The sequence below is a fragment of the Sciurus carolinensis genome, chromosome 1 (genome assembly GCF_902686445.1).
Source record: "Sciurus carolinensis chromosome 1, mSciCar1.2, whole genome shotgun sequence".
Taxonomy (NCBI): domain Eukaryota; kingdom Metazoa; phylum Chordata; class Mammalia; order Rodentia; family Sciuridae; genus Sciurus; species Sciurus carolinensis.
In genome coordinates, this window is record NC_062213.1 from 133,665,103 (window position 1) to 133,796,003 (window position 130,901).

General features: G+C 38.4%; 1 protein-coding gene and 3 pseudogenes across 1 annotated transcript; 3 read left to right on the forward strand and 1 right to left on the reverse strand.

Annotated features, from left to right (window-relative positions):
* Nucleotides 1-11,768: 11,768 nt before the first annotated feature.
* Nucleotides 11,769-36,216, forward strand: LOC124959529 (guanylate-binding protein 1-like; annotated as a pseudogene).
* Nucleotides 36,217-36,690: 474 nt separating this feature from the next.
* LOC124959639 (guanylate-binding protein 7-like) lies at nt 36,691-66,500 on the forward strand (annotated as a pseudogene).
* Nucleotides 66,501-74,428: 7,928 nt separating this feature from the next.
* LOC124959736 (arrestin domain-containing protein 3-like) lies at nt 74,429-83,905 on the reverse strand (annotated as a pseudogene).
* Nucleotides 83,906-86,736: 2,831 nt separating this feature from the next.
* On the forward strand, nt 86,737-103,211 carry LOC124979940 (guanylate-binding protein 1-like). Its single transcript, XM_047544926.1, has 11 exons — nt 86,737-86,893; nt 89,307-89,508; nt 91,631-91,758; nt 96,730-96,839; nt 97,109-97,305; nt 98,172-98,414; nt 99,223-99,503; nt 100,153-100,365; nt 101,137-101,239; nt 101,467-101,660; nt 102,729-103,211. The coding sequence occupies exons 2-11, from the start codon at nt 89,319-89,321 to the stop codon at nt 102,843-102,845; spliced, it is 1,776 nt and encodes a 591-aa protein (XP_047400882.1). The 5' UTR covers nt 86,737-86,893; nt 89,307-89,318; the 3' UTR covers nt 102,846-103,211.
* The last annotated feature ends 27,690 nt before the right edge of the window (nt 103,212-130,901 follow it).

Genomic DNA, 130,901 nt, shown 5'->3' on the forward strand with positions numbered 1-130,901 from the left:
TGGTAACTTTTTTTTAATTTTGAGGAATTTCCAGACTGTTTTGAAAGGGCCTATGTTGTTATTCATTCCCACCAGCAGCATATAAGTGTTTGAATTTCTTCACATCCTCTCCAACACTCATTATCATAAATATTTTTAATACAGCCTTCCTAGCAGGATGGAGGCAGTATTGCATTGTGATTTTGATTTGCAGTTCCTTAAAGGCTAATGACAGTGCACATCTTCAGTGTACTTCTTTGCAACCTATACCTGCTCTTTGATGAAATCTTTATTCAGATATTTTGCTCATTTTAGTTGATTATTTGCTTCTTAAAATTAGCTTTGAGTGCATTATATATTCTATATATAATTCTCTTAACAAATATATGATTTGCAAAAACATTCTTCATTTCTCTGAATTGTTTTCTTGCTTTCTTTTAAAACACGAAAGTTTCCAATTTTTTTTTTTTTGGTATGGTATCAAATGTAAAAGCTTCTTTTTTTTTTTTTTTTTTAGAGTACCAGGAATGAGTTTATTGAAGGGAGAGGGAAAAGGTAAAGGGGATATTCTCAAAAGAGAGAGTAGGTCCTCTCAGAAAGGAGAGGAACAATGTGCCTCTCCTGAACTCCAGTTTTTTTTTTTTTTTTTTTATTGTAAACAATAGGATACATGTTGTTTCTCTGTTTGTACATGGAGTAAAGGCATACCATTTGTGTAATCATAAATTTACATAGGGTGATGTTGGTTGATTCATTCTTTTATTTTTTCCCCTTCCCCCACCCCTCCCATCCCTTTTTTCCCTCTAAACAGTCCTTCCTTCCCCCATTCTTGCCCCCTCCCTAACCCTCACTCTAACCCTAAAACTAACCCCTCCCACGCCCCGTTATATATCATCATCCACTTATCAGCGAGATCATTCTTCCTTTGGTTTTTTGAGATTGGCTTATCTCATTTAGCATGATATTCTCCAATTTTGTCCATTTGCCTGCAAATGCCATAATTTTATCATTCTTCATGGCTGAGTAATATTCCATTGTATATATATGCCACAGTTTCTTTATCCATTCATCAACTGAAGGACATCTAGGTTGGTTCCACAATCTGGCTATGATGAATTGAGAAGCAATGAACATTGATGTGGCTGTATCTCTGTAGTATGCTGATTGTAAGTCCTTTGGGTATAGGCCAAGGAGTGGGATAGCTGGGTCAAATGGTGTTTCCATTCCAAGTTTTCTGAGGAATCTCCATACTGCCTTCCAGAGTGGCTGCACTAATTTGCAACCCCACCAGCAATGTATGAGTGTACCTTTTTCCCCACATCCCCGCCAACACCTGTTGTTGCTTGTATTCCTGATAATCGCCATTCTGATTGGGGTGAGATGGAATCTTAGTGTGGTTTTGATTTGCATTTCTCTTATTACTAGAGATGTTGAACATTTTTCCATATGTTTGTTGATTGTTTGTAGGTCTTCTTCTGTGAATTGTCTGTTCATTTCCTTAGACCATTTGTCGATTGGGTTATTTGTAGTCTTGGTGTTGAGTTTTTTGAGTTCTTTATAGATTCTGGAGATTAGTGCTTTATATGAAGTATGATTGGAAAAGATTTTCTCCCACTCTGTAGGCTCTTTCTTCACATTGCTGATAGTTTCCTTTGCTGAGAGAAAGCTTTTTAGTTTGAATCTATCCCAGTTGTTGATTCTTGCTTTTATTTCTTGTGCTATGAGAGTCCTGTTGAGAAAGTCTGGTCCTAAGCCAACATGTTGAAGATCTGGACCTACTTTTTCTTCTATAAGATGCAAGGTCTCTGGTCTGATTCCGAGGTCCTTAATCCATTTTGAGTTTAGTTTTGTGCACGGTGAGAGATATGGGTTTAGTTTCATTTTGTTGCATATGGATTTCCAATTTTCCCAGCACCATTTATTGAAGAGGCTATCTTTTCTCCATTGCATATTTTTGGCCCCTTTGTCTAGTATGAGGAAATTATATTTATTTGGGTTAGTGTCCGTGTCCTCTATTCTGTACCATTGATCTACCTGTCTATTTTGGTACAAATACCATGCCGTTTTTGTTACTATTGCTTTGTAGTATAGTTGAAGTTCAGGTATTGCAATACCCCCTGCTTCATTTTTCCTGCGAAGGATTGCTTTAGCAATTCTGGGTTTCTTATTCTTCCAGATGAATTTCATGATTGCTTGTTCTACTTCTGTAAGGTACATCATTGGGATTTTAATTGGAATTGCATTGAATCTGTATAGCACTTTTGGTAGTATGGCCATTTTGACAATATTAATTCTTCCTATCCAAGAACATGGGAGATCTTACCATCTTCTAAGGTGTTCTTTAATTTCTTTCTTTAGTGTTCTGTAGTTCTCATTGTAGAGGTCTTTCACCTCTTTCGTGAGATTGATTTCCAAGTATTTTATTTTTTTCGAGGCTATTGTGAATGGGGTAGTTTTCCTAACTTCTCTTTCTGAAGATTCATCACTTATATATAAAATGCATTGGATTTATGAGCATTGATCTTGTATCCTGCTACTTTACTGAATTCACTTATGAGTTCTAAGAGTTTTCTGGTGGAATTTCCTGGTTCCTCTAAGTATATAATCATATCATCAGCAAATAGGGATAGTTTGAGTTCTTCTTTTCCAATTCGTATCCCTTTAATTTCTTTGGTCTGTCTAATTGCTCTGGCTAGAGTTTCAAGGACGATATTGAATAGGAGTGGTGAGAGAGGGCATCCCTGCCTTGTTCCAGATTTTAGGGGGAATGCTTTCAGTTTTTCACCATTTAGAATGATATTAGCCATGGGCTTAGCATAGATGGCCTTTACAATGTTAAGGAACGTTCCCAATATCCCTATTTTTTCTAGTGTTTTGAGCATGAAGGGGTGCTGTATTTTATCAAATGCTTTCTCTGCATCTATTGAAATAATCATGTGATTCTTGACTTTAAGTCTATTGATATGGTGAATTACATTTATTGATTTCCTGATGTTGAACCAACCTTGCATCCCTGGGATGAAACCCACTTGATCATGGTGCACTATCTTTTTAATATGTTTTTGTATGCGATTTGCTAAAATTTTGTTGAGAATTTTTGCTTTGATGTTCATTAAGGATATTGGTCTGAAATTTTCTTTCCTCGATGTGTCTCTGTCTGGTTTAGGTATCAGGGTGATATTGGCTTCATAGAACGAGTTTGGGAGGGTTCCCTCCTCTTCTATTTCATGGAATACTTTGAAAAGTATTGGAATGAGCTCTTCTTTAAAGGTTTTGTAGAACTCAGCTGAGAAACCATCAGGTCCTGGACTTTTCTTTGTTGGTAGGCTTTTGATGACTTCTTCTATTTCATTACTTGAAATTGGTCTATTTAAATTGTGTATGTCCTCCTTGTTTAGTTTAGGCAATTCATAGGTTTCTAGAAACTTGTTGATATCTTCGAAATTTTCTATTTTTTTGGAGTATAGATTTTCAAAATAGCTTCTAATTATGTTTTGTATTTCAATCGTGTCTGTTGTGATATTTCCTTGTTCATTCCGAATTTTGGTGATTTGGGTTTTGTCTTGTCTTCTCTTTGTTAGTGTGGCTAAAGGTTTATCAATTTTGTTTATTTTTTCAAAGAACCAACTATTTATTTTGTCAATTTTTTGTATTGTTTCTTTTGTTTCAATTTCGTTGATTTCAGCTCTGAGTTTAACTATTTCCTGTCTTCTACTACTTTTGGTGTTGGTCTGTTCTTCTTTTTCTAGGGCTTTGAGCTGTAGTGTTAGGATGTTTATTTGTTGAGTTTTGCTTCTTTTATTAAATGTGCTCCATGAAATAAATTTTCCTCTAAGTACTGCTTTCATAGTGTCCCAGAGATTTTGATATGATGTTTCTTTGTTCTCATTTACCTCTAAGAATTTTTTAATTTCCTTCCTAATATCTTCTGTTATCCATTCCTCATATAATAGCATATTGTTTAATCTCCAGGTGTTGGAGTAATTTCTGTTTTTACTCTTTCATTTATTTCTAGTTTCAATCCATTATGATCTGATAAAATACAAGGAAGTGTCTCTATCTTCTTGTATTTGCTAACATTAGCTTTGCGGCATAATATATGGTCTATTTTAGAGAAGGATCCATGTGCTGCTGAGAAGAAAGTGTATTCACTCTTCGTTGGATGGTATATTCTATAAATGTCTGTTAAGTCTAAATTATTGATTGTGTTATTGAGATCTATGGTTTCTTTGTTCAATTTTTGTTTGGAAGATCTGTCCAGTGGTGAGAGAGGCGTGTTAAAATCACCTAGTATTATTGTATTGTGGTCTATTTGGTTTCTGAGATTGAGAAGGATTTGTTTGACATACATGGGTGAGCCACTGTTTGGGGCATAGATATTTATGATTGTTATGTTTTGCTGATTTATGGTTCCCTTAAGCATTATGAAATGTCCTTCTTTATCCCTTCTGATTAACTTTGGCTTGAAGTCCACTTTATCTGAAATGAGGATGGATACCCCAGCTTTTTTGCTGGGTCCATGTGCATGGTAAGTTTTTTCCCATCCTTTCACCTTTAGTCTATGGGTATCTCTTTCTAAGAGATGAGTCTCTTGCAGGCAACATATTGTTGGATCTTTCTTTTTTATCCAATCTGCCAGTCTATGTCTTTTGATTGATGAATTCAGCCCGTTAATATTCAGGGTTATTATTGAGATAAGATTTGTATTCCCGGTCATTTGACTCATTTTATTCATTTATTTGCTTATTTTTGACACGACTTGGTTCCTCTTTATTTGAGAGTTTCTTTAGGATATCTCCTCCCTTTGCTTATTTGCTTCTTTGTTTTTCATATCTTCTTCATGGAATATTTTGCTGAGAATGTTTTGTATTGCTGGCTTTCTTTTGTATATTCTTTTAGCTTTTGTTTATCATGGAAGGATTTTATTTCGTCGTCAAATCTGAAGGTAAGTTTTGCTGGGTATAAGATTCTTGGTTGGCATCCATTTTCTTTTAGGGCTTGAAAAATGTTATTCCAGGCCCTTCTGGCTTTTAGGGTCTGGATTGAAAAATCTACTGATATCCATATTGGTTTCCCCCTGAATGTAATTTGGTTCTTTTCTCTCACAGCCTTTAAGATTCTGTCTTTATTTTGTATGTTAGGTATTTTCATTATAATGTGTCTTGGTGTGGGTCTGTTGTAATTTTGTGTATTTGGAGTCCTATAAGCCTCTTGAACTTGATTTTCCATTTCATTCTTCAGATTTGGGAAATTTTCTGAAATTATCTCATTAATAGGTTGTTCATTCCTTTGGTTTGTTTCTCTGAGCCTTCCTCAATCCCAATAATTCTCAAATTTGGCCTTTTCATGATATCCCATAGTTCTTGGAGATTCTGTTCATGATTTCTTACCATCTTCTCTGTTCGACTTTGTTTTCGAGGTTAAATATTTTGTTGTCAATATCTGAGGTTCTGTCTTCCAGGTGTTCTATCCTATTGGTTGTGCTTTCTATGGAGTTCTTAATTTGGTTTATTGTTTCCTTCATTTCAAGGATTTCTGTTTGGTTTTTTTTCAATATCTCTAACTGTTTATTGAAATGATCTTTTGCTTCCTGTATTTGCTCTTTTAACTGTCGATTGGTGCGATCATTCAATGCCTGCATTTGCTCTTTCATTTCATCGTTTGCTTCCCTTATCATGTTGATTATGTACATTCTGAACTCCCTTTCTGACATTTCTTCTGCCATGCTGTCATTGGATTTTATTGATATAACATCCAGATTTGTTTGAGGCATTTTCTTCCCTTGTTTTCTCATGTCGTTCAGGTGTCAGTGGACTGCAGAGATGTTGCAGATTTCCTCTATTGACTTATAATGTCCCTGAAGATTGCTAGTGTATCCCCTCTTATCCTTCAGTAGCCTGAAGTCTTAGAGGAAGTTGATAATGTGGTGTTTCCCTAGGTAGCTGCCTCTCTAGGGGTGGTGGTCTTCAGGTGGGGTATATTCCCTGCTAGTGGGCAGAGGTGCCTCTACTTGTTGACCAATGGTCATCCAAAGGGGAACTAGACTGCAGGCTGAGGCAATGCCTGTTTGGGCCTGTGTCTCTGGTTTTACCGTCCTTGTGGGAAAACCTCACCCGGCGGGGAAGACTCACCCGGTGGGGAGGTCTCGCTAGTCAGTTCCCCTCCTAGAGGTTCCCCTCAGTCCACAACTACCGCCTGGGCAGGGCAGCCTTCCCAGGCAACATTTCCAGGGGCCTGGACCTACCTCCTGGGCCTGGGAGCCCTGCCCTTCGCAGACGAGTCTCTTTAGGTAGCCCCTCCTCCGAGAAGCTGCCCGCAGTCCTGGAATCTTCGCTCCACTCCTCAGCTTGTCTCTGTGTAGCTCTTTCAAGAAAAGGTGCTTAGATCCCCGGATCGGACCGTGCTTTGCACCTAATCGCCTGGCTATGCGACCCCTCCTCTGAGCAGTCACTTGGAGCCTCGTACATATGCTCCAAGCCCCAGTGATCCGTCACTTGTCTCTTCCTCCAGGCAGCCACCCAGTGTTCTGTGTGGGTGCTTGGAGACCAAGCCACTCCCTGCGCACCTCCACCTCCTCAGGACAGCCCCCTCCCCGTTGCTCAGGCAGTTGCTGAGTCCAAATAGCTCGCCGCCCAACTCTTTCTCTGGCAGCTCCCAGAGCCCCGGCAGATTGCTCCAAAAAACCAAACGGTGTGCTGCTCGGCCTCCTCTGCAAAGTTCCCCGCTTTCCGAGCTCACTGTTCCAGCGGGGGGATGTGTGTCTTGCCGCCTGGGCAGGGCAGCCTTCCCAGGGGCCCGGACCTACCTCCTGGGCCTGGGAGCCTCACCCTTCATAGACCAGTCTCCTTAGGTTGTCCCTTCTTAGAGAAGCTGCCCACAGTCCTGGAACCTTTGCTCCACCCCTCAGCTTGTCTCTGTGTAGTTCATTCAAGAAAAGGTGCCTAGGTCCCTGGACCGGACCGTGCTATGCACCTAATCGCCTGGCTATGCGACCCGCCCTCTGAGCAGTCACTTGGAGCCTCGTACATATGCTCCAAGCCCCAGTGACCCGTCGCTTGTCTCTTCCTCCAGGCAGCCACCCGGTGCTCTGTGTGGGTGCTTGGAGACCAAGCCACTCACTGCGTATCTCCACCTCCTCTGGACAGCCCCCTCCCCGTTGCTCAGGCGGTTGCTGAGTCCAAACAACTCGCCGCCCCACTCTTTCTCTGGCAGCCTCCGGAGCCCTGGCAGATCGCTCCAAAACCAGGCGGTGTGTTGCGCAACCTCCTCTGCAAAGTTCCCCGCTTTCCGAGTTCACTGCTCCAGCGGGGGGAGGTGTGTCTTGCCGCCTGGGCAGGGCAGCCTTCCCAGGAAAGTTCCCAGGGCCCTGGACCTACCTTCTGGACCTGGGAGCCTCACCCTTCGCAGACGAGTCTCCTTAGGTTAGAGAAGCTGCCCGCAGTCCTGGAAACTTCAATCCGCCATTTTTCGCTCCGCTTCGCTGTCCGTGTTTACCGCTCTGGCGGGGGGAGGGGCGTCTCCCCGAGTCACTCTACTTCACAAAGTTCTCTGCGTTCCGGGGCTACTGCCCCATCCGGGACGCCTCCCCTATGGGAGAAACTCACTCGGCGGCTTTGAGTTGGTCCCAAGTCACTATCTCCTCTTTTGAATCTTGAGTCCTGGAGCAACATGAAATGCAGCCGCCCTCTAGTCTGCCATCTTGAAACCCTAATCTAAGTTTCCAATTTTGATAATGTTGATTTTATCTCATCCCCCCTCCCTTTTGTTTCTTCTGCTTTTGCTATTATATCTAGGGAGTGATTTCCTAATCCAGGTCATGAAGAAGTAATGCTTGTTAATAAGGTAATATTTGATTAATTTAAGTTTCTGTATAAGGTATGACACTTAGGTACAAATTTGTTCTGTTGCATGCATTAGTTTTCTTGGTTTGCTATAAAAATGTATCACAAAGTTGGAGGCTTAACACAACAGAATTTACTACAGCTCTTTCAGAAGTAAGAAACCAGAGATCAACCTGTCACTGAGCTGTCTTCCCTCTGGGGCTCTACAGTCCTCAGGCTCTACTGCCCTCTGCTGGCTTTCAGCATTCTGACCTTGTTAAGCTCACTGTCAACCATGCTTACACCTTTAATGGCCACTTACTCTCTGTCTCATTCTGTACTGTGGAATGAAACTGATCATATTGATGGCCGACTCAGGTAAACCTGAATGATTTTATGCCATGATTATTAACTTAATTGCATCTACAAAGATTCTTTTTACAAATGAGGCCATATTCACAAGTCCTGGATGTTAGAATGTGCAACTATCTTCTGAGGAGCTATCATTAAAGTCATTACCATATAGTTCAATCACATCAACTTTCAGTTTACTTTTTGTTTTATATATTTATCACATATTTTATGTTCTTTTTTGCCATTTGATTGTCTTCTTTTGCATAAAGTAGATTTATTCTTTTGAGTATGATTTTAATACCTTCAATAACCCTCTTCCCTGTTTTTGTGATAAGATTCTTATACATATTACATTTAGGTATGTAACAATTCAAGACTGTAATCATTGCTTTCTATAATTTTATGTATTAGAAGCTCAAAAGAGAGATGAGCCTACTGCTTCCCCTGCATATGGTTCTTGCTTTTCCTATCTCATCATTTTCTCTTAAAAACCTGATATTTTGGATGACATTTTATCACAAATATGGACACTGATACCTCTCCCCCAATTCTGAGGTTCTTTTGGTTTGTTTCTAGGGTGATCACATACTAAGACTGAGGACCTCTGGCTACACTGACCTGACAGAATGTTTGTTAAACTTAAAGCCTACTTGGAGGACATGCCCAAGTATGGTACCTAACCAAAAAGGCAGTCAGGGAATCTTGAGTAAAGTGTGGCTCAAGGGGGTCCTCATTGGGGAAAATGTAACCCTTCACACTGTGGATGGAATCATAAATTAGCAGAGCCATTATTAAAAAACAGTATGAAGGGATATAAATGGTCTATATGATCCAGAAATCCCTTAACTGCATATTTATTCAAAGGAAATGAAATCAGTATGTGAGATACCCGCAGACCCATGTTTCTTGTATCACTATTTATAATACCCAAGATACAGAATTAACCTAAACATCCATCAGTGGTTGAATAGTAGTGTATATATACACAATGGAATACTTTTCATCCATAAAAATTATGAAATCAAAAAAAAAATTATGAAATCCTGTCGTTTTCAACAACATGGATGAACTTAGAATATATTGTGTTAAGTGACACAAGACATCAAAAAATCTCACTCATATGTGTAAGCTAAAGACGTGGATCTTATAAAAGTAGACAATAGGATACCAGTTATCAGAGGCTGGAGAAGGCAGGAAGGAGACTAAGGAGAGGTTGGTTAATACCCATTGACCATAAAGTTGCAGTTACATAGAAGGAATAAGTTCTGGTGTTCTGTTGCACAGTAGATTAATTATTGCTAACATTAATATATTGTATATTTCAAAATAACTAGAATAGAGGGTTTAGAATGTTCTCACCACAAAGAAATGACTCATGTTTGAGGTGATAGATATGCTGATTGCCATGATTTGATAATTACACAATGTATGCATGTATGAAAACATATTGTACCCCCTAAAATGTAAAATTACTATGTTTCCATTAAAATAGTTTTTTTTTTTAATGGAAAAAACAAATAAACAAAAATAGGGGCTATTCGTGACTCATCCTCAATGGGCTCCTTGGGCATGTATAGCCACCCTAGGATGACTGATTTTAGGAGGGTTCTCTTTGACTATCTCTTTCACTCTAATAAGTTGTTTTTCTGCATGGGTATCAAACTCAGCTAGTAGTATATGCTAATTGCAGGCTTATAACTCTAATTTTTACAAGACCTGCTCAAAAAATTGTTGTAAATCTCATGCAGTTGAATTTACACAGGGTTAGTTTTGAGGCCAGTCTTTGGTCCTGTTCTGACTCCAGGAGGGCTCTTCTGGGATGACTCCTCAGGTTCTCATTGGTAAAACCATTAAACTATTTTCTAGCTTGTTGCAATCATGAGTTACCAGTTTCCTTATCTTTGCCTATCACCAAACTCTCCATTATTTTTGAAAGTTCCCTTAGCACTGAATTTCTCCATATTCCATTTCAAATAAAGTCCATTCCACTTGGGAGAGTTTTGGAATTCTCCATTTTTATGAAATGTCTTTTTCCTGGACATAATCTCTGAAGCAATTCTTCACCACTGGACACGAGGGGCAGGTCTGGTCTCCTCCTGCCTCTCCCAGCATAGTTTCCAGCTTACAAATATATAAGGGCAAGGGTGATTAGAATGATAACACTGTTTTCCTACCATGCCTGGGTGAGAAGTTCCTGTTTGAGAAGTGACTGCATTGCTCTTGGTGATGGAGGGCATTAATTTGCTAGGTTGCCATAACAAAATAAAACAGGCTGGGTGGATTTAAATAACAGATTTATTTTCTTGCAATTCTGGCAGCTGAAAAATATGAAATAAGACATCACAGATTTCATTTCTTGTTAAACCACTATTCTTGGTTTTCAGATGGCTGCCTTCACATGGTTATTCCTCTGTCTCCATCTGTATCTGGTATCTCCTCTGTGTGTTCAACACTAGTTCATTTAAAGATACTAGTCATATCATATTAAAGTCCTCCCTAACTTAATTGCCTCCTTAAAGACCTTACATCCAAATGTGGTTACATTTTTTTAAATTTATTTTTATTGTAAACAAATGGGATACATGTTGTTTCTCTGTTTGTACATGAAGTAGAGGCATACCATTTGTGTAATCATACATTTACATAGGGTAATGGTGTTTGATTCATTGTTATTATTTCCTTCCCCCCACCCCTCCCATTCCTCTTTTCCCTCTATACAGTCCCTCCTTCCTCCATTCTTGCCCCCTCCCACCCCCATTATGTGTCATCATCTGCTTATCAGCGAGATCATATGTCCTTTGGTTTTTTTGAGATTGGCTTATCTCACTTAGCATGATATTCTCCAATTTCATCCATTTGCCTGCAAATGCCATAATTTTTTATTCTCTATTGCTGAGTAATATTCCATTGGTTACATTTTAAGGTTCTGATATCTGGACTTCATCTGAATTACCGGGGATGGGGGACAAAATTCAGCACATAACAGAGGTTATGAGGAATGTTGATGACCTTCCAGTGAATAACCCACCATATTCCTGAACTGAATGCTGAACTGAGAGGGGGCCCTGTCTTCTAGGCCACACCCCACCAGAGGAGCTTTGTCAAATGGCACTGGATGAGGAAGGAACAGGTCACATCTCCATGTCACAGACTCTTGCTGTTCTTAGCAAGATTCTGGTGATCTCCTTTGAAAAAATATTTCATTGTTTAAATTATGCCCTTAAAACAACTGCTAGAAGTTTTAATTTTATGAAATAATTTTTGATAATTACAGTAATTTTTTCTGGGAAGAAATTCCACAGCACAACTTCTACTGCCACACTGGAAAATGAATCAACCTAATATTATGAAAAAGAAGTGAAGCACATGAGTAGGGACCCTTCCAGGGAGAGAGGAGTTCTGAAATTTAAGTTTCATTAGCTTCACAATAATCAACCTCCAACTAAGTGGAGCATATTTACAAAAATGGAATATTGCTATATATAAAAAATCATGAACAAAATGCCTGACAAAAGCAACTTAGAGGGGAAAACTTATTTTGGTCCATGGCACCAGAGAATTCATTCCATAGACATATGATTTCATTGCTTCAGGCCCAAGGTGAGACAGAACATCATGGGGGAAGGCATGATGAAGGAAGACTTCTCAGCCTATGGCATCCAGGAAGCAGGATGGGATGTGAGATGTACACTTCTAGGCATGCCCAGTGACCCAATTTCTCCATCTGTGTCCCACCTGCTCACAGTTATCATCCAGTCCATTTTACCATTTAAACTAGGATGGCCCAATTAGGTTACAGCTCTCACAATCCAATCACTGTACCTCTGAACATTCCTTCATTAACACAGGAGCGTTGGGGTGAGACCACATATTGAAACCATAACCTTGTATAATATCTAACTCTGACTTAATACCCATTGACCAATGTTGCCCATCAATAATAGATTATTTAGTTAAAATTCTTAAAAACAGGGCCTTTGAAATATGCTCTTAAAATACAATTTTATGCTTTAAAATTATTTATAAAGAGAATTATATTCATGCTATAGAATTAACAGAATCAGAAAAAAAAAATACTAGAAAATATTCCACACGGATTCAATACCTGTTTGAATCTCAAATAATTTTGCCAGAAATAATGATGTACTCTCCAAAAAAAAAGTTAAGTTGTTTAAATTTGCTTTTTAAAAAATGAATACATTTAATACCTATGAAAATGTTTAAGAAAAATGCAAAGTATTTGAATAAAATTACATTATAAACTGCAAGAAAAACAATGTATCAGCATTACATACATAATGTTATTTTTAAGGTATGTATAATAACAAAATTAACAAATTAAATGCTTTACATAGACATTGTATGGCTTCTACATTGTCAAAAGTTTATATGTTCCAATTGGTGAGAAAAAAAGCAGGCTTAGTCTTACATTCAGATGCATCTTCTATTTGGACACATGCAATAGACATCGCGCACCCATCCTAAGTCAAGTTCTGTTCTAGATGAGATGCTGAGGTTCTATCAGTGAACATGTTACTGAAAGCTCAGTCCTTGTCCAAGTGCCAATCCAGAAACAAGGACATAGGTTGAGAAAAAGGAAAACGAAGTTTTGTTGTTTTGCTAGGAACTTCTGTCCTAGAGGCTGTGATTCTGCCTTTCATAGGGTACAAAGGGTTTTTCAAGAGTAAAGAGGTGATTGGAAGGCTACACGTTGGGATCAGGGTTTGAAATTCACTTTCTAATTTGGGAGAGGGAGGAGAGAGACAAATAAGACCCTTTTAAAATAAGCCACAGTGTCAGAGCAGCCAGGGCTATATTCAAAGTATAAAGTGGACCATTTCACAAATACATAAAGTCCTTGCTCTAGTGAACTTGAATTTCCAAAAGTCCTAAGTGAAGTGAGAAAAAATTGAGGTGATATGATAAAAATTATCAGAAAACTCAAAACATATATCTCTAAAAGATGCTACTGAGCTGTGGCCTGAGAGACAGGAAAAAGCAAACCTTGACAAGATCTGAGAAAACAATTTGAAGATGCAGAAACTTGCTGAGCACATAGTCCCAAGGCAGAGAGAATCTTATGTGTTTTGGCAACTGAAAGATCCTGATATATCATAAAGCTCAAAGCACATGAAAGATATACTTAGAGAGTTTTAGAAAGATCATGGCAAAGATGGAAATGAATAGAGAGTGTCTGGCCTTTTCATCAAACTTCAGGCAGTAGCAATGTGTCCACTAGGATGTAGAGCAAAAGCAAAATACAACAGGGTCAGTGGAGAACCTTGTAAGACCTCCCTTCCTTCTCTCTTCTCTCTTTTCTTACAGAAGCAATGAGGAGTGGGAGAAACGGCAGTTCAAAGTTGAACGGAGTTAAAAATTTACATCCCACATCTGTGACTTGTTTAGGAAACATGGGCAGCCTTATTAATGACCTGCCCAGCCTTCATGTTTTCACTGTAAAATAGAGACAATACCACATGTTTTTCTTGATTGCAGACAAGGCTGCATTAAACATGTAACATATGGAAGCTGACAGTAAATATTTTATAAGTAAAGGCTGTTACTTTTACAAGTATTCCCAGCAAATAGAGATAATATAGCCAGAGGCTCCAAGAAGAAATTTTGGGATCAAAGATGCTTGAGTTTAAACAACCATGACACTATGATATCTGAGGTTTATTAGGTCTTTCTGTGCCTCAGTTTCTATATAACCATAAGGAAGTGTATATTTTGAGTGTATTAAGTTAATTCATATAAAGTTGTCTGCATTGGGCCTGGAACAGCTATCCAGTATGCAGAGCCCCTCCCAACAATGTCCTGGGTACTTAAATGCCACGTGCTGGGTTAGGTACTGGAGTTCACAAGTGCACAAGACATGCCCTCCCTCACTGGCTGCCTCTCTAAAAGAATAACCAAGTCAATTGTGAATGTGTCCATTATTTTAGAAAACTAAAACCCTCAATAATATATTATTTCTCATTCTAGGCTTCTCAAACTGGCTCGCAGTGGTGAAATAAATGGACATTACCAATGACTTGGCTGGTCTTCTTCTCTAAGTTCTCTTCCAAAGCTGAAACCCAAAATGTCAGATTGAGAGATCAGGCAAGTTCACTGCCACTGGCAGTATTTCTAACAGATTCTTTTTCAGCTGTCAGTCCAAGCCTTGCTGTCAGTGCTTTCAGTTTCATATAATCTCACCACTGAGAAAAAATTGCCTGTTGTTCCTTTCTCCTGATTTTCAAACTGCTGAAGGAAATCTAGAAAGCCCCCAAGATATTGAAGAGGAAAAAAAAAAAAGTCCAATAAAACAGGTAAGAATGCTACTTTCTCACCAAAGCTGCATTCTCCCCGCTCAAAAAAAAAAACCCTGACCAGGAAATAAGAGCCTATGATAAGATGAGGTCTAAAGGGTTGGGAAGACTTTACAAGAGTCAGTCAGACTTCAAAACACCAACACCATGGTAGGCTGCAGAAGAACATGATGTGGGACAGGAGTTAGGAAAAATCTAGTGTTGTCAGGAGGGAGCGTGTCCCCAAATGCCACCAGCAGATGTGGGGCCGAGAGTTTCAACTGCCTTACGGTTGCCTTTTTCTTGGTACTCTATGTGGACTGGGAACACAAATTACCACTGCCGTTGGGGGAAATTGCTCAACACAGTTTCTACCACAGCTAAGAAAGAACCACAGATATGCTATTTTAATGAAAGTGAAACACAGGAAGTCAGATGCAGGGTAAAAAGACCACTGATAAGAGTAAGAGGAAACACTGAAACCCTGTGTGAAAGAGGAGGATTCATGAAAACAGCATAATTTTTACTCATATGCTTGTATTTTATTCAAAGTGAATGTCTTCAGAAATAATTGAGATTTGCCAAATGCACATTCTTAGGGTCCAAATACTGCTTAGCCCCTTGAAGCACCATTTCAGACTGTTACTCCACCACAGGGCTCCCTGTTTTATTTCCTTCTGCTTTTCTTCTTATCATTACTTTTATTAACACACACTAACTGCCCTTTTCAAGGCTCTGTAGCAGCGCATTACTAACCTCAGCACATCTTTGCTTACAGGGACCTGTGTGTGCCTGCAGGTGACTTAGAGCCTGCCTTCTGATGATCCCTCTCTGCCTGAAGCCCCAGCTTCATTCATCACAGGCTACCCACAGGCAGGTTCTCTCCTGCCTCTCCATCTCTTATCCCTCTTCTCCTAAAACTCCCCTTTCCTCTCACTGTGCTTCTAATTCAAATTGAAAAGCAGTGAGAGAGAGAGAGAGAAAGAGAGAGAGAGAGAGAGAGAGAGAGAGAGAGAGAGAGAGAACCTGAAAATGTATGTCAGAATATATAAATCTTAATTTGCACTACTTCCTGTTTATCTGTCCTAATCTTTTCTTCCTAGTTTTAAATCTTAAATTTTGTGTGGGGTTTTTTTTCTGTCATGTTTTTCTCTCTCTCCTTCTTCTCTCCTCCCACCCCCACCACCATATCTGTCCTTATAACCAAGAAATATTAAACTTATGATTTACTCCTTCTTTTTATTATTTCTCATTCTATAGAAAACAAAATTAAAGACAACTAAATGACATGCTCATAAAGGACAACTACTGAGTCTGGCAATGACAACTACTGAGTCTGGCTGTAAACGAACAACTTAAACCGACACTTTTGGAATCCCTACTCATTCTTTCTTTTATGTTAACAATGTCTTAACATACATATGGTCTTTTTTATATCTTCCCTTAACTCTCCTTAACAACTTCAGCACCCGGAATGAAGTTATCATGACTCTTCTAATGTTCTTTGGTCATTCTAAAATCTGTGCAAGTGCTGTTTGGATTATGATTAACTGACTTATGTCCTTATTACTTCTTGTATTTTACTGCTTCTTTACATGCCCTATAAATTTTTATTGCATTTTAGACACACTGAACTTGAGTCTATTTGGAAACAGTTTGATCCTTTCAAGATGTTATGAGAGTTTTTAGGCCCTGAGCAGTTAGGGTGAATTATTCACCAATTCTGAGAAAAGACCCGCTGGTGTCCTTTTCCTAATTATCTAGGAATCAAGAAGTTTGCTAGTCTGACCAGTAGAAACAGCACTACATCTAACCCTAAGTCCCCTCTAATCCTTTGAGTAGGACTTCCTCCAGCAGTGCTGACCTGCATTCAGCAGATGCCAAGGTGAGCCCCGCAGCACTCTGGAGCTCTCCCTTGCCAGTTGACTCCTTCTCATTGGTACTCTGTACAGCATTCTGCTTTGTCCTCCTTAGACTTTCAACTCCACCCCTTTATTTTTTTTTATACTCTGTTATTTTCCCTTTTTCTTGGTGCATTGTAATTATACATGACTGTGGGATTCATTGTTACTTATTTGTACATGCACATACTGTAACTGTATAATGTTGTCAATTTCATTCCCCTTCCAAATATTTTATAAATAAAAAAAGATGAGTTGCAAAATATTTTGTTGCAGGTCAATATTTATGTTTTAAAACATGCAGTGTGTTCTAATAGTGCAATACACCTCTGGAATGGTACACAAGAACTGCTAATAGAGGCTGTCTATAAAGAGAAACTGGAAGGTGAGGTACTAAGATGAAATGAAATATAAAAGGAGGGACCTTCCTTTTTATTACATAATCCTTTTGTGCAGGCTGACATTGCTACTACGAGCATGCATTGCTTACAAACTAAAAGAAAAAGGTGTATAGTAAGATAATTTAGTAATTTGGACAGGTGGAATATTTAGTATGTTTAGACCATAATGGATAGTTTTTGTTTGTTTGTTTGTTTTCTGGGGTTTTTTAATTGTAAACAAATGGGGTACAACTTGTTTCTCTGTACATGAAGTAGAGGCATACCATTTGTGTAATCACACATTTGCATAGGATAATGCTGTTTATTCATTCTATTATTTTTTCCATCCTCCCACCCCTCCAACCCCTCTTTTCCCTCTATACAGTCCCTCCTTCCTCCATTCTTGCCTCCCTCCCACCCCCCATTATGTATCATCATCCGCTTATCAGAGAGATCATTCGTCCTTTGATTTTTGAGATTGGCTTATCTCCCTTAGCATGATATTCTCCAATTTCATCCATTTGCCTGCAAATGCCATAATTCTATTCTTCTTTATGGCTCAGTAATATTCCATTGTATATATATACCACAGTTTCTTTATCCATTCAGCAATTGAAGGACATCTAGGTTGTTTCCACCATCTGGCTATTCTGAATTGAGCAGCTATGAACATTGATGTGACTACATCACTGTAGTATGCTGATTTGAGTCCTTTGGGTATAGGCCAAGGAGTGAGATAGCTAGGTCAAATGGTGGTTCTATTCCCAGTTTTCTAAGGAATCTCCCCACTGCTTTCCAGAGTGGCTGCACTAATTTGCAACCCCACCAGCAATGTATGAGTGTACCTTTCTCCCCACATCCTCGCCAACACCTGTTGTTGCTTGTATTCTTGATAATCGCCATTCTAATTGGGGTGAGATGGAATTTTAGGGTAGTTTTTTTTTTTCTTATTGTAAACCAATGGGATACATGTTTCTCTATTTGTACATGGAGTCAAGGATTACCATTTGTGTAATTATAAATTTATATAGGGTAATGTTGTTTGATTCATTCTATTATTTTTTTCCTTCCCTCCCCACCCCTCTTTTTCCACTATGCAGTCCTTCCTTTCTCCATTCTTGCCACCCTCCTTAACCCCAACCCAAAACCTAACCCTAACCCTGACGCTAACTCCTCCCAACCCCCATTATATGTCATCATCTGCTTATCAGCGAGATCATTCGTCCATTAGTTTTTTGAGCTTGCCTTATCTCACTTAGCATGATATTCTCCAATTTCATCCATTTGCCTGCAAATGCCATAATTTTATCATTCTTTATAGCGGAGTAATATTCCATTGTATATATATGCCACAGTTTCTTTATGCATTCAGCAATTGAAGGACATCTAGGTTGGTTCCACAATCTGGCTATGGTGAATTGAGCAGCAATGAATATTGATGTGGCTGTATCTCCGTAGTATGCAGATTTTAAGTTCTTTGGGTATAGGCCAAGGAGTGGGATAGCTGGGTCAAATGGTGGTTCCATTCCAAGTTTTCTAAGAAATCTCCATACTGCTTTCCAGAGTGGCTGCACTAATTTGCAACCCCACCAGCAATGTATGAGTGTACCTTTCTCCCCACATCCTCGCCAACACCTATTGTTGCTTGTGTTCTTGATAATCGCCATTCTAATTGGAGTGAGATGGAATCTTAGGGTAGTTTTGATTTGCATTTCTCTTATTACTACAGAGGTTGAACATTTTTTCATATATCTGTTGATTGCTTGTACCTCTTCTTCTGTGAATTGTCTGTTCATTTCCTTAGCCCATTTGTTGATTGGATTATTTGTATTCTTGGTGTAGAGTTTTTTGAGTTCTTTATAGATTCTGGAAATTAGCGCTCTATCTGAAGTATGTGTGGCAAAGATTTTCTCCCACTCTGTAGACTCTCTCTTCACATTATTGATAGTTTCCTTTGCTGAGAGAAAGATTTTAGTTTGAATCTATCCCAGTTGTTGATTCTTGCTTTTATTTCTTGTGCTATGGGAGTCCTGTTAAGGAAGTCTGATCCTAAGCCGACATGTTGAAGATTTGGACCTACTTATTCTTCTATAAGATGCAGGGTCTCTGGTCTGATTCCGAGGTCCTTCATCCATTTTGAGTTGAGTTTGTGCAGGGTGAGAGATATGGGTTGAATTTCATTCTGTTGCATATGGTTTTCCAGTTTTCCCAGCACCATTTGTTGAAGAGGCTATCTTTTCTCCATTGCATATTTTTGGCCCCTTTGTCTAGTATGAGAAAATTGTATTTATTTGGGTTTGTGTCATGTCCTCTATTCTGTGCCACTGATCTACCTGTCTATTTTGGTACCAATACCATGCCGTTTTTGTTCCTATTGCTTTGTAGTAGAGTTGAAGATCTGGTATTGCGATACCCTCTGCTTCGATCTTTCTACTGAGGATTGCTTTAACTATTCTGGGTTTCTTATTCTTCCAGATGAATTTCATAATTGCTTGCTCTATTTCTGTAAGGTACATCATTGGGATTTTAATTGGACTTTCATTGAATTTGTATAGCCCTTTTGGTAGTATGACCATTTTGACAATATTAATTCTTCCTATCCAAGAACATGGGAGATCTTTCCATCTTCTAAGTTTTTCTTTAATTTCTTTCTTTGGTGTTCTGTAGTTCTATTGTAGAGGTCTTTCACCTCTTTTGTGAGATTGATTCCCAAGTATTTTATTTTTTTCGACGCTATTGTGAATGGGATAGTTTTCCTAACTTCTATTTCTGAAGATTCATAACTTATGTATAAAAATGCATTGTATTTATGTGCATTGATCTTATATCCTGCTACTATACTGAATTCACTTATGAGTTCTAAAAGTTTTCTGGTGGAATTTCCAGGATCCTCTAAATATATAATCATGTCATGAGTAAACAGGGATAGTTTGAGTTCTTCTTTTTCTATTCGTATCCCTTTAAATTCTTTGGTTTGTCTAATTGCTCTGGCTAGAGTTTCAAGGACGATGTTGAATAGAAGTGGTGAAAGAGGGCATCCCTGCCTTCTTCCAGATTTTAGGGGGAATGCTTTCAGTTTTTCACCATTTACAATGATATTGGCCATGGACTTAGCGTAGATGGCCTTTATAATGTTAAGGAATGTTCCCACTATTCCAATATTTTCTAGTGTTTTGAACATGAAGGGATGCTGTATTTTATCGAATGCTTTTTCTGCATCTATCGAAATAATCATGTGATTCTTAACTTTAAGTCTGTTGATATGGTGAATGACATTTATTGATTTCCTGATGTTGAACCAACCTTGCATCCCTGGGATAAAACCCTCTTGATCATGGTGCACTATCTTTTTAATATATTTTGGGATGCGATTTGCTAAAATTTTGTTTAGAATTTTTGCTTTGATGTTCATTAAGGATATTGGTCTGAAATTTTCTTTCCTCGATGTGTCTCTGTCTGGTTTAGGTATCAGGGTGATATTGGCTTCATAGAATGAGTTTGGGAGGGTTCCCTCCTCTTCTATTTCATGGAATACTTTGAGGAGTATTGGAATGAGCTCTTCTTTAAAGGTTTTGTAGAACTTGACTGAGAACCCATCTGGTCCCAGACTTTTCTTTGTTGGTAGGCTTTTGATGACTTCTTCTATTTCATTGCTTGAAATTGATTTATTTAAGTTGTGTATATCCTCCTCGTTCAGTTTAGGTAATTCATAGGTCTCTAGAAACTTGTTGATGTCTTCGAGGTTTTCTGTTTTGTTGGAATATACATTTTCAAAATAGCTTCTAATTATGTTTTGTATTTCACTCGTGTCTGTTGTGATATTTCCTTGTTCATTTCGAATTTTAGTAATTTGAGTTTTCTCCCTCTTTCTCTTTGTTAGTGTGGCTAAGGGTTCATCAATTTTGTTTATTTTTTCAAAGAACCAACTATTTATTTTGTTAATTTTTCCGATTGTTTCTTTTGTTTCAATTTTGTTGATTTCAGCTCTGATTTTAACTATTTCCTGTCTTCTACTACTTTTGGTATTGGTCTGCTCCTCTTTTTCTAGGGCTTTGAGTTGTAGTGTTAAGTCGTTTATTTGTTGATTTCTACTTCTTTTGTTGAATGCGCCCCATGAAATGAATCTTTCTCTAAGTACTGCTTTCATAGTGTCCCAGAGATTTTGATATGATGTGTCTTTGTTCTCATTTACTTCTAAGAATTTTTTTATTTCCCTCCTGATGTCTTCTGTTATCCCTTCATCATATAATAGTGTATTATTTAATCTCCAGGTATTGGAGAAGTTTCTGTTTTTTATTCTGTCATTTATTTCTAATTTCAATCCATTATGATCTGACAGAATACAAGGTAGTATCTCTATCTTCTTGTATTTGCTAACAGTAGCTTTGTGGGATAAAATATGGTCTATTTTAGAGAAGGATCCATGTGCTGCTGAGAAGAAAGTGGATTCATTCTTTGTTGGATGATATAGTCTATATATGTCCGTTAAGTCTAAATTATTGATTGTGTTATTGATATCTATGGTTTCTTTATTCAATTTTTGTTTGGAAGATCTGTCCAGTGGTGAGAGAGGTGTGTTAAAATCGCCTAGTATTATTGTGTTGTGGTCTATTTGATTTCTGGAATTGAGAAGGATTTGTTTGACATACATGGATGAGCCAATGTTCGGTGCATAGATATTTATGATTGTTATGTCTTGCTGATTTATGCTTCCCTTAAGCAGTATGAAATGTCCTTCTTTGTCCCTTCTGACTAACTTTGGCTTAAAGTCCACATTATCTGAAAAGAGGATGGATACTCCAGCTTTTTTGCTGTGTCCATGTGCATGGTATGTTTTTTCCCATCCTTTCACCTTTAGTCTATTGGTATCTCTTTCTATGAGATGAGTCTCTTGCTGGCAGCATATTGTTTGATTTTTCTTTTTAATCCAATCTGCCAGTCTGTGTCTTTTGATTGATGAGTTCAGGCCATTAACATTCAGGGTTATTATTGTGATATGATTTGTATTCCCAGTCATTTGACTTTTTTTTTTTTTTTTTTGACATGATTTGGTTTCTCCTTTATTTGGCTATTCCTTTAGGCTAGTTCCTCCCATTGCTGATTTGCATCATTGTTTTTCATCTCTTCCTCATGGAATATTTTGCTGAGAATGTTCTGTAATGCTGGCTTTCTTTTTGTAAATTCTTTTAGCTTTTGTTTATCATGGAAGGATCTTATTTCGTCGTCAAATCTGAAAGTAAGTTTTGCTGGGTATAAGATTCTTGGTTGGCATCTGTTTTCTTTCAGGGCTTGGTAAATATTGTTCCAGGCCCTTCTAGCTTTTAAGGTCTGGATTGAAAAATCTGCTGATATTCTTATTGGTTTCCCCCTGAATGTAATTTGATTCTTTTCTCTCGTGGCCTTTAAAATTCTGTCTTTATTTTGTATGTTAGGTATTTTCATTATAACATGCCTTGGTGGGGGTCTATTGTAATTTTGTATATTTGGTGTCCTATAAGCCTCTTGTACTTGGTTTTCCATTTCATTCTTCAGATTTGGGAAATTTTCTGATATTATTTCATTGAATAGATTGTTCATTCCTTTGGTTTGTTTCTCTAAACCTTCCTCAATCCCAATAATTCTCAAATTTGGCCTTTTCATGATATCCCATAGTTCTTGTAGATTCTGTTCATGATTTCTTACCATCTTCTCTGTTTGTTCAACTTTATTTTCAAGTTTAAATATTTTGTCTTCAATATCTGAAGTTCTGTGTTCCAGGTGTTCTATCCTATTTGTTATGCTTTCTATGGAGTTTTTAACTTGGTTTATTGTTTCCTTCATTTCGAGTATTTCTGTTTGTTTTTTCTTTTCAGTATCTCTAACTCTTTATTGAAATGTTCTCTCGCTTCCCATATTTGCTCTTTTAACTGTTGATTGGAGTGATCATCTAATGACTGCATTTGCTTCATCTCCTCCTTCAATGCCTGCATTTGCTCTTTCACCTCCTCGTTTGCTTCCCTGATTGTTTTAATTATGTACATTCTGAACTCCCTTTCTGACCTTTCTTCTGTTGTCCTGTCATTGGGTTTTATTGATGTAGTATCTAGGTTTGTTTGGGACATTTTCTTCCCTTGTTTTCTCATATTGGTCAGATATCAGTGGGACTCTGAGATATCGCAGATTTCCTCTATTGGCTTATAGTGTCCCTGTAGATTTCCAGGATATCACCTCCTAGCCTTCAGTAGCCTAAAGTCTTGGAGGAACTTGATAATGCACTGTTTCCAAAGAAAGCTGCCCCTAGCCTGCTATTGGTTCCAGGGCTTGGAGCTGGAAAGGCTCTCACTGGGCTATCTGCCCCGAGAAACTGGCCTTGGAAGGAGCCTGCAACCAGAGGGAGCAGGGCTGCTTGGAGAAGTCTCTGGCTGCCCTGCCCTGGTCCCAGAGGCTGCCTGGGGGCCAGAGCTCACCGCTGGCTCTGGGACTTGGAGCTGGTTCTGTGCAGAAAGGTTCTCACTGGGCAGCCTGCTCTGAGAAGCTGGCCATGGAAGGAGCCCACTGCTGGAGGGAGCAGAGCTGCCTGGGTAAGACTCTAGCTGCCCTGCCCTGCTCTGAGAAGCCGCCCCTGTCTGGGCCTGCCACCCAGGCCAAGCTTCACCCGGTGGGGGAGACTCACCCAGTGGCTCTATGTTAGTTCGAGTCTCTCAATGCCTCCCCTTCTTAAATCCTGGGTTCTGGAGTGACAGGAGATGCAGTCACCCTCTAGTCTGCCATCTTGGATCTCTCCTTTTAGGGTAGTTTTGATTTGCATTTCTCTTATTACTAGAGATGTTGAACATTTTTTCATATATCTGTTGATTGCTTGTAGATCTTCTTCTGTGAAGTGTCTTTCCATTTCCTTAGCCCATTTGTTGATTGGATTATTTGTATTTTTGGTGTGGAGTTTTTTGAGTTCTTTATATATTCTGGAGGTTAGTGCTCTATCTGAAGTATATGCGGCAGAGATTTTCTCCGTATGCTCTCTCTTCACATTTCTGATAGTTTCCTTTGTTTCCTTTGCTGAGAAATAAAGCTATTTAGTTTGAATCTATCCCAATTATTGATTCTTGCTTTTATTTATTGTGCTATGGGAGTCCTGTTAAGGAAGTCTGATCCTAAGCCGACAAGTTTAAGATTTGGACCTACTTTTTCATCTATAAGATGAAGGATCTCTGGTTTGTTTCCAAGGTCCTTGATTGATTTTGAGTTGAGTTTTGTGCAGGGTGAGAGATAGGGGTTTAGTTTCATTCTGCTGCATATGGATTTCCAGTTTTCCCAGCACCATCTGTTGAGGAGGTTATCTTTTCTTCATTGCATGTTTTTGACACCTTTGTCTAGTATGAGAAAACTGTATTTATTTGGGTTCATGTCTGTGTCCTCTATTCTGTACCTGTCTATTTTGGTGCCAATACCATGCCATTTTTGTTACTATTGCTTTGTAGTATTGTTGAAGTTCTGGTATTGCAATACTCCCTGCTTCAGTCTTCCTGCTAAGGATTGTTTTAGCTATTCTGGTTTTCTTATTCTTCCAGATGAATTTGATAATTGCTTGCTCTATTTCTGTGAAGTACGTCATTGGGATTTTAATTGGAATTGCATTGAATTTGTATAGCACTTTTGGTAGTATGGACATTTTGACAATATTAATTCTGCCTATCCAAGAACATGGGAGATCTTTCTATCTTCTAAGGTTTTCTTTAATTTCTTTCTTTGGTGTTCTGTAATTCTCATTGTAGAGGTCTTTCACCTCTTTTGTGAGATTGATTCCCAAGTATTTTATTTTTTTCGATTCTATTGTGAATGGGGTAGTTTTCCCAACTTCTCTTTCAGAGGATTCATCACTTATGAATAAAAATGCATTGGATTTATGAGCATTGGTTTTATATCCTGTTACTTTACTGAATTCATTTATGAGTTCTAAAAGTTTTCTGGTGGAATTTCCAGGATCCTCTAAATATATAATCATGTCATCAGCAAATAGGGATAGTTTGAGTTCTTTTCCTATTCATATCCCTTTAATTCCCTTGGTCTGTCTAATTGCTCTGGCTAGAGTTTCAAGGATGATGTCGAATAGAAGTGGTGAAAGAGGGCATCCCTGCCTTGTTCCAGTTCTTAGGGGGAATACTTCCTGTTTTTCACCATTTAGAAGGGACTCCACAGGACTGAGCTCTCTCCACCTGTGTCACTGTTTGAATCCCTCTTAAATCAGCAAGATGGTTCCATCACACTCACACTTTTGTTTGATACAATGCTCAGGGACCACTAAACATTGTTGTCTGATGTCTAGTGTCTTGAAAATTGATGCTTCATACTTATGGTACTTTCTTGTGGTTTAGAAATATGTTTAAGTCTGGTGCATCTTGCTCCATCTGGATAGAAGCAAACATCTCAACAAATTATTTTTTTAATGTAAAATAAGAAGTGAAAATGGAACTTTTAAATAAAATATGTATGAATGTAGAATAAGAAGGGGATTTCTGCTTTTAATTCTTGTGCTTTTGTAGTCATAAGGAAGTCTGGTCCTAAGTCGATATGATGGAGATTTGGACCTGCTTTTTCTTCTATTAGGTACAGGGTCTGTGGTCTAATTCCGAGGTCCTTGATTCATTTTGAGTTGAGTTTTGTGTAGGGTGACCTTGGAGCAGATGTAAGTTCCAATGTAAACTGCACATTCCGATTTTCCTTTTTCTCTGTTTTTAGTTAAAATCAGTTCTGACCATGGTAATATCATTTCCCAACCTTGATTTACCTTAAGTTGTATCTCAATTTCCAGAAGCATTTACAATTAAGACTCCAACCTTCTTATCTCCGTTTGACAGGCTTTTTTCTAGGTTCCACAGGGCAGTCTCAAACCAAAGGAATCTAGATGTGGGTATGTGCCTCATTCCAAGAAGGCAGACCACACTCTAGTTCTGCTTAACACCAAGGGCCTGGGAGATGTAGAGAAGATAAGGAAGAAGGATTCTATTTTGGCTTAAGCCCCTATCTGAATATCCTTAAATAAGAGCTCCCACTTAAAGATGTCTTTTCATTTCTAATTACTTATTATGAAAACAAGTTTGGCAAGCAGAGTTGAGGAAAATATTCATAAACTAGAATTCTAGAAGAAAAACATGACAATTGGGGAATAATATTCTAATCATTAAAATCTGTGAGCTGGGGGTTTCAAGGTGGCGGACTAGAGGGCAGCTGCATTTCATGTTGCTCCAGGACTCAGGATTCAAAAGAGGAGATAGTGAGAGACTTGGGACCAACTCAAAGCCGCCGGGTGAGTCTCTCCCGTTGGGGAGGCATCACGGATGGGGCGGTAACCCCGGAACGCAGGGAACTTTGTGAAGTAGAGTTGCCCGGTGAGACACTCCCCCCTCCACTGGAGCGGTAAACACGGACAACTGGGAACATCGAAGAGGTGGCTGCTCAGCACAGCACTTGGACTCGGAGCAACCGCTGGGGCTCCGGGCAACTGCCTGAGGAGGAGCTGCGTGGCGAGCTGTTTGGACTCAGAGCGATCGCTTCTGAATGCCGGGGGGTTGCCCAGAGGAAGAGGAGAAGCGCGGCGGGTCACTTGGTCTAGGAGTGACTGCATCAGAGCTACAGGCGACTGCCTGAGGAGGAGCTTCGTGGCGAGGTGTTTAGACTCAGAGCGACCGCTTCTGAACACCGGGGGATTGCCTGGAGGAAGAGGAGGAACGTGGCGGGTCGCTTGGTCTAGGAGTGACTGCATCAGAGCTACAGGCGGTTGCCAGAGGAGGAGGCGAGTGGTGAGTTGTTTGGACTCAAAGTGACCGCTCCGGAACACCGGTGGCCTGCCTGGAGGAGGAGCGTGGTGGGTCACTTGGTCTTTGAGCCACCGCTCCTGAACACCCGGGGGCTACCCTGAGGAGGAGGAGGAACAGGGCGGGTCACTTGGACTCGGAGTGACTGCCTAGGACTGTCACAGGTGGTTGGCGGGAGGAGGAGACGTGAAGTGAGTTGCTTGGACTCCTAGTGACTGCATCGGAACACCAGGCGGCTGTCCAGAGAAAGAGGTGTGTGGTGGGTCTCTGGGTCTCAGAGCTATTGTACAGGGCTCCAGGTGGCGTCTCAGAGGAGGGACCGCATAGCCAGGCGATTAGGTGCAGAGCAGGGTCCCAGGACCTAGGCGGCTTCTTGGTGGAACAGCCGCACAGAGACACGCCTAGGGGCAGAGTGAAGTTTCCAGGACTGCGGGCAGATTCTCTGAGGAGAGGCAGCCTAAGGAGACTCATCTGCAAACGGTGAGGCTCCCAGGCCCAGGAGGTAGGTCCAGGGCCCTGGGAACATTGCACAGTAAGGCAGGCCAGCCTAGGCGGTAGTTGTAGATTGAGGGGAACTGACCAGCAAGACCTCCCCACCGGGTGAGTCTTCCTTGCCGGGTGAGGTTTTCCCACAAGGACAGTAAATCCACAGACACAGGCACAAACAGGCCTTGCCTCAGCCCTCAGCCTAGTTCCCCGTTGGATGACCATTGATCAACAAGTGAAGGCACCTCTGCCCACTAGCAGGGAATATACCCCACCTGAGGGTCACCAACCCTAGAGAGGCAGCTTCCTTGTGGAGCACCGCATTATCAGCTTCCTGCAAGACTTCAGGCTACTGAAGGATAAGAGGGGATATACTACCAATCTTCAGGGACATTATAAGTCAATAGAGGAAATCTGCAATATATTAAGGACCCACTGATTGCTGAACAATATGAGAAAACAAGGGAAGAAAATGCCCCAAACAAATCTAGATGTTAAATCAATAAAATGCAACGACAGCATGGCAGAAGAAATGACAGAAAGAGAGTTCAGAATGTATATAATTAAAATGATCAGAGAAGCAAACGATGAGATGAAAGAGCAAATGCAGGCATTGAATGATCGCACCAATCGACAGTTAAAAGAGCAAATACAGGAAGCAAAAGATCATTTCAATAAAGAGTTAGAGATAGTGAAGAAAAACAAACAGAAATCCTTGAAATGAAGGAAACAATAAACCAAATTAAGAGCTCCATAGAAAGCATAACCAATAGGATAGAACAGCTGGAAGACAGAACTTCAGATATTGACAACAAAATATTTAACCTTGAAAACAAAGTTGAACAAACAGAGAAGATGGTAAGAAATCATGAACAGAATCTCCAAGAACTATGGGATATCATGAAAAGGCCAAATTTGAGAATTATTGGGATTGAGGAAGGCTTAGAGAAACAAACCAAAGGAATGAACAATCTATTCAATGAAATAATATCAGAAAATTTCCCAAATCTGAAGAATGAAATGGAAAATCAAGTTCAAGAGGCTTACAGGACTCCAAATACAGAAAATTACAACAGAGCCACACCAAGGCACATTATAATGAAAATACCTAACATACAAAATAAAGACAGAATTTTAAGGCTGTGAGAGAAAAGAACCAAATAACATTCAGGGGGAAACCAATACGGATATCAGCAGATTTTTCAATCCAGACCCTACAAGCTAGAAGGGCCTGGAACAACATTTTTCAAACTCTGAAAGAAAATGGATGCCAACCAAGAATCTTATACCCAGCAAAACTTACCTTCAAATTTGACGATGAAATAAAATCATTCCATGATAAACAAAAGCTAAAAGAATTTACAAAAAGAAAGCCAGCAATACAAAATATTCTCAGCAAAATATTCCATGAGGAAGAGATAAAAAACAAAGAAGCAAATCAGCAAAGGGAGAAATTATCCTAAAGGAACTGTCAAATAAAGGAGGAACCAAGTTGTGTCAAAAAAATAAATAAATAAATAAAATTTTAAAAATGAACCAAATGACCGGTAATACAAATCATATCTCAATAATAACCCTGAATGTTAATGGCCTGAATTCATCAATCAAAAGACATAGACTGGCAGATTGGATTAAATAGAAAGATCCAACAATATGTTGCCTGCAAGAGACTCACCTCATAGAAAGAGATACCCATAGACTAAAGGTGAAAGGATGGGGAAAAACATACCATGCACATGGACTCAGCAAAAAAGCTGGAGTATCCATCCTCATTTCAGATAATGTGGACTTCAAGCCAAAGTTAGTCAGAAGGGATAAAGAAGGACATTTCATACTGCTGATGGGAACCACAAATCAGCAAGATATAATAATCATAAACATCTATGCCCCAAACAGTGGCTCATCCATGTGTGTCAAACAAATCCTTCTCAATTTTAGAAACCAAATAGACCAGAACACAATAATACTAGGTGATTTTAACATGCCTCTCTCAACACTGGACAGATCTTCCAAACAAAAATTGAACAAAGAAACCATAGATCTCAATAACACAATCAATAATTTAGACTTAACAGACATTTATAGAATATACCATCCAACCAAGAGCAAATACACTTTCTTCTCAGCAGCACATGGATCCTTCTCTAAAATAGACCATATATTATGCCACAAAGCTAATGTTAGCAAATACAAGAAGATAGAGACACTATCTTGTATTCTATCAGATCATAATGGATTGAAGTTAGAAATAAATGAAAGAGTAAAAAACAGAAACTACTCCAACACCCGGAGATTAAACAATATGCTATTATATGATGAATGGATAATAGAAGATATTAGGAAGGAAATTTAAAAATTCTTAGAGGTAAATGAGAACAAAGAAACATCATATCAAAATCTCTGAGACACTATGAAAGCAGTACTTAGAGGAAAATTTATTTCATGGAGCACATTTAATAAAAGAAGTAAAACTCAACAAATAAACGACCTAACACTACAGCTCAAAGCCCTAGAAAAAGAAGAACATACCAATACCAAAAGTAATAGAAGACAGGAAATAGTTAAACTCAGAGCTGAAATCAATGGAATTGAAACAAAAGAAACAATACAAAAAATTGACAAAATAAATAGTTGATTCTTCGAAAAAATAAACAAAATTGATAAACCTTTAGCCACACTAACAAAGAGAAGACGAGAGGAAATCCAAATCACTAAAATTCGGAATGAACAAGGAAATATCACAACAGACACGACTGAAATACAAAACATAATTAGAAGCTATTTTGAAAATCTATACTCCAACAAAATAGAAAATTTCGAAGACATCAACAGGTTTCTAGAGACATATGAATTGCCTAAACTGAACGAGGAGGACATACACAACTTAAATAGACCAATTTCAAGTAATGAAATAGAAGAAGTCATCAAAAGCCTACCAACAAAGAAAAGTCCAGGACCAGATGGGTTCTCAACCGAGTTCTACAAAACCTTTAAAGAAGAGCTCATTCCAATACTTCTCAAAGTATTCCATAAAACAGAAGAGGAGGGAACCCTCCCAAACTCATTCTATGAAGCCAATATTACCCTGATACCTAAACCAGACAGAGACACATCAAGGTAAGAAAATTTCAGACCAATACCCTTAACGAACATCGACGCAAAAATTCTAAACAAAATTTTAGAAATCGCATACAAAAACATATTAAAAAGATAGTGCACCATGATCAAGTGGGTTTCATCCCAGGGATGCAAGGTTGGTTCAACATCAGGAAATCAATAAATGTAATTCACCATATCAATAGATTTAAAGTCAAGAATCACATGATTATTTCAATAGATGCAGAGAAAGCATTTGATAAAATACAGCACCCCTTCATGCTCAAAACACTAGAAAAAATAGGGATAGTAGGAACATTCCTTAACATTGTAAAGGCCATCTATGCTAAGCCCATGGCTAATATCATTCTAAATGGTGAAAAACTGAAAACATTCCCCCTAAAAACTGGAACAAGGCAGGGATGCCCTCTTTCACCACTTCTTTTCAATATTGTCCTTGAAACTCTAGCCAGAGCAATTAGACAGACCAAAGAAATTAAAAGGGATATGAATAGGAAAAGAAGAACTCAAACTATCCCTATTTGCTGATGATATGATTATATACTTAGAGGAACCAGGAAATTCCACCAGAAAACTGTTAGATCTCATAAGTGAATTCAGTAAAGTAGCAGGATATAAGATCAATGCTCATAAATCCAATGCATTCTTATACATAAGTGATGAATCTTCAGAAAGAGAAATTAGGAAATCTACCCCATTCACAATAGCATCGAAAAAAATAAAATACTTGGGAATCAATCTCACAAAAGAGGTGAAAGACCTCTACAATGAGAACTACAGAACACTAAAGAAAGAAATTAAAGAAAACATTAGAAGATGGAAAGATCTCCCATGTTCTTGGATAGGAAGAATTAATATTGTCAAAATGACCATACTACCAAAAGTGCTATTCAGATTCAATGCAATTCCAATTAAAATCCCAATGATGTACCTTACAGAATTAGAGCAAGCAATTATGACATTCATCTGGAAGAATAAAAAACCCAGAATAGCTAAAGCAATCCTTGGCAGAAAGCTTGAAGCAGAGGGTATCGCAATACCAGATCTTCAACTCTACTACAAAGCAATAGTAACAAAAACGGCATGGTATTGGTACCAAAATAGAAAGGTGGATCAATGGTACAGAATAGAGGACACGGACACAAACCCAAATAAATACAATTTTCTCATACTAGACAAAGGGGTCAAAAATATGCAATGGAGAAATGATAGCCTCTTCAACAAATGGTATGGGAGATTTGGAAATCCGTATGCAACAGAATGAAACTAAACCCGTATCTCTCACCATGCACAAAACTAAACTCAAAATGGATTACGGACCTCGGAATCAGACCAGAGACCTTGCATCTTATAGAAGAAAAAGTAGGTCCAGAGCTTCAACATGTCGACTTAGGACCAGACTTCCTCAACAGGACTCCCATAGCACAAGAAATAAAAGCAAGAATCAATAACTGGGATAGATTCAAACTAAAAAGTTTTCTCTCAGCAAAGGAAACTATCAGCAATGCGAAGAAAGAGCCTACAGAGTGGGAGAAAATCTTTGACAATCATACTTCAGATAGAGCACTAATCTCCAGAATCTATAAAGAACTCAAAAAACTCTACACCAAGAATGCATATAATCCAATCGACTAATGGGCTAAGGAAATGAGACACTTCACAGAAGAAGATGTACAAGCAATCAACAAACATATGGAAAAATGTTCAACATCTCTAGTAATAAGAGAAATGCAAATCAAAACCACCCTAAGATTCCATCTCACCCCAATTAGAATGGCGATTATTAAGAATACAAGCAACAACACGTGTTGGCGAGGATGAGGGGAGAAAGGTACACTCATACATTGCTGGTGGTGCTGCAAACTAGTACAGCCACTCTGGAAAGCAGTGTGGAGACTCCTTAGAAAACTTGGAATGGAACCACCATTTGACCCAGCTATGCCACTCCTTGGCCTATACCCAAAGGACTTAAAATCAGCATATTACAGAGATACAGCCACATCAATGTTCATAGCTGCTCAGTTCACAATATCTAGATTGTGGAACCAACCTAGATGTCCTTCAATTGATGAATGGATAATGAAACTGTGGTGTATATATATATATATATATATATATATATATATATATATATATACAATGGAATATTACTCAGCCATAAAGAAGATAAAATTATGGCATTTGCAGGCAAATGGATGAAATTGGAGAATATCATGCTAAGTGAGATAAGCCAATCTCAAAAAAACAAAGGACGAATGATATCGCTAATAAGTGGATGATGACACATAATGGGGGTGGGAGGGGTTAGTGTTAAGGTTAGAGTTAGGGTTAGGGAGGGGGACAAGAATGGAGGAAGGAAGGACTGTATAGAGGGAAAAGAGGGGTAGGAGGGGTGGGGGGAAGGCAATAAATAACAGAATGAATCAAACAACATTACCCTATGTAGATTTATGATTACACAAATGGTATGCCTTTACCCCATGTACAAACAGAGAAACAACATTATCCCATTTGTTTACAATAGAAAACAAATCTATGAGCTAATCCAAGTAACACAGATGCATAAAGGCAGTACAAATGGAACAACTCTGGAAATGTGGGCTAAGAACCAAGGTTCTGAAGTCTGGATACTATGTGTTTAACAAATAGTTCTGTCTTCCATAAATTCTGTTGTTTTAGCAAGTTTGTGAATTATTTTAGACTCAGCTGTTATGTAAAATGAATGTGATGAAACTTCACCTTCCTTATACCGTGTTTGAGTATTTAATTAGTAAAACACTGAGTATATAATTGCTCATAAAGGCTTACAAATAGTGTTACTTGTATATAGGTATAAAAAATTATGCTTTACACAAAGGAAGGTCTTTAAAAGTTTGGAATGGCCTGGCATGGTGGCACACACCCATAATCCCAGATACTCAGGAGGATCACGAATTCAAAGCCAGCAATTCAGTGAGACCCTGTCTCAAAATAAAAACACAAAATAGGGCTGGAGATGTGGCTCAGTGATTGAGTGCCCCTAAATTCAAACCCTGGCACAAAAAAAAAAAAGACTTTGGAATGCCCACTAATCTTGACTATTTATTTTGCAATTTTCTGCTAATGGTCATAGCAGACCTAATGTATAATTCATTTCAACCAAAAATACTAATTTGAAACTGTACAAATTCTAAGTCTCATTAATAATGAGATTTTTTTATTTTTTATTTTGTTCTAATTAGTTGTACATGACAGTAGAATGCATTTATACTTTTTGATAGATCATACCTAAATAGAGTGTACTCTCTCATTTTTCTGATTTTACATATTGCAGGATCACATTGGTCATGCAGTCATACATGTACATGAGGTAATAAAGTCTGTTTCATTCTACTGTCATTCCTACTCCCATGCCCCTTCACCTCCCTTCTCTCCCCTCTACTTAATAATATAAAGTAACTCTATATTTTTGTTTAGGTTCTTCCTATAGTCCTAGATCAATTTAATTAAACAAACACATTTTTATCACTGCTTATCTAGAAAGGACCAAGACAATGAATTTATGCCCAAATATTTCCTGACTTCCAGGGCAACAACCAAAATGACTGCTGGATCTTTGCCCTGGCAATCCTCCTGAGCAGCACCTTTGTGTATAACAGCATGGGATCCATCAACCAGCAGGTCATTAACCAACTGCAGTATTCTTTTTGTAGTTCAGAACATTCTAACATTAGAGGGGGTCCTGAATTTCCAAGATAGCAACCTAACTATAAATCCTACAGAATCAAACTAAAAGAAAGAAAGGTAAAAAGGAAACATGAATAACCCTGATAATTGAAACTTGTGCCAGAACAAGCAAAACAAAGTTTTGGAATAAGTAGAGCTAATAGGAGATGAGGGTTCATTTTACCACCTTTCCTTAGCTCCTCAGCTATGTGACAGAGCTGGCCAGATGCATCAGTCAAATCCTCACCTGATACAAATGAGGTCGAAGGTTCAGCTGTGAATTTCTTCCCAGACTTCGTGTGAACTCTGAGACATGTGACCCTGAAACTGGAAGTAGATGGAAAATCCCTTACAGCAGATGAGTAAGGAACTGCAGGTGAAGGAACTGGTGATTAGAAATAGGGAGGAAAAAATACCAGGAATTAATATTTTCATGCAGGTGCTTCTTATTCAGTATTCTGTTTGTACATGACAGGCTATTCCCTTTATATATATGTGTGTTTATTTATTTATTTAAGTACTGCAGATTGAACCCTGAGCACTCTACCACTGTAATATATCCCCAGTTCTTTTTATTTTATACTTTGAGAAAGGGTCTTCCTTAGTGGCTAATTCCTCAAACTTGCAATCCTCCAGCCTCAGTCTCCTAAGTGACAGTGATTACAGGCGTGTGCCACCCTGCCTGGTCATTCTAGACTATTCCTAGGAAATAATGCTTGTTTAGTATTCGTCTTAAAAGATCCAGTTCTAATCACAATATTCCACTGTTCCTGAGGTGAGTTTCTTTTGCTTTCCTTTTTGCTGTACTATTAGTAGCTTGTTTTCATCCCCCTACTTAGGTTTTGTGAAGCTGCACATAGCCAAAGGATATGGAGTAGAGAGAACATTTATTTGAAGAATTTTTAAATGGTACATTAGCACACTCTCATGTATCCTACTTCACTCATCTGCCATCCCCCGCCCTTTATTCTTTTACTTTCTCTAGGCACTAGTGAAAAATCTGAAAAATACAACCTTCATATTTGAAAGTTCTTCCCAAAGAAATGCTTTATCTTCTACCCACCCACTGAGTGGAAAAAGTTTACACAGCTTGAGATACTACATGATGATTAGATGGATTCTGATTTTTTGCAACAAGTGGCAGAATTCTGTTTCTTCATCTTCAATTATGCCAAGGTTAAAACTCTTTTAGGAGGCATCAAGGTCAGTAGATTTCATGAGTCCCCATCCCATCTTGCCACTCATCAGAGGGTATGATAACACCCACTTTAATTTTTTTTTTTTATCTATTGCTATTGCTCTGCTAAATTTCAGGTAACCTCAAAAAAATACCTAATGTTCTGTTAATAAAATTTCTGACTGGGAATAATTTGTAAAGACCAAAGAAAAGAAGTTATATTCTTAATATTTCCCTATTAACCTGAACTTGTACTGTCCAAGTTGGCATTCAAAGACATATATGTGTCTACCTCAATGTTAATTGATTGAAATTAAATATTCAGGTCGTGTGTCCATATTTTGAGGGCTCAATGGTCGCATAAGGCTAGTGAGTATAATAACAGGTAGCACAGAGAAAATACTTCATCCACTCAGATTTCTACTGGACAACACCAAGATAGATTAAACCCAAGTAAAGTTTCCATCTGATGGAAATTGTACCATGTGTTTCACAAATACTGACCTAATGCCATTGAACAAAAGACCAGGGTTCAGAGGACATACACTATAAATATTAACAAAGTGGTAACAGTTTCTGTCCTAATAGTCCCAAAACGAAATGGATATAAACATTTCATAAACACAAGACAACATTATATAGAAGAGGGGATCTCAGCCTTGGTGTGCATATATATCACCCATATATCTTGCCCAAGAGAAGGATCTGTTTCATAGGTCAGAGGCAAGACTTGAGAGTATGCATTTGTTTGAAGCTTCCAGTTGATGCTCACACCATTGAGAAGGCAAATACTTATTCATAGACATGCTCAGGACTACAACAACTGGAAACTTTTCTCCACTCTACCTAAACTAAATGTCATCATTCGTTCTCTATTTGTAGGTCTAGAGAGCCCGGTACTGACCTATGTCAATGCCATTAACAGTGGGGATCTGCCCTGCATGAAGAACAGGGTCCTGGCCTTAGCCCTGACAGAGAACATAGCTGCCATGCAAAAGGCCAACTGATGGGCCAAAAGGTGTAGCTGCCCACAGAGACCCTCCAGGAGCTGCTGGACCTGCACAGAGCCAGTGACAAAGAGGCCATAGAAATCTTCATCAGGAATTCTTTCAAAGATGCCAACCGTCTATTTCAAAAGCAATTAGCAGTAATTTTTCTCTCAAATTTATATGGATTTGGATTATGGGAGACCAAGTACTATGAGGAATTGAAATAGTCATATATTTTGAGAGAGGCTATTGTTTCTAGTTTTTAAAATGGTGATGGTTCCCTGCTGATAATCATAGTAAATATCAAAAAGCTTCATTATTACAGACTCAAAATGTTGAAAGATTTTTATGTTAAAAACATTCTTGCCTTTGATTAAACACATATAGCTGACAGTTTCTAAATTGATATCGTGGGCTGTTATCAGACTGATTTGACATCACAGTATAAGAAATCAAAGAAACTTGGTGGTCTGATATTAGATCATATTTATTCTATTTATGGTAATGATTGATAAAATTTAAAATAGAACAATTCATAAAGTTGCATTGTAAAGCTAGAAGATTCCCTCCATAAAGTAGCAGTATTTTTGAAGTATAGAAGAAAAAAAAGGTAATACCATAGACCTTTATAGATTTTTTCTTCTCCCATTTTCTCCTCAGCAGCACATGTGAAAGCTGAATCTGCAGAGGCTTCAGCAAAAATGTTGGAGGAAATGGAAAACAAGTATGAAAAGATGGTGGAAAAGAAAGATAAGAGTTATCAGGAAGGTGTGAAACAGTTGACTGAGAAAATGGAGCAGGACAGGGCACAGTTAAAGGCCCAGCAAGAGCAAATTCTAGCTCTTAAACTTCAGGTATTTTATTGTCATTTCGGTTTTGTCTTCCACTCTCCTGAATCATGAGCACAGTGTAGGTTTTAAACCTTACACCAGATATTCTAGTAGGCTCTCTGTGCCTGTTTTAGTCAGCTTTTTCATCGTCATTACCAAAAACCTGATAAGAACAATATAGAGGAGAAAAGGTTGACCTCGTTTCATGGTTTCAGAGGTTCAGTCCATGGTTGGCAACTCCATAGCTCTGAACTCATAGCCTGCACATCATGCAGAAAGTGTGGTGGAGGAAACATCTCAGAACATGGCAACCAGGAAGCTGAGAGAGAGTGCCACTCACCAGGGACAACATATAAACCCAAAAGGTTCCCTACTCCCCACCCCTGCCACCAACCCACTTCCTGAGTCACACCCTACCTGCTTATAGTTACTGGCCAGTCAATCCGTATCAGTAGATTAATCCACTGCTTAGATTAAGGACCTCATAACCCAACCATTCCCCTCTGAATATTTTTGCATTGTGTCACACATGAACTTTGGGAGGATGTTTCATTTCTAACCCTTAGCAGTCCCCTTACAGCTTCTATACCTGGCTACTACAGACTATTTAAAAGATGAAACCCCAAGAAATTCTTTTTTGTGGTATGTCACTAAGAAACAGTAGTTATTCACTGTCCAACACTAAAAGTATACTATAGTCATTCTGTGATTCAATCCTCATCTAATGCCATGATCACTGTTATAGTCTCCTTTTTTTTTTTCTTGATGAGAAAAATGCAACTTCAGGAGTCATAGGTAAATTTCTTGTTTGTATCTCAAGGTAATGTATCTGGCCTATCTGGTCTACTATTTGAAATCAATATGTTTTTGTTTTTTCCAGACTTGCTGTAACATTTTTCTGTATCCACCCTAATTAGTAGGAAGATTGCTAAAACTCTGCCCACTCAAGCTTATTGGTGAACTGCCAAGGTTGCCAGAAACCCTGTTCTCCACATCAAGCTTCAAGTCCAAGCTGAGCCTATATTTTGGCCCAGTAGTACCCTGTGAGCCACAGCAACCCCTGATCTCAATTTTTCCCCTTACTCCTCCCACCAAAATTTTGGAAACTTTTACTGAATTATATGTACCAGTACTTTCTTCGCTTATGAGAATCATGTAGAACTCTTCCAAATAGTTCTCAAATAGTTCTCATTCTGATATAAATATAAATATAAAAAAACATAATATAGAAGATGAGAATTGGAGTCAAACCAAAAACTGTGACAATTCACACAGAATGATTGTGTTCCATATGGGTACAAGTATCACAGATATCACAGGATAGAATAGTAGGTCTGCAATATTCCAGGAAATTTAAGAACAAAACCCTATGAAACTTAAGGGAAAAATTTGGAAAAATTAATCACAGGCACAGGATACTCAAGAGAGTCTAACATAATCTAATCTAGGGGGAAAGATTTTAATAAGAAGGGAGGAAAGCTCTTGAGGAATTATTGGAATTGTTAAAACAAGAACTAGATTAGCAATTAGGGAAGAAATTCACTGCTCTTATTTTACTCAGTGCAGTTTCAAGATTTTCTTTGTCCCTTAGGAACAGCAAAGACTACTCAAGGGGGGGACTCAGAGAGGAGAGCAGAAAGAGATTCAGGATTTGAAGATGAGGAGAGACAGAGGCACTATCACCTACATAATATTATCATCTATGAATGCAAAGAACACAGCTTTCCTCCCGCATTCTCTTTTTCAGAACACAGATTCAATGAGTAATTCCAGGACATCAGAGTTTCGCTACTAAACTTAAAATCATGATGCTTCCATGCTTGTTGAAGTATAAGTGGGAAGAAAAGGTGTTACCTGCTAGGTTAGGTTATTTATAATACCAATGATTGACCTCAACTGAATCCTTTATAAAATGTATATTTTAAATTTGAATTGTAATTTTAAATCATATAATCACTTAACCACTGAGCCACATCTGTGACTTTTTCTTTTTTTTAGTGTTTTTATTTTGATACAGGGTCTTGCTCAGTCCTTAGGGCCTTTCTTATTTGCTGAGGCTGGTCTCGAATTTGCAGTTCTTCTGCCTCAGCCTCCCAAGTCACTGGGATTACAGGCAGGTGTCACCACATCCTACTGCTCCTTCTTTGATGTGAACTACCTCCATGTAATCAGCACTGTTGGTCGTATTCTCATTCTTGATACTCCCTCTTTCTAGGATTCCCCTAGAACACCTAGAACATATTCTCCCGCAACTCTCAGAACCTTCTCTAGCCATTCCTCCTCAGTCACCATGTTCCATTCTGCCTGAAGTCACACTCAAATCCTGGTGTTCTCTGGTTCCATCATCAGTCCTTTACTTTTCTCAATCCATTACTTTAAGAATACACTAGATATGGTGGTAGAAACTGCAATGTCAATGCATAAGCTGCAGTCTCTTGTGTCTGACTTTCCAGGTTGATCTGTCTCCTGAGCTGCACATTACAATTACAAATGTTTCTTCATGTCTAGTATTTGCTGAAAATTGAGTTAGCAGTGATGAGCAAGTGCAACCTTGTTCCTTTCCTGTATAACTTACCCTCAAGAAGAACAAAGGAGTCAGATGAACTCTGGGATAAATGCTTTACAACTATGAATACCTGGTATTCAGGTCTGAATGACTTCAAATGAATGTTTTATGAATATGCCAGAAATCAAACTTGTCTAGAGAAAAAAATATATAATTTCCTGAAAACATATACCTTTTTCTTGCTTTTCTTACTTTTGGGTAATAACTACTCAGTTATCCAAGCTACACACCTTTGAGAAACCCTAAATGTCTCCCTCTCATTTTAATCTTCTAAATTGTTGAATAGGCTATTTCTTCTCACATTTAGCTCCCTCTCCTGCCACTTTTATTAATGTTCTCCTATTTGTCCCTCACGTCTCCTTTAGAATCTTTCTTGATTCATTTTTCCTTCAACTTACATTTGATCACTTTTTACTTCAGCATTTTCCTTTGTGTGTGTGTGTGTGTGTGTGTGTGTGTGTGTGATTTTATTTATGCTGTAAAATAACATATTGTCTATTTTCCCAGTAATTGTAAGACCTTGAGATATTGATGGTTAATTTGACAGAGAACTCTATCTATCTTCCACTATCCACTGTTTCTCTGTCTCCTTGTAATAGAATGCCTGATATTTTCCTGGGTCCTAGAGAAACTGAATGTCTCAGGCTTCTTGGCAGTAGGCTGTCCATAAGATGTAATTCTTGCAAATGAAATCTTAGCAGAAGTAATGTGTGTGTGTGATATTTTATCCAGGAAATATCTTTAAAAGAAGGGATCTAGAGTCACCAAAGCCGCCAGCGCCCATTGGAGAGTATCATGCTAAGTGAGATAAGCCAATCTCAAAAAACCAAAGGATGAATGATCTTGCTGATAAGCGGATGATGACACATAATATGGGGTGTGAGGGGTTAGGGTTAGGGTTAGGTTTAGGGTTAGGGTTAGAGAGGGGGACAAGAATGGAGGAAGGAAGGACTGTATAGAGGGAAAAGAGGGGTGGGGTGGGGGGGAAGGGAAAAAATAACAGAATGAATCAAACAACATTACCTTATGTAAATTTATGATTACACAAATGGTATGCCTTTGCTCCATGTACAAACAGAGAAACAACTTGTATCCCATTTATTTAAAAAAAAAAAAAAAAAAAGAAGGGATCTAGATTTTTCCTTCCTTTCTTCATCTACTGGTTTAAATACATGTGAGGGTGTTCCATCCTGAACCATAAGACAGCCTGAAAAAGAATGACTAAGCACAAAATAAAAGGATTGTATGCCCCTGATATGAGACAAATCCAAGTACTCTTATCCTTGAACTCATATTAGAAAGAGAATGGAACTGTCTAAGCAACAATGTTCTGGGACTTTTCTTTGAATTACCAGTAACACAAATCCTAGCTGATATATACTCTTAAGACATTTTGAAGTTTGGGACTCTACATTGACCATTTTATATCCCCAACATTAAGCATGGCTTCAGACTCATCAAATATAATATGAATAAACAAATCATGATGCTAAATAAGACTGGATGTCATGGAATGATGTGCTTTTTACATGTAAATTGAGCTTAAGTTCCCAGAGACACATTACTACATATAGATTGGTCATTCTGGAAACATTTCAGTGGTTCACAAAATGACTGCAGAAACAACAGTATCCATCCAGATGACATTGTGTGTTATAAAGTCCTGTATGATTAAGCAATGTTCACATTTCTCCAACAATAAATATATCCTTTGAGAAAATAGATTTGACAAGTAAGTTTTCATAGCTGATAACTGTACAAAATAGGACATGCTTCAGATCCTATTTATGCCATGAACTGACTGTAAAATCTAAAATTTCTGACAAATTATTCAGCCTATACTTAAACTTTACTCATCTACTAAAAAGGAATAAAATTTTTACATTTCAGACTTCTTCTTAAAGCCAATAAGATAATAAGCTTAAGGCATCTGCACCAGGCTTTGTGTTACTTATATATTCATTAATTGGAATATTATTTTAGGAAAATGAGTCACAGAGTACCAGCAACATACTGTCATCATGGATACCACCAGAGCTTGGGATCATGGGCAGGATGGAGGAAAAGTTCTGTGACATTTCCATGCTTTTCCTTAAGACATCCACAAAAGTAGGACATTGATATACACCTGTAATAGTCTCAATGGTGACCTCAGAAATTTATGTCCAAATGCTAATATCCCAAAACTGTGATTATAACTATGTTTGGGAAAAAAATTTTTATAACTATAATTAATTAAAGAATCTCAAGTCAAGATAATCTTGAATTTTCCAGTTGGGCCGTATAGCCAATAACAAGTGTCTTTATCAGAAAAAGGCAGAGGGAGACTTAACACCAATAGGAGAAAATTCACAGGGAAGTGGACAAGACCATGTGGAGTCTAAGGAAGGGGAATGCCTGTAGTCACCAGCAGGATGAAGTGATAGGGAGGAAGTCACCTTAAATTCCTCAGAGGGAATCATACTCTGCAGCATACTGATTTGGGACCTCTGGCTTCCAAGCTATGAGGGAATAAATTTCCCATATTCTCCCATAAATCCCCATGTTTCCCAGTTTGTGGCAATGTGTTGAGACAGACCTAGGAAACTATTACAGATATAGGCACTGGGTGACACATTTCATGGCATGTTACTGTAGCAAGTACTAAAACTGTGAAAATGACTTTAGAAATTAGTAATGGGAAAGAGATTGGAAGAATTATGACAAGCATAACAGAAAAGTTCTAGACTGCCTTAAAAAGAATGTTGGTGAAAATAAGGACACTGTTGAAGATTCCGATGAGCACTTCCAAGGAAGTGTAGAGGCATGTCACAGAAAGCTTCTAACATCTTAAAGAATGCATATGATATCATGAATACGATGCTGACAGAAATATGAACATTACAGGCACTTCTGGCAAGACCTCAGAAGGAAATGAGAAGAATGATTGGAAACTGAATTGAAGTTTACATTCATATGAAAAATCTATCTAGACTGCAAAAGATGCTGAAATAAGGAAATTTATTCTTGGGAAAGTGTGCTCTGAAGAGAAGTTGATGAGTGTGAATGAAAACACTTTTGAGGAGATTGGGCATGTAACTCACTGATCCCCTCACCCATCTATGCACAAGTGAGGAAGGAAGTGGAAAACCCTTTTGCCTCTTGGTATGAATCTCCATGACATACACAGGAGACACCAGTTTTCTGAGAATTTTGTATCAGTGGAAATGTTGCTTGAACTAAATGGGACAGTGAAGAAAAGATTTCCAAAATTTGATGATGCCAAAATGGTAAGATAGGGTTGCTCATTTTCAAACGTGGATTACTTTTCAAGGAAAGAAAGAATCACACAAGGGCAGAGGTGTAATTAGCCAGAGAGGCTCAAAGTCCACCACTGGTACAAAGGTAAGGGCTGGTGCAATCACCACAGAGCAGAAGTGACAAAGCCTCTGTGGTCACAGAGGTTGCTGGAGCCACCACAGAACCAGAGGCCCATAGAGTCATGTCAGGCACAGAGGGTGATGGAGCTGAGCTGAAGACCATGCGTAGGTCTTGGAATCCAAGGGAATTTCAAACAGTCTTGAAACAGGTGACCCCTTTATTTATTCTAATTTTTTTCTTTGAGTGTGGAAATGTCTCTCTACGCCTGCCTGACTACTGTATTTTTAAAGCAGATAACATTTTTTTCTAATTTCACATTTTCAGATACAAATTTTACCCAAGATGGAAAGTACCCAGACTCTCACACATAACTAGTTTAGATCAACTGGATTTATATTTTACATTGATTATATTTAGATGATATTTTAGACACATAGCTACTGATTTGTTGGTTTAAGACTTTTAGAAAAATTAGAATGTACTTTATATTTGGGGCAGATGTGAATTTTGGAGGGCCACGAGGCAGACTGTAGTGGATTGAATAGTGTTCCCAAAATATATGTCCACATCCTAATCAGCAAAACTTGTGAACCCCATAAGTTACCCCTAAACCAATTTGAAAAAATATCTTTGCAGATATAATTAAGTTAAAGATCTCAAAGTGAGACCATATTGGATTTCCTGTGTGGGCATTATATCCAATGACAAGTCTACTCTTACAAGAAAGACAGAGGAGGATGTGACATAGAAGTCAAAAAAGAGGAGTAGTCCATGCCAAAACAAAAACTGAGATTGGCATTGCATACTATCCAACCAAGAAATTCCTGGTTTCACCAGAAACAAATGAGGCAAGTATTCTCCCTAAAATCTTCAGAGGGAGAACAGCCCTACCATCTTATTGATTTTAGAAAAATGCCTCCATAACTGTCATAGAAAAAAATTTTGGTTATTTAAAGGGACAGTTTGTGTAATTTGAATTTGTTATGACAGCCCTAGGAAACTAATCCAACGTGGCACAAATAGGAAACTGATAGGCATAGGCCTCAAATAACCATAGTTGAAATTCCTTCTGGATATTGTATTCTATTGAGAAGTTTTGGGAGTTGATAGGTTACTGTGCCATCTGGACCTATGATGGCCCCCAAGTGTCTGGTGGAAAACAGAAACAAGCAACTCTTGGTGAATTAGAAAGCTCTACAAATTCTTGACAAGATTTCTCAGCCTGTGGTGGTGTGGTGTTACTGGTGACCAACAGATCTGGTGTCCATCCTAATTCTTAAGTAGCATTAGGCCATTTATCATAGGTGTGGTTACAATATTTCCAACAGATTGGGGCTTCTTGGTTTAGATGACCTATGGTGGGTGTAAACCACATAGATCCATCCCAAATCTGAGAGTAACCATCCTTATATCTTTGACATATTAGTGGTGATGGTGGAAAGCAAAAAGTGGATGGGCCTAAATGTGATTTGACAGTTGTAGAGGTCTGAAAGTTGATTTATTCTAAAGTGAAAGTTTTTTCCATGATCTGGTTGTGATAAAGTTTTGTTTGTAGGCCATAATTTAATATCGGCATGAGTAGCAGTTTGTAAAGTATCTCTCTTCCTTTCGTTCTAACATTAAGGATTTTAAATTTACCTAGTCACTTTCTTGTAAGGGGGAAGCCCACCAAGATAGCCCAGAAGAGCTGGAAAGGGGTAATAGTCCACATATCCAGCAATTATCTTTCTGTAACCTTGTGGCATATTTATTGGGCCCAATCTAGAAAAGAGTTAATGTCAGTGGACCTTTCTAAAATAAAAAAGAAAAAGAGGAAAAATGTTTACATATCACCCTTGTCTTTGTGGAAGAGATATTTCAGGTCTTCTATGGGAGTGCAGGAATATTGTTGTTCCTCAGTTCCTTGGAAAGGAGAAGTTTCTTTAGCAGTCAATTCAGAATGGCAGGGTTTTACTCAAGAGTGGTGGATCCAATTCTCCTGTCCAAGTACTTTCACTGCAGAGGGGATAGATAAAGTTACAGGAAAAAGTCCCTTCCAAATAGGTTCTAAATTTGGGGAATTTGAAGGTATGGTCTTGACCTTAACTAGATCTCCAGGTTCATACAGAGGTGGAGAAGTGAGCAGCTCTCCAGATATCATCTTGAAACTTGGTCAGTTTTGTGATATGAGCCACCAGATTTGCAGTTTCCTGACCTTTATGAATATCCATTCCTTAAGAATGGCCTCCCATATAAGAGTTCAAATCAGTCGAGTGTTTTGGGGGTGTTCCTGATTCTGAGTAAGGCCAGGGGAAACACCTTAGGCCATAGGGAGTGGGTTTCTTGAGTGAGTTTTCTGATGTCTCTTTAGGATGTTATTTTCTACCCTTCCTGAGGATTGAGTTCTGCTTGCTCAATGGAGATAATATTTTATGCCTAAGACTTTGGATATTCCCTGAATGACAGCTGCCTTGAAAACTGCTTCATTGTCACTTCAGAGTCTAAATTGGGGAATTATTTCCTGTACTAGGACTTTGATTACTTCTCCTGCCTCTTCAGTCTGGGAGAGACAGGCCTCAGTCCACCCAGTAAGCATATCTACCATAACCAATAAATATTGGAACCCATTGCTCTTAGGCATGTGGGAAAAATAGAGTTGCCAGTCTTCCCCAGGACACTGTCCTGTCTTTTATAATCCTGGAGGCTTCTTGGCAGAGTTAAGTGGGTTATTTCTCTGGCATATCTCACGGACTTTGACTACTTGGTGTATTATCTTTGAAATATTTTTTCCCCTCAAATATCTCTTGAGTTAATTTGAGAGTGTTTTCTTCTCCCAAATGAAAAGATTGAGGTAGGATGTGTAAAATCCTCCATTGAGAGTTAGCTGGTATGTAAAGTTTATTATTTTCCATCTGAATCCACCCACAAGGTAGGAGAATGCCTCACCTAGATAGGGCCTGGTGTGTCTCTTCCTGAGTGTATTGAGGTCTTGTCTCTGGGGGAGGGCCTGTTTATACTCGAGGGGCTAAGGTCCTTAGTTGGTGCAAAGCCACCTTAGCAGCCTCTTTAACCTGTTGATCTGCTTGCCTATTGCCTTCTAATACCTCATCTATTCCCTTTTGATGTCCTTGAAATGGATTGCTGCTATTTCTTTAGGTAAATGAACAACTTCTAACAGTCTTAAGATCTGTTTGTAGTTTTTTTTATGGCAGTTCTCCCAGTTTTTTCCAAATTGCTGCATGTGCATGCAGGATTAGTAGACCTATTTACAGTCAATGTAAATATTAACTCGGTTGTTTCCCCAGCTCTAGTGCTCTCAATATTCTGCAAGCTGTGCACTTGTGCTCAGGGACTAAGATTTTGCCTCTAAAGTACACATAAAGTCACCACAGCATATCCAGCCTTATGTTCTCTGTTAGGGGCAGTTGTGGCTCGCTGATAGCTCCCAGAAAAAAACGCTCCACAGACACGAGATCTCATGCAAGAGACTTTATTTATGCGGATGCCTAAGGCAAAAAGAAGGGGGCAGAAGAGAAAGATACCGTATGGCTTCTCCCAGATATTGGAATCTCGCGGGCTGGAAGGAACCAATCGCAGAGGAGAATTCTTGCAGGCTGACTGATGAACCAATAGCATGTTAGGACATAACGTGGGAGGCAGGAAGATGGCGACAGTGTAAGCCGGAAATTCCTGTAAGGTAAGAAGCGGGCAGAGTGCAGATTGACAAGTGGTTGGGAGGCGGACAAAATGGCTGTACCTGGTGGGCAGGAAAGTGGCTTTATACATTACATTCTCCTTGTTCCATAAAGGAATTCCCATTCATGAACTTGGTGAGGTCTTGATTGGACAGAAGGCTTTGAAGTTCTTCTGGCTGAATAGTTTATAGCTGGGACTTGTTGGCAGTCATGTTCAGGATTTCCCTCTCGTGTTTCTGAGAGGAAAGTGACTGTCTTTACATGAGAGTAAGTCCTTATTTAAGTTATGGGTTCTTCTACAAGTAAAGTCTGATATTTTAGAAGGCAACTACCTGAGAATAGTCTTCCATAGTCCTCCTTTTGTATTTAAAATTTCTGAGATCATGGGAGGTGTAGACAATGAGGTCTCTTCCCAGGGTGATTTTGATTGCCTCAGGGACTAACAGGACAAGTGCTGCAAACACTGGCAAACAGTGGGGCCATCCCTGAGACACTATGTCAATCTCCGAACTGAGATATGCTACTGGCTGTTGAGCTGGTCCACTCTTTTGTGTGTCCACTCCCAGGGCTATTCTTCCCCTCTCAGTGACAAATTAAATTTTTACTCCATAGGTAAACTGAGGGCAGGGCTTGAAGTAAGGCCCCTTTTAATGCCTTTAAGGCTTTAATATGTTCTGGTTCTCATATCAGCACAGTTGTTCCTTGGTGTAGAGTCTCCTTAAGGAGTCTCTAAAGAGGCTTAACCAATTCCTCATACCCAGAAATACAAAGGCTGCAGTATCTGGTTATTCCTAAGAAGTCTCTAAGTTGCCTTACTGTTTGGGATAGAGAATATTGTCCTATGAGGCTTATTCTCTCCAGTCCTAGTTTGTGGATTCCTTGAGACAACTGTAATCCTAAGTGTTGAGCCTGTTGTTGGCATAATTGAGCTTTCCTTTTTGAGACCTTATAACCTCTATCAGTAAGAAGTTTAGGAGTTCTGTAGTGGCCTTTTGATATTTCTCTTGGGTGGTGGCACACAGGAAGATGTCATCTACATATTAGAGAACAATTGCAGACTATTTATCTCTGATGATTTATCCCTATCACCTATCAGCTCTAATTGCCTATCCTTAATTCTTGCTGCAATGGTGGTGGCCTTTTTCAGTCTGTATCATACAGGAAATTCCTACTTGATGAACTTGGTCATAACAGAATCATGGTTCTGGATATGGAAAATAAGAAACCCAAAAAAATAGTGAGACCTAGGAAAGGGGGGTAAGAAAGAAAGCCATACACTGAGAGCTTTGATCCTTTCTCAGTATATTATTTCCTGCTGATAAAACAAACCTTGGGGAGGAGGTGTCCATCAAACCTAGAAAGGCAGTCTTTGGGGAGAGATCAAAGTATTAATCCTTCCCTAAACAAATCTTTTCCAGATTCTGAGCACTGACTCCAGGCCCTCCCTCTGACCCAGTAAGATAAATCCCAGAGACTGACCTCTGACCCCAGACTCCCTCCCATTTCTCCCAGTAAAATAAGTCCCAAATTCCTGACTGCCCAAGATGACACACTCATTAAGGCACCTCTCAGTATAACCTTCATAAACCCAGTCCCCTCCTTTATTTAGTGGCTCATTTTCCATCAGGAAAGTGGGTCCATCAAAACGATAACTCAATTTCTGAATAAAGGCTTTGGCTGCTTTGTGAAGTTCCTGTCTGGACCAGTCTTTTTGTTGTCTTCATTGTCTAGCATCTGAAAAATCCTTCCTGAACTCAACATTCCACCATGGTGGCCTCCTCTGTTTTGCTTATCTGTTTTAGAAGTATAATTATGTTCTTCGGTTTCCTTTTTTCATTCCCCCCTCTGCCCCACCCTTGCACGTTTCAATTCACTTCTCTCAGACTGTGAACCCCTCTACTGTTTCAAACTATTCCTATTATGTTTACCAACAACCTTCATTTTATTTAACTCAGAAGTTGCTCTGTCTGCACCTGAGCCCTTGTTCAGATCACTGTCACAGTTGACTTCTTCCCTGTAGATCGTACACAAAGTCAAATGACATCCTTGAGGAAATGCAGAAAGCACCATTTTGTTTCCCGGGGTACTTAACAATCCTACATGTCAGCCTTGTAGTTCTTGTACCGTCTGTTCTACCTGCTTTCAGTGTACGTTTTGTCTCCTCTTCCCTCAGACTTCCCTCTGGGCTCCAAAGTGCAACCTGAAACAATGGACAGTTATGGGTGCTTTGTGCCTTACATCAGCAAGCCAAACCACACCTTCTGAGCACTGAGGACCTCAGCACTGTGGAACAGGTAAGTCATAGAGTTACACATAAATTTTACTCTTAATTCCTTCTTATTATCCATGATCTCTTGTAATGCAACTTGTAGGGTGTATTCCTAAAATTTAGAAATCAAACTATAGAGAATGAGGTAAACTTTGGTGTTTTCAACACCTCTTCTAGATAAAAATGAAACACTTTGGTACTTGAGGGGAAAATCTTTATTTCCTTACACTGAGGTGAATGATTTGATTCCATTTAATAAGTAATTTTTGAGAAACTCAGTTTCAGCCCTCTAGAATTACTTCTGTAGGTATCAGTGAACAGAATAAAGGCCTTGCAGGAGATCATGTTGAAAGACCCTAAGCCCCCCTGTCCAAGGAAGAACTCACGTAATCACTGGCTGCAAAAGCAAGAGGCAGTTTATTGGTTACACAGGCGCCTGCGGGTGCACAGCAAAACCTCAGCCGGAGCTTCGGTTATGTGGCACACCGGGCTTTGGGGTACAGGTTTTTTATAGGGTAAAGGGGCAGGTTTCGCGCGCACGGTAAGCAACAGATTTCCTATTGGTTATTTTGAATCCAGCACGTACACAGCACCTAGGTTACTTGAAGGGTAAGGTTATTATATCCCAAAAAAATCCACAATTATCACTTGGTATTCTTGGTATTTTTATGGTTCCTGGTTCCCGCTTATCAGTTCCTGATTGTTCAGGCACTCCCTGGGACCCGATGATCTATGCTTTCCCAACCGCCCTATTCTTTCTTAACCTAGTTATCAGTTTAATGACCTCCAGGTAGGCCGTGCAACCTTCCCAGGGGGGGTTTGGTAGAGTGTCCTAGGTCATGGGTTTAAGACAAAGAGCTGGGGCCTTTCATTTCCCCCCTTTTTCTTTATCATGGATAGAATCTTATATCCATTTGTCCATCCTGCCTCGGTTATGCTGATGTTCTAAAAGTCCCAAGAAGTGAGCGCACCCTACATCTTTTATAGGTTAAAGTCTCTTTTGTTCTCCAGTTCTCTCCCCCCTTACCTCTCTCTCCTTCCTGCCTTCGTGACTAGGCCCGGTTTTGCATAAGTGAGAAGCCAAGGGCAGGGGGAGGGCCAAGGTGATTCAGGCAGGTAAGGGCCCAGGGGGCATTAATTAGCATCTCCTTGCTTGCAGTCCTTGATAAAGGCAGGTAAATTTGGTCATCAATGGGCTCCGGAGATCCTTGACATTCCATTCTTCCAGGGGCAGTCTCCAACTTCCAAAGGCAGATGGCTTTATGGCCTCCATTTCCTCGAATTGACCCGATTTCCTATTTCTACACTAACTACCTGTCCTTAATTCTGGCTTCATTCCCCCCTTTAGCTATAGGAACTCCCAACTGCTTTAAGGAAAAGGGGGCGTCGGTCGTTCTGGCTGCTTCGAAGCTGAAAGGGGGCAGTGAGGGGCAAGCAGTTTGGAGTTTCTTTTAAAAATCAGGTCAATCGAGGGGTCCAAGGTAGAAGTCTGGTTGGGGAAGAGCAGGTTGTAAAGTCATCTGGGGGTGGGTGCTTCTATGACAGAAGAACAAAAAGACATGAGTACTGAAATGCAATTAGTACAAAGTAAATGTTGCAGCATCTGGAACATGCCACTGAGTATCATGAAAATGACAGAAGTCAATCTCTCACCAGGAGGTGGAAGAACTGAGAAATTGTTCCCATAACTAGACCTAGCAAAGGCTGGAAAGGACAAGGCCTTTATTTGGGAACTTTAACATTGTCCAGGTTATCAGGAATGTAAACACAACATTTAACTCTTAATGTCATAGATATCCCAAAAAATATAGTTAAGCTACTTAAGTCATCTGATTTTGTAAAATATCCCTTTATTGGTATAACCTGTGTTTAGTAGAGAGCTCTATACTTCTGTTACTTAGGGCTAGGTAATCATACAAGCAAACATAGATCAAGTCTACCTGTATAGCTTAGGAAGGTCTGCAGGCCTTAAACTGACTAAAAACTTCTGACTCTGGCAGTTTCTCTTGATAGTTATCAGGCACATTTGCTGAAGAATCTTTCTTTCATTTGTAGCTTCCAGTTTTTATTCTAGTGGACTAACACAAGTGTACATCTTAAGTTACATTTAACTGTTATTTCTTTTAAATGCCCGAGAATGGTTATATTTTGGTTTTAACTGTTTTGCTGGGTGTCTAACATCAAGTTGGTCAAATTGACCTGGTTCCTGTCTTGTTAAAGAGTCAGCTGAGTTCCCACAGGGGCCACTTGTAGAGAACTTAAGGGCAGCTTCTTACCTCCACCAGTGCCATTGGTTAGGTAGGGTCTCCTTGATGAGGTGACTTCCTTTGGAAGCATTAAGGGATGTCTCCCTTTTTCCATGACCCTCCTCTGCAGCAGATGCACTGAGTGATTTTTCATCCTCTAGTCTCAACAATCTCCTTGATCAGGAGGTTGTGTGACCCAGAGTTGCAAAGCTCCTTAGAGAAGTTCTCTTATTCCCTGGGTTCAGGCTGACTGAGGGCAAAAGATCCAAATACTGGTCTATCTTGCCTTCTGTATTTAATTCCAATCTCTAAGTTTGATCTTAATCATCCAGCAAGCCAGTTTCACCAGTCATAAAGTAAGAGTACTGGGCTTTAACTTTAATGTCCATAACTTTACAGTTATTTACCCTTTTATCTAACTGGAGTCTGCATTAGTTCTGGAAGTTACCACTATCTGTTCTGATATCTGTTACCACTATCTGTTAGGTGATGGCTTATTATCATAAGTTACCTAGGTTGCGTGTTCTTGAAGCAGCTACTTCTGCAAAACATTAACAGGTAACAGTTTTACAAAATGAAATTAGCAAGAGTAAAAATATATTCTGCTTGTATAATAGCTATCTTGAATTTTGACTGAGAACCACATTATATTTCCTATTTGAGATCATGGTAATTTTACAAAAAAACCAATCTTTTGATTATAACTTTAAATAAGCTGAAGTCTGACTTACAAATAAATAAGCTGGAGTCACTCTAACATGCAGTAAGGTGGGAGGCAGAGCCTTATCTCAGGTAAGGCATGGCTCTTTACAGACCTTAAGTGTTCTAATCCTACAACTAATTTTTGCCCCTTTTGCCATGACCAGCATGACCAAATTTTCAAGTTCAGTGAGGGTCAAAGGAGTATTAGAAAATAAAGGTTTATAAACACAGATTTTGAAGATTAAGCTGAGATCAGATGGAGCTCTATTCTCTGATGGAAATGTAGATCTAAAGAGTTATGTTAGCAATCTTTATACATGTCTTATTATTAAGTTAAAGACTATGTAAGCATTATTCTTTGTTTTTAGGAGAGTTACAGAGACTAGACCATCTATGCAACTTTTTCCCACAACTGCAAAGTGCAATGTTAGGAACTCTGTGTAGCTCTCAAATAAGTCCACTGTCCAAAGTTACTGTAAGGTGGGCAGGAACTAGAGAAGGGAACTGATGAAACACTGGTTATCTAGCAAAACAATTTCTTTCTGCCCAAGAGCTGTGTGCCTGATATCAATGTAAGAGCTGATAGGACTCCTGTACAGAGCCTCCCCAGGGAGGTTACTGCCACAGCAGTTAGGCATCTTGTGCTCCTACACAGGAACACTTCCAGGCACCAGGCATGCTACAGTCATGAAGTCAGGGACCCCAATCTCAGTCATTGTTGTCCCATTTTTGCTATAATGCATTATATTCTTTCTTAAATTGTCATTTAAGAAGTTTATATATATTGATTTCTGAGTCCATATGAACATTAGTTAACACAGTCTAACATTATATCCAAAACAGGAATTAATCAAAGAAAGGCTGAGAGAGCTTTTAACTTTTCTTTTGTGTAGCAAAATGCTTTTACCTTCTATAATATGAACCTTTAAACAAATCAGGCTGTCAGTAACTCTTAGATATACATTTACATTTAAATTTGAAGTTCTTTATCTCAGTGTAAAAAGTAACAAATTTTACACGTGCCCCATTGATAGCAGGTCCTATAATAGAACATTAAATGATAGAAATTGATCCCCAATAAAATTTACTCTTTATAAGCTTAAAATTACCATTACAGACAAGTTTATCTGGAGAATAGCAGCTCGATAAATTTCCTGCTTTAAAAACTTGTATACCTGAAAAATATGAACACATTTAATATACAACTAGAAACCATTTTACAATTACCTTGACACTTTTTTCTTACCAAATTTAGTTTTTTTAAAGAAAAATTTAGACTCTGTAACACAGTACAATACTTTAACAGTTGTTTAACCATAATTGTATACACCCCAATTTTTAAGACTAATTGTTCTAAAGAATAAAACTTAATAGACACAAAGTTAAGAGTAAATTAGTGTTTCTAAGAAATCCTTGTTATTTTACCATATAGATTAAACTTTGGTTTATATCAGAACATTAGTATTTCACCTTAGGAAAAACCTTAAATAGCTTTAGCTGTCTCACATACATACAACCAACTTAGTTACACGCAAACTTGTTGAAACTTGCCCTTTACATACACAGACTTTCTTAGCACTTACTTAGACCCTCATGTATTTCATCATACAAGCACTTTCTTACCCAGAAACATTTCCTTTTTCCTTTTACTAAATATATTTCCATACCCAGAACCTTTTATTTTCTTTTCCTATTTGTTGACCCCTTTTTGTTCACATTCTGAAACAACTCTTATGAAATTTCTGAATTTAGATAAATTGCTCTATTTTAATAAGATTAAATAGTTTGTTGTTTATAGTACTCTAATTGAAACACAGTTGAAACCTTTAGAACCCTTTGTATATAGAATTGTACTTATTAAGACATAACTCTTAGTAACTTTGTTTTTAGTTTAGTGATGACACAAAGCAAGTTTAAACCCTTTTATTTACTAACCTATGAAAACACCAATAATGTTTGAGTATGATACCCCATGGAATTTAAGGAGTTAAGAGTACTTGATGTTATTTAACAATTAGCATTTTAACTTTGCAAATTAATCAGATGTCACCAACAAACACATTTGAGTAGTCCCATACATGTTAACTCTAATTTACTTATTCTGTAAAAACCAAGAAAGCAGTCAAGTGTCCTGAACAGTATTTGCTGTCTCTTTCCTGTTGAAGAAAAGTCCTAGGAACAATTGATACTAGACATTTTATTAACATCAATATTTTATTTGCTTGACCACCTAGGGACTTGTGAGTTATTTTCAAAGACATTTTACTTTCATTAGTTTACCCAATTTGAATTGAACCTTTAAATCACGTGAATTAAAAGTATTTGGATCCATTTTAAAAAATTTAATTTTTATGCGCGCTTATATTTAACACAAAACTAAAGGCCTTGTAATATTCATCTCCATTGCAATGTAGCAGATGTTTAAAAATAACTCGAGTTGGATAAAAAGAACTGATCAAAAATCATTAACCTAGGTCTGTAGGATCGAGGGTGAGACTCAGAGGGGTCACCATGGATTGCCCCATTTCAGTCTTGCTGGTAAAAAAAGGAATTTAAGAAACAGGCACACAAGAAAACATAGACCAGACAACAGATTACAAGCGCTGCGCGTCTTGGTCGGAGAGTGCAAGCCCCTCCGGCCAAAAACAAGTCCCGACGAATCGAGCACCAAACAAGTCCCGACGGATCGGGCACCAAACAAGTCCCGACGGATCGGGCACCAAACAAGTCCCGACGGATCGGGCACCAAAACCCCTAGGACGTCTCCCAGGGTAGCAGGAGAGAAGTCAGAGTTCGTCAACTCCTTCTCAGACTGCCCAAACTACAAATGGAACACGCGTGCCCTACAAAGTACAATCGCTGCGCTTCAGAACGAACAAGACAAAGCAACTACACAAGACAGACAAAGACAGACAATAACCCCCTGCTGGCCAGCTTAACTCACCTCCCAGAGTATTTGGCCGTTCCTCGGGCAGGGGTTCGGGGTGTCGAGGGGAAATCTCGGTGGGACCTCCAAATGAAAGACCCTAAGCCCCCCTGTCCAAGGAAGAACTCACGTAATCACTGGCTGCAAAAGCAAGAGGCAGTTTATTGGTTACACAGGCGCCTGCGGGTGCACAGCAAAACCTCAGCCGGAGCTTCGGTTATGTGGCACACCGGGCTTTGGGGTACAGGTTTTTTATAGGGTAAAGGGGCAGGTTTCGCGCGCACGGTAAGCAACAGATTTCCTATTGGTTATTTTGAATCCAGCACGTACACAGCACCTAGGTTACTTGAAGGGTAAGGTTATTATATCCCAAAAAAATCCACAATTATCACTTGGTATTCTTGGTATTTTTATGGTTCCTGGTTCCCGCTTATCAGTTCCTGATTGTTCAGGCACTCCCTGGGACCCGATGATCTATGCTTTCCCAACCGCCCTATTCTTTCTTAACCTAGTTATCAGTTTAATGACCTCCAGGTAGGCCGTGCAACCTTCCCAGGGGGGGTTTGGTAGAGTGTCCTAGGTCATGGGTTTAAGACAAAGAGCTGGGGCCTTTCAATGTGTGTCCCATCAGACTAATGCAATGGTATCAATGTTTCCCTATTCAAGACAATATGGACTCCTTTGAAAGCAGACCCAGGAATGGAGATTAACATGAAGGAAATGTATTAGAGTGAGCTCTTGGATCAGCGCCTGTGGAATAAAGGAGAAAGAAGCAATTGGGTAAGGGAAATGTGCTCAGTCCCAGGTCTGTCAGTTCCATGGGGAACTCTGCATCTAGAATGACTCTTTTTTAGTCATCTTTGTTATGGGAATCATGCAAGAAGCAGCAAATGGCACTCAAATAGTGGGAGAAACCAAACTATTTTAAGCCCAGAGGAGATTAGCACTCCAAGTTCTAAGCACACCTTGTAAGAAAAATGTGACTCAGTTCGGTTCCCAAGGCAGCTCAGACCCTTGAATCCAGGGGAGCAAGCACTAATGGGGTGCCGGGTCTGAGTCGCAGTCCAGCGACAGCATCCAGAAAGCCACTCCGGACATGGGAACTCACACCAGAGATTTTATTAGGCAGATGACCAGAGCATTTGCTCTCAGGGATGGGAGAGAGAGAGAGAGAGAAAATGGCAGGGGAGCTTCTCCTAAGTAGTGGAATTTCACGGGCTAACAACAATCAGGCCAATTGCTGAGAAGGGGGCTCAAAGACTGACTAATGGACCAATAACTAGCTAGGATGTTCACAGACTGATGATCAAGTTGTAAGATGGGAGAGGGAGAAATGGCTGCAGCGTAAAGGGCCGGGGAGCAGCTTTATATTACACTTATCCAGTTTTTCTCATTTATTGGCTACCTAGTGTCATAAATTTTCTAATCTAAAATGATACATAGTTGTGCACAAGGTTTGAAAAAATGATGTATGATTGTGTGCAAGGGTTTTTGAGTGGGAAGCATGTTTACAGACTGCAATAAGGGAGACTGGTACCTCTTACAAGTCCTTCAGTAAATCTCTAGCCTTGGGCCAGAAACCTTCACGGGGCATTTACACTTCAAAGGAAAGTAGTTAGATTCTAGGGAAAGTCCTATCCAATTCAAAAGGAAGAAGTGAATGATGCAAATTAGGTTCCTTGAAAACCAGTTGGTGGGAACAAGAAGGGAAACTCTCTCTCTTTCCCAGTCACTAATTTTTATAGACAGCATTTTTGGTTTACTTTATATCCAGGCATGGGTAATTTACCCACTACAATCTTGAATTGGAACAATGATCCATCATTGGAAGACTTCCATGGAAATCTTTCTCATGGAAACACCTGAAAGCTGTCATCCATTATTACTCTCCAGAGCTGGGATGGTAAATCCTCCCTCATAGTGAGTGCCAGCAGCACGTTCCAGCTTCTACCACAAACTGCTAAGTATAAATGTATCTTGATAGTAAAGAGGGAGAGGCATTGGCCCATTTAACAAGATGAGGAAAAGCCTGCAACCCATCTTCTGAACTACCAAGTGAAGTATGCATTTAGAGGTTGGAATTAAGGGGGTGAGGCTTACCTGTCCTATAGCAAAGCCCATCAACGACTCATAGACCATCCTGCCAAGCTTTGAGACATCTAACTGCTCTGGATCTAAAGAAGCATGTGTTTCCCTTCAACAAATATTTTGAGGTGGATTTTTAGATATTTTAACTTTATAATAATAGTTCAATAAGTGATCTTTTTTTCTTTCTTTGCCTTACTTTGAGATGTATTTGGAAATAGTATCTGCATCCGTATAGGTCTATACTTCTGCCCAAAAAGGAGTTAGATATTCCAATTATTTTAAAAACCATGTCTCAAACAAAGTTATTGAAGGATTATGGAAAATAGTATTCCTACAAGATGACCCCAAAGAAAAGTGGAGAGAGGGAAGGGAACCTAGCCAAGCATTAACCTCCCAGTAAATCCTTTCCTAATAACAATGGGCCCAAAGAGAAAGGGGCAGATACTGAATGCTTTCACCTTCCCTCATTGCAAACTCGTCCTAAATGGAGGCTCAGCAAATATCAAAACTCTGGGAAAAAATGGATCCCAGAGAAAACAAAGCAATGGGCAAGATTTGAGTGCTCATCCCTCTGAATCTGGACTCCTATCTCCCCAGATAACAATGAGTTTCAACCTTTTTACAACTACTTTCCTAAGTTAAAGTTTTAACCTATACAACTAGCTCCTAACTGTCCAAACTGCACGTCTACAGTTTCCAATGATTAAACCATCCTCATTGTACTCTATAAAGTGAAAATCCCCTGGGTAACTGATGACCATTTTTGCATTCAGAAAATGAGCCCCTACAGTGCCCGAGTCCATGAATGAATAAATGGCTTCTCTGAATCTGTTGAAACCTGCATCCATCATTTTGCACTTAAAGTTATAATTTCAATGACTTTAAGAAAGTCGTTATTTATCACAATTCTCACTATTTATTATTGTAGTTGGTTACTTTTCTAAAATTACTGTATGGGAGAGTAATGAATACTTCTTGCCCAAATCCCCATATAGAGTCTTCTAGGCATAATTTCTAATTTTGTAGTTATGTAAAGGCTCAGTGCTACTTTTACATACATTTTACAGAAGAAATAATTTCTGGATTATGCTATAAAATGAGCAATACTGTTATTTATACAAGCAAATTAGCCTGGGCTTTAGAGCTCTTTATCTTTCTGTTCTAGAGCTCACTATTCAGCCTTCTACCTTGTGCCCAGCAAACAAAATATGCTTATTGCAAAGGACTCCTGAGTATATTATCTCTGATGGTGCTTCTTCTAGTCTTTCTACAAACATGATACCATCAGTCCTTCAAGTTCACATTCTACCAATTTCTTAACACCTAATGCAAGGTTTTCAGAATGTATTCATAACATACAAGCTTTCTACTACTTTCATAGCTATGTTCTTCCATGACAGACTTATTTTTTATTTAACATTGCTGTAGGTTGCACTACTTATAGCCATTACTCACCTGTAAGTTCTTTATAGATAGTGTGGAATTTGTTGAATGCATTTTATATATTTGTCATTGCTTTGAAATAGTCATCTTTGGAGTAATAAGAACAGTGGGAAACATGTTGTTGGTACATAAAGCTAAATGTTGATTTTGGAAAGTGATGACAGAATGGGAGAGTAGTTACTAGGATTGGGGGATCTCTGATGATTTCATGGCTGTGGCACACCTGCGGCCTGGAAATGTTTCTGTGCAAGGGCACAGGGTGCCTAGCTGCCATGATACTGCCCCACCCAAAGATGCTCTGTGCAAGGATCTTATCAGCCTGGACCTTGATCTCAGGCACATAGCTCCCAGGGATAGAGGAATTCTCATACAAGACAACCACAATGTTTCACCAGCACTGGTACTCCTGAGCCTGCCTGCTTAACAGTAACTTTAAAAAATGGGCCTCCTTGAGCACTACACAAAGCTCCTAAGATTGCACTTTGCAAATGTGGAAAAGTTGCATAGATGTCATAGTTCTGTAACTTTCCTGAATAGAAAGAATAATGCTTGCATAGTCTTTAACCTGATAATGAGACATATAAATAAAGATTGCCGGTTCAACTCTTCAGATCTGTTTGTCTATCAGAGAGCAGCACTCCACCTGATCCCAGCTTAATCTTCATATCTGTGTGTGTGTCTTATTTTCTAATCCTCCAACACCCCTCACCAATACTGCAAGTTTGGTCATGCAGGATGCAGCAGTGGATTCTAATTGAATATATTTTATTATCCTCAGTTGTGCCAAGCATGGTATTTTTTTATAGTTCATAATCAACTAATATATGCTGAATAAGCGCAAACCCACCTAACATTGAGCATCTAACCTACTGTTTTAGTTTTTCTATATATGTAATGTTACTTCATCTCATCACACATAAAGAACACACTGTAAGGAAAGTATGATTAGTATTAGTATTTTGTAATCAATGAATAAATGAGATCTACAAAAAATGCCAACATAATTGGCAAAGCCAAGATGTACATTCATATCTGTTTTCAAATCTTCTTTTATTTTTTTTGAGCCAGTATGTTGAAATAGTAAGTGAAAGAGAGAAAATAAATACCTGAATGAGTTTATCAAAGACATTTGCTCTCATGTGCTTCCTAGGGTGACCCTAAGAATGATTCCTGGATATTTGCCCCAGTTGTGCTTCCCAACAGCACCTTTATTTACAACAGCATGGGCACCATCAATCACCAGACCCTGTATCTTTCCAAGAGTCAAACTGCTATGTTTTATTGAGGAATTTATGGGAACAAAGACCTTGTCAGACTTTCTTTCCCTATAGTTGAATTGTCACTGATGGAACAGATGGGACAGAGAGCAAAAGAATGTGCTTATAATTATTTTTTTTTAAATAAAGGAAATGTGGTAATTGTGGTTGGGACCTCCTATTCCTTAGCCAAGATGTAGTTCCACATGACAGAGTTCACAGAGCAAAGTCCTCCCTAAGACCTGATGAATTAGAAGACTCCACTGAGTTTGTTTCTTTCCAGACTTTATCTCAACTGTCCAGGATTTAACCCTGGTGCTGAAGTTAGATGGCCACTGCATCACAGATCAGTACCTGAAGAAAACCTTGAGACTGATTCCAGGTATCAGAGCAGGATCGGGGTAGAGGATTATCTGGTAAGGGATGGGTTCCTCTACACCTTTTCCATCAGGTGTGAGGGAACTTTTGTATTTGAGGTCAGGTTGAGGTCCATATGAATGGTGACTAGGAGATGAGCTGAAAAGTGTAGGGTCTGGAATTTAAACTCACTCAAGAGAAATAAAGCCTAACAGGACAAATACTCAAAATCAATTTGTACTATATACAATTGTACCTTAGCACTAGATTACAATGGTGCCTAAAATGTCTACAGACTAAGCACATGTGTCTGCTGTCTTTGCTGAGACAGTTTTGTTAGACATGAAATCTCAATGAAAAGCATATCCATTGAAAAAAGATATTTCACACATTAGATCTTATTCTTCCCCAATAGACATACAGTTTTTTAATTCCTGTGGTTAATTTCTACAAACGTGCTTTATGTTCTCAATAAACTTAACGAAACAGGTGTCTTTTCCATCTATACCTTTTCAATTTTTCTGATGACTATCAAAACATTAATTTTACTTTCTACTTCATGACTTCCTCTTCAAATTTGTTCATATTAAAACTTCAAGAAATAATCATTTAAATGGTTACAACTACATGAGTGTATAATTGATGAAACCTTAAGAGAAATACCTTTTCATTTACTCACCCTTTTATTCTTTTTCCATTCATGTTTCTACAAATGTTATTGAACAATTGGCTGAGAATGGATACACTATCAATTCAAATATATTCAAATATGGCTTCAGAGTTTCAAGTAGTGATGATATCTTCAAATTACATTTTGGTTAAATTAGTCTTCAAAGTTTTTACTATAAAATAGCTAAAAATGTGCAAATTCATTTAAGCATACAGATAGTTTTCCTTAAATGACCTGGTTGTTATGACATTTCTTCCTAATTTTGCCCCATTTTACTTGTAGGTAGCTCTTCTTTTTGGTCCTACAGTCAATTTCTATATAAGATGGAGAAGACTAGAAGTTTACATCTTTTATTTCTTTAGTCATGCATTCAGTAAACTTCTCGAAAACAACCATTCAATACTCAGCACTATGTTCAGGCCTCAAAATATCAGTCATAGAATTTTGTTTTTAATCAGGACAAGATTTATTTCCAAATATCTCTCCATGGGTAGGTATATAATCTGTCTGTGTTAAAAGAGTTTTATAATAAAAGATGACAACAAAGATACAAAAATCTCTGATCATGAAAATCATCACTGTGCTTGACCCTGAAATGTACCTAGTGTAATCTCTATATTTTCCTCATCCTCAGACCAGAATTCTCAAACCCAACTAGCCAATCAATCCAAGGAGTGCATCAAGCATTTCTTTCCCAAAAGAAAGTGTTTTGTCTTTGATCAACCAATAGGTGACACAGGACTCTTAGCCCATATTAAAGATGAACATCAACTGGATCCTAAGTTTCAGAAGCAATCAAAGAATTTCTGTTCTTACATTTTCACCCATGCAAGTACAAAAACACTCAGAAAGGAAATTGTGGTCACAGGGAATCATGAGTTTGTTTTTTCCTAAAGCTCATCTCTTCATAGATCAGTGTGTGTGTGATTCTTCTGTGAGTTTGTCAATAATATTGTTTGCATCTGTATTGGAACATAGAGAAGCAGATGTTCATGTCATGCATAGAGACACATGTTTCTTTTTAATTTTTTATTTTTTCTCTTTAGTTATACATGAAAGTAGAATTTTTTGACATATACATACACAGAGTATAACTTTTCACTTTTGTGGTTGTACATGATGAGGAGTCACACCTGTCAGTACTCATATATGAACACAGAAAAGTTATGTCTGATTCATTCTACTGTTTTTTCCATTCCCATTCCTCCTCTCTTCCCCCCACTCCCCTCTGTTCAATACTGTGAACCTCCCCACCCACCATCCCCACCTCACACCTGCCTATTGTGAGTCACATATCAGAGAGAACATTCGGTCTTTGGTTTTTTGGAATTGGCTTATTTCACTTAGCATAATATTCTCCAGCTCCATCCATTTACCAGCAAATGCTATAATTTAGTTCTTCTTTGTGGCTAAGTAATATTCCACTGTGAATATGTAACACATTTTCTTTATCCATTCATCTGTTGAAAAGTACCTAGTTTGGTTCCATAGTTTATCTATTGTGAAATGTGTTGCTATAAACATTTGTGTGACCATATCACTAGACTATACTAATTTTAAGTCCTTTGGGTATGCACCAAGGAGCGTAATAACTGGGTCAAATAATGATTCCATTCCAAGTTTTCTGAGGAATCTTCATACTGCTTTCCACAATGGTTGCACCAATTTGCAGTCCCACCAGCAATGTATAAGTGTACCTTTTTCCCCACATCCTCACCTACACTTATTGTTACTTGTATTCTTGAAAATACCATTCTGACTGGAGTGAGATAAAATCTGAGTGTACTTTTAATTTGTATTTCTCTAATTGCGAGAGATATTGAACATTTTTTCATATATTTGTTGACCATTCATATTTCTTCTTCTGTGAAGTGTCTGTTAATTTCCTTTGCCCATTTATTGGCATGCGTTTTGTGTGTGTGTGTGTGTTGGTTTTTTTTGTTTTTGTTTTTTTTGTTTTTTTTTTTTGGTGTTAAGTTTTTTGAGTTCTTTATATATCCTGAAGATTAATGCTCTATCTGAGGTACAGGAGGCAAAGATTTAAAACCTATGTTTCTTAAATAAAATTTTCTTATGTGAGGGTTCACTGAGGTCTAATAAATCTCATGAAATAAGTGTACTAATGATATAATCAGAAACTGCCATAAAAGAGAGAAATCTGCATGATGAGATGTCATCTAAACTGATTCTTGGTGGAAGATACACAAGATATTTTATAAATTTGCACCAGTCAAAAAATAAGTAGCAGACTATGAGTCCCATGCCAGCTAATGGAGCATTTGAGAAAAAAAATATAATGTAATCTATGTATAGGTTGGCTTTGCGGACATGTGACCTGCATTTTAGTGTCGAATGCTAAGATGTGCCCAGGCTTGGGTTAAGGTTCTGTCTGCTTCCCTTGCTTGAACTTCTTGATGTTCTGTTTTATTTTATTTTTTGTGAAGGCTCCCATGTTTTTATGTGGAAATGGGACACACAATTTATAAGATTTACTGTCATTGTCTAATAAACATTTTAAATTTTACTTCAGTGAGAAAATATTTTTCTCAATGTATTATTTGAGATCATTAGTTTAATTTTATAATATGATGAACTGGATACCATTAAAAAATGAATAGGAAAAATAGTTATAAAATTACTTAGGGTATATAAATAGGAGGATGAGGATGAGGACAAGGAGAAAGATGAAGAAAACTTCTTGTTCAATAAGATATGATTTTTTTTTTTTTAAAGTGCAGATCCCCAATTTTTTTTTAAAATGATGAGTGAGAATTTCTGTTTTTTCCTTAAATATCATGCACCGTCAGGACTGGGGAGTCTGGTGGAGACCTACCTGGGTGGCATCAACAGTAGGATGGTGCTTTGGAGGATGCAGTGACCACTCTGGCCCAGCGTGAGAACTCAGCAGCCGTGCAGAAGGCAGCCGACCACTACAGTGAGCAGATGGCCCAGCGAGTGGAGTTCCCCACAGACACACTCCAGGAGCTGCTGGAGGTGCACACGGCCTGTGAGAGAGAAGCCATCGCAGTCTTCATGGAGCACTCCTTCAAAGATGACAAGCTGGAATTCCAGAAGGAGCTGGTGATAATCCACCTTAGTTATATCCTTCTTTATCCTGTCCTTCTGGAATGAGGTTTAGATTCCACCTTCTAATCCCAGAGTTCATGCCTCTCTTGACCTGGAAAGAATCTGAAGTTTGTCAGTAACTGGGCTCTTCAAGCTACTGTGCAACCTTTCTCTAAAGTATGGCACTTCATTTTCTATTGCTACAAAACAAATTATCAAGTGATGAGCAGCTTAAAGCAACATGAACGCATTAGCTCACAGTCAGAGATCCCTGTACAGGGTGTCTGAGTGGTCTGCTCAGTGCACCACCCACTGAAAACAGGAGTCAACAGGCTTAATTCTCATCTATAAGTTTTGGAGAAACCCTTCCATCTCAAATCAGCAATAATGCATTCCATCATTCCCTTGTTTCTGATCTCTCTGGTTTTCCTCCTCTGCCATCAACTAGAGAAAAGTGATTTAAAGGGTTCATGTAATTAGGTACTCTCCATTTCTTGAAGTCAACCTGTACTTTATGATGTAATGCAATCATGGGATTAATCCATCATAGTCACAGGCCCAGGGACTGTGCAGGATGTAACCAGCATAATAAAGAACTCTCAGGGGACATCTTAATTCTGCTGACCAGAGGCACCTTCATGGGAAATATGTCTTTCAGTCTGTCTTTGATCATCCTACAAGTGACAAAAATCTTTTAATTTATATTTAGGAAAAACAGCTAAAATGTAAATTACAAACATAAACCAGAAAATTCCTATTCTATTAACTTCACATACACAAAGCCTTATTGAAAATATTCATGGAGGGATCAAAACTCTGTACAGAATACACTTAACTCAGAACTGAGGGGTGGATTTCTTTATATTTTCCCCAATACCAACATGTTCTCTGAGGATATTCCATGTCCAGTAATAAATGGATTTTCCCTTGTTCATTCTTTGTGAATAGATCCCTATTAATCCTACTACCAGAAAATGAACCATGGAGTTATGTCTACTGACTCCATGTTTTACAGCCATTGGGCCTGAGCCCAAGGAAATTAACAAACTTCTCAGAGATCACTTGGAATTGACCAGAACGAGACTAAAGCACATCTCCTGGCTTCTTTCCTTGTCCCTATCCCCTCTGAAGCTGTCAGACTATCTCTTCCTAAAGAATTCCAGTTGGACCTTCCTTCTAACATCTTATTTGTTTTGTATTTCTTTATATTCCCTGTCAGGAAACCATAGAAAGTAATAAGGAAGCTCTTTTGCTGCAGAATGAAGAGGCATCTGTCAAATACTGCCAGGCTCAACTGGAACAGCTTTCAGAGCCCCTGATGCAAAGCATTTCAAGAGGAGTGTTCTCTGTTCCTGGAGGCACAATCTCTACTTAGAAGCAAAGAAGAAGGTAGAACAGCGTTACTAGCTAGTGCCCAGGAAAGGAATGAAGGTGAGGAGTAAGATGAGGGGAGAGGGCCAACAGTGTGTGGTCAGAGGGTTTGGGTTGGTTCTTCTGAAACTCTTAAGCTCACAGCACCATTTGTGAAACAAAAGCAGAGCATGGGGGTCTCTCAACACATCTAGTTTTTATATCCATGACTAGTTATATGGTATTAAATAAACCATAAATATTTCTTTCAATTCCACACAAAGGATTTAGAAAATGGAATCCAAGTGAAAAAGAACATTTCTTTTATTTATCAAACAATGTGGTAGGGTTTTTTTTTCTGAGTATAGAAGATATGTTTTCCAAGAAACAACTTTTGTTCTCAAGAAGCTTATAAATCTTACTTCATTTTTGACAAATAAGGAGTTCATCTGATGAGTGTGATAGTAGTTGTCATTCTGGCATGCACTCAGAATGATGATAGTAGTGGTGGTTATGGCAGCTAACACACTGAGTACTCACTTCCTACTCTAGGTGTAGCATTGGGTGCTGTGGTTGGGATATCAGTTTAGTCCTCAGGATAATATGGATTAGGTGCTAATGGATTCCCTATTATGTAGTTGAGGAATGTGATGTAGAGATAGGCAATATAGCCAGCAAGTACCAGACTGGGAGATATAAAAAGTGAAAAGCGATGGGGCAGGGGGAGGACCAAAGTGATTTGGCCCCTGGGCAGGTAAGGGCCCAGGAGGCATTAATCAGCATCTTCCTGCCTGTAGTCTCTGACAAAGGCAGGTAAATTTGGTTATCAATGGGTTCTGCAGGTCCTTGACATTCCATTCTCCCACGGCAGTCTCCAACTTCCGAAGGCAGATGACTTTCATGGCCTCCATTTCCTTGATCTGACCCGATCCCCTATTTCTACACTAACTGCCTGTCCCCAATTCTGGCTTCATAATGAGCAGTAAAATGTGAATCAATACCACAGCTGGGTCACAGGGTTTCTGTGAAACTGCCTTTAATGAACAGTCAAGTAACTTGTAGAACAAAAAAAAAAAGATATGTACTAACTGTGAGAATAAACACATGGAACCAAAGAAGAATTAAGAATAAAAATTAAGAAATAGGTCAAGAAAGAAAGATCAATGGCATTAACTCCTGACAGGATCTACTGAGATTATTGTAAAGTTATGATTTATGGCCATAGGTTGCTGAATGTATTTCAGAAAGGAAATCTCATTAATAGAGCAGACACACTAAGATGAAGTCTGCCCTGTCATTGACCCCAGCACCCACATTAACTTAGAATTGACTTGTAGATGAAGCACCCCTGAATGGAATGGTCACCAAGAGAGTTTTGGAGAGGACCAACTAGGGTCATAACCTTCCCCACCCCATGTGAAGGAGTTAAATATCTGATAGGTAAAGATTACAGATAGTGGAACCCAGTCCTCCTGGTAAACATCAAATACTAATAAATTCGGAAGCAGCACTGATTTCTTTGTCATTCTCTGCTTGAAGACTACCAACTCTTTCTCAAGAGTATTTTTTGCTTCAGCCTTACTTTACTTTCACTCAAAATAAAATTCTCTTGCTTGACTTTTGATGTCAGACTTTAAATTTTCTTTCATAGGGACACAAGAACCAAGGTTTTGGAGCTCCATCTTCCAGTTTTCCTGTGACACCGTGAAGCAAAGACTCACACCAACACAGATGCAGAAGGCTCTGTGGCAGCTTCTCTGACCTTGAAGTTGCAACAGGGAATAAGCCCAGAGGACCTGCAGGAAGAAGGAGGGTGGCAGTTTCTAGACAGGAAGACAAGGCAGCTAGGGTGAGCCATGATCCTGCTGAAACTCCCATTATGTTCAGCAGGAGTTTAGGGCCTTATGGGCCCTATTCACTTCTCCTAACACATCACATGCTTTTCAGCCACTGCCCTCATTATTTCTACTGATGAAGCCAGAACTGGGAACAGGCAGTTAGTGTAGAAATAGGGGATTGGGTCAGATTGAGGAAATGGAGGCCAGAAAGCCATCTGCCTCTGGAAGTTGGAGACTGCCCTGGGAGAATGGAATGTCAAGGACCTGCAGAGCCCATTGATAACCAAATTTACTTGCCCTTGTCAGGGACTACAGACAAGGAGATGCTAATTAATGCCCCCTGGGTCCTTACCTGCCTGAATCACCTTGGCCCTCCCCCTGCCCATCGCTTCTCACTTTATGCAAAACCGGGCCTAATCACTTAGGCAGGAAGGAAAGAGATAAGGGGGAAAGAACGGGAGAATAAAACCTATAAAAAGGAAAAGATTTGCTCAATTCCTTGGATTCCGCCTTTGGGTCTGCTTCGTGCACCCAGGAAAGTCTGCTTTTACTTTTCTTTAATAAAGCTTACTCTCTACTCTACGCTTGCCGGGTGTGCTTCTCTGGAGTTATACTTCAACACCTGAGGAAGCAGGACGCATCACTGGTAAACAGGGGTGCCAGTGATCCAGCTTTTTGTTGTTTCTTCAGAAAAGTATGCTTCCTATGCTAAATTGTCAATTCTTACAGTGATGAATAGGGCAACATTTCTGATGTTCAATAACATCTATGGTTACAAACTGGGGTCTGCATCTAAACACACAGCACATGGCTTATTCTGAAATATTTTAAAATTACCACATAAATAAAATAATTTAATTGTACATCTCATTCTTTGCTTACTAGGATAAAATGCCTTTATTGAACCCTACGACTTTAACAACAATAATAACTTCATCAGGTGCCTATACTTTCTGTCCAAACCAAGAAGTCTAATTCAATCCCTTCTTCTGGTCTTTCCTATCCAATCTACCTTAATACAACTCAACTATAAATAATAGAACACTAATGTATGTTAGGGGCAGTTGTGGTTGTCAATAGCTCCCAGAAAAACACTCCGCAGACACGAGATCTCACACAAGGGACTTTATTTTATGCGGATGATTCACGTCCACTCTGGGGGAAAAGAAGGGAAGAAAAGAGAAAGATGGCGCGTGGCCTCTCCCAGATATTGGAATCTCGCGGGCTCGGAGGAACCAATAGCAAGTTAGGACGTAACATGGTAGGCAGGAAGATGGCAACAGCATAAGCCAGAAATTCCTGTAACGTAAGAGGTGGGCAGAACACAGATTGACAGGTGGTGGGGAGGCCGGATTCCTTACAATGTATGATGTATTTTATAGGTAGTGTAAGAACCCAGAAAACCACGCCAGACATGGGAATTGACATAAGAGAATTTATTAAGCAAACAGAGTGTCTCTCCGCAGGGTAAGAGAGAAAATGAGAGGAAAAGAGAAAGGACGTGTGCGAGAAGGAGATAGAAAGTGAGTAGGAGAGAGAAAGCATGAGAAAAGATGATAGGGAAACTATCCTTAAGCAGTTGAACTCTGCGGGGCTAACAGGAGACCAATAACAGAGAAGGATACTTGCAAGTTGACTGATGAACCAATAGCTAGCTAGGATGTTCACAGACTGACAAGTAGTTGGGAAGGGGGAAATGACTGCAGCGGAAAGGGCAGGGGAGCAGCATTATATTACAGGTAGTCATTCCTTATTAAATATTTGACTAATAAATAAATGATCAATGAATTGTAATATCCAATAGCTTTATGAAATGATTTTTTTTTTTTTTTTTGCGGTGCTGGGGATTGAACCCAGGGCCTTGTGTTTGCAAGGCAGGCACTCTACCAACTGAGCTATATCACCAGCCCTGAAATGATTATCTTTAATTGGAAAAATTAAACTTATTTGGCAAAGTTTCATAAACTTAAAATTTTTATTACATTTTGTGATCCAGTACCAATTATCAGAATATTGGTCATTCTTGCTTCTTGTGTTATTTGTAAGCGTATGTGGTAATAAGCTTGTAATGGGTAACTGACTCAAGCCTGGATATAAAGTAAACTAAGGAAGTTGTCTGTAAAAATTAGTGACTGGGAAAGTAAGAAAATTTTCCTCCCCATTCCAGTTATGCCAATTGGTTTTCAAGGAACCTAATTAGCACCATTCACTCCTTCTTTTGGATTGTAAAGGACTTTCCCTTTGAACTGTAAACACCCCTGTGAAGTCTCCCAGCCGGAATCTAGAGATTTACTGAAGGCCTCCTATGAGAAGCCAGTCTCCCTTATCCAGAACTGCTTTTGTAAAAACACTTCCCACTTAAAAACCCTTACACACAATCATATATCATGTTTTTTGAAACCTTGTGCACAACTACGTATCATTTGAGACTAGAAAATTTATGACACTAGATAGCCTACAAATGTTATGAAAAAACAATTGGTACGGTGTGCTCAGAATATGGAGTGCTAATCTGCTCTGGGCTGGGCTGGCATAAAATAAAGTTTGGTTTTTCCTACTCTTCAGGTGCCATTTGCCGCTTCTTGCATGATTCCCATAATAAACATTCCAATGCTATGCATATCAACAATTGTTCCCCACTCAGACATGAAATGAGAGACAAGAAAAGGGATTTTATGACAAACCCCTTGCCCAAAACAAAAATAAAACCACCAAATGTCCTTTAAGCCAAATATTCCACAAGCTTCCTTTGAGGGGGACATTCACAAAATGATTTAACAATAGTTACTTTAAAAAAAAAAAAAAAAAAAAAACTCCATTTCCTTATTATCTAATATTTGTTTGCTATGGGAGCCCAAGTCCTTTAACTGTATCATCACTTAAAATGTGATTCATTTTTCACTGGACTTTCTTCACACAGCATTATTTCAAAATGAACTATTTTCCATGTTTTCTTAAAGAACACTTATGGAAAAGCTTATTTACTTTGCATGAAGCTTTAAGACAGTATTTAACCAATCTCCAAGCCAAAGTTACTATTATTTTCAACCACTTTATTAACTGTGGGGCTAAGTGGGAGGATAGGTATACCCATTTCACATTAATGTTGCAACATGAAATGCTAATTTTCATTAAAAACATCACACTGAATTCCTTCTTTAAAAAAAAGAAAGAAAAAACATTCCACTGAGTACACAGTTTTAAATGCTATGAATGCTGCTATATTTGTTACAAGCCAACTGTAAATACCTTTTAAAAACTAATTTACTGATGTGATCACTCTTTTATCGCTATATACTCAGCGACTTTTTACATTTATCAAATTATTACTTAGATAATGGAAAAATGAATTTTCATTAAAAAAAAAAAAACCTTTATCCCAGCAAACATTCTAGTGTTTCTAATTCTGTAGTGTGTCAGGGACCAAGAAGTTCTCATTCACAAGCAAGGGAAATTGTAAAAGCGTGTCCTGCTTGCGTTGTCTCCCTTCCTATTCAACATCTGGGTGTTAACCCTCGAGGATTACTGCCCAATCAGATTTGGCAGATGGATGTTACTTACTTTCCTGAATTTGGGAAAACAAAGTACATACATGTTTCCATAGATACCTTTAGTGGCTTTATTTTTGCATCACCGCATTGCGGAGAAGCTACCAAGGATGTCATTTCTCATCTTGTCTCAGCCTTTTCCATAATGGGAAAGCCAGCACATATTAAGACAGATAATGGCCCTGCATATACCAGTACCAAGTTCAAACAGTTTTGTGCCACTCTTCAAATCTCTCATACTACTGGAATTCCATATAACCCTCAAGGTCAAGGCATTGTGGAACGTGCACACCTCACCTTAAAAACCTGGCTTACCCGCCTTAAGGCCTCTTCCCTTGCATTTACCACTCCCAGGGATCGCCTTAATCATGCATTATTTGCTCTTAACTTTCTTACCCTAGACAATGAAGGACATTCGACCGCAGACAGACATTGGCATCCCTCTTCTAATTCTGCTCGCCCATCTGTTATGTGGCACGATCCTTTAACAAATAAATGGAAAGGCCCAGATCCCGTCCTCATTTGGGGACGAGGCTCAGCTTGTATTTTAGATCAAGAACAAGCAGCCCCAAGATGGTTACCAGAACGCCTGGTCAAACAGGTCAATGATTTACCACAACCCAGGGACGGAAACCTTCCCCCTGAGGATGAATCTTCCTCTCTTATAGATGCAGCTGACAATCTATGCGAAAAATCCCCTGAATGACAGACCCTGTGACTGCACACCATTGCTTCTCTGGATAATGGCTGCCTGTTCACTGCTCTCCCACAGCCATGCAGGACTTGAGGACCCCGCTAAGGTCCCCTCCTTTGCTTGCTGCTTATCATATCTATAGGTCCTTTGATATTCAATAAGATCATGGCTTTTCTTAGAGCTCATATTGAGGCTATACTGGCGAAACCTATTCAGGTTCATTACCATTGACTGGAGATGATGGATCGTGATGGTGATCTTAAAAGACCATCACCCCTGTGAGCTGAACTGGACAGCCAATGACGGGTAAGATTCGTGAGAGCTCATACCAACCTAAGACAGGAAATGAGGGCCAGAGCCTCATTATCCAATGACGGGTAAGGATGTTGCTCTGCCACGGACAACCTAAGACAGGCGCAGTTCCCGAGGGATTGTCACTCCAGCCCTATACCTGTTCAGGCAAGCTGTGCCCCCGTCTCGCCACATAACCTCTATCACCCCCTTAAAATATGGCTATCGAAAAATGGTCAATAATTTTATATAAGAAAGGGGGAAATGTCAGGGACCAAGAAGTTCTCATTCTGAGAACATTCTGACCTTTACAATAAGCAGCAGTGCCCCTCCCCCCCCTCCTGGCTGATAATTCTGACAGTATGGCGCCTATGGCACCCACGGCTTCTCTTCCGGGACTACACTTTCCCGCCGGCGCGAACTTCACCTTTCCGCCAGCGCGAATTTGCACCCTATCAGGAACCCAGCAGAAGAACACAACCAACCAGGCTGCACCTTGTCATACCCCTCATTCCCTCAGCATAAATATCTGTGAGAACAATAAAAATTTGCAGCTTGATCAGAATTCCTGTCTTGCTGCCTCTCCCTGCGTCTCTTGTCCCTTCATTCCTTCTCTCTTAGGTTTGCCGTCCTGCGTTGATGTCCCGCGGGTCGGGATACTTGTTTGGAATAAATTTGGGTTTTCATACTTGGTCAACTCAAGCAGTATAGCAAATGCATAAACCACTCTCTAATCATAACATACATATTCTGCTTATTAAAATATTTTGCATCAGGGCTGGTGCTGTGCCTCAGTGGTAGAATACTTGCCTAGTATATGTGAGGCGCTTGGTTTTGATTCACTACATAAATAGATAAAATAAAGATATTGTGTCCATCTACAACTAAAAATAGATTAAAAAAAAAAAAAAAAAAAGGCCAGCCTGGGCAACTTGGCAAGACCCTGTCTCAAACTAAAAATTAAAAACCAAATATTTCACATCAGCAAAAACAATTTCCAACATGGGTTTTGGAGGTAATTAAGTAACTCTGTATAAAAATAAATGCATTTTCCCCAGTGACTGAAAAAGTTCCATTATTTTTAAAATATCATAAAAATTATATTTTAAAGAGCAATAGTTCTTAACTCTGCCATACTGCCTTTCTTCACTTCATTCTTAGCTCTGCTAGCTTCTTCTGGTATGTAATGACAAAAAGGGGATGTGGATGGATCATCAGTTTTGTGTATGCCCATTTCTAAATTTCCCTCTCCAAAAAGCCAACCAAATAAACAAAAAATAACTCAACAGTGCAACAAAACAAAAATAGCATTCCCACAGTTTGGCAAGTGATGGGTTCACCTAAGAGTAGGTGGTTTTAGGCAGTCAGTAGCCAAACATTGCTTTCTCTAATAGGAGAAAGGCAACAAATTCTCAAAAGAAACCAGGAAGTTATAAAATCTTAACAAGGTCTCTTACTGATACCGCCGTTTACCGGTGACGAGTTCTGCTCTTCTAATGTTGAAGATTGAACACTAGAGAAGCACGCCAGGGCAAGCATATTAAGCAGGTTTATTTAAAGGGAATAATACAGACTTCTCCCGGCAGGGAGAAGGGGGCCATGGCTGATGTTCTAAAAGTCCCAAGAAGCGAGCGCACCCTACATCTTTTATAGGTTAAAGTCTCTTTTGTTCTCCAGTTCTCTCCCCCCTTATCTCTCTCCTTCCTGCCTATGTGACTAGGCCTGGTTTTGCATTACTGAGAAACCATGGGAAGGGGGAGGGCCAAGGTGATTTAGGCAGGTAAGGGCCCAGGGGGCATTAATTAGCAGCTCCATGCTTGCACTCCTTGATAAAGGCAGGTAAATTTGGTAATCAATGGGCTCTGGAGATCCTTGACATTCCATTCTTCCAGGGGCAGTCTCCAACTTCCAAAGGCAGATGGCTTCATGGCTTCATTTCCTCGAATTGACCCGATTTCCTCTTTCTACACTAACTACCTGTCCTTAATTCTGGCTTCATTACTAGCTCCCTTCTCTCACCTCTTTGCCCCCACATATATGTTGCATATATACTATAGTTGGCTGCAAAACATACAGCAAAAAGGATTGGTAGTAAGGCATTTGATGCTTATAAATAAAAACATAATAGGATCCAAGCTGAAGAGGTGATACATGGTCAGACTAGTAGGTCAATTCTGAGCACATTCATTTACAAGTGAAGTCCAGGCTGTATTAAGTTTTAAAAAATGTCACTGCATTTTTTTTCATGTTAAAGTTTTTTCAAAGCTTTCTTTGTTCCTTGTGCTGATCACAACAAATTGTGAAAATGTATCAAGAGTTTGGTTTAAATGGGGGGAAAAAACTGTAGTGACATGGAACCTCTCAATGTAAGCACTGAGCATCTGAAAATTGTCAAATAAAAAAAAAATCATTCCTCTTTACAACATGTTGTCCTGACATCTATTGAGGTTGAAGGGCAAAAGGATCAGGTGGGATCAGGAAGATGGGGGCTATTTTGAAAGGAGAGGAAATAAAATGCTAATACCTCCAGAGCACTTCCCTCTCGTCCACCTAGTGCCAAGGTTACCTGCCTCCAGGGAATTGTTCCTCCCTGCAGGGAGTTGTAGGAGTTGCTAATGAATGCCCCCTGGGCCTCTCCCTTCCTACCTGTAACCCTGGGTGGCTTCATTCTCACCCTTGGATCCACCCACCTTTTGGTCCACCTTTTGAGGTAGGCAATATAAGAGGAGGAGGAGGCATGAGAAGAAAGAAAACCTAAATGTATTAAAGGGAGTGGATACCTCCTCTTGCTGGGGCACCAGTTTCCAACTCCTCCTCTGCGGAGCAGTCTCTCTCTCTCTCTCTCTCTCTCTCTCTCTCTCTCTCTCTCTCTCTCTGTCTCTCTCTCTCTCTCTCTCTCTCTCCCTCCCTCCCTCCCTCCCTCCCTCCCTCTCTCTCTCTCTGTTCTATCCTTTAAATAAAACTTTTTGCTTTGCCTTTCTTGGGTGTTCAGTCTTCAACATCAGGGAAATGGACTTGGCCCTGATTCTCATCAACAGTATCACTATGACCATTGGCTAAGAAGACTGCGCTTAATACATGCCAGTTTTAAAGAAGAAAATCTTAGATCTTCAAGCATGTAGAGCAGTCCCAGAATGTTGCTGTAGGCTTCTAAAGCATGTTCACTGGTTGTTTCATGTTCTTGACATTTTTCTTGGCAAAAGCAATTTCACTTCCTCTGAAAACATGTCTCCAAGATACTTCTCTGTCCTCAGCAGGTGTTCCTTCAACAAGAGGGGCAGGATGTTCTATCATCTGAAGACTGATCAGGATTTTGCTTAGTCTCTGAACAAAGAGGTGAAGGTAACAACCAAAACTCCTGCATATACAGAAACAGTGGCCCTCAAAGTGTAATGGAAGACAAACCCAGTCCTGAAAGTAAAATAAACCTGAAAGTAAAATTAAAAGAACATTGTCATGAGAATGTGTGTTCAGCACAAGGAACAAAAGAAAGCTTTGAAAAAACTTTAACATGGAAAAAAAAAATGCAGTGACATTTTTTAAAAACTGGGATAAAAAGAGGTCCCCTCCCCTTTCTGGTCTGCCCATCCTCAGGAGACCTGATTAACACCCTTGACCCCCCTACCTTTTTTGTATTGCAAATGACTACCACTAGGGATCTAACTACTCCCTATTGAAGTGCAAATGCCCCTGTGGAGGCTTCTGACTCAAGGCTAGAGATTTATGGAAGGCCTTATAAGAGGAACCAGTTCTTCCCCTTGTCACACTCTTATTTCTGTAAACGTGCTTCCTGCTAGAAACCCCATACATGACCACATATCCTTTAGACTAGAAATTTTATGGCACCAGATAGCCTATAAATGTTGTGCAAAACTAGAGATGGGCACTCAGAATGTGGAGTCTGGTCTCCTCTGGGCCTACCAGCATAAAATAAAATTTGAGTTCTGCCACTCTCCTTGAATGCCATTTGCCACTTCTTGTTTGATTTCCACAACAGAAGTACTCTCTCAAAGTTGTCACAAGCACTCACCAATGCAAGATTTCTCCACCTCACGTCTGCATAACTGTTTGGTACATCAGGTCTTTGGGGAAGGGATAAAACAAGCCAGTTCATATTCATGCTACACTGCTTACACTTGAGGTTCTACTACCAAAAGGATACCAAGGCTTAAATCTATAGCTCCAGTGTTGGAGGCTGTGTATGAATTATGGGTTTGTTTGAGCCATCATAAGGCAGGGGTGTTGCTTCTCTGAAAACTCCTGGGGTGAATCCACTGATTGCAAATTGCTCACATTAAAGCTGACACCCTACCTTAGCCCACAACCTTAGATTCAAATGCAGTCCCCAGAGGTGAGCAAAACCTCCCTAGCCCCCCCAAAACCTGTTTTTCCCATCTTTATCCTGTTTCCCTCAATAAGTCTGGCACACTGAAAACTTCTGATGTATTTCCCCTTAAATAAAGAATGTGGGTCTTTTTCTTGTTTAGTTCCAGTTTGTAAGGAATCCGGCCTCCCAACCACCTATCAATCTGTGTTCCGCCCGCCTCTCCCGTTATAGGAATTTCCGGCTTACGTTGCCATAATCTTCCTGCCTCCCACATTACGTTCTAATATGTCATTGGTCCATCAGTCAGTCTGTAATAATTCTCCTCCGCAATTGGTTCCGCCCAGCCCACAAACTTCGAATATCTGAGGAGAAACCCTGCGCCATCTTCTTTTTTTTTCCTTCTTCCCTTCCCCAAGCAGATGTGAATCATCCGCATAAAATAAAAGTTCCTCGTGTGAGACCTGTGTCTGTGGAGCGTTTTTCTGGGAGTTATCGACGAACCATAACTGCCCCTAACACAGTTCCTATCAGGACTGGAAGACCCCCATCAAGTCCCAACTTTGAAAACTATTTTCTGCCTCTTGTTTTTGTTCCTTATCAATTGTTTTCAGATTTTTTTATTTTCCTATCCAGTTCACACCTCCAAGCAAGAATTAACCCTCAGGGTGCAGGTAACTCAGACATTTTTCCTGGAATATCTACATACACCATTAGTGACTACTCCACACAGAATATACTATAATTGAGGATCAAGGTGAAGCAGGTAGAACTTTCAGCAACTTGCCATTCCACGCCTCTGTCTTTCCAGATAATGATACTCTACGTAAGTTCACCATAGCTTTTTCATTTCTGTCATTTTCCCTTTGGCATAGAAGCCCTGTTTGGTAAATGGCTGCCTTTGGCTCCACAATTTGGGAAGTTCTCAATCTCAGCAAATGTCTGAATTTATTCCCCTGGGGTTTAACCCTTCCTTTCGATTTTGGCGCTTAAGGATATTGAGGCTAAAGTACAGAACAAGCCACAGTCTTTTCTTTTATAGCTGCTTACAGTGTTGATAAGGAAGGAATGTTGATGGCTATATGCTCAAAGACTGTAAATTCCTTCTTTAATTTACTGGGAAAAGCTAAGGCCTGTGCAATCCAGCTTTCACCCAATAGCATACACTGCCATGTTGGCCTTCAATGAGGTAGCAAGTGGTATCTGTGAAAGCTTGAAGCTGACTGCATATTCATGCCTTCCTGTATGAATAGTGCTAAAGTTTTCTTTGAAATTACCGTTATCTTTTTTGTAGGATGTCTTTATGGTTGAAATGTTCTACCTCTTCAGTGTAATTCTGTGTATAGGCAGTAGTAGAGCCAGAGATTCTAGAGTCAGTTCATGGTAGTTTTGCATGTCTTCTTGCATGAATTTTAAGAGATTTAACCCTGATTTCCACAGTTTCTTCTAAATCCAGTCTTTCTGAGACAGCATCCCCACTAGAATATGCAGGGACATTGCTGTCATTAGTGAAGCCGCGGGGGGGGGGGGCAGTCAGTGTAAATAATGAAAGATTAGGTCAGATTGGGGAGATGAAAGCTGGTTCGAAAGGAGGAAATAAAAAGTTAATACTTTCCGCTCATTTGAGGCTCGTGGTTTCATAGTAAATTCTCATTTGGTCCTGTGCACTTAATTTAAATATTTTTCCCATCAGTCTTATTTTATCTAATTATAGAGGCTTTAATAAGTATCTGTAACATTACCTCCTACCTATGGAGGTCTACTTACAAAAAGTTACAAGATCTCTGTTTCCTCTCTGTTTTATGTATGTGTACACACCTGTGTATTCAGTTGTGTCTACACTTGCTTGTGTTCATATATCATATACATGGTATCAAAATTGGCATATAGAAAATGAACACTCATAAATTAAAATTTAAATAAGAACTGGATCCAAATACCTTTTAGCTTCTGTGACTTTAAAAAGGGGTTCAATTTAAAAACAAGATGAAAATAACAATGTCTTTAATATTATTAACTCACAAGTTTTTCTAGGTGGTCAGACAATTAGCAGAGTGTCAATTTCTATAAAATGTCTAGCATGTAATATTCATTGTTTCTAGAACTTTTTTCAACAGAAGAGAGGACTAGTGCTGTTAACTACACTTGTATGATATTTCAGTTTCTACAATTAAAAATGAGTAAGCTATATTTAATGTCAACGGGATTAATTATAAATGTGTTTATTAGAGACATCTGATTAATTAACAAAGTTAAAGTGCTAAATGTAAAATCAAGTACTCTGAACTTTTTAAAATTTCATAAGGCAATATATTTAAACATTGTGTGTTTTCATAAATGGGTAAATGAAAAAATGTTTAAGATTGCTTTATGTCTGTGTCTTCACTAAAATGATGTTACTAAGAATTAAGATTTTATCAGGTATAATTTATATACAAAGAACATAAGAGGTTTCAACTGGATTTCAATTAAGGTGACATAAAAATATAAAAGTATTTTATCTTATTAAAATGGGGTAATTTGCCTGAATTCAGAAATTTCATAGGATTATTTCAGATGTAAATATTAAAAAGGGATCAACAAGCAAAAAAAGAGATATAAAAAGTTTCTAGATATGGAAATATATTTTAATATGGAAAGTAGAAGAAAAAGGAAACATTTCAGATGAAAAAGTCTTTTGTGTGGTAAAGTCAAAAGTTGTAGAATGTCTAAGTAAGTTACAGAGGTTTGTGGAGGGTGAATTTCAAAAAATATGTGTGTGTGTGACAAGTTGTTTATATATAAGAAACAATTAGTTAAAGCTATTCAAAGTTTTTCCCTAAGATAAAATATTAATATACTGATATAAACCAAAGTTTAATCCTCTATGGATTAAAGTAACAAAGATTTCTTAAAACATTAATCTGCTCTTATCAAGATAATCACTTGTGTCTGTTAAGTTTTATTATTTAGAGGAAATAATCTTAAGGAAATTAGGGTTTGTACAACTCTGGCTAAACAACTGTTATTTTAGAGTACATTACAGATTCTGAACTTTTCTCTGAAAGCAAAGCTTGGTTAATATAAAAACATCAGTGTAGTCATGGAACTATTACTGACCTCTTTGTATATTAAATATATTCATCTCTTCCCAAAATACAAATGTTTAAAGTATAAGGTTTAAAAGAACATTTTACCAAGCTGATGTTCTTCAAGCTAAGGTTTAAAGACTTGGAAATATAAAAAATTATGTTTCTTGGTTCTTAACCATTATATGAACTCAATATGTTTTTACTATTGTTAATTCATTTTGTATTTTCCTTGTAAACTTTAAATGTTATCTGTTAGTGCCTTACAGAAGTACAACTTCTAATATAACAACCTGAATTAATTTGAGATATTAGGCCATCACCTATAGGACAGACAAGATGTCCGACTGACCTCAATTAAATAAAAGGGGTAAATAACTGTATAAAGTTACATTGAAGTTAAAACCTAGTACTCTTACTTTAAGACTGGTGAAACTGACTTGCTGGATGTTTAAGACCGAAGCTAAGAAACTAAAGTTAAGGAAGTAAAAGGGCCAAGAAAGAAAATAGCCAATATTTGGCTCTTGCCCTCTGAGGTCAGCTCAAACCCAGGGAACAAGGGGACTTCTCTAAGGGCTTTGCAACTCTGGGCTACATGATATCCAGATCAGGGGGATCAGTGAGACCCTGGAGAACAGGAAGCCAACCAGTACACATGCTGCAAAGAGAAGGGTCATTGGAGAAAGGAGACACCCCTAATGCTTCCAATGGAAGCCACATGGTCAAGGAGACCCTGACCCATCCTAGCAGATGGCACTAAAGGAGCTGAGAAGCTGCTCTCATGTTCCCAAGAGTGACGCCCTGAGGGAACTCAGCTGACTCTTAACAATAGATAGGAACAAGGTCAATTTGTCCAGCTTGGTATTAAACACCTAGCAAAAGAAGTCATAACCAAAGCATATTCATCCATGGCATTTAAAAGGAAAGACAATAGTTCTTTTAATGCAACTTAAGATGTATACTTGTGTTAGCCCCACCAAGAGTAAGACTGGAGGCTACAAAACAGGGATTCTTAGACAGGAGTGCCTGATAACTATTGAAAGAGACTATCAGAGTCAGAAGATTTTTTTAGTCAACAGTCAGTTTAAGACCTACAAATCTTCCTAACCTGCTAAACAGGTAGGCTTAATCCATGTTGCTAGTATGATTATCTAGCCCTAAGTAACAGAAATAAAGAAATCTCTACTAAACACAGAGATTATGCCAATAAAAAGGTATTTTGAAAAATCAGATGACATTAGATAGCTTAACTACATCTTATGGGGGCATATGTGATATTATAAAAACCAAGTGTTGTGTTTACATTCTGGCAATGTAACTAATATCCTTAAAGAGTTACAGTCCCAAATAGAGGCCATGTCCTCACCAGCCTTTTTATGGGAAAAACTTCTTAGCTCTTGCACCTCCTGGGGAATGATTCCTATCATTATCATCATGATATTCATTGACATGCTCTATATGGTACATTTATTTTGTATTAATCGCATTCCAGCACTCATGTCTTTTTGTTTCTCACAGAAACACCAATCTCTCAGATTGACTTTATGAACTGTTCTTTCTGAACCAGACTTTTGCTACAGACCCCTCTGAGGCCAGGGGACAAAAAGGCAATCAATATAGGTAGTGAATTATTTGGTCAGAGAGAGATGGGGGCTGATTTAGGAGGAAATGAATGCTAATACCTCCAGAGCACTTTCCCTTCTTCCATCTATTGCAAGGTGAACTTCCTCCAGGGAATTGTTACCCCCCCTGCAGGGAGTTGTAGGAGTTGTTAATTAATGCCTCCTAGACTGCTCCCTTCTTCCCAGGATCACTCCTCCTTTGGCCCACCTTTTTGATCCTGTACACAGGATGGGGGGAAGAGAGGCATGAGAACAAAGGAATTCTAAAATGTATAAAAGGGACCTGACACTCCCACTTCCTCAGATACTCAGCTTTGAAATCCCTCTCTCTTCGGAGAAGTCTATCTCTGTTTTATCTTTTAAATAAAACTTGCATTCTATGCTTGCCTTGGCATTTCTCAGGTATTCAATCTTCACATCTGGGAAACAGAACTTGGTCCTGATTCTCATCACCGGTATCATTAGAACAATCAAAGCTTACTGTCAAACTCTTTTTTTTTCTTTCCCAGCACCATGATTATATAAAATCTATAAAATATAACATAAGACAAAAAAGTCAAGCTCTCATATAAAATGTTATCTTCACTTAACACTGTTCCAATGTCTTTGCCATGAAAATCCTTGTAGGCAAGATTAGTGATTCTTTGCAAATAGTTCATTAAGATTTCTTAAAAAGTTAGAGCAGCAGAGAAGCTGCTGCTCTACCCTCTTGCTCATCTCAGGGGCCTCCTTACAAAAGACCTAAAAATTGACTCTAGAATAAATTACTTTTATTTTTAAATGCATGTTACTTTTGTACATGTGTACATGTTTCTCTAACAAAATAATTCACAGGCATTTAAAAATTCACTATACACAGAAAATATAAAAAAGTATAAAAATAAATAATTCCATCAATGAGCTAAAAATACTGTTAATATTGAAATAATTAACTTTCTGGACTTTCACCTACCTGTTATTGATTTTTAAGCTTTTCATAAATAGAAATTTATACCTGTCATAAATTAAATTACTCTGCTGATGACGACTTTGGTCATTGGAAAAGGGGTCTGGAAAAGAGGTAGGAAATTCAGTTCTTCCACATTATAGGTAAATTAAAAATCTTACCAACCAAGAACAATCTCTTTATAACAATGTAGAAAAGAAAAATATATGATTTATTCTTGAGTAAGCCCAACCAAATATGTCTATGTTAGTATCCTGCATGTGACTACAAAGTCAGGATGACATTTCATACAATTTACACATCCAAGTGAAAGAGATGCTTCTGCTCTGCAGTATTTAGCATGTAAATTCACATGTGAAATTAACATGTTTCTTTAGTATCAGTGACATCCTGTTTTTCATAAAGGAACTTCACAGCCCATTGCTGTTATATCTTGAATTTTTCTATAGCTTTCTTCAAATAGTTCATGCTATGCCTATCTGGAAAATTGAAGTAACCACTTGCTTAGTTAATGAGTTTAATAAACCCCTCATCTTCCTGAGAAGAAATGAGTAACCAGGATAAGAACCTCCACTAAGTTCCAAGGTGACAGGGAGATTGGAGCTCTATATTTCTAGGTGTTTGCATTTTCAAAAGGTTGGAATCCAGGCCCTTAGAGACATCTCTGGGTTGCAAAACAGGCAATGGTTTTATTTAGCCCCTGGAGAGTTTTATTTACATTCAGAGGTTTAGAGAAAGGACTGGAGCCCACTTGTCTCCAAGGACAGATGAGGGAAATGGGATCTTTATGGTTTATTCCTTATACAGGAGAAATTAACTTTTATTTATCCTTACATTATACAGTTTAAAAACTGTACTACTAAATACTAATCAAAATCATGAACAAAAATGCAATTATTTTTAGAGGGCAGGGGATATAGTTTAATGGTACAGTTCTTGCCTAACATATTCAAGGCTCTAGGTTTGAAACCAGAGTTTGAGATGAAACTAAATTCTCTGCTTCTGTTGGTAGGAGAAGTCTGTGTACACTGTGGGCCCTTGTAGCCTAGAAAGCTCATTTTAATGTTTGCAGCTAATTACAGCAGGTGATGCCTACCTCTCTTATTTCCTTTTCCTGTAATATAAGATATATTTAATTTATATTGGTATTTAAATTTCAACAAGTTTTCATTTTAGTATTTAAGTTACAAAATATCAAGAGAACTATAAACATCAGTCAAAGACTTTACCTTCTGTTCTGGAAATGGGACTAGTGTATTTCCCATTATATGCAGGACAGTTGTATCAAGTTAGGCAGAATTATGACCATGCTATCATCTCTATTTGGAAACAGTATAGTTGAAGATGTGTATGGGTGCCAAGCTGACAAGGAGTGAACTTATGATGACTAATTTTATGTGTCAATTTGACTGAGTTAAGGGATGTCCACATATCTGGAAAAACTTTGTTCCTGGGTGTGTTAGAGAGGGTATGTTTCTGGAAGAGGTTCACATTTGAATCAGTAGACTGAGGAAAGAAAATCCACCCTTAACCATGTGGGCAGTCATCATCCAATACATGAGAGACCAGAGAACAAAAAAACAAAAGAAGGGTGAGTTCATATTTCATATTCATTTTCTCCTCTCTCTCTCTCTCTCTCTCTCTCTCTCTCTCTCTCTCTCTCTCTGTCTCTCTCTCTCACTCTCTCTCTCTCTCTCTGCTTGCTCATACTGAAACAAGTTGTCATGGTAGAGAGACCCACATGGTGAGGAATTTAGGATGGCATTCAGGAAACAACCAGCAAGAAATTGAAGGCTTTAGTGAAAGGGTCCACAATAAAGTGAATCCTGCCAAAAATCATCTGAGTTAACTTTGGAATAGGTCCTTATCCAGCCAAATCTTGAGGTGAATGCCATTCCAGTTAGAACCTTTATTGCTGGCTGTGAGAAACGTCAAATCAGTGAACCTAGCTAAACTACAGTGATATTCTTATAACATTCAGAAACTGTGAGAATGTAAATGTACTTGTTTCAAGTCACTATACATTGGGGGAATTTGTCACGCAACAAGAGATAACTAATACACAAATTTTATGTCTTTTAGCTTTTATGCCATTCTTATTGTTGTCTTTATGTAAATTGATGTATGCAGGATGATTTGTTTTATGTTTGGTTTCTTTCAACTAGGTAGCCTTTTTATATTCATCCAATTTCTTATGTTCAGTAATATTTACCCATATACTTAGGAGTGAAATTATTCAGTCATAGGGTATATTTGTTCAATTTTGGTAGGCAATATCAAACAGTTTTTCAATTCTACTCTTTCAATTTATGTACTACAAGTACTGTATAAGACTTCTCAATACTTCACATTCCTACTATCACTTAGATATGCCAGAAATTTTAGCCATTCTGGTGAGGTTTAAATTGCAGGTTTAAATGTGGCTTTTCCACTGGGCATAGTGATGCATGCCTATAATCCCAGCAGCTCAGGAGATTGAGGCAGGAAGATGGCTAGTTCAAAGTCAGCCTCAAAAGTGAGGCACTAAGCAACTCAGTGAGAGCCTATCTATAAATAAAATAGAAAAATTAGGACTGGGGATATGACTCAGTCATGGAGTGCCCGTGAGTTCAATCCCCAATACCAAAAAAAAAAAAAAAATAGTACTTTTCTTTGATTAGTTATTATTGAGAAGTGTAAATGCACTTTTTATGTCTATATCTTATTTGAAAATCCTCCTTTAAATTCCTAATTAGGAAAATAAAAATATATTCTATATTTATTTTGTTTACCTTTGGTTCATCTTGTCATCCTCTTAGTGGAATCTTTGCATACAGTTATTAATTTTAAAAGATAAATTTATCAATTCTTTGTCTACAGTTAATGATTTTTTCCTTCTCTTTCCCAACCTGGGGAATTTGAAAAAAATCTTTTTTTAGTTTCTTTCTAAACACTTGTTTTATTTTCCAGATTTCAAACTACAACTCACTTGGAACTGATTTTCTTTCAGTGTTAGCAGGCAGGAATCAATCTTGATCCTTTTTAATATATATATAATATGGCTAATAATGTTTTTGTGCCCAATTGATATTTCACTGTAATTGTCATAAGTGAACTCTCTGTGTATGTCTCGCTCTGATAATCACAATAAATCTATAGGTAATTTTGTGAAGAATTGACATTCATAAAATAATGAGTCTTCCTATCTAGGAGCATATTTTGCCCTCAATTGATTAGCTCTTATAAATTTCTCAGTAACATTTTACAGATTTATTCCTAATACATTTTTAAATCAAAATTTTAAAGCAAAATTTCTGATTATCAATTTCAAGACTCAGCATATCCCTAAACATTGGAAATCCAACATACTGCTGAGAAATATCAACCATTAAAAAAGTTTTTACTCCTGTAAACCCAGCATCTCAGGTGGCTGAGTCAGGAGGATCACAAGTTCAAAGCCAGCCTCAGCAATAGCGAGGATCTAAGCAACTCAGTGAGACCCTATCTCTAAATAAAATACAAAATAGGGCTGGAGATATGCCTTAGTGGTTGAGTGCCTCTGAGTTCAATCCCTGGTACCACCCCCCAAAAAAAGTTTTTCCTCTTTGAACCTTTTCCATTTTGTAGCAGAAAACAGAACCAAGTTCGGCAGACATCCTTCTTCTCTACTCTCTAAAAGGGCTTCACAAATAGGGATTTTTCATAGTTCAAAAGAAAAACAAACAGCTTTCTTTCCTAGTCAACGGAACTGTTACTCTCACCCTGGGATCTGATCTCTTAATACAAGATCTCAGGGCACCCGGTCCAGTCACAAATTCTCAGGACAGCCATGGCTACTTTACTTGCCCTCCTCTGAGGTACATAGGCATAAATCTTTTGGGGGAGTCACTCCCCAGAGATTACAGTGCCAGTCAACAGTACCAGGAGAATGGGGTGGGAGGGACAGTGAATGGGGGTGGGTAAGAACAAGAACAAGACTTTGCTAAACAACCTACAGCAAGGCAGAATGGCCCAGTTTTATATACCACCCACTATAAACTCCATACAAAATCTGAGGGGGAATGAAAGAGCTCAGAAGGAACTGTGGAAGACAAGGGATGGTGACATGGAACAGCATACTCGTCTATGAACATTTCTTACCTTCCTAACACTGTGAGATGTTTAGTTAAAAAGTTGTTGTTCAAAATTGTACTGAAAACATAAGTAAAAAGAGGTCTGTAGTCATCATAAAAACAAAAGATCACTCCTTGTTTAAGAGGAGTGATGGATATTATCAAATGCAAACACTTGAGGTATCTTGTATATATATTTGGAAAATGACCTGGCAAAGGAAAGGAAAGGAAGAGAAGGAAGGAGTAAGGGAGGAAAAGAAGGGAAGAGGGAAGGAGGGAGGAAGGAAAGGGAAGTGAAAAACCAGAGTATGGTGGGAATGGTAAGAAAATTGAAGGAGCACATTTTGAAGCCCATGCTTATTTAACCCAGCAGCCAAACAAAGCAGATTCAAATGGGAAAAAAAAAAAAAAAAAAAAAAAAAAAATTGTTCTTTTCTAAGAATATCCTGAAAGTCAATTTTAAACTCAAATAGAAGAAACTGCAATCTAAGATGACAAATACAATGTTGATTGAATTTTAAAACAGTGACTACTGAAACTGGATATGAACTGGTTCAACAGAGAAGGCATTATCTGACAGAGTACTATGGTCGGGCCTTATGCACCACGTGGAGGCCGAAGTACCTCTATTCGTTTGTGTTCTTATCTAGGAGCAGACAAAAATCACCTGGAGATCTCACAGCAGAGAAATCTGCCAGCAAGAAGATTCAAGCAGGGAGGGATGTAAACAGTAAAGAATGGCTTGTTATCAAGGGCTCTCTTCAGTGGTAGAGTTTAAAAATATCTACACAATTTGCACTAAGCAAAGGAATGGGAAGATGAACTATAATACCAAAGACAGAATACATTCCTCCCTGAGGAAAGAGGGGATATGGACTTCAAAATGGTGTTACAGGGTAATGCTACCAGAGTTGCACAAACTTCTCTGTTCTGAGTTTTTACAAAATAGAGGTTCTATTTATAGCTTTAACCTTACAGGTTGAATAAAAATCACATCATATCACTTGTTATAATTTATGATTGCTGCTGGAAAAAGTTAGGGGAACTTTTAAGTGATGAGTGCAATCTCAGGTTCTAGGTAGTTTGGGGAAGGAATCTATTATACCGAAGGACAGCAGGGTGAACAGTGTTTCAGGAAATTGCAGTTAGGTCCAGTTCAAAGTTCATCTGCCTTCCAGGGAAGGTATATTTGAAGCCCAGTTCAAAAGTTCAGGGGAAGACTTATCTGAGGCCAAATTTAACAGTGCTTCTTAGAAATTAGATTTTAAAAATAAATGACACTTTCTTATTCGAGGATGCTTAAACAGACTCCCAGTCTTGGAAAACATTTTACTATATTCTATATCTAATAGACATTGTTTTAAATAGCAAATGGTTTATAGGATCTCTTTTAAGAAAATATTTGAAGATACTGATTGAGAAATCCTGTCAACCCTACCCACAAGCAGAGTGCTAAAACAAACTTTTATGATTGTTGATTCATTTCCTTCGACTAAGTACTTTTAGTTTCACATTCTCCTAAATCCATGATAAAGGTTGCTATACTCTTTAGTGTTTGGTCACTTGGGGGAAATCCAGAAAGGCTCACGACACTGGAGATCAAAATAAAAGCCCAGTCATCCAGCAAGAGGAACTGAAGTGAGAGAAACCAGTCCACCGACACTGAGCAGTAAGAGCAGGTAAGGCTTCCTTGTCTTCTCAGTCTCGGTCTCTGCAGCTCTGAGGCAGCTCTGCTCAGACACAGGAGCCTAGGAGGCTGGCGCAGGCATGGGAAGGGATTTATAAGGGTCAGTCAGTTTTCTTAAAAGCAGACTGGGGGTGGGACAAAAATCTGATGAGACCTGGAACTTCAACCTGACATAGGGCAGCACGTCCCTAAGTGCTACTACTGGCACTTGTGTGGCATTAGGCATCAGCAGATAGAGGCTGAACTCAGGGTGTGAGATGCACTGGGACTGTCTTTCTCACTGTGGACACTGCTGTGCTGACTAGGGACACAAATGAATGACCAAGGTCATTAGGGGAGCCTGCTCAGTCCTGCTGGTGCTGCAGCTGAGAAACTGAAAGGGCTGCCTCAACAAGGGGCCAGGTAAACACCACTCACACTAAAAAGAACAAAGAGGAAAAACTGGAGCTAGGAGCACAGAAGGCCCCCAAAAGCAACGTTCTTTCTTTTCTTTTTTCTTTTCTTTTTTTTTTTTTTTTTTTTTTATATTACGGAATAAGTTTCATTGGTGAGACTTAAAAGACCAGAGCACAACCAAGGGCACAAATGTCTTGATCATCTCATCTTTTCACAATGGGTCCTCCCAGGGTCAAACAGAGGGACACTGCCTGTTTCCCACTTTTCTTTGTTAGGGAGCCAGTGTGAGCACAGACTCATCAGAGCTGTGGTTCCAGGGGATCAGGGTTCCTTGGGAAAAGCTAGGGGCCTTGTCTTCGGAAGTGCTGAGTACATGACAAGTGTACACCCACTCCTCTCGGTAGCAAGAAGTCATCCAACTTGGAGAAGCTGAATGAGGGTACAACACCTCCCCCTTATTAGAAGGAACTCCAGGTCTCAGCCAGCTTATCGCCAGGTAAACCAAAGTGAGCTCCAGGATTACATTTGGGCACTTTGGTTCATTGCCTTAAAATATTGCTTTTCATGATGTAGAAATGTCTTTACATTCATACGATTCTTAAAATTAAGCTATCCTTTCATTCCTGAGGTTGCCTTAGTTTTTTGTCTGCATATGAATTTATGGGTTTTCTTTCCCATAAATTCAGGTATTCTCGATTGGATTTAATTGAGATGCTATTGTGGAGAGATGATTGCATGTAGGTATGTGTATGCTTGCATGCACATGAAGCATCATGCTGTCTAATCATACATCTGAACCTGACTTCAAGGTGGATTTCCTTCTTCAGATGTAGTGCAGACTCACTAATTTCCTGGTGCCCATCACTCCTTAGCCCTCGCCAGCAGGATCCGGCCCCTGCATTTGACTGAAGGGCTTCCTCTGAAGATGCACTGAGGCAGCACCTTTGCTGGTCCAGCATCCCCAAACCCTCAGGCAAAATTTTCTACTTTCTGGAAACTCTGCCTCTGAATTCCTGAACAGGCACCAGCCTCACTCTCCACCTTCATGTCTAACCATTCTCTCTTTGTCAGTTCCTTCTCTTTCACCTCCTCCTATTCCCATTTTTCTTTCCTCTCTCTACCAAGTGGAAAAAAGAAAAAAAAAAAAAAAAAAAAAAAAAACAGAACAAATCAGAAAACCTAAAATGTATGGCTGGAAATACAGATTTTTTTAAACAACTTCCTGCTTCCTGTCCAGCTCTCTTGATCTGCTTCCTGATCTCTTAATCCTTATTTCAGTCATTTCTAATAACATCTTGTGTTTGTGATTGTTCATTCATATCCTCACTGAGTTCAGGCTAATTTACTGTGAAACTCAAGAAACTTACATTTCAGGATGCTACTCTGTGCAAGCCTCTTCCCAGGCAAGGCCCCTAGTTATGTGTTCCACAGTCATGGACTATCATAAAAATTTCAGAAGTAAGTTACATTGATTCCACTTCTAGAATGTGAGTTCAGAATCTTCATTAGAGTGCAATAAGCATAAGTGCTTGGGGTGGGAGAAAGAAGCACACTTAGAAACATCAGGGAACAATCCTAGGGCCATATGTCTAACAGCAAAACAATTATCCATGAAGGTCTTCATTCATTTGAAGAATTATGAATGAATAAGTCAATACTTAATTTCTGAAATCTAGTTCAGTGGAAAATGAATTATCTGAGTCCTATTCTATTTTCCATTTGATGTGTAATGTAAATTCTTAAATAAGAAGCCAAGGAAAATTTTCCATGATAAATTAAATCAAAGAATTGGGTTGTGAGAGCAGTTATACAATGATGAGTCACTGTTATACTAACATTTTAAAGAAACCACTTTGATAATATTTTCATAACTTTCTAAAACCATACATGTTTTCCTCATCCACCTTGTTGATGCACACAATACTTTGGTTTATGCTGGGGAATTTTGTCTCTGCCTTCTGAAAGCAAAAGACTAGAAATTGTAAAATACTCCACCTCTTCCCTTGCAGACACTCCTAGACATGGCCTCAGAGACCCACATGCTGGTCCCCATGTGCCTCATTGAGAATGTTAAAGGGCAACTGATGACCAACCAGGAAGCCCTACGGATCCTGTCAGCCATCACACAGCCTGTGGTGGTGGTGGCCATCGTGGGCCTCTACCGCACGGGCAAATCCTACCTGATGAACAAACTCGCCGGGAAGCAAAAGGGTGAGTGCCACCAGCAAAGCTCTGCTGAGCCCTCTGTCCTCCACACTGTGGGCAACCAGCCTGGGGCTGGAGGGGAGAAAGTTAGAGTCAGGGAGGGACAGTGAAGCTAAACTTCCACTCAGTTGGACCTTTTATCTTCACTCATAAGAACTAACTCTTCCCCACTCTGCCTTAGTTTCCCTTTTAAAAGTACAGGCTGTTCCTTTTCTAGAAGGAGGAGACAGTAAAAAGAATAATTAATTTGTATGATAATAAATCATAATAAAGTATAAGACTTTTATTAAAATATTCACATAGTAAGAGCAATCTTCCACTGATTTTTAAAGTTTTAACAAGTTTTAGTTTGTATTAAATAATCTTTTTCACTGTTGAAAATTAGCATAACATGAAATTACCCTTTTAAACCTTTTTAGATTTACAGCTGTGGCATTAATTCACATCTTTGTGTAGCCTGTCTCATCTTTCCCAAGAGAAACTTTGGATCCATCAAATAATAACTCCCTATTCAGTCATGCCCCACCACCATCCTACACTCTGTCTCTAAGAATCTGACTACTCTTGGATCATCATTTAATTGGAATCATAACAAAATTTGTCCATTTGTACCTGACTTCTTTCACTTAGTAGGAGGTCTTCAAGGTTCTTCCATGTGGTAATTTATCAAATTTCCTTCCTTTTTAAGTGCAATAATTGATATACATAGAAATTTGTTTATCCATTCATCAGTAGATGAAGAACTGGGGACTCATATGGCAATTCTATTTAATTTCCTTGGGAATCACATACCGTTTTCCATACTGCCTGCAAATTCCCATCAGAAATGCATGCATGCTCTAATTTTTCCATATCCTTTCCAACATTTATGATTTCCTGTTTTGCGTTTTTGTTGTTTCATAGTGGCCATTCTAATGGGTGTGAAGCAGTATCTCATGTTTTTAATTTATAGTTCACTAAATGACTACTGATGTTGGGCATCTTTTCATTCACTGTTGTCCAATTGTATATCCACTTTGGAGAAATAGCTGCCCACCTCCATAGTCAATTTTTAATCTGGTTGTTTGTGTTGCATTGTAGGGATTCTTTCTATATTCTGGACATCAATGCTTTATCTGATACACATCTAACGTGTCTAACAAGTAGTTTCTCTAGTTCCATGAGTTGCCTCTTTTCCTCTATCAATAATGTACTCTGATACTCAAAAGTTTTAAATTTTGATGATGTCCCATCCACTTTTTTCTTTTGTGATCTATGCTTTTGGTGTCATATCCAAGAAATCACTGCCAAATCCAATGACATGAAGCTTTTTCCCTAGGTTTCCTTTATGATTTTATAGCTTTAGCTCTAATGTTTAGGTCTTTTATAGCTTTAGCACTAATGTTTAGGTTGTTCATCTATTTTCAGTTAATTTTCATGAGTGATAAGGTAACAGGCAAACCACAATTCCTCCTCCTCCTTTTTCCTTGCATGTGGATCTTCAGTTTTCCCTAGGTCAGTTATTGAAGAAACTGTTCCTTCTCTATCCAGTGATCTTGGAAATCTCATGAAAATCATTTGACCATATACATGAGACTTAATTACTGGACTCTCTATTCTATTCTGAGACTCTATATATTTGTCGTTAAGCCAGTACCACACTGTTTTGATGACACAATTCTGTAGCAAGTATGAGATTTCAGAATCTTTGGAACCACCAAATTTATACTTTCTTTTTTTAAGTTTATTTTTGGGTGTTATCTGAGATTTCTGGAGATTTCACATTAAAATAGTGTATGTATTAATACTTCTAAAAATTCATTGGACTCAATAGAAACTCACGGAACGTTTTACTTTGGATAATAGTAACACCTCAAGTATAGCAAATCTTTCTACAGATGTGAATTCACACATGGCTATTATTGTATATGGGTAATTTCCTTGTATTTCTAGTTTGTTGATTTTTTGTTATTATAAGTGTTTCATTTTTTTCATGTATTGGATATTCTAATTTTTATTTCTCTAACAATAAGTAAGATCAATCAATACAGGCTGTTTTTTTCTCTCTTACCCTTGGTTATGCTTTTATCACAATTTCCAGAACCTACTATTAAAACTCTACCCATCTTATCTCCTCTATGTTTGACAGGCTTCTCTCTGGGCGCCACAGTACAGTCTCACACCAAAGGAATCTGGATGTGGTGTGTGCCTCATCCCAAGATGGCAGACCACACCCTAGTTCTGCTTGACACCGAGGGTCTGGGAGATGTAGAGAAGGTAAGGAAGGAGGATTCTAATTTGGATTAAGCCCCTGTCTCCCAATATCCTTTCTACTATGTAGTTTTTCCTTAAAAATAATTTGCACTTCACTATAATGTCATTTCATTTTACTTACATCAGTAAGTAGCAACCAGAGATGAGGAAAATATTCATAATACACAATCCTAGCAGAAAAGCAAGATGGTAGACAATATTCTATTAACAACAGGCTGTAAACTCCTCAAATTACCCCACATGCATAAAGGTAGCATAGATAAAGTTAATGTCATGGGGCTTATTAGTTAAGAATTTGGGTTTTGAAGCCCTAAGACTTTGTGTTTAAATTAAACCCTGGTGCCACCTTAGTGTCTTTAAGTCAAATATCTGACTTCTTTTGGCCTTAGCTTTCTGATCTATCAAATGAATGTAACAGTTCTGTATTTGCCTCATAGTATTGTTTTGAATATGAGATAATGTTCAGGAGCATAATAATTACTTGATTAAGTACCTAGAAGTATTATAAGTCTTATTTGTGTTAGTTAGCTCTTCATTCCTATGACCAAAATACCTGACAAGAACAACCTAGAGTAGAACAGAATTATTTTGATTCATAGTTGGTCAACTCCATTGCTCTGGCCTGAGAGATGAGGCAGAACACCATCATGGAAGGGTGTGGTCAAAGTAAGCCGCTCACCTCATGACAGAAAGCAGAAAGAGAGAGGGCCCAGGGACAGATATAATCCCCAAGGTCACACTCCCAGTGACCTTCTTCCTCCAGCCATGCCCCACCTGCCTACAGTTTACACCAATTCCCAGTAGTTCGTTCATATTATTAATCCATAATGGTTAATACACTGATGAGGTCAGAGCCCTCAGGATCCAACCTTTTCCCCCCTGAACATCACTGCATTGCCTAACACATGAGCTTTTGGAGAACATTCCAGATCCAAACCACAACACTTTAATGAATCAATTTTGCTATGAAAAATAGGGAAAAAAATTACAGTCCTAGGAATTGAACCCAGGGTCTCACACATGTTAGGCAAACACCGAGTACAGCTTTAAAAAAAACTATTTATTTTGAGACAGTCTTGCTAAGTTTACACAGATTTATTGCATCCAAATGATAAAGCATTTGCAACAATATATTATTTACTTCTCCATAAACACCAACACTAGAAATGTAATACAATGCTACTAAACCTTAAAGCATATGAAATTTATACATGGTTTTTACTCATACAATTGTGTACAAATTTACATGCAATTAAAATATACTACTATTAAGATAGTAGTATATTAAAATATACTACTATTAAGTGTGAAATGGGAAAAATCAAGCCAAGATTTAATCATGATCTGCAAATAAATTTTAAAAGTTGCTTAACACATATTCAAATATGCTCAAATACATCATCTGGCCAGGCACAGTAGCACATGCATTTGATCCCAGTGGCTCAGAAGGCTGAGGAAGGAGTTCAAAGCCAGCCTCGGCAACCCAGCAAGACCCTAAGCAACTTTGTAAGAGATTGTGTCAAAATAAAATGCATATGTGAAACAGGGTTGGGGATGTGGCTCAGTAGATAATCACCCTTAGGTTCAAGCCCTTGTACAAAAACAAAAAATATATCATCTTCATTAAAATAGTGTAAGAAATCATTTGTATGTCCTTCATGACTAGATAATTCATGCATATTAAACACCTCTTTGATATAGTGAATATTAAATATGTTGTTTAATGTATAATTTATAAAAGCACATTAAATCGAGTATAAAGGAAGACATGCTCAAGATAAAAATTCATTTCCTTTCAAAAGTACTGGATAGGTTTTTTTTTTTTTTTTAATCACAAATACAAGATGGAATTAAAGATACTTTCCATTGAAATACTTGCCAGTTACAAGGAGGATCTGATTACTTAAAAGATGACAATGTTACTTATATTTTGACAACTCTGACACACACAAAATAACATTCTTATTTAGTGGCTAAGTATGAAAGTTCATCGGTCACAGCTAAATTCAGGTAGACTCTTTCGCATAATAAGAAAACAAATGGTAGCAAATATAAATGAAGGATTTAAGCACTTTAAAAGAGAATAAAATTCTAAGTGTTTTTATTATCTGATTGTGATAGTATTCTACAAAACCCCCAAATTGTATGCCATTACCATTCCATTCTGGACCCCACCCCATCCCATAAAGTAATCAGATATATTTTTAATTAAAAAATAAACAGGAAAGCAGGCTTTGACTCTTTGTGTCCATAATTAAACTCTATTTAAAAATGTAAAATAAACCTACTCGTCTTGCTGAGTCCTACATATCAAGGGAGCATTAACCAAATGGAGACTGTGAACTGGCTGAGAAAATAAAGATCCAAAGTAATAATAAGGAATAAAGACAAAAGTCATGGGAAAATAGTTTAAAAAGTGAGGGCTCCATGGATGGATCAGGCCTGATGGGTCTGATCCCTAACAAAGAAGAAAAACCCTTAATTCTTTATTATATAGCCAAAGACATCAAAGGCATTTATTGTAAGAAAAGTTTCTTAAAGATAAACAAGAAGGGAGAGGCCATGGGGAAATTGGCCTGAGTGGCGCTTTATCAGTTGTTCAGTAATTCTTCGTCCTCCAGGCAGCTGAGCCTCAAGGCTATTTGGGCCTCTGGTATCTCTTTCCACCTCCAGGCAGTGACCTTTGAACCTAGGGCTGTCTGAACCAATAAATTCCATGGCATTACAGAATTCTCTTTGAGCAGAATGTTGCCCTCTCAGATCAGTAAGTTAAACAGGGAGAGGTCTCCAAAGAGCATCACCGCTGCCTAGAGGTGGCTCAGACAAGCCCACAAATCATTCAAGGCCCTCAACATATTCATTCTCCTTAATGAAAACGTGCTGTTTATTAGCAAAATGTCGATCTTTGAAACAGACACCTATCAGTGTCAGTAAGACATGAAACAGCTAGAGTAACAACTGACCCCAGAGCACTTACTACTCAGTTAATTTCTTTTAAAATTAGGGCACAAAAATTACTTGTGTGTTTTTCTGTATTATTCATATTAAAGTTTATAGCAGGAATAAATGGATGGTTACTGGAGGGCTTTTTAATTTTATCATCAAATCTATCATAGATTTCTGGTGCTAGAATTAATCAGATAAAATTCCACCCAAACTTTTTATTTTAGAGATAGAAAACCTTGGCAAAAGTTAAAGTCACTTACCCACCATCACACAGTTGTTAGTAAAGGTGAGAATTAAAAGTCATGCTGGATGAGGTTGTGCACACCTATAATCCCAACCACTTGGGAGGCTGAGGCAAGAGAATCTTGGAGTTCAAAGCCAGGCTTAACAACTGAGAGATGCGAAGTAACTCAGTGAGACCTCGTCTCTAAATAAAATACAAAACAGGGCTAGGGATGTGGCTCAGTGGTAGATGACCCTGAGTTCAATCCCTCGTATATGCCCCGCCCCCCCCCCAAAATCAGAAGTCACATATTCTTATCCCCATGATTCCAATTCCATACACTCTATAACACTATCTTCTTGTTGAAAATTTATGATTGGGAGTATACTATAGTACAAAAATATTTAAAAGATAGGTAGAAACATTATGGGTATGTTCCTTAATGCCTTCGTTTTCACCTTTCTTCACATCTATGAAATGTGTCTTTATTTCTCCTCCCAGCCATCCCTTAGTAAAGTAAAAGTGTAAAAACTAAACATTTACATTTAAACCTATTGTTTAAATCTTATTAAAGTTAATGTTACCATATAATCTACTACTGTTTTTTTATTTGAAAAATGGTTAAAATCTAAGTTAGTCTAGATCCTTGTAAATTGATGCTTATTTGAAATCAGTTTTTTATCTTGAATATTTGAGTGATTTTTTTTTCAGGCTCAACAGATCTTAAGAAATAGGATCATGGGCTGGGGTCTTGGCTCAGTGGTAGAGCTCTTGTCTAGCATGTGGGAGGCATTGGATTAGATTCTCAGCACCACATATAAATAAATAAATTAAATAAAGGTCCACTGAACACTAAAACGAATTTTAAAACAAGAAATAGGATCACCAAATTGGATGACTTGTAAGAAAAATAATTAGAGAAAGACATCTTTTCTCACCATTTATTGAGTTATGATGTACTTTCATCAAAAAACTCTTTCAAAATTATAAAATTATCACAGGTGACATGGAAGCATAGGGTTCTGTATTTATAATGCATCCCATGCTAGGTGTGTTAATATTGAGATTTACTTTCCCTTAAGGTTAGTGAGTTTAAGCACATTTTTGGTCTTCCTTTAAAACTTGCAGGAAGGCAAATGAGTCTTTCTAAGGCAGGCAATGCCAGTTTTCACAGCCTTCTTGCTGTTCCAGTGCTGCTGTTTATACCCACACCTAGGGTGTGTTATGATCTCTTTAAAGTCCTACAGATGGAATCAAACCTATGCTCAGAATCATTGATATCGTCATCATCCACTGTGACAGGCACTGATTTAGATAAAGCCTCATATCCCGAAGATTGGCAAAATCCAGTATGTGAAGACAACACTGAATGTTTAGTCACTGGCTTAATTTTCTGTTCATCGCTCACCTACAGAATCCTAACCATCAACCTCTGCATCCGAAGATGAGGAAGTGATGTCCTCTTGTTTCCTTTTAGTGTTTGTTCTTAGAAGTTCCTCCTGAGAAAATTTTTCAACAGAAATTGTTGTTAAGCCCTTAAAATACCCGCAACTTTGACTGTTTTGCAACTCTCTGTCAATCATCATAGGAAGGCATGGGAGAATCAGTGTAAACCAGAAACACTAATCAAAAAAAAAATATTCTAAGTCCAAGTCCTACCAACAATCATTTCATTTTGGGTTTGGGTTCCTTTTATAGGTCATGAGTCTAATAAAACTCCAAGTGAGCATACTTTTACCACTGCTGATGTGGAAAGTACCATGTAATACAATATCTCCCTGGCAAAAATGTGTTCTGACTTTCAGGGCGACAACCAGAATGACTCCTGGATCTTTGCCCTGGCAGTCCTCCTGAGCAGCACTTTTGTGTACAACAGCATGGGAACCATCAACCAGCAGGCCATGGACCAGCTGCAGTATCCTTTCTGAGGTCCAGAACAGCACCAAAGTCAGAGGGGAGACTTCTATTAATAAAACAGCTGCCTGAGCCAGAATCTTGGTAAATCTAGCACAAAAAGAGAAACAAAACAAATACAACAAGGACAGGGAAAAAGCTAATATACCTACTAAATAATTGCCAAGTAGGTTAAGAACAAAGGAGAAATGAAGGTTTTGGAATATGTGGAACTAATATGGGATGGGAGGCTCTGTTATTTTTGTCAGTTTTCCTTAGTTAGCTCCTCAGCTATGTGACAGAGCTGACAAATCGAATCAGAGCCAAATCCTCCCCTGATGAGAACGAGGTTGAGGATTCAGCTGAATTTGTGAGCTTCTTCCCAGACTTCGTGTGGACTCTGAGAGATTTCTCCCTGGACTTGGAACTAGATGGACAGCCCATCTCAGCAGATGAGTACCTGGATAATGCCCTGAAGCTAAAGCAAGGTAACGGGGACTTAGAATTGATAACTGGGAATATCAGAACCCAAGAAGTAAAGATTTATTTTATTTTATTTATTTTATTTTGTTTTATTTGTACCAGGGATTGGACCAAGGGACTTTTACCTACTAAGTCATGTTCCTAGTCGTTTTGTTTGTTTCTTTCTTTGGTTTGTTTTCTGTTTTTTTTTTTTTTTGTTTTTTTTTTTTTTGAGACAGGGTCTCACTAAGTTGCTTATTAGGGCCTTACCAAATTGCTGAGACTGACTTCAAACTTGCAATTCTCCTGCTTAACCCACCTAAGTCACTGGAATTATAAGCATGTTCCACCAGAATGGATTATTTTTCTATTTAGAGTTTTCTTACATTTACAATGTCATATTTCATCCAACTACCTAGTCCTAGGAATTCATGCTTAATATCTAAATTAATAGATTTGATTTTGTTATATTCTTCATTGCTTTTCTTTTTCTTTCACATTTCCCTTTGCTACGTTTAGGTAAATGTGAGGATTTGTGCTTCGATTTTGTGAGTCTATATTTAACCAAAGAATATGAGTATAATGGATATAGATTTGAACAAAATAGATTAAAGCATAAGCAGCATGCTAGGTCAAATGTTAGAAAACTATGGTCCAACACAATTGGTGGCCAAAGAAGATGCCAGATGTCTTTGAAAATATATTTTATTAAAATAATTCTGTGTCCATTCATTTACATATTGTCTATGAATGCTGTCATGACACAATAACTGAGTTGAGTTCTTAGATGTCTACCTTGTCTACAAAGCTTAAAATTTATACTCTTTTGGCTTTAAAATGACTTTTTTGCAAATCCTTATAGTACCTAAATCCCTTTTTTATCTTCTTCCAGGTACTGGTAAAAAAGACAAAAATTATAATCTGCCCCGACTCTGTATCCGCAAGTTCTTCCCGAAAAAGAAATGCTTTATCTTTGATAGACCCACTCATAGAAAGAAGCTTGCCCGGCTAGAGACTCTGCATGATGATCAGCTTGACAGTGAATTTGTGCAACAAGTTGCAGAATTCTGCTCATACATATTCAACTATTCCAAGGTTAAAACTCTTTCAGGAGGCATCAAAGTCAATGGACCTCGTGAGTACCCTTTCCAGAAATTCCACTAATTGTTAAGATCAGAGGAACTTGAAATAACATTAACCTAGTTCAGTTTTGAAAAATACTTATCATATTTGTTGTATTAAATTTTAGATCGTATCAACATTTGTAATAGATTTGTTAACCAAGTGTCTTGATGGGAAAAGAAAGGGAAGGCAAGAAGAAAAAAATTTTATTGCCTAAAATTGACTTAGTACACTGGACCTACACTCTCCAATATGGTAGGCACTAGACAAACATGGCTATTTAAATTTAAATGTAAATTAATTAAAATGAAAGAAAATTAAATTTTGGATCACAGAGCTCTATTTCAAGGCCTAAAATCTACATGTGGCTAGTGCTATTGTACTAGCACAGCCAAGAAATTCTCTTGGACAATATTATATATTTAATACACCAAATGGAGCACTCTTTTTGATTGAGTTAAAATCACTTGCTCCATAATAGCAATCAGGTACTTACTAAGGTCAGGACTAATAATAGACATAAATTAAAGAGGTATGCTTTCTGTTTTAATGGCATTTGATGTTAAAAATGGATGTGAACTTTCAATAAACACCAGCCCCTGTGGTCTAGAACCAGGATTCTCAACCTGTCACCTTAGGATCTTGCCAAAGAGGAAGGTCTAATTCAATAGATATGGGGCAGGACTGGGATGCTTCATTTCAAGGAACTAAGGAGATGGAGAATGTGAGGCAAAGTGGTGGTAACTGACATGCTCAGAATTACACAGAATGAAGTCTTTCCTTCAGGTCAACAAATAGCATCATTTATTCTCTATATGTAGGCTTGGAGAGTCTAGTGTTGACCTATGTCAATGCCATCAGCAGTGGGGATCTGCCCTGCATGGAGAATGCAGTCCTGGCCCTGGCCCAGATTGAGAACTCAGCTGCTGTGCAGAAGGCCCTTGCCCACTATGACCAGCAGATGGAGCAGAAGGTGCAGATGCCCACAGAGACCCTCAAGGAGCTGCTGGACCTGCACAGGGTCTGTGAGAGAGAGGCCATTGAGGTCTTCATCAAACATTCCTTCAAAGATGTTGACCAACTATTTCAAAAGGATTTAGCGGTAATTTTTCTCTCAAGTATATATGGATTTGGATTTGAGAAGGCAAATATTATGAGAGAACAAGATGGGTCTTATTTTGAGAGAGGCAAATATTACTAGATTTTAAACTGATGACAGCTGCCTATTGATAATCATAATGAACAGGAGAATTGGTTTTATTATTAGGTACTCAAATCTTTGAAACCTTTTCTCTCTCATGAATAAGCTAATAATCTTCCCCTTAACTTAATTACATGCATATAAATAATAATCAGAGCTCCTGAACAAATTACATGCCTACTGTTATCAGACTGGTTTGATGTTCATGCCAGAAAAGCAAAGAAAATTTTAGGCTTAGTTGTCTGCAGCCTGGTTACATCAAGTCACATTTTTTCCATGTGCAATCATTAATCCAGTCTAAAAATGAAGAAGCTTACCTCTCACAATGTGGCACAAAGCTAGCAATCTCTGTTCTGAACCTCACCTCAAAGGAGAAGGGGCTTTAATAAAAAGTAGGGACCAGAAGAAAGGACCTGGTCCTGCTGAGGAAACTGTATGTTTTTCTAAGGGTCCAAGATTTTTTTTTTTTAAGAAACAATCTCAGAAATTCTGATTTTAAGCTAACACCTTTTTCCTGTTCTGTTTTTTATTTCCCATTTTAACATCAAAGGCCCAGCTAGAAACAAAGCGGGATGACTTTCATAAGCAGAATCTGAAAGCATCTTCAGATCGTTGCTCAGCTTTACTTCAGGACATTTTCAGCCCTCTAGAAGAAGATGTGAAGCAGGGAGTTTATTCTAAACCAGGGGGCTATCGTCTCTTTATTCACAAGATACAAGAGCTGAAGAAAAAGTACTATGAGGAACCCAGGAAGGGGATGCAGGTGACCAAGACCTATCTGTGTATATGGCAAACTGCTAATGTGCTTCCTTCCAATGGCACTGTGATCAAGACTAACTGCACAGAGAGGTGCCTTACTCTCTGCATGACATTCACACTTTTCATAACATGTACAAGAGCCCATTATAACTAGACATGTCCTAAGTACTCATCAAAGAAGAGTTCACCCAATTAACAATTAAGGTATAAAAGAAATTATCAGGTTAACCACCAAGTTGTTACTATCATCCACATTACTGCTGGATAGTTTGTGTTGCAAAGGACAGAAATGCAATGCTGCTCCACTGAACAAAAATAATAATTCATCATTTGTGCTTCAAACTGGCTTTAAAGGACAGCTGGATCCAAGATTTCAAATAATGTCACCATCTGGTCTCTCTGTCCGTTACTCACCCCCACCCCCACACTGCCCTCCCTCTCTTCCTTCATCCCCATCTCTCTGATCAGCTCTCTCCATGAGGTCTCATTCTCCAGTAAGCTCACCCCATATAGGACCACAGCACTGCTAACTCCAAACTAACTCCTCAGTCTAAAAGGACTGAGTCTCTTTTCTTTAGTAAGGGACCCCTTAAAAGCTATGGATTAGTGGGTGCTTGACCAAACAGCCTGGAGCAAATGCCTATTCCTGGACAGGGAATCTTGGTCACCAGGCATGCTAGGGCCAAGAGGAGCAATTCCTAGCGGCAAAGGTGCTGGGGAATCAGACAGGAACAAATACATTTCCAACTGCTAACTCTGTTCTCTGGACTCCAAGGCTGAAGAGATTCTGCAGACATACTTGAAGTCCAAGGAGGATGTGACTGATGCAATTCTACAAACAGATCAGACTCTCACCGAAAAGGAAAAGGAGATCGAAGGTGAGCAGCAAGTCAAGAGACTAGAAGGCTGAAAAGCTTGCATAGCCTTTGAAACCTAAGAAACCAGCGATCTCCAAACAAGAGCAAGAAGAGCAAAGATGTGCCTTCTTTTCCAAGTCACACTGGGTAGAGCCTATGCAGTGGCAACAGTAGCAAGTAAGTGGAGAGGAAGGAGGCCAGGCAGCAGTAACCCCATTCACCTTTCTCTTCTCCCTTTTCCTCTTCAGTGGAGCGTGTGAAAGCTGAATCTGCAGAGGCTGCAGCAAAAATGTTGGAAGAAATGCAAAAGAAGAATGAGCAGCTGATGGAACAGAAAGAGAGGAGTTATCAGGAACACGTGAAACAGTTGACTGAGAAGATGGAGCAGGACAGGGCCCAGATGCAGCAAGAACAAGAGAAGATCATTGCTATTAAACTTCAGGTATTCAGTTGCACCACCTCGAGGTTTCTGTTTTCTCTCCATTCTCCCTGATCACAACTTATTGTGGCAATTAGAACATGAAGCCTAAAAAGTGACCTTGCCTGCTCACTCCTACTTTTCAATTTCTGTGTACCTGCCTGATGTGTTCATCGCCCATCTCTGGTTTTTAAGTTTTTTATCTGCGGTTGTATTATTTCTAGTTCTTTATCAGTATATCCTTCAATTAATGGTAGCTGTTATCTACTAAACATCATAAAAATATTTTATCTATTGCTTAATACTATCTAAAGTAAGAATAGTATCCTTATTTCTTAGGAGAAAAACAGTTTCATAAAATGTTAAATAACTGTTATAAGCTATTATAAAAATAGAAAATATAAAATATCTGAGCTGTCTTCACTAACAGAGAAACCCACAATGGATTTGTTTTGTTTTGTGTTTCTGTCATAACTGTTATCACTTGAGCTCTAAAAGAACTTCTATGAACAGCAGGACTCCTTATTCCTTACATCTCTGTGACAGACTGATGGTCTTACCTGGTTTCTATGCCCTTCTCCCAGTTTGTATTGGGTTGGAAATTACCACAGCAGTTCAGTAAGGTCTGTCTAAGAGTCTTACCTATCTTACGCCACCGTGCTACTAAGTTGTGGAGGCTTAGATCAAATCTCCTAATTTAAGTTTCAGATACTTTATCAGATTTTGAGAACACTTTTTTTCTGTGTTATGTATATGCACATAAGAATAAGTGGGTAGGTAGATGTATAAGAGTTGAAGCCAAGTATGACTAAGATTTTCCACAAAGGTTTTATACAATTAATGACAAAAGATCAAGACTGGGAATTTAGGCTCATTGCCTTATCAGGAGGTATTGCTGAAACTATTTCTTAGCTAACGAACACCTAGGAGAAGCAATATCGAGAGTTCGAATGCCAAAGAAAATTAAGGGTAAAGAAAATTCAATACTAAAAAAAAAAAATCAAAAAGAAAAATCAATGAATGTGAAAACTAGATAGAATAAGGTATTTTCTTAATGCTATGGTTTATTCAGTTTGCTTTTGTCTTTTTTAGGAACAAGCACGGTTACTAAAGGAAGGATTCCAAGAAGAGAGCAAACGACTTCATAAAGAGATACAGGAGCTCCAGAAGAGTATGAAAAAACCCAAGAAAAAATGTGTCATAAGCTAAAGTCCTAAAGATGAGAGGTTTCCTGTCACCATTATGCAAAGGATAGCTGAAGTGATTTTAGATCCTGGAACAAGTGTCACTTCTTTCAATAATAATTATGTTTTATAGTGTTTAAGTTTTCAAAAACAAACAGTATAATAATTGAAATCATTGTTTCTCTTCCACAAAAGGTTTTAAATTGTATAACAAGGATTCATTTTACCTCTGAATCAATACAGGAAGTATCACTGGCAGCACTAGAAAAATGTGTTTAAATGTGTTTAATGCGCCTCTAATCCCAGTGACTCAGGAGGCTAAGGCAGGATAATTCCATGTTCAAAGCCAGCCTAGGAAACTTAACGAGACCCTAAGCAACTCAGTGAGACCCTCTCTCTAAATAAAATATTAAAAAGGGCTGGAGATGTTGCTTAGTGGTTAAACACCCCTGGTTTCACTCTCTAGTGTCCCCATCAAAAAAAAAAAAAAAAAAAAGAAAAGAAAAAGAAATAAAAGTTTGTTCAAGTTGCCCACTATAAGACAAATGGACATTGAGAAGAGTCTTAAGTAAAAGTCTTGGCACACAGCTGGGAACCAAGTTATCCAAGTGTATAATGGATCCAATATGAGGGAAAATCGTCTTAGTTTATTACTGAAGACAAAGTATACTATATCAAGGATGACCAAATGATGATCAATAATGGAATTTCTGGCAACTTGGCAATAGATGATCCTCACTGATGTAGTCCAGGATAAAACAAGCTACCGTACATAGAAATCCAGAATATCCTTTATAATCTCTACAAGAAAGTAAAAGAAACCATTATTATGAGAAGGAGTTGAACTATAAACAAATGTGCTAAACAAGAAAACTTTCCCTTCTGACCCCAATTCATCCAGATTATAATACTTTAGAACTTTAGACAGTTGAAAATGGATTACATTATCAGTAACATTGTAACATTATAACAATGATGTACTATGTACTTAGAGCAATGTAGGATTTGCTCTACATCAGTCTTTAAATGATGAAGAACAATGTGTTAGAATACAAAACTAACAATGATTTGTTTATAATCCTAAAACTTAAGCTAGTCTTTTCCTAATTCTTAAGTGATCTTTGAAATTCCATTGATTTTCCCCAAAGAAAAAATGAAATGCTCTTGTCTTTTTTTAACCAATAAAATATTGCTCTTGTTATTTAGCATATGCGTACTTTTCCCCAATCATTAAAAGCAATCGAAGTTTCCTAAAATGATCAAGAATTATTTTTGATCTGGAAATAAAATGGGTTTCATTCATCTTCTATTTATTTTTCTCAATTTTTCATCAATTGTAAGGTTTTAGTCTTCATGGCAATGGCTGGGTAACTTTTCTGCAAAAAAAAAAAACAAATCAAGTCATAGTCTGTTTCAGCTTCTCAACCCTGCCTATACTGCAAATGCAAAAACAGATAATACATGCATGAATGGCCAGCTGTTTTCCCATATAACTTACTTTTCAAAACAGGTGACACCCACAAGCCATAGTTTACAGACTTCTATTTTACAGAAACATTGGTCAAAATTCTACTTACCTGCTTTATGGTATTTTGGTTTCTAAGAATCACATGGATTAAGTAGCATATGTTAGTATCTAGAAAAAATTATGGGGTGTTTCAAAATATTACATGTGTAGAAAAGCAGGGAAGTAGCTAATACCATTAAATCCACATTTAAAAACTGCTTTTTCTAATTTATTGGGGCCTTTCATTGCCTTGAGGCCCTTCCCCTCCATTAGTTGGCAAATTCTTCTTTTCACTGTTGAGCATGGATCGACAAAATCTCTTCATATGGATCCAGGTAATATTTATAATATATTAGATGGAATATTTATGATGTATGTATTGTTTATGTATTCTTTTCCAAGCTGCACTGATATACAGGAATAAATAATATATTTTTATTAGTGGAAAAAACTTCATGGTAAAAGAATGACTGCCTTCAAAACTCAGTAACAGTTGCTTTATTAACCATGTAAAGTAAAAAAGTTGAAACTTGACAAAATTAAGTCACTTCCTCCTCAGCTTTATAGAATCAAAGTCAAGACCAATTCCAAATCATCTGATTCCTGGTGTCATGCTTTTTTTATAGTATCACCAGGAATAAAGTACAGCTGTCTCCTTAGGGAGGTATGTTGCTCTCACCAGTGTGCTGCTGTGCATTACAATCAATTTACCAAACATAGAGATTCCCTGGTTTCTTAAGCATCCCATTCCCTCCCTCAAACCCTTTTTTTTTTTTTTTTTTTTAACTCCCTAGCACCGGGATTGAACCATGGGGCCCTTCACCTATGAGCTATATGAGCTAGGTTCCCAGCCCTTTTATTTTTTATTTTGAGATGGTCTCACCAAATTACTGAGGCTGGCCTTGAATTTGTAATCCTCCTGCTTCAGTCTCTTGTTTAGCTGGGATTACAGGCATGTGCCACTGTGCCAGGCTCTCTCCTTAACTTTCTGACACAGAACCCTGAGAGACTCACTCTTGTGCTTATTATACCCAGGGTTGGGTATAATAAGCACAAGAGTATGACAATGCCAAGTTATACTCTTGGAAGTCTGCTGGCACTGCCCCAAGCTGAGACTCCATTTCTTGATATTATGGTGTTCCTGTGTCAAAATATTTATAGTTAAGAAAATTCTCATTTAAGTTATTTAAATTCTCATTTAAGTGATAAGTTGCTACATTACTTTCTCTGTATTAGTGGAAGAAAATATAAGTCCCCTGATCTAGGAGGATCTAGAGGGAGGAAACATAAAACACTGAGATCCTGACAAGGGAACAGAAAATCCATCTGTAGAATCTGTCTCACAAATGTCCAGGCTTGAGAATTAACTAAATCAAAGAAAGAATATTTACCAAAAAAAAAATTAAAACACACATAAAGATTTAAGAAAACCTGCTGGGCATGTTGCATGCCTGTAATCCCAGTAATTTGGAAGAATAAGGCAAGAGGATGCAAGTTCAAGGCCAGTCTCAGCAATTTAGAACCAGTCTCAAAATAAAGCACCCTGAGTAAAGAGGTCTGTGACCCAGAAAAACTCAAAATATTTAATGGAAAAATAAAAAATACATTGGAAATCAAATACGGTAACTGTTTTCAGGAGACTGTTTCTACTCACGGATGTGTGAAACTGTTGTCAAGGAAAGATACTTGCTATAAGCAAGACAGATGAATAAACACACAGTTTTAATTTTCATAATTTTTTTGGGAAAAAATCCACTTTTTTTCCTGACTAGAACAATAACCCTCTTGTAGACTATTTAAAAAGACATAAAGAAGCATGAATAATATCATAAAAATCACCTTTAATTCCACTAACCAGAGATAATCACTTTTTACATTTCTGGTACATTTCCTTTGACTTGTATTAAGTGTATTTGCATTTAAAACAAGTGTGACCACAGTGTATATGTGGCTTGGGAGAGGGTTTTTCAAATTCTTATATTTGAAACATTCCTGTATGCCATTAAATATTCTTCCACCAAAAAAAATAAATAAAATAAAGCACCCTGTTTTCAATCCCCAGTACTAAAAGAAAAAAAAAATCCTTTTAATCTTGGATGTACAAATATGCAAATTAAAAATGACATTCTGATGATTCTATGTGCATAATTTTTACAATTCAGATAAATGGACCAATTCTTCAACAAGCATCTAGTATTAAGACCAACCCACATAAAACACTTAACCTAAATTACCCTATAACTTCTGAGAAATTGGATTTATAGTGTTAAAAAATAATCTGGAAAACAATTTTCCAGATTCCGATGGCTTCTCCTAACTATTCAGTTTTACTAAACATTTAAAGAAAAAGGTTCTAGACAACTTTTTTTAAGAAAGTACAGGAGGAAGGAACATTTCTGAGTTCATTTTAAGAGGACAGCATTATCCTAATACCAAAATCAGACCAAAAATTCTACAGACCAAAATCCCTCATGATTATAGAGGTAAAACTTCTCAACAAAATTGATGGCAAATCAAATCCAGTAGCATACAAATATAACAGAGCTCAATCGAACGGGATTTATCTCACAAAATGAATTTAGCCAAATCATACTATATGCATATATAAATATACCACAGTGGATTCCACCTGTAGGTATATGTAGAAAGCACAAATCATATATACAAAAATAAATAAATAATTAGGGGAGTAGAGGAAGGAGAATGGGGGTTAGAGGAGGGGAAAGGAAGGGAAGGGGAATGGGGATAGAAATAGAGTACATCCAATTCCATGCATACGTGATTTTGTCAAAATGAACCCAATTATTCTGTATTACTAATCTTTTTTAAGTGGCATTTGTCCCAAATGCAAGGCTCATTCAAAACTCAATATAATTCAGCACACAAAAGCCTAAATAAGAAAAAATTTTAAAAATCACACAATTATATAAATAACTACACAAAAAGCATGAGAAAATATGACATCCATTCATGATAAGAAATTCAACATGTAGTACGCTCCTTTAAGATGAAAAAAAAGGCATCTACAAAAAACCCACAGCTAACATCATATTTGATGAGAGACTGAACGTTTGCCCCTCAGATCCAGGAGCACAAGGAGGTCCACTTTCATCACTCTTATTTAAATTTACACTACAAATCTTCATACAATATGGCAGGAAAAGGACAAAAAGGCATATGAAACAGAAAAGAGAAAATAAAACCTTCCTTATTTGCAGAAAACATAATTATCTGTATAAAAATTCCCAGGGAATAAATAAAACTACTCTTAGAACTAATAAGTGAACTTCATGAGTCCAAAGACACAAGGTCAACACACAAAAATCAGTCTTCGACTATTTCTACCTATAATCAGTAGACATCTAGAGACCTAGATTTTGAAAATATTGTCATTTACATTAGGTAGAAAAAGATGAAATACTTAGATATAAATCTAAGAAAACGTGTAAGATTTCTATATTAAAAATCACTCTTTGAGAAAGAGATTATCAGAACAGATAACAATCCAGTAGACTCCTTAGATTATATTACCCTAGTCACTTTTACACTGTCCCTTATACTCACTGTGAAGAAGGTGGCTCAAGACCCTCTTTCTAGAGTTAACCCTGACAAAGGCATGTGTCTCACATTGCTTAAGTTCCAATGGGCACTGAAATATGCCAGTGACATGTGTCAGGCTTTTATAGAAAGAGGAAAAAAAACATAGTCCCAAATTAAGAATGTAAAACACTGTGCCTGTCAAGTTCTCTCCCTCCCCACCACTGGGACATCCTTGACAGGAAGGCATAGAAAACAGGCACACTCTTCCAATTTTAATTACAGAGATCTTTTTCTCAGCCTAACTCCAAAATTATTGTCCCCCTAGGAAGTGTGATAGGATTACAGAACCACTGCCCCCCCCCCTCCGCCTTGAAAAAGAACTAGGAATAAGTTAGGCTTAGGAATTCAATCATTCAAGAGTATTACATGGTACTCTGCAAAAGGACTAAGAAGAAAAAAGTTATGGTCTCCTCATAAAGAGCTAACAGTCTAGTGGGGAATACATATTTTAAACAAATAAATACAGAACATTAAACACCCAAGAAATAGAGGTAAAAGGATAGCTCTGATCTAGGAAAGGATTGATCCATTCACCCTATACCATGATTCCTCATACAACTCCTGATATGTCTAAAGCATATTTCTGTTTATCAATTAGTAGGGGGAAACTATACAAACAAGGAGGAGAGAGAATATGAGAGAGAACATATCATCTTCGTATAAACACAATTTTAATAATATATCATTCACTCAACATCCCTACCTGGTTGAGGGTACCAAGTACATAAAAGAAATTAAAAAAAAAAAATGAGTTCCAACTAGCGACTAGACTTTTTTTTTAAATCTTTCTTTACAATATCTACCACTCCCTTATATTACCCATGAGTTGGTTCATACTTACTCCAAATCTCCCCCACAAGACTTCAAGTCCCAGTGGGCAGGGAGGGCTTGTTTGCTTGTTCGTTTATTTTAATCACAGCATCAACAGAGTGTATAAGGCTGCCAGGAACATAGTAAACACTTCATCCAATAAATGCTTTTTAACTAATGGACATCCCATATCATCCCAACTCCATTCCTGATGCAAAACCCTGAAAGTTTGCCATTTGATTATAAAACATCATACTGAATAGTTCAGGAGGTTGATAATAACATATTATTCTCTTTTCCTCTCTCTCTACTCCCCACGAAAGTTTCATCATTATCCCCTCTTTAAGGACCTAGAAAACCTGGTGTTGACTTGTACTCCTGACACTGCTTTCCGGATCTACCTGGCATGAAGCATGTGGCAATGACTTTGGACCAGCAGTAATGCTGAAAGGACACTGCTCACTATGACAAATTGAGGGAGCAAAGGGGCAGTCCCCTTAGAAACTCGCCAGGAGCTGCAAACCTACACAAAGCCTGGGAGAGAGACCTGTGAGAGCTGAGAGCCCCATTATGAACGTGGACCAGGACATCCAGAAGCAGTCATAATGACAGGAAACCTGCTACCTTCCTTAGAAGAACAATTGTCCCAGGTATTAACCCTGTGATGCTCACCTGTGTGTTGACATTTTCTGACACTATTAGCCAGAAGCTCTACACCTAGAGTTTTCACCAAGGACACTTTTCATTATTATAGCTTACAAATAGGACCCATATTTTGAATGCCTTTTTCCTATCAAACTGATTCATAAAGTTAAAATTAATTTTCCCTTTTTACAAAATGTTCTAAGACTATAAAGACGAACTAACTCATTGGTTCAGATAACAAAGGCTAATGATTAAGTTGCTACAAATCTAGCCTAATATATATGTGGATAGACAAACGGATACCAAATAGACCCTTAGTTACCCTGACCAGCCTTTATATGGGGAAATCTATTAAGGTTTTGAAATACTTAAAATGATGTTTATATAGCTATTGTTATGGGGTGCAACTTGAGAACAGACCGATCACCACTACGAAGTCCAAATTTGAGAGTCTTTATTAAGCCGGCCGGCTGACTGTCTCACACAATGCCCCCAAAAATGGCAATTGGAAGAAGAGCCCCAACCATAGGGTTGTAGGGGTTCTTATACCAAAAATCTCATCAATCATACATGTCCATTGCTATAATTCAAAATTACAAAGTAACAACATGAGATCACCAACAGAGGGGGAAGTGGGTTAAAATGACCCTTACCTAGGTACAAACTAAAGAATGGTTACTAACATCCACACAATCACCCTTCACATGGTACCTCGTTTAGGAGCAATAGGAATCAAAAGAGAGCAATTTTTCATTACATAAAAATTGTCATTTTGTATTGCTAAACATGTCATGATAAGCAACCAATGATGGGCACGGAGGCGGGGTGCTCCGATGGGATAAACTAAGCAATTGTTGATGGGTACAGACGCGGGGTGTTCCCATTGGAGAAGCTTATATCCTACATAACATGGAGTCTCCCAGCAAAATGGCGTCTGTTCAGTCATTTCCCTTAGAGTCTAGCCTATAACACTCTCATGGAGCCAGATCAGTCAGCCCATCACACTATTATTACCTGACTGGAAAGGATTAATTTATCTAATATTCTAATTACACACATAGGCTACTTCACTTAAATTAGCTACATAAGACTGAAAATTAAAAATAATTCTTTAGCGATTGTTTTAGTCAGCTTTTTAACCACTGTGAAGAAAAAAATCTAACAAGAATTGAAGAGTAAAAGTTTATTTGGGGGCTCACTATTTCAGATGTCTCAGTTCATAGGTGGCCAAATCCATTCTTCAGGGCTGGAAATGAGACAGACCATCATGGCCCAAGTGTGTGGCAGAGGAAAACAATTGGGGACATGGCACCAGGAAGTAGAGACTTCACTCACCAGGGACAAAAATACTTAACCCCAAAGGCAAGCCAACAATGACCTACCTCATAAGCCATATCCTATCTGCCTACCGCTACCCCTCAGTTAATACCTATCAGGATTAATTCACTGATTGGATTAAGAGCTCATGATCCAGTCATTTCACCTCTAAACCTTCTTGCATTGTCTCACATGTGAACTTTTGGAGGGACACCTAATATTTAAACCATAACAGGGATGTGAGGTGGAAAAGGCTTTGGGAACCTACAAGCCTCACTTAACTGTCTTTTTCTACAATAGATATCTCTTGCACTGTTCTAGGGTTATGAGGTAAAGGTAAATGTAGCTTTGCCTGCCTCATTCTTAGGACCAGAAGTCATAGATAGACCCCTAAGAAGCATTTCCAGATTATGAAGCTTGCTAACATCTTTCACTTTGTTCTCAAGGGAACTGAGCAACCTTACTGTTGTTGGGCACTTGCCATGGTGTTTCTGGTGAAACAGAACCATCTCAACAGAACACCAGCCTCAGACAGTCATTCTGTGACCAGGACGAAATGACAACAAGCAAGATCACTTCATAATCTTACCCAAACTCAGAGGAAAATCATTGTGCTACACTACACTACATTCCTTCCAACAAAGATTATTGTTCTTTCCTGCAGGCCTAAATAACAATGCTAATGCTACCCCTCTATCATCTAGTCTTCTTACAATTTAAGAAAACGTGGCCAGGGCGTTGTGGCTGGAATCCCAGGGACTTTGGTGGCTGAAGCAGAAGAATGGCAAGTTCAAGGTCAGCCTGGGCAACTTAGTGAGACCCTGTCTCAAAATGAAAAATTAAAAGGTCTGGGGTTATCACTCAGTGGTACAGAACTCCTAGGTTAAATCCCCAACACTGAAATATATATATATGTATGTATGCAAATATACGAAAGAAAATCTAAACATGCAACTTGATTCTTCACAAAAACTCACCATCACCCACACCAAAGTGATCCATGAGGTTCTTCCTTTATTCCTAGTCCATTTTCGTTCTTTCTTTTTTCAAGTGTCGTATATTTGCCCCCTTAAGTCTTACGTCCTTCTTTCATTCTCAGTTCTTTGATCAAACTCATTTTAATGTTCAAAAAGGTGAAATTCCTCTCTGCTTTCTTTCCCTCACCCCATCTCAGGTGACAAATACCTCGGCATCTACAAGCCCTTTTTATCACATTCTTCAGGTTCGTTTTCTCTCAGAACTTCCAAACCTGAATCCACTCAGGGACCAAGTAGTGGGCCTCAACTCCAGCCCTGAGAAATGGAGCCAGTTGTCTATGGACTAAGACCTCTGAAACTGTGAGCCCCAAAATAAACTTCTTCCCTGGAATTGTTCTGGTCACATCTTTTAGTCACAGCAGTGAAAAAGCTGACTAAATGGTCAAGGAGCAAAATGCTTCAATTAATTATTTTTAAATGAGAGGTATTTGGGGTAGTGACAAGGTGCAGAGTGACTGTAGGAGAGAGTGACCAAGTGGAATGGAGGTCAGAGTAACAGACTGGGGATTGTCAGTTATTAAGTGGGTCATCTTGGAAGGCACTAGAATTACCTAGAATTACAGTTTCTTTCTTCACAGAAGAAAACTGTTGCCTAAAGACAGATCCTTAATGAATGATAGGAAGTTGTCAGCAGGTCAGGAGATAACATTAGTGAAGCCCACTTGAAAATTGTCTCAATGGCCAAACAGCAGGAAAGAGGTAGATAACCATGCTTCAGATGAATGTACTATAAAAGTAAAAATTGTTCAGAGTAGATTTTAGGTATTCTCATTATAAATAACTAGTGAATATGTGAGATTGAGAAAGAAAAGGGGGACATGGAGCCTACAAGAACTACAGGCAACACCAGGAACACAAACTTGGTATTTTCAGCAAACCATGAAATTTGAGTTAAAGCAAAGAGGTGGAAGATTCTAAGAACAAAAATAAAATTGAATATGTTGATTATGGTGCAGCTGTTCCAAATACACAGTGAAAGATTTGGAAAGTAAAAGAAAATGAAGAGACAGGTCAGTTAAGCAGGCGGTACATCACATTATGGAGGTGATGTGCTGTAGAAGATCAGGGGAGAGGGATGCAAGGTTTTGGCTTTGTAATTTCTAGATTAAAACAGATAGATGGAGTGGCAACCCCCTAAGATGGGTCCTGGACCTGGTGGTTCAAGGGCAGGATGCACCATACCTGGAAGGAAATCTCATCTTCCATGAGCTATAGCCTGAACCCACAGGTGACCAACCAGTGTGACTTAACAGTACCTTCTAAGATTACCTTTGAGCCAGGGATTCATGTATAACTAACTAGAACAAATAAAACTAAATAAATAGATAAATAACATCAGTGAGGCAGAAGACTGATTTATTTAGCTATTTTGAAGAGGAAAAAAATATGGAAAAGAGACATCAGGTTCAGCAAGTCAGTAACTTGTTCAGGAACAGAAACCTTTATTGAATAGAAGTTGTCCTGATAATTTTAGTCCTTTTCTCCCCCTGGTTTATCTCAAGAAGTTAAAACATCTTTCATTTTTCTACTTGCAAGAAAGTATTTTGCTCATACTTCATTTAAATACCAAAGAAACTGTGCTGAACAGAAATGGACATTTATTTGCTGAAAAACTTTTTGTCCTAAAATTAAATGACTCCGATACTGATGATTGTTCAACATGGTTCCTATTCTTTGGTAATACCTTTCCTTAAAGCTATCCCTACAGCCTAATACAATTAACATCTTTGTCCATGCCTGTAATCCCAGCTTCTCTGGAGGCTGAGGTAGGAGGGTGTAAATTCAAGGCCAACCTTGGCAAGTTAGCAAGACCCTGTCTTAAAAGAAATTTCTTTTTATTGTTTGTTTTTTTTTTTTTGGTTTTGGTTTTTGGTACCTGAAATTGAACCCAGGGGCACTTTACCACTGAGCCACATCCTCAGCACTTTTTATATTTTATTTTAAGTAAGGGTTTTCCTAAATTGCTAAGGCTAGCTTTCAGCTTGTGATTCTCCTGTCTCAGTCTCCTGAGTTGCTGGATTATAGGCATTCACCACTGTGCCTAGCTAAAAATAAAATTTAAAAAGGACTGGGGATGTAGCTCAGTGGTATAGCACTTGTCTGCACACACACACATATGCACACACACACAATATTTTTAATTTTTTTCCAGAATAGCTAGTGTCACAAGTATAAGCATATCTAGATTCATGAAACCTGGTCTTAGTCTAGAAAGACATAAATGTAATGGGCAACTATTTACAAAAAGGTAATATTTCATAAAAGAATTTTCTCATAAATAGCTAACTTAAGTCATTGATTTTCAATGTAATTCCATGTGTTAATTTAATCATTCAACATTATTTAATTGAATGCATAGTGTGATGCAGAATACAGTGGTGAAGTGAATTTCTTTTATTTTTTTTTAAGCTGGGATTGAGCTCAGCAGCTCTTAGCCATGGAACCACATCCCCAACCTGTTTTATTTAGAGACAGGGTCTTGCTGAGTTGCTTAGGACCTAGTTAAGTTACTGTGGCTGGCTTTGAACTTGTGGTCTCCTACCTCAACCTCCCCAGCCACTTGGATTACAAGTGTGAGCCACCATGCCCAACTCCACAATAGTGAATTTAACACACCATGTCCCTCCTGATGGAGTTAGTTTATTTTCTAAATTTCTCAATGAGTAAATGAGTAACCAACCAAACAATAAATGCTCTGCAGAGAATTGCTAATATGCCAGTATAACACAAAATAGCTGAAAGGCTATGACAGATTACATGGGCAGAGAATACCTTTTTAGAAGCAATCATGCAAAGTGAGATTTTATTGACAAGAGCAGGATTTTACATTCTACTTTGTTTTGTTTTGTTTTTTGGTGGGGATTGCACCTAGAGCTTCATGCATGCTACGCACACACTGTACCTGAGCTACACCCTCCATTTTAAAGAAGCATACACTATATTCTTTTTCACAGTTGAATCTTCCTTACCCTTAACAATTTGGTAACTTAAAGTGAGTCACAGCAAGCCCTAGTGGACTTTTTTTTTTTTTTATTGTAAACAAATGGGATACATGTTGTTTCTCTGTTTGTACATGGCGTAAAGGCATACCATTTGTGTAATCATAAATTTACATAGGGTAATGTTGCTTGATTCATTCTGTTATTTTTTCCCTTCCCTCCCACCCCTCCCACCCCTCTTTTCCCTCTATACAGTCCTTCCTTCCTCCATTCTTGCCCCCCTCCCTAATCCTAACTCTAACCCTGACACTAACCCCTCCCACTCCCCATTATGTGTCATCATCCCTAGTGGACTCTTTGAGTCCACAGATGATATTACCTTGTGTAAGATTTGATTAACTATGAGAAATAGAAGAAATGCCATACCTGGCACAGCAGTCCAATATACTTGAGAGAACATTCTCGGAATAAAATCTTTTTCCTATCTCCCATATGAGGATTTAACCCAGGGACACTCTACCACTAAGTTATATCCCCAGTCCTTTTTATTTGGAGACAGGGTCTTGCTAAATTGCCCAAGCTGGCCTTGAACTTCTGATCCTTCTGCTTCAGCCTCCCAGGTGACTGGGATTATAGGTGTGTGCCACCATGCCAGTTTTTTTGATTGCAGTCTTGCATAAGAACCTTTCTTTCATAAACTCCCAGCTTTATTTACTTGTTTTTTGTTGGGGTTAAATCAGACTCCATTTTAACTGTGATAGCTTGCACATTTCTTTCACAATACAGATTTATATAAGATAAGAATAAAGTTATAGAATGATTCTCGTGATGAGAGATTACATCACAGAAAATTCAAAGGAAGCAAGCACTCTAGTTGAGTTATCAGAAATGGCTATTTATATTTTACATATGCTTATGGTCTATTAGCTAGCTAGGTGTCTAACACTGATTTGACTATCCTATATTTACTGTCTTTTTCAATTTTCTTTTCTCCGTTAGCATGTTTTTGATCCGGAGAAGACTGTTCCCTTGGCTGTAGCACAAGATTTCTAAAGACAATTTATTCTTCAAAAATCCTTGGATTTTCTACTTCTGCTGTAGGTTATCACTTATCACAGACTGACAAATTATTGTACATATTCTGCAATGTCACCAAAAAAGGTACAATTTCTCAGGTACTTCTTGAAGTGTCATCATGGAAAATGAAACCAATCTCTGGGTCAGACCACAGGATGGACAGCTGAGTCAGTTTCTTCTAGAAGTCAGTAGGAATAAGCAGGAAGGGGTGCTTTGGAGGGACTACTGTGGATGAGAAGTGATTTATGAATCTTAACCACCAAATACAATGTGTGTGACCTCACTTATAAACAGGACACTTTCTACCCAAGTGTCAAATGACAAAATTACAAAAAAATTAGTTTAAAGATCTGAATGGCTTTAATTTTGATTCTAGAATTTGGCAGCACTTCATTTCATGGATTAAGTTTTCCAGTGAGCTGAGAAGAGTTCGGTTATATACACAGACTCAAGAAAGCAGGATCAAGAAAGGAAAAGCAGATTAGATTGGTTATTTCAAAGTTACTTTCCTGGTAATGCATTAAAGGTGAGGAGGGAGAAGGGATAGGAGTCTGAACAATGGAAAAATAACTGGTTGGTTAATTTCAGGTTACCCTTTGTGTGTGTGTGTGTGTGAGAAAGATTAAGGTACAAGAACTTCATTATTATTCCAGTGGAAACTGGCTTGTTTGAGGAATTTGTCTTTAATCACAAATCCTTATGCTAAACAACTTGGTTTCAGCTTGGTGTTGTAGAACAACCCACAAGTGCCTCCATGCTGATTTTTACCTTGTTCTCTTGGGAAGGTTATCCCAAAACAATGGTCTCCTGCAATTTTTATTTAACAATTTTACATTGTCTCTTTATAAGATATTTTTAAAGAAAATCAGATGAATATAAATATGGACTGTTTATGAGATGATGCCAAAAAATTGTTGTTGATTAGGTGTCAAGGACACCACAGTTATATAAGAAAATGCCATTATTTTTCAGAGATACATGCTAAGTATGTAAGGGTAGCATGAGTTATAGTCCAGGATTTGCTTTATAATTACTTAGCAATTAAAGGAGAGAAAAGAGAAAAAGATACACAAGTGAGACAGTGTCTTCATAATTATTGAATCTCGGTTTTATGTGTAAGAGTGTTTTATATTACATTGAGTTATACCAAATTGCCATTGAGTTATACCAAATTGTGTAAGAGTGTTTTATATTACATTGAGTTATACCAAATTGCCAATTTTTCCATTGTTTTTTATCAATAAAAAATGATAGAATATTAGAAATACCATGTTCAACCTAATTCTCATTCTACATTTCTTTTTTTTTTTTTATTGTAAGCAAATGGGATACATGTCATTTCTCTGTTTGTACATGGCGTAAAGGCATATCATTTGTGTAATCATAAATTTACATAGGGTAATGTTGTTTGATTCATTCTGTTATATTTTCCCCTTCCCTCCACCCCTCCCACTCCTCTTTTCCCTCTATACAGTCCTTCCTTCCTCCATTCTTGCCCCCCTCCCTAATCCTAACTCTAACCCTAACACTAACCCTTCCCACCTCCCATTATGTGTCATCATCCACTTATTAGCGATATCATTTGTCCTTTCGTTTTTTGAGATTGGCTTATCTCACTTAGCATGATATTCTCCAATTTCATCCATTTGCCTGCAAATGCCATAATTTTATCATTCTTTATGGCTGAGTAATATTCCATTGTATATATATACCACAGTTTCTTTATCCATTCATCATTTGAAGGACATCTAGGTTGGTTCCACAATCTGGCTATTGTGAACTGAGCAGCTATGAACATTGATGTGGCTGTATCTCTGTAATATGCTGATTTTAAGTCCTTTGGGTATAGGCCAAGGAGTGGGATAGCTGGGTCAAAAGGTGGTTCCATTCCAAGTTTTCTAAGGAGTCTCCACGCTGCTTTCCAGAGTGGCTGTACTAGTTTGCAGCACCACCAGCAATGTATGAGTGTACCTTTCTCCCCACATCCTCACCAACACCTGTTGTTGCTTGTATTCTTGATAATCGCCATTCTGATTGGGGTGAGATGGAATCTTAGGGTGGTTTTGATTTGCATTTCTCTTATTACTAGAGATGTTGAACATTTTTCCATATGTTTGTTGATTGCTTGTAGATCTTCTTCTGTGAAGTATCTATTCATTTCCTTAGCCCATTAGTCGATTGGATTATTTGCATTCTTGGTGTAGAGTTTTTTGAGTTCTTTATAGATTCTGGAGATTAGTGCTCTATCTGAAGTATGATTGGAAAAGATTTTCTCCCACTCCGTAGGCTCTTCCTTCACATTGCTGATAGTTTCCTTTGCTGAGAGAAAGCTTTTTAGTTTGAATCTATCCCAGTTATTAATTCTTGCTTTTATTTCTTGTGCTATGGGAGCCCTATTGAGGAAGTCTGGTCCTAAGCCGACATGATGAAGCTCTGTACCTACTTTTTCTTCTATAAGATGCAAGGTCTCTGGTCTGATTCCGAGATCCTTAATCCATTTTGAGTTTATTTTTGTGCATGGTGAGAGATATGGGTTTAGTTTCATTCTGTTGCATATGGATTTCCAATTCTCCCAGCACCATTTGTTGAAGAGGCTATCTTTTCTCCATTGCATATTTTTGGCCCCTTTGTCTAGTATGAGAAAATTGTATTTATTTGGGTTTGTGTCCGTGTCCTCTATTCTGTACCATTGATCCACCTTTCTATTTTGGTACCAATACCATGCCGTTTTTGTTACTATTGCTTTGTAGTAGAGTTGAAGATCTGGTATTGCGATACCCCCTGCTTCACTCTTTCTGCCAAGGATTGCTTTAGCTATTCTGGGTTTTTTATTCTTCCAGATGAATTTCATAATTTCTTGCTCTATTTCTGTAAGGTACATCATTGGGATTTTAATTGGACTTGCATTGAATCTGTATAGCACTTTTGGTAGTATGGCCATTTTGACAATATTAATTCTTCCTATCCAAGAACATGGGAGATCTTTCCATCTTCTAAGGTTTTCTTTAATTTCTTTCTTTAGTGTTCTGTAGTTCTCATTGTAGAGGTTTTTCACCTATTTTGTGAGATTGATTCCCAAGTATTTTATTGTTTTCGAAGCTATTGTGAATGGGGTAGTTTTCCTAATTTCTCTTTCTGAAGATTCATCGCTTATGTATAAAAATGCCTTAGATTTATGTGCATGGATCTTATATCCCGCTACTTTACTGAATTCATTAATGAGATCTAAAAGTTTTCTGGTGGAATTTCCTGGTTCCTCTAAGTATACAATCATATCATCAGCAAATAGGGATAGTTTGAGTTCTTCTTTTCCTATTCGTATCTCTTTAATTTCTTTGGTCTGTCTAATTGCTCTGGCTAGAGTTTCAAGGACGATATTGAAAAGAAGTGGTGAAAGAGGGCATACTGCCTTGTTCCAGTTTTTAGGGGGAACGCTTTCAGTTTTTCACCATTTAGAATGATATTAGCCATGGGCTTAGCATAGATGGCCTTTACAATGTTAAGGAATGTTCCCACTATCCCTATTTTTTCTAGTGTTTTGAGCATGAAGGGGTGCTGTATTTTATCAAATGCTTTCTCTGCATCTATTGAAATAATCATGTGATTCTTGACTTTAAGTCTATTGATATGGTGAATTACATTTATTGATTTCCTGATGTTGAACCAACCTTGCATCCCTGGGATGAAACCCACTTGATCATGGTGCACTATCTTTTTAATATGTTTTTGTATGCGATTTGCTAAAATTTTGTTGAGAATTTTTGCGTCGATGTTCATTAAGGATATTGGTCTGAAATTTTCTTTCCTCGATGTGTCTCTGTCTGGTTTAGGTATCAGGGTAATATTGGCTTCATAGAATGAGTTTGGGAGGGTTCCATCCTCTTCTATTTTATGGAATACTTTGAGAAGTATTGGAATGAGCTCTTCTTTAATGGTTTTGTAGAACTCGGCTAAGAACCCATCTGGACCTGGACTTTTCTTTGTTGGTAGGCTTTTGATGACTTCTTCTATTTCATTACTTGAAATTGGTCTATTTAAATTGTGTATGTCCTCCTCGTTCAGTTTAGGCAATTCATATGTCTCTAGAAACCTGTTGATGTCTTCGAAATTTTCTATTTTGTTGGAGTATAGGTTTTCAAAATAACTTCTATTTATGTTTTGTATTTCACTCGTGTCTGTTGTGATATTTCCTTGTTCATTCCAAATTTCAGTGATTTGGGTTTTCTCTCGTCTTCTCTTTGTTAGTGTGGCTAAAGGTTTAGCAATTTTATTTATTTTTTCGAAGAACCAACTATTTATTTTGTCAATTTTTTGTATTGTTTCTTTTGTTTCAATTTCGTTGATTTCAGCTCTGAGTTTAACTATTTCCTGTCTTCTACTACTTTTGGTGGTGGTCTGTTCTTCTTTTTCTAGGGCTTTGAGCTGTAGTGTTAGGTCATTTATTTGTTCAGTTTTACTTCTTTTATTAAATGCGCTCCATGAAATAAATTTTCCTCTAAGTACTGCTTTCATAGTGTCCCAGAGATTTTGATATGATGTTTCTTTGTTCTCATTTACCTCTAAGAATTTTTTAATTTCCTTCCCAATATCTTCTGTTATCCATTCATCATATAGTAGCATATTGTTTACTCTCCAGGTGTTGGAGTAGTTTCTGTTTTCTACTCTTTCATTTATTTCTAACTTCAATCCATTATGATCTGATAGAATACAAGGTAGTGTCTCTATCTTCTTGTATTTGCTAACATTAGCTTTGTGGCATAATATATGGTCTATTTTAGAGAAGGATCCATGTGCTGCTGAGAAGAAAGTGTATTCGCTCTTGGTTGGATGGTATATTCTATAAATGTCTGTTAAGTCTAAATTATTGATTGTGTTATTGAGATCTATGGTTTCTTTGTTCAATTTTTGTTTGGAAGATCTGTCCAATGGTGAGAGAAGCGTGTTAAAATCACCTAGTATTATTGTGTTATGGTCTATTTGGTTTCTAAAATTGAGGAGAATTTGTTTAACATACATGGATGAGCCACTGTTTGGGGCATAGATGTTTATGATTGTTATATCTTGCTGATTTATACTTCCCTTAAGCAGTATGAAATGTCCTTCTTTATCCCTTCTGACTAACATTGGCTTGAAGTCCACATTATCTGAAATGAGGATGGATACTCCAGCTTTTTTGCTGAGTCCATGTGCATGGTATGTTTTTCCCCATCCTTTCACCTTTAGTCTATGGGTATCTCTTTCTATGAGGTGAGTCTCTTGCAGGCAACATATTGTTGGATCTTTCTTTTTAATCCAATCTGCCAGTCTATGTCTTTTGATTGATGAATTCAGGGCATTAGTATTCAGGGTTATTATTGAGATATGATTTGTATTCCCAGTCATTTGGTTCATATTTAAAATTTTATTTATTTATTTATTTATTTTTTGACACATCTTGGTTCCTCCTTTATTTGACAGTTCTTTTAGTATAATTCCTCCCTTTGCTGATTTGCTTCTTTGTTTTTTATTTCTTTCTCATGGAATATTTTGCTGAGAATGTTCTGTAATGCTGGCTTTCTTTTTGTAAATTCTTTTAGCTTTTGTTTATCATGGAATGATTTTATTTCATCATCAAATTTGAAGGTAAGTTTTGCTGGGTATAAGATTCTTGGTTGGCATCCATTTTCTTTCAGAGTTTGAAAAATGTTGTTCCAGGCCCTTCTAGCTTGTAGGGTCTGGATTGAAAAATCTGCTGATATCCGTATTGATTTCCCCCTGAATGTAATTTGGTTCTTTTCTCTCACAGCCTTTAAAATTCTGTCTTTATTTTGTATGTTAGGTATTTTCATTATAATGTGCCTTGGTGTGGGTCTGTTGTAATTTTGTGTATTTGGAGTCCTATAAGCCTCTTGGACTTGATTTTCCATTTCATTCTTCAGATTTGGGAAATTTTCTGATATTATTTCATTGAATAGATTGTTCATTCCTTTGGTTTGTTTCTCTAAGCCTTCCTCAATCCCAATAATTCTCAAATTTGGCCTTTTCATGATATCCCATAGTTCTTGGAGATTCTGTTCATGATTTCTTACCATCTTCTCTGTTTGTTCAACTTTGTTTTTGAGGTTAAATATTTTGTCTTCAATATCTGAAGTTCTGTCTTCCAGTTGTTCTATCCTATTGGTTGTGCTTTCTATGGAGTTCTTAATTTGGTTTATTGTTTCCTTCATTTCAAGGATTTCTGTTTTTTTCTTTTTTCACTCTCTCTAACTCTTTATTGAAATGATCTTTTGCTTCCTGAATTTGCTCTGTTAACTGTTGATTGGTGCGATCATTCAATGCCTGCATTTGCTCTTTCATCTCATCATTCAATGCCTGCATTTGCTCTTTCATCTCATCGTTTGCTTCCCTGATCATTTTAATTATATACATTCTGAACTCCCTTTCTGTCATTTCTTCTGCCATGCTGTCATTGGATTTTATTGATGTAACATCTAGATTTGTTTGGGGCATTTTCTTCCCTTGTTTTCTCATATTGTTCAGGAATCAGTGGGTCATTAAGATATTGCAGATTTCCTCTATCAACTTATAATGTCCCTGAAGATTGCTAGTATATCCCCTCTTATCCTTCAGTAGCCTGAAGTCTTGGAGGAAGTTGATAATGCGGAGCTCCATGAAGAAGCTGCCTCTCTAGGGTTGGTGACCCTCAGGTGGGGTATATTCCCCGCTAGTGGGCAGAGGTGCCTCCACTTTTGACCAATGGTCATCCAACAGGGAACTAGGCTGCGGGCTGAGGCAAGCCCTGTTTGTGCCTGTGTCTCTGGTTTTACCATCCTTGTGGGAAAACCTCACCCGGCAGGGAAGACTCACCCGGTGGGGAGATCTCGCTGGTCAGTTCCCCTCCTAGACGTTCCCCTCAATCTACAACTACTGCCTGGTTTGGGCTATCTTCCCCTGCAACGTTCCCAGGGGCCCGGACCTACCTCCTGGGCCTGGGAGCCTCACCCTTCGCAGGCGAGTCTCCTTAGGCTGCCTCTCCCAGAGACTCTGCCCTCAGTCCTGGAAACTTCGCTCTGCCCCTAGGCGTGTCTCTGTGCGGCTCTTCCAGCAAGAAGCCACCTAGCTCCTGGGACCCTGCTCTGCACCTAATCGCCTGGCTATGCAGCCCCTCCTCTGAGACGCCACCTGGAGCCCCGTACAATAGCTCCGAGACCCAGAGACCTGCCACATACCTCCTCCTCTGGACAGCCGCCCGGTTTCCGACACAGTCACTAGGAGTCCAAGCAACTCACTTCGAGTCTCCTCCTCCCGCCAACCGCCCGTAGCCCTAGGCAGTCACTCCAAGTCCAAGTCACCCGCCCTGTTCCTCCTCCTCCTTCTTGGGGTAGCCCCCCGGGTGTTCAGGAGCAGTGGCTCCAAGACCAAGTGACCCACTGCGCTCCTCCTCCAGGCAGGCCACCGGTGTTCAGGAGCGGTCGCTTTTAGTCCATCAACTCACCACTCGCCTCCTCCTCTGGCAACCGCCTGTGGCTCTGATGCAGTCACTCCTAGACCAAGCGACCCACCGCACTCCTCCTCCAGGCAGGCCATGGGTGTTCAGAAGCAGTCGTTCTGAGTCCAAACAGCTCGCCACGCAGCTCCTCCTCAGGCAGCCGCCCGGAGCCCCAGTGGTTGCTCCGAGTCCAAGCGCTGTGCTGAGCAGCCTCCTCTACGATGATCCCAGTTGTCCGTGTTCACCGCTCCAGCGGGGGGAGGGGCGACTCGCCGAGCAACTCTACTTCACAAAGTTCCCTGCCTTCTGGGGCTACCGCCCCATCCAGGACGCCTCCCCAACGGAAGAGACTCACCCGGCGGCTTTGAGTTGGTCCCAAGTCTCTCACTATCTCCTCTTTTGAATCTTGCATCCTGGAGCAACATGAAATGCAGCCGCCCTCTAGTCCGCCATCTTGAAAAACCCCCTCATTCTACATTTCTGTACATTCAAAATGGTTTTCATAAAAACCATCATTAACTTCTACATTTAAATACTATGAATTCTGTCTCATAAGCATCTTGCTGCTCCCCTCCTCTTTAGTGACAACATGGTACCTTGATTCATGCCAGGTGCTCTCAAACATAGAAACTGATTAAAGCCATAGAAGAGGGTGTGGTCACCCAAGGTGATCCTAAGTAACTAGGTACTAAGAAGGGTGCGTGTGTGAGCATGCATGTATGAGTGCACAGTTACTATTCAGAGAGATTTGTTAGACTGCACATGCCAGGGAACCATCCTGAGATATGTTAGTTTGGAGTTATCCTATAAGTCTGGAGTGCTTTTAAAAATATTTCCAGGTGATTCTGATGTTCATTCTCAGCAAGAACCACTGACGATGCATTATTCATATTTTCAGATTATTTAAGATACAATTCAACCCTTTCCAAACCCTTTCCATTAGAATGGTTGGGTTGTGTAACACCTTTATGTTTAACTTTTAAGTAATGAGAAGCCTTTTCTAATATGGTAGTACCATCTTAAGGATCTCCTCAAATAAGTCCCTACAGTTCATCAGAGGCTTTGCATCTAATATAGTCACATATATAAAGAGAGAAATAGTTATTCTTCCCATTGATGGGCAAATGAATGGTCAGTGTTAGTGTTAACAAGCGCAGTAGTGAAGCTGGTTATGGTGTCCCATGCCTGTAATTCCCACTGCTCAGGAGACTGAGGCAGGAACATTGCAAGCTCAAGCCCATCCTGGGCAATTTAGCAACACTCCATCTCAAATACAAGAAAGAGTAATCAGAATCAGCCAGACAATTTAATGTAAACCCATCTTCATTTGAAATTTCTCTTTACCCACACTATCCTTAATATCATTAAAAATGTATCATGAAGGTCACCTCTGAGGAAGGCAATAGAATGTGGGATGGACTATACTTTTCTGTTTTATTTGCTTTTTTCATGAAAATATATTATTCTGTAATTTTAAGTAAATTTTTTTTAATGAAAAAGAAAAAAGTACTGCTATATAGCAAGAAGAGAAAAAACAAGGGAACCTAGATGAAAAATTGCTCTCAATCCCCTGTTTTAGCACATAGATATTAAGGCCTAGAAATTTGATAATAGAGCTGGGTGGTGGGGCTGGGTGGAGGCATTGGAACATGCCTGTGATGCCAGCTACTCAGGAAGCTGGCAGGGGGAAAAAGCTTGAGCCCAAGAGTTTGAGGCCAGCTTGGGCAACATAGACCCTATATGAAAGATAAAAGAGAAATAAAGAAAGAAAGGGGGCTGTGGGAGGAAGGAAGAAAGGAAGACAAATTGATCAGTATATGACAGACATGAAAGAAAGGGAGAAAATGAGATAGAGAAAAGGAGTTTGACAAATATATGGAGATGTTTTGAGGAAACAGAGTCAATCGATTACTAATAGCCAGTAGAAAATTTAAATGGCCCGAAAATTGCAATCTGAATGACTAAGCCTTACCTGAAGATCAGCCTAACAGAGGGTGGCTTGTTGCTGGTGGGGGAGTTTGTGTGGGAGCTGAAGTGGTGTATGGGAACTCTCTGTCCTTTGCTCTCAATTTTGCTGTGAGCCTAAAACTGTTCAAAAAAAAAAAAAAAGTCTTTTTTTTTTTTTTTAAAGGAACTTTTAAATTTTAAATTCCATCAGAGAGGCACAAAGAAAACTTTTCTTTCTCCTGCAGTCTGTCCTGCCCTAAAGAAATCAACCCTCTCTTTTTGATGTGGACACAGTACTTTTTGTAGATTCAGCCCATACACAACCTGTTAACCGGGTTAGCCTGTTTCTCTGTACTATTAAAAGATGATTCTCAGAAAAAGTTTACCATCTTATTTGTGTCTATAAGGATCTTCACCACTTAGTGGATACTAGCTTTTGGTATATATTATGTGCCAACAGCTGCTTTTCCATTTACACACTTGCCTCATTTAATCGCTAGGGTACTGACATGGGACATTCATTTTCTTTTTTAACAAATGAGGAAATTGGATTTCAGAGAATCCATATGTCCTGCCTTCTTTGCAGTTTTGAAGTTTCATTTGGAACCCAGATCCATCTGACTTGAGAGCTCTGTGCACTAAATAACCTTGGGGATTTTCATTAGAACAGAGGCAGATGTTACTTGGGCACAGGGCATGAGATGTCTGTGAGAAACTGCACATGCTTGCCCCAGGTACGGGTTTACCCGTCTTCCTGGTTTAGTGCCCAGCAAAACCTAACCTCTCCCTTCATCTCAAATCCACAATTCCAGGAATTGTCCTGATTGGTTTCACCTGACTCTGCCCAACCCTGATGCAATTATCTGTGTCTGAGGGCAGGGAGACTGCACAGTCTAGACAGACAAAAGGGCCCACCTAGTGAGTATGGGTGAGGGCAATATTCACTTACTCCTCCAACATCTTTCCTGGGACCTAATTTTTAAAGGGAATAAATCCAGCTTTTTGTTCTTGGCTCACCTAACCCCATATTTTTTTGGTATTCCAGTTAATGATTTTCCCATGCTATCAGCTTGGAAGCTCCAAGAAATGCTTGTTTCTGGTTAGCCTGTTTCTCTGTACTATTAAAAGATGATTCTCAGAAAAAGTTAAATTGCGATTTATGCAAATATAAAAATAAACATTCTTTAAAGGTTTTTATTTTACTTGAATTATGTGAGGAAAACAGACAGATGTTAGGATGAGTTCAAAGGAAAACTCAAAAAGCACACATGTATTTGAGATTTAGAAAATGAATTTCAAATGAGGACAAAACTGGTTTTTCCACAAGTCTGAGAGGAAGTCAATCAAAACTCCTGAATGAGAATTTATTTGCCTATCCATTACCTTCAATTTTAAAAACCAAAAAATAGCTCACAGGTAAATTCCAGCCCTGCTAGAATTAGCTCTCTAAGGGTATTATACTCATATATTGTCACCAGCTTCAACAGGGAAAGGTGACCTCGCTTCTGTCCAGGTGGGTTCTTAACTCTGCTGAAAAGAATTTCAGAATGTGTCAAAAGCAAAGATGTACTAAAGGACAGCAAAGCAAAGGTCTACACACCCCTTAGGCAGGGTGGAAGTGCTCCTTGCCTCCCAGAGAAGAACAGTGACCACCCAGGGCTGAACTCTCTGACTATACGTGGGATTTTCTGGAAAGAAAAGTGCAATTTCCCAGGCAAGCTTTTGTGAAAATCAAATCCCATGTCAATCATTTGATATTTGGGGTTCAGAATGGTTCTTGCTAGTTAAGCAGTCTAAATTAATTGTGAGCACATTGTGTAGGTTGGTGACATTTAAATGGATTATGATTTTGTTATAATTGACCTGGTCCAAGCATGCACTGGAGGTTTATACATTTAATCAAAGAGACAAGCATGACTGATCATGGTCAGAGAAATCTGGGTCTCCATCTAATAAGGTTCTCTTTTCTCTCCCCATAGCCCACCTATTTCAGTATGGCCAGTGCATGGTTTTTCATTGAAGTACATGTTTTTTTCCTATAGTATATGATGTCTTAAAGGGAGTCTAAATTCCTTCCCTTTCACTCATTTAAATGTTCAGTCAACAAATGTTAAATTGCTACAATATGTCATGCAGAAAAAACCTTCATAAGAGAAAGCAATTAAATATGTGTTGCTTCCAAGTTACAGTTAAATATACACACCTTAGAGTCCATTATAATTAGCTGTTTCCTTGTATGTCTTTAAGTCGTCTTGCCCTACCTTGCATTTCAACTCCTGTTAATTTCAGTTCTTTTGACCACTGTGGAACATTCTGTTATTTCTACCTTCTAGTGACAAAAGAAAGTAATTTGGCTGTTTGGATTTTATTTTGTTGTTTTATGTGTAGTCATACCTTGGAAAGCAACTTAAATCTCTGAGATGCTTTTGTTAGGGTCTGCTTGCTTGAGGAGCATTTTGCCCAGAGGAAGAAAGAGGGCATGTTTTGCAACATCACGGCCACTCTATATATGAGTTTCATCAAGGTATAACAATCTGCATTCCTTTAGAATTACAACACAATGATCATTTGATAGATGGATGTACCATGGAATTGCTGCTGCAATCAATATACAGAACATTTCCACTGACCCTAGAAGTTTTCCCATGTTCCTTTGGGATTCATCTTTCATGCTACTGATTTCCTCTTCACCACCATAGATTAGTTCGCACTTTTTTGTATTTTATCTAAATACAAAGAATGTAATATATACTTTTGTTTATGGTTTTCATGATTTTGAAATTTACTTCTGTTGTACTATGTCAGTAGTTCCTTCCTTTTTATTGCTAGGTACTATATGAATATATCATAATTTGCTTTTCTATTCACCTGTTGATGAGCTTTGGGTGCCTCCAGGTTTTGGCTTCTGTGAATAAAACTATTATACAACATTTGTGTACAATCCATTATATGGACATTGGTTTTCATTCTCTTTGATAATTACCTAATAATGGAACCACTGGTTGTTTGGTAGATGTATGCTTAATTTTTAAGTTACTGCCAAGCCATTTTCCAAAGCTGTTGTGCTGTTTTCTATTCTCAGCAGGTTGTATAGAGTTCCAGCTGCCCCACACCCTGGCCAGCACTTGGTATCTATGGTCATTCTGCTGGGTATCTTGTGCCATCTCACTGATTCTAATTTTAATTTCTCTGATAACTAATCATGTGGAGCATCCTTTAACGTGATTTTTAGCCAGTTTTATATCTTCTATGAAGAGGCTGTCAAATCTTTTGCTCATTTTAGATTGAACTATCTTCTCACTAAGTTTTAAAAGTTATTTATATATTCTGTGTGAAAATCTTTTTTTTTTTTATTTTTATTTTTTTTTAGTACCAGGGATTGAGCTCAGGGGCACTCAACCACTGAGCCACATCCCCAGTCTTATTTTGCATTTTATTTATACACAGGGTTTCACTAAGTTGCTTAGCACCTAGGCTTTGCTGAGGCTGGCTTTGAACTTGCAATCTTCCTGCCTCAACTTCCCAAGACAGAATTACAGGCACGTGCCGCCAGGTCTGGCTAAAAGTCACTGAATGATATCTTAATAGTTTTGTTTTGTTTTGTTTTGTTCTTTTTTACTGAGGATTGAACCCAGAGGAGTTCACTACTGAACCACATCCCCAGCCCTTTTTGTTTTTTATTTTGAGTCATGAACTCACTGAGTTTCTTAGGGCCTTTGCCTCCAGAGTCACTGGAATTACAGGTGCCCTGTTTAATAGACCTTTTTTTAAGTCAAGCAATAGTAGTAACTTTTTAAAAATTATTCGACTCTCAGTTCCTCTGAATAGTAAAGCTGGGAAATGTGACTGTTTCATCTGTTATGAGGAAAAGCAAACAGAAATGAAACAAAGCCCCATGCTGCTCAAATTCATGCTGGCTTCCACAGTCACCTCTGGGTCTGACCACACTTCTGCTCTTCCCATGTAATGTGAGCTTTCTAATAAATTTGCCTTTTTCCTAAAGTGTTTCAGATTGTTTCTGACTCAATGCAAAGGGATCTGATCAATTAGCATAGTATGGAGCCTCAAAGGAATCAGATGTGCACTGGTTTCTTCCCCTGTCAACTGGAGCATGTCTCTGCCTTTGGGAAGTCATGGTGCCATCCTGAGAAGTCACTGAATCCTGTGGAAACATGAGCAGCCAACAGTTATGATGCACAAGATAAACACAAAGTAGGAAAGGCAGGAAAGAATAGATATGCATTTTAAACAAAAAAGACATTCAGGAAGTGATGTAAATGCTAAGAAATGAAGAATACTAAGTATCACTATGGTTGTTAAAACATCTAAATATTCATTTTGAAGTTCATATAATGTATATGTAATATACATTATATAAACCGCCATCTGTATTCTGGCCTTTTCTTATCCTCATTATTATTACTAGTTGCTATTTTTTTTGGCTGTGACCTTGAGTTCTTTGAATAGAGTTTTATTCATAGCTCATAGTATATAGATATCAGTAGCCTTGATTTCTCCAGCTTCCGTCCAGTGTTTGAGAAGTTGTTTTTTTTTTTTTTTTTCAGCTCTTCTCCCATCCTACCTACGTGCTTCAAGTCTTATGGATATATTCCTCGAAATATTTACAATTTAAAGTTAGGTATACTGGTTCTCAGGATCATGGTTAATTCTTTTCATCTTTCCAAAACTTTCTAGCACCTTTACAGAAAACAATTCAAAGCTTACCTTTGCCAATTCCGTCACCTAGTGGAAATCTGTAGAACTTCATTTTTAGCTTTTAGCTAACAAAGGTCAGAATAAAATTCTATGAGTCACTGGTAGTTTGTGTTAATAACATAGCAGTGTGGTTTATAACCATGCCAGGCCTGTAATCTCTCTGACAGCAAAAGTCACTTCATAGGGTTATCTGGGTCCAAACATTATATAAGGCCTACAGATGTTCCTTATGTCCCTGGGACTCACGCCTAATAATCCATTGGGTTCCAGGTTCTCTTTAATTTCCTGATACTGGATCTGCTCTGGCAAATAGTTCTTACAAAGTGAGCATTTGCCTCTACTGCTGAATCTTCTGTCTTTGTACTTCATAAAATGTCTTGTAAACTTTCACCAGTGAATTAATTTCCCTGTGTTGCTTTAAAGTACTAAAAACTAGGTGGTTTAAACAACATAAATGGATTCTTTTACAGTTTTGGAGGCTGAAAGCCAAAGATCAAAGGTTAAGCAGAGTCATTTCCTCCCAAGGGCTGTGAGGAAGAATGTATTCAATGTCTCTCCTGTCTTCTGGGCATTTCCTGGCAGTCTTTGGTATTCCTTGGTTTGTCAGAAGCATCACCCCACCCCTGCCTTTACCTCATCCAACGCTCTCAGGGTGCATGCCTGAGTCCAGGTTTTTCATTTATATAAGGATACCAGCCACAGTGGCTGAGCACCCACCTCATGACCTCATCTGAACCAATTGCATCTGAACTGAGCCCATTTCCAGACAAGGTCACATTCTGAGGTATTGGAAGTTAGTATTTAAACAAATTGAGGGGGAAACAGTTCATCCTGTGATTTGAGATGCCAGCTGCCTAAGGTAGACGAGATATAGGTGCTAGCTGATAAGGTTATAATTGGACTGTTCCTGCTCACAGTCTGGCTCTTGTTTATCTTGAAGAAGCTTTCTCATAATAAATTCTTTAGATGGTTAAATCTATTTAATAAACATGCAGAGCATCCTCATGGTCAACCAGCA

Coding starts and splice junctions, on each gene's coding strand:
- LOC124979940 (XM_047544926.1), top strand. CDS start 89,319: ATGGCCTCAGAGACCCACATGCTGGTCCCCATGTGCCTCATTGAGAAT. Junction 89,509..91,630: donor ACTCGCCGGGAAGCAAAAGG/GTGAGTGCCACC, acceptor TATGTTTGACAG/GCTTCTCTCTGGGCGCCACA. Junction 98,415..99,222: donor CATCAAAGTCAATGGACCTC/GTGAGTACCCTT, acceptor CTCTATATGTAG/GCTTGGAGAGTCTAGTGTTG.